The sequence below is a fragment of the Pocillopora verrucosa genome, chromosome 3 (genome assembly GCF_036669915.1).
Source record: "Pocillopora verrucosa isolate sample1 chromosome 3, ASM3666991v2, whole genome shotgun sequence".
NCBI lineage: Eukaryota > Metazoa > Cnidaria > Anthozoa > Scleractinia > Pocilloporidae > Pocillopora > Pocillopora verrucosa.
Window position 1 is genome coordinate 25,869,560 of NC_089314.1, and position 135,833 is coordinate 26,005,392.

The window sequence follows — 135,833 nt, forward strand, 5'->3', positions numbered from 1 at the left end:
CAATTTTCTTCTAAATTTCAAGTTATCAAATGCACCACTATGAAAAGTTTGAGACATTCAAGCTTTAATAATTCATTCGAAGTTTAAGTGATTCCACTGTTTTCATTGAGAAAGCGTTTTTCCATGCGGACGCTGGAAGTGTCCTTTCAATCATGGATTCATGGCAACCTTTTTGTTGTTATTTGTTTAGTTTAGTTCTTTACATCCCCTAGAATCATAAATTTAGTAGACCATTCTATTTTAGTTAACAAATTACGTAATTTAAAAGTACCACGTAGTATAGTCAACTGGATCACTGATTTATGGTCTAATCGATCTCAAAGAATCACGCTAGCAAATGGTTGTTATTACGAGTCGGGTGCAGTCTTTTTGCATTGATAATAAATAATTTAGATGTAAACACACCATACTTATGGAAATTTGTTGATGACACTACAGCATCCGAAGGCGTTCCGAAAGGGAATGCCAGTAATGCAGAGTATAGTTAACCAGGTTATCGAGTAGTCCCATATAAATAGAGTACAACTCAACCCTGATAAATGCAAGGAGCTCCGAATCGCGTTTGCCCGGAATCCAGTTGAACTGGATGCGTTTGTCATCGACAGAAAAGAAGTTATTACTGCTAAGTTGCTGGGACCTACTATAGGTGCTAACTTAACTTGGAATGCACACACTGAAGAAGTAGTTAAGAAAGCTAGTAAGCGATTGTATTTCCTAGTACAGCTCAAACGCGCGAAACTATCGCCAACAGATCAAATTCTAATCTACCGTTCAGCTATTTTGTAACGCTTTGTCGCAATATTTCATCAAAGAGCTTGTTCGTATTAAGAAAAGGGTGATCTCAGTAATTATGACCGGCACGAGCTACGATAATGCATGCGAAATCCTTGGCATAACACTAATGGTGGATCGTACTGATTCATTATGTGATAAGCTTTTTCATAGCATCACATCTGATAAAGACCAAGAAAGAAACAGCTTACTTCCGCCATTACGCTCTCTCTTTTTTATATAAAAATCTGGACGAGAAACATTTCTTTTTTTTTTACTTGGCCTAATTAGATTTTTACTTTGATTCAAAAGGTATATCGCGAGAGCTTTACTGGGCCGCTGTTCGTGACGGAAAAGAAATCGACTGGCAGTGCGCGGTGTGCGAGTCCTATGCAGATCAGCCTGATGCAGAGAGCACCCGAGTCGAGGACATGGAAGAGAACATGGATTCTTTCAGCAATGATCACGAAATGGTAAGTACTTAAACTTACATTTAATTTGTTTCAAGTCTCTTAAAAGCTTAAGTTCAATTTTCAGACAGAAAATTACGTTACCCTTTTTTATAAATAAGAATGTACCTTATAAGCATAAGTATTAAAGGGGCTACGGAAACCTAAAGAAATGGTCTATTTTCATCAAAATAACGGTGCCAGTGCAATAAAGCTTTCCATTTTCACATGCAAAGTAGCTTAAAATGAATAGCAGTTCCACGTTCCTTCCTAAATAAACCCCAAGGTTCTTAATTTTCTAGGTTCTTATACGCGGGTTTTTACTGTAGTTAAGTTTTGCGAAAAATGCAAAGTGTTGTTTTTATAATCTCTGTAGTCAATGGAGTACTTCAACTAATTGCACTTGTTTTATCCTTTAGCTGTCTGCAACCGTTTCTGAACCAGAAGAGAGCGGAACGCCACTTTTCTCTGATGAAGGCACTTTCGGTGAGTTTGGTTCTGTGAAATGTATTACAAATAGATTTAAAAAACAGTTTTGATCAAAGTCTAGAAACATGCAGTAAGGTTCTTTTACCCGTTTTTTTATGTTTGTGAGTCAGAAAACGGAAAAATGGAAATCAGGAATACTCATTCATAACTGAAATAATTGTTTTTTACTGACTAATAATGTTGTAAATTACGTTTTATGTGGTCAGTGACAAATCAATTATTTTAGTTATGTTTGTGAGTATTTGACATATTTTCACTCTATAAAACAGATGACAGGTCTTCAGAGCCGCATGAAACGGACGAAGAACCGTCCATCTTGGAACCAGTTCCTGAAGAACCACCGATAGTTACCGAGCCAGTCACGTTCACCTTAGTCGAGAACGGCACGAGTCGTGGAAAAACCAGTCTCGTCGACAGCCTTGGGTTCACCTACAACGTCCACTCCAAGCGTCCCTACGCAACCTACTGGCAGTGTACGATGCGCCCAAAGGGAAATCCGTGCAAGGCTTCAGTGACGGAGCGTGATGGAACCTTCCAAGCAGGGAAGAGCGCCAAAACCATTCTGTGGAGATGGGAGCTATTACGGCACTAAAAATAATTTCCACTGTAAAGTCCAAAGCTCTTGAGGACAAATTCAGGCCGGCTTCAGCAATAGTCAATGAGGTATGTTAATGATTGTATTGCTGGCGTTTCAAGTTAAGTCTATTTTCATATAACTGGATGTTGTCGAATTTTTTCTTGGGTTTCTGCGTGATTGATCACGAAGTTGAAGGCAAAAAGACAATCTAAGATTAAATCAATCCTAAATTATACTTCCAGTATTTAAATAAATAGCCAGAGTTTTTAAGTTAACTCATAATGAAATACACTCTTTTTTATAAGAACGTTGAGGCTGAGATTGTCCAAACTTTTAAGAACGTATTAAGAACATTCATTAAGAACATTCAGTTTGTAATAATGAGCAGTTCAGCAGCATCAACCCCAAAAATTCGACGTTCTTGAAAGAAAAAAAAGAGTGTAGTCAACTAAGTGTTAATGTTATTGTTATTGATAGGTCCTGCTGGAAGAGCTCGCTGAAGCCCCGTGCGCAGCCCTACCCAAACCTGAGTACATCGCGCGAGCAGCCAACCGTCTACGCCAGAAACTACGTCCAGAACACCCAAGAGATCTTGACTTCGAGTTGGTTGATGACTGTATCCCTGACGGCTTCCTCCGTGCTGACATCGTAGTTAAGGATAGGTGCCACCTACTATTTGCAAGACTGGAGCAACTCACCATTCTCGCCCGTGCTAAGACATGGTACGTTGACGGAACCTTTAAGCTTGTTCGCCACCCGTTCAAGCAGCTGTTGACGGTAAACGCGTTTGTCCGATCAGGGGAGTACGCCAAGAAAGTACCACTGGCTTGTGTACTGATGTCCAGCAAGAAGGCAAAGGACTATAAAAAGGTATGTTAACATTCATTGCCATAGAGAAGGATCAGTCCCCATTTTCTTTTTCGCGTGGCCGCTTTCTGCCGCTTTTTCGCCTTGATCTTGTTTTCTCTATTCTGATATATTAAATCTGAAGTATATAAGAGAAGATAATTAAGCACTTTGAAAATTCATATTGGAAAAGAACACAATAACATTTTCTTTTTACGCTTTCTACACACATTGAATTTCTTCTGAATTTCAGAATGATTGTAAGAAAAATGACTTACTGGGTTGTTCTTTTACTTCCAGGTGCTCCAGAATCTAGTCCACCTAATGCCCCAGCTCTCAGTCAGGCAGGTCACCGTCGACTTTGAGAAGGAAATTTGGTCGGCCATCAGAGAAGTGCTCCCCACTGTAAAAATTCCGGGATGTGTCTTTCACTGGACACAGGCCGTCTGGAGGAAGGTGTGTATTGCGTGTTTTTTTTTCTTGGCAAATTACATCCAGTAAACAACTAAATTTAACTACAACACTAAATTTTCAGGCATTACACTGACCAAAACTGAACTGTGACCAATGTTATTTAGTTTCTTATATCATCTGACAGTGAACTTACTTAAAATGAACTTACTTAAAATCCATTATCGTCTAAAATGCGGGTCGCGGGTTTTTACTGTACTTTATTTACACCTTTTTTACCATTTTTTACTTTAAGGTACAAGAGCTTGGCCTTCAAAGGGCGTACATGGACGACGATTCCGTTTACAAGTACATACATATAAGCCTCCCGTATCCGGAAATCCAACCGATGTTCGACCTACTCGAGGAGCAGGCCCAAACCGACCAGCTGTGGAGACTTGTCCAGTGCATCCGACGACAGTGGACTGAGAGTGAAGAATTCACCCCAAGAAACTGGTGCGTGTACAAGAAGCCCGTCCGCACAAATAAGGACCTGGAAGGCGGGCATAACGCCCTCAATCGCAGAGCTTGAGGACAATGCGGTTTGCCCTTATACCTTTTAATTAAGTTACTTGATCGGGATGCAAAACTCACAGCTATTACAATCAGGCTGGTCTCTGACAACAAACTGAAACGAATTCAACGACGTACAACAAATAACATTCAGGCAAAACTATTCGCAAGATGGGAGAAGTATGAGAACAACGAGAAAACCGCTGCTCAACTACTCAGGACGTGCTCGCGTTTGAATGGACCAGCGCGCTCTAACTGATCATGAACGAACTGAACTTGCGTGAAGTAAGCTGAGAATCAGAAGGTTTTGTAAATAGGTTTTGACTAAAGCATTTTTTTGAATCAGAAGGTTTTGTAAATAAGTTTTGCATTGAAAATATTTTGTGAATCAGAAGGTTTTGTAAATAGGTTTTCCACTAAAATATTTTGCACTTGTAAATATTTATAAAAGTACGTATTGTAATTAAAATGTTGTTGATCTTATACTTGTTATATTTTATTTCTGACTCGTTTTGAAGGCTGGAAAAACAAACTCTGATTGCTTCTGAAAAATGGTAACTCGTTAATTCACATCGTAACGCATTTTTCAAGTAAAATTTTGAGTTATACATTTTTGAAACACATTTGGAAGCCATCGGAGTTTGTTATTCAACAGTTTTAAATTACCGCGATGTTAGCGCTCACACGCCGGCTTTTTCTGGATCTGTCAAAAATATGCAAATTGTTTGGAAGTCAGCCAAGCGAAACTAGCATTAACTTAAAAATGTTCTGACCCAAGTATCAGCATTACATCCGAAGCATCAGTAAGCACCCTTTTTACTAAGTTATTACTAAGTTATTACTAGATATTTGGCGTTGGCGAAGTGACCAGTAGGACGTTGGCGAAGCGACTCATCACGTTAGCGAAGCGACCAAAGACATTGGCGAACGTGACGTTGGCGAAATCACTCGTTGGCGAAATCACCGCAATTCTTAAGTCATGATGGCGCGCGTTGACCAGCAATTTGTATGCGACCGGGAGCTCTTTTCAGAGCTTGCTGAATCCCCCGATCGCTCTCTTCAGAGCTCACTGAACCCCCGATCGTCCAACAAACTGTCAGTGATCGGGAACTCTTTTCAGAGCTCTTTGAAACCCCGATCCATCCGATGTTACTAAACATGGTGCTGCCATATGTTGACGTTGTTAATCCAACGTTCGATTTACAAATAAATGGCGAAGGTATTTAGAGATGGAGGGAAGTATTCGGATGGCCCAAGACACTGTTTGAACTATTACAAATAAGTGTATCACAACTTGGATACCGACTCACGGAATCTGGTTGTGAACGCGTGGGGCAAGCGGAGATTTCGGCTCAAGATCCAGTCCACCTCAAACGGCAAAAAGAAAACAGCTGAAAGGTGAGACGTGGATTAAGGTTTCTCTTCAGCCTGACGAAATTGAACAGTCTCCTAACGACGTTGTAGCGCACCTCACCCGGGAAAATCGTGAGCTTAACGCATCTCTAGAAGCAAAGGCGGCAGATCTCTACCAGCACATATGCGATACCCACTCTTGCGAATTGACGTTGAATGCTGTCGAGAAGCTTCCCACTGAGTTTAAACCTGTCGAGGCAAGTTTTTCACACGATCTGTTCTTCATCTTATCATTCATTCATTCATAATCTTAATTATTATAGAAAACTCCGGCTTTATTCAGTCACCTGTCTTAGCCTTTCCTCTAGTCTCTTTGAAAGTAAAGATGAACCTGGAACCTGCTTGCATACTTTCGTTGAAAATTATTTTGGTTATACCTCAAAATGATGAGATGTAATTTTCGCTTCTCTTAGCCGACGCCAGCTAAGAGAAGCGAAATGATCAAATGACTTATATAAGTTGTATTTAGCACCGGTATCGCAGAGGTCATGGGTTCAAATCCCGTACGGGCCTGAATTTTTTTTTTTCAGGTCCTATTTTCAACTACTCGTTTCAGTAGTGTTGTTAGCTGCGAGGAGCTCTTAATTTCATCTCTTCACCGCGGTGCAAATATGTGAATTTCATATATCTAAAATCATCATTCATCACTTGGATGGTTTATTTGGACCCAACACATTGACCAGCTCCCATTTGGCTTTTTAGCTCAATTGGTAGAGCGCTGCACCGGTATCGCAGAGGTCATGGGTTCAAATCCCGTACGGGCCTGAATTTTTTTCAGGTCCTATTTTCAACTACTCGTTTCAGTAGTGTTCTTAGCTGCGAAGATCTCTTAATTTCATCTCTTCACCGCAGTGCAACATACATTTAAAATCATCATATTATGCGTAATTTTCGCTCGGTACTTAGATAACGGCGTAATATGTTACTAACACAGTCTATATACTGTAAGATTTTACGCCACTAACCCAGTCGGTGATTTAATTATAATAAATTAAAATATAATTAAATTATATTGCTGGCGTAAAATGTTACATAAATATATATCACCGACTGTAAGAAATTACGCCGTTAGTTACTGGCGTAAAATCTTCCATATAAGACTACCAACTGCAAGAAATTACGCCGTTAGTTACTGGCGTAAAATCTTCCATATAAGACTACCGACTGCAAGAAATTACGCCGTTAGTTACTGGCGTAAAATCTTCCATATAAGACTACCGACTGCAAGAAATTACGCCGTTAGTTACTGGCGTAAAATCTTCCATATAAGACTACCGACTGCAAGAAATTACACCGTTAGTTACTGGCGTAAAATCGTACATATAAAACAACCGACTGCAAGAAATTACGCCGTCAGTTACTGGCGTAAAATCGTACATATAAAACAACCGACTGCAAGAAATTACGCCGTTAGTTACTGGCGTAAAATCGTACATATAAAACAACCGACTGCAAGAAATTACGCCGTTAGTTACTGGCGTAAAATCTTCCATATAAACACAACCGACTGCAAGAAATTACGCCATTAGTTACTGGCGTAAAATCTTCCATATAAAACAACCGACTGGAAGAAATTACGCCGTCAGTTACTGGCGTAAAATCGTACATATAAAACAACCGACTGGAAGAAATTACGCCGTTAGTTACTGGCGTAAAATCCTACATATAAAACAACTAACTGGAAGAAATGCTATGGAACTGCTCCGTATTGAAGTAGAGAGAGAGGAGGAGGGCCCAAGAGATGAAGGTAGAGAGAGACGGAGGAGAGAAAGAGAGAGAAGCAGACAGGAGGATAGAGAAAGGATAAGGCGAGAGAGGGTCGAGGAACGGCGCAGAGAGACAATTGTTCAACCACGACAACCTTTATGGCAACCTCCACGTCAACCTACACGTCGTCCCAGTAAGTAATGTAAACTGCTTCCTACCGTTGGATATATTTTTAACCTTTTTATTTGGTTTTCCGATTATTCAAATCTCAAATACGCGATATAGCATGGCACGAAATATCCCTTCGAGTGTTGAACATGTCTCAATAGTGCGAGAAGTGAATTAGAGAAATATTGTTTTCCCATAAATTAAAATGAATTACATACAAAGGGAAACACCGAACCATTTCCTTTGCGTACGAATTACTTTGTATCCAAAGCCTCGGCATTCACATGTCAAAATAACATGTTGCATGTGTCACATTTTTGCGGAAGGTCTTCTAGTACTTCCCTGCTAGTTGTTTAGTGAAAAGGGAATATTACATGGCCGCATGGAGATACGAGTGACTCTCTCTTAATGAAATGGTAATCCATTCTAATTTCGTTGCAAAAGATACAACTGTTATTCAGCCGTAGACACTGTGGAATTTTGAAGGGTCACGTGGTTGTTACTGCTATTGTTATAACAAAAGTCTTTATTTCCTTGCAGAGAGATGTTACAACTGTGGAAACGTCGGACACATTCGGGCCCAATGCCGAAGTCCGAAGCGTCGCCGAACAAAAGAATACAGAGGGGACAGTGACGTGAGTGCTGTTCACTACCACTTCCACGGCACTGTCCGAAATCTAAAAATTTCGAAATAAAGAGTTTTTTGAATGTGAAATGTGTCATAATGCATTCTGCCTAAATCCAAATAGCAGGGGATAACGTGGGTAATGACTGGTCTTGAAAATGCGATCTGGAACGATAACACATCCTAACACACGCACACACACACAAAAAAAAGCAATACAAGGCATTCGAATTCAAAGTAAACTGTAATCATTTTTTTAAAGTTTATGGTAGAAGCACATCTACGACTCTACAGTAAGAAAGTTGTAACAAACGAAATGCCCGTAGAAGCTGTCCATACCTTGTCCCTTGTCAAGCTTAAATAAAAATTTGTCGCACCTCTTACTAAGGTGGCCTCGCTAAAATATGATAGAGAAAAAACGAATATACCTCCCCGCAAAGTAATTTTTCACGCCAGCCGCAAACGGCGTAATTTCTTCCAGTCGGTTGTCTTAAATGGAAGATTTTACGCCAGTAACTAACGGCGTAATTTCTTCTAGTCAGTAGTCTTAAATGGAAGATTTTACGCCAGTAACTAACGGCGTAATTTCTTCCAGTCGATAGTTTTATATGGAAGATTTTACGCTAGTAACTAACGGTGTAATTTCTTCCAGTCGGTTGTGTTTATATGTACGATTTTACGCCAGTAACTAACGGCGTAATTTCTTCCAGTCGGTTGTGTTTATATGTAAGATTTTACGCCAGTAACTAACGGCGTAATTTCTTCCAGTCGGTTGTGTTTATATGTAAGATTTTACGCCAGTAACTAACGGCGTAATTTATTCCAGTCGGTTGTCTTATATGGAAGGTTTTACGCCAGTAACTAACGGCGTAATTTATTCCAGTCGGTTGTCTTATATGTAAGATTTTACGCCAGTAACTAACGGCGTAATTTCTTCCAGTCGGTTGTCTTATATGTAAGATTTTACGCCAGTAACTAACGGCGTAATTTATTCCAGTCGGTGATATATATATATATATATGTAACATTTTACGCCAGTAACATAAATTAATTATATTTCAATTTATTATAATTAAATCACCGACTGGGTTAGTGGCGTAAAATCTTACAGTATATAGACTGTGTTAGTCGCATATTACGCCGTTATATATATTCCCGAGGTGGGACGGCGAGAAGAAGAGACCCAGTAAGCAATCTAACCTTCTTCCTACCGTTGGATAAATTTTTAACTGTTTAATGTGGTTTTCCCATTCACCTAGACAGACGAATTAACTGAAGTCTTGTTCGCCTAGTTTTCAAATTTGGAGGGAGCTAAATAGCAAAGCGCGTTGAAATACGAAATATTCCTTCGAGTGTTGAATGTCTCAGGAGTGCAAGCAGCGAACGAATCACATACAAACAGTAATGTAATATCATTTTGCCATACAAACACCGGAAAAACGAAACCACTTTCTTTGCGTACGATTTACTTTGAAACCATAGGGTCGGTGCGGTAGTCACATGTAAAAATAACATGTTACACATGTCACATTTTTGCGCGGGAGGTCTTCTAGTAAATCACTTATAGTCGTATTATAAAAGGGGATATTCCATGCCTGCATGGAGATACGAGTGACTCTCTTAATGAAATGGCAATCCATTCTAATTTCGTTGCAAGACACAACTGTTATTCAACTGTAGAGACTGTTATTTTCATTATTTCGCGTGAAAGGTAACGTGGTATCTTACTGGGATTGTTCTAACAAAAGTCTTTCTCCATGCAGAGAAATGTTATAATTGCGGGACCGTCGGCCATATTCGGGCTCAATGCCAAAGACCGAGGCGTTGGGAAAGAAAAGAATACAAAAGGGACAGTCACGTGGGTGGTATTCATAACCTTTTTCATGGCACTGTCCAAAACCTTAAAACTTTGAGATAAAGTGTGTTTTCAATTTGAAATGTCTGATAGTGCATTATGTCTAAATTCACATGGCAAGGGGATAATGTGGGTAATGACTGGTCTTGAAATTGCGAACTGTAATGATAACACATCTTAACACACCCACATATACTCACCCACCCACCTACACATAGAAAAAAGCAAGACATTCGAATTCAAACTAGGCTAGCGCTGGAGCACATATACTGCTTTACCGTGAGAAAGTTGTTACCAACACAATGCCTGTAAAAGCTGTCCATACCCTGTCACTTTTCAAGCTTGTTTCTAAACATGGTGCCGCCATGCGTTGACGTTGTTAACCCTACGTTTGATTTACAAATAAATGGCAAAGTTACTTACATAGTTTGAAATTCATTTCATTAGGGTTAGAGACCGATCTAATTTTTTCTCCTTTTCTGTTATCATTATTTTTTTTGTTTGCTTAATCTTATCTTAGATACTAATACTCTCCATTACCTTAATATTTATTAATCTTTTTCATTAGACAATTCAACTGTTTACGTACAACAAGACAATAATTGTTGAGGTTCGTTGGTCATATCCTAGACTTGTGATAACGTTGGTGTTATCTTCTAGAAAAGAAGAAGCAAGATGATTTTTTAAATTGTTTTTCTCAATTATTGATCTGTAAGGCTTTCTATCCAAAGATTTGTTATTCGTAACGCTATAATATATAACTTTTTCCAATTTTACTCTTCGCGAAAATTTCATTGTAGAGGATAGTTAAGTTTTTTTCTGCTTTTTTACAACTGTATATAATTCTTATTTCATTTAATAGGTTCCATATCTTTTTTTTTCAATGATAATATTCTGAATTAATATTTATACCTAGTTTAATATCCGTTTTCAAATAAAATACTTACATATTTTGAAATTCATTTAATTTCAATTAGAGATAGATTTCATTTCTTTTTCCTTCTTTTCGTTATGATTATTATCTGTTTGGTTATTCTTATCCTATTTACTAATATTCTCCATTGGACAATAGCATTTCTTTGTCTAATGTTCTAGTGCCATTGTTTTCCGACGGCACACAATAATCTCCAACACAAACCAATGTGTAGAGTATTCTTTAAAGTTCAAAATTTTACTGCTGAAAAAAAGACAATCTTACACCAGTTTTCACCTCAACATATCAATTATTTTAGATTTTCAGTGCTTTAAGTGTAAAGCACGTGCAACAAGTGTTCTCTTGAACAATTTAAAATCCTCCAAAATTGACCTCAAAGACCAGACCACCGCCAACATTTTCGGGCTCAATGCCGAAGACCGAGGCGTCGGGAAGAAAAGAATACAAAACAGTGACGTGGGTGGTATCCATTACCACTTTCACAGAACTGTTTAAAGCCTTAAAATTTTGAGATAAAGTGTGTTTTCAATTTGAAATGTCTGATAGTGCATTATGTCTAAATTTACATGGCAAAGGATAATGTGGGTAATGACTGGTCTTGAAATTGCGAACTGGAATTATAACACATCCTAACACACCCACCCACACACAGAAAAAAAAAAGCAAGACATACGAATTCAAACTAGGCTAGCGTTGGAGCACATATACCCCTCTACCGTGAGAAAGTTGTTACCAACGCAATGCCCGTAAAAGCTGTCCATACCCGTCACTTTTCAAGCTTGTTTCTAAACATGGTATAGCCATGCGTTGACGTTGTTAATTCAACGAAATAAATGGCAAAGTTACTTACATAATTTGAAAATTATTTTATTAGGGTTAGAGACCGATCTAATTCTTTTCTCCTTTTCATCATCATTATTTTTTGTTTGCTTATTGTTATCTTAGATACTAAAACTTTCCAACTCTCCATTACCTTAATATTTATTTATCTTATCCATTAGAAAATTTAACTGTTTACACACAACAAGGCAATGATTGTTGCGGTTTGTTAGTTATCTCTTAGACTTGTGATGACGTTGATCTTATTTTCTAAAATTGAAAAAGCAAAATGATTTTTTCAATCTATAACCTTTTCCAATTTCACTCTCCGCGAAAATTCCATTGTACAGGGTGGTTAAGTTTTTTTTCTGCTTTTTTACAACTATAAATAATTCATATCTCATCAATAGGTTCCATACCTTTTTTTCTAATGGTAATATTCTGAATTAATTGTTGTACTCAGTTCCATATCCGTTTTCAAATAAAATACTTACATATTTTGAAATTCATTTAATTTCAGTTAGAGATAGCTTTCATTTCTTTTTCCTTCTTTCAACTATTATTATTTTCTGTTTGGTTATTCTTATCCTATTTACTAATATTCTCCACCACCTAAATTTTTATCAATCTTGCTCATTGGACAATAGCATTTCTATGTCCAATGTTGTAGTGCCATTGTTTCCCGACGGTACACAACAATCTACAACACAAACCAATGTGTAGAGATTCTTTAAAGTTCAGAATTTTTACTGCTGAAAAAAATACAATCCACACCTCAACATAACAATTTCAGATTTTCAATGCTTTTAAGTGTAAAGTATAAACAACAAGTGTTCTCTTGAACAATGTAAAATCCCCCTAAATTGACCTCATAGACCAGACCACCGCCAATATTTCTCTCTCCTGGCATACAGCACCAAATTTTACCTCAGTTTACTATTTTAAGTTAGTTTTTTTAATGTTTCAAGTATAATGCATAAACAACAGGTGTTCTCTTGTACAATGTATAATCCCCTCGAACTGTCTGCGAAGGCCAGACCGCCACAATATTTCTCTCTCCACTGACACACAGCACCAATTTCTCTACCAATTTTCACCTTAACATACTACCTTCTTTTAAATGTTTGTTATGAATAATACGTAAACAATAAGTGTTCTCCTCTGCATGTAAATTCCACTGCAACTGTCCGGGAAAAAAAAACAACAATAAACAAAACACAGAGCACCACACCATTTTCCCTCCTCAGATAAGAGAGCATTTTCATAATCTCAATCGCTGGCCACCATCACATCATGCAGGACCCTTGTCTCCAATTATTTCAAGTGAACTTTTTCCCAACCTAATATCACTAACAAGTTAACCCAGATCATTAACCCTATTTTAAAAACATTAAGTTGTGACATGATCACCAAACACAACAAACCAAATGGGCAGGTTTGAACAAGAAACACATTGCATCAGATGCCTCTTTAGGGGCCGTGTGTTAAAAATTTGGATAAGCTGTAATACTTGCAGCCTTATGGCATAAAACCAATAAAGCCAGAATACACTTAAAATACTCAATCAATTCATGCATTTTAACATCGAGCACTGACGTAGAACAACTCAGCAGCCAGTAGACCTCTAATCTCAACATTACCTTTCTTGCCCAAATTCAAATCATTTCAACTTGAACTCTCATAGTAAAATAGAGTATTGCTCAACAGAGAAGGAATGCTTATTCTCGAGTTGAGAGAAGGCATCTATCTTTCTAGATCTCTCTTTGCATACTCCACAAGTGAAACTCAAACAAGCCAACTAGTACGGAGAGCCAATATTGAGAAAAGAAACAACTCAAGAACGAAATTAGAGAGCTCAAGTCACAACTGCGTTAAGTTTCTATAGATTCTTAATCTGTGTAATAATTAAGTAGATCATTGAGGTTGATTGACCCGCCTCGACTGGCAAATCTGCTAACTGCGGGTAACTCATTCTCAAATTTTGTGATGAAATGAATAGTACACGTGTGTGAGCAGTCACATTACAAACCTAGCACAAACCAACACACACAACAAAGCCTAAATTACCTCCAAGGCCCCTCTCAATTTATTTTATTATTTTTTTTTACGTTACTTGTAGGGTTCGAACTCTCAATTCTCTATCTTCTTCGTCAGACTAGCAGTCTCTCCTCTATACCATTGTTCTACATGTGCTTGTTGCCAATATAGGGTAACTTTCAAAATTATATTTCTAATACCTTATTTAAATTCCAAAAATTAACATTGACATAATTTTTCTCACCTTTAAAACATGTTGGATTTTGCACGAAGAAATGAAATGTTAATCTTTGTTTAATCGAAGTATAAAAGTGCAACCTTTCTAATAAATTTCATTGCTAATCAGTGGCTTCTTAAAAAATAATCTTCATAATATTCACAATCTTTATAAGTTTATTTTCCTCAATTTATATCGTTCTCTCATCTCCCGTTTTTGAATCGTTCTTCGTACTTCTTCTGCTGTTGGTCCTTCGTCCATTCGTATGTGTTTGTTTCTTCGTCTTCGTCGTATCATGTCTTCGTCGTTTGCTGCTTCGTCGTAGTCGTCTTTTCCACCTCCTCGCGAAATGAACCTCTTCAAACTGACAAAAATATTATTGGACCACGATAGGTGCATACAGTGGTGCAAGGAACACAACCTGCTCGCATCGTCGTTTCCATGTCCTAAGAGTACCTGCTGCAACGCACTACGTTGGACTCGATGAAGTTCATCGCGAATAGGGTACGAATGGCGATGCTCTAAGAAAAACTGCAATGGAATGGCATCAATACGCCACAATTCTTGGTTTTCTGGTAGTAAGCTTTCCATTGAAAAAATATTAGCCCTAATATACGCTTGGGCAAATACTTTTAATACTTCACAGGCGGTGCACGAAACCTCACTGGACGACGAACAAACGTCCACAGAAATGGTGGTAGATTGGTATCACTACTGCCGTGAGGTTTGTGCCGAAAGAATAATACAACATCATAAGGGGCTGATAGGTGGACCTGGTACTACTGCTGAGATTGACGAGTCCAAGTTTGGTATGATGAAGTATCATCGCGGTCGCTTCGTCGAAGGACAGTGGGTCTTTGGTGGCATTTGCCGTGAAACCAAGGCCTGCTTCCTTGTACCGGTAGAGCGCAGGGATAAAGATACACTCATACCCATTATACGCGCTCAAATATTGCCGGGAACATGCGTAATCAGCGACACGTGGAAAGCTTAATATGATTGCCTACAGGACGAGGGCCACAATCATCTCACAGTGAACCACAGCCCAAACTTAGTAGACCTAGGCATAGGCACTCATACTCATGGCATCGAAAACACATGGTGGGGAATCAAACGAAGTATGCCTCGTACAGGAATATCCAAAGATCTCTTCGGTAGCGACCTACAGGAAATATAAACGAGCGTATCGCCAAAGTATATGATGTTCGAAAGACATCATAAAGACTGAGCTCCTTGTGCCTCTGTATGTGCTTGTGCCATTAACCCCAAGTTAAAAACATTAAGTTTTGACATGATCACCAAACACAACAAAACAAATGGGCAGGTTTGAACAAGAATCACATTGCATCAGATGTCTCTTTGGAGGCTGCGAGTTAAAAATTTGGATAAGCTGTAATATTTGAAGCATTACGGCATAAAACCAGAATACACTGAAAATATTCAATCAGGATATGTATTTCACATCAAGAACTGACGCAGAACAACTCAGCAGCCAGAAGACCTTTAATCTCCATTACCTTTCTTACCCAAATTCAAATCATTTCAACTTGAACTTTCATTGTAAAATAGAGTATTACTCAACAGAGAAGGAATGCTTATTCTCGTGCTAAGAGAAGGCATCTATCTTTCTAGATCTCTCTTTGCATACTCCACAAGTGAAACTCAAACAAGGCCAACTGGTACGGAGAGCCAATATTGAGAAAAGAAACAACTCAAGAACGAAATTAGAGAGCTCGAGTAACAACTGCGTTAAGTTTCATTTTTAAGATTCTTCGTCTGTGTAATAATTAAGTAGATCGTTGGAAGTTGATTAACCCGCCTCGATTGGCAAATATGCTAACTGCGGGTAACTCATTCCTAAATTTTGTAATGAAATGAATTTCACACGTGTGTGAGCAGTCACATTACAAACCTAACACAAACCAACGCACGTAACAAAGCCTAAATTTATATATTTTTCTTTTATTTAGTACTTTCTTTATCACTATTTTCTGTTTTGTTTATCCTATGTGTTAATACTCTCCATTACCTTAACATTTGTTATACATATACGCTGTATTTATCAACCAACTATCAACAGTTGGAAATGGGTATGGTATTAGCTAATCTTTCTCTTTGCTCTTTTCCTCTTCATTTAATTGTATTGCAATATGATGGAGAAATAAAATAACAAATAAACCTAAAACTAATGAATTCGGCAAAGACGCTGGCGAAGTGGAGGCGTAACGGCAATTCGCTCCAGAAAAAAAATATAAAGGGAAAGGCGCGCAGTCAAGGATAGTTCAAATATGTTTTTTCGTTATATCGAACTGACTTCTATTTAGAGCGAAAAAGATGCCAGTGGAAATGACCTTGAACCTCTCAATCTCTCCAAAGCAATAACAGGGCGAAACGCGCCAAGCTAGCATCTTCAAAACTGGCGGTGTGGTAGAGCGTGAGTTAGTTTATTTCGTAAGAGATTGTAGAATTGATAATGGCAATTTTCTGTCACAAATAAAACCACCAGATATTCATGGTTCTTCAAAAATTGCAATTCAATACGTCTGTGGGAAAAAATTTGACCCAAGCCATTCAGTTTCTTTCAAATTCAACGCACGCAACTGAGGGTGCAATGTTGACAACTCAGATTCCTTGCTCTCAGTGTCATTGACACCAGAATAAGCAAATACGCAGCTCGTAAATTACAATAAAAGACGATGAAAGGGCTTACCTAAACCAACGGAAACATGTTCCTCCACCACTCTGCCCTTTGCAGTCCACAGCTTGAACAGGAGCAACGATAAGATACGCGCGACGCAGTTTGCAGACTTCTGATGGAAAATGCGGGTGAGAGCGCTGTAGAGGGTAGTATCGTTCTTTAGTGCCTGAAGACTTACTTTGTTCACTTTTTCCCATGGGGCCGAGCCAGTCAAAAAATGTTGATTGTGCCACCTGACTCAACAATAGAACAAATTAGATAGGGGTGTCACCTTGTGACTTCATTGTGGAATGTTACAAACAACAATTGCAACTAAAATCTACACCTCATTTTTTTAGCTCTTGTACAGTACCTCCTATGGAGGGAATTAAGGTTTGTATTGTTCAAATCTTAACAGTCTTCGTCCAAATTTTCCCCTTGCAGAAGTCTCTCAACATTTTTACAGCATCGTCGGTAGCCGTGTGACAAGAATTGTGAAAAAATCGTACTTCATAATGCGTACAATCCTTTGTTTCTAGGAAACAATGCAAAGACAATAGCGTACCATTGGGAATCTGAGTAATTTTGCGTTGGGTTTGTGTTTGTGTGAGTTTTTTTTCCTGAATCTCTTTTTTAAATGTGCTAAAAATCTCAGCTTTTAAATTCAGTTTAAAGTTTTAACCTTCGAAGCTATCAAAATGTTATATTCTGTCGAAGAATGTGTTTTCTTGTTCCTTTTTTTTGTCGCAACAGTTTTTTTATTTTTTCTTTGTCACGTGCAGTACTTTGACTATAATGACTACCGTAGTAGTCCTTCAACGAAGGAGAAAAATATTTTTTTCCACAGCATTAGTTAGTTTATGGACCGGCTGTATTGTTTCATAGGTTCCCGCAAGGCGACTTGTTTAAAAGAAACCTATGACACCCTACCTGTAGAGTGAACTACAATGAAATGGTGTATCTAAACGTTGTACGAGTTAAAACTGGGACTGAATAGCACCTTTATTCCTTGGCCCACCCTTCAGCCCTCTCTTCCACGCTTCTTTCTTTTATTTTAGAGAAAGACATTTGATATACAATTAGTTTCTAACTTCTACAACGTGTTAGATTCCCACTGCATTCAGATTTTCTTTATTCCTTTTTCCCATACTGAGGACTTAATGTGGACTGAACACAACTGGACTGAATGCTGTATTAGAACTTCCGTTTTAATGAAGCGAAGCGTCCAAACTAATGTGCTTATTGAAAAGAAAAGCAGAAAGGGAAAAAATGGAACACGTAGTCCAGAACCTTGTTGTACAAAGTTACTGACTGTTTTTTTTTCTGCAAGAGACGAATGGTTTTTCTTAATAGAATGAGGCATGAGAACTTGTAAATTAAAGGAAACTTGACACAAGAGAAACGATTTGGAAGATTTGAAATCTAAACGCATATCTTTCCTAGTTAATGAGCGAGAAGAAAAACTTGACAAGTTCTTATCCGCCATATTCTAAAATTACATGCTACGTTGATTTTCAAATGCGCGAGCCATAGCTCGCGCACACCGTGTTTGTAGCATCACAATGATAACTCTACATACGTAGACAAGTTCAGTTGAGAACACTGTGTAAACTGCGCGTCTAAGATCCTTCGGAGATTTAAGTCACAAAGTTGCAAATTGAAAATGGGAATTTCACGATTTTTCAGACGTTTGAACTGCTTTGCTTCTGCTCAAAGAAACCAAAAGTCGAAGTAAGAATCATTTTGCGGACCAAGTGAGTGCTCTTGCCTTACTATCTTATTTCTTTTGTTTCAACTCACAATCGATTCTCTCTTGTCGCCCACAGGAGACAAATGGAAAAAGAAATCTCAAGCATGCAAGAGTTAATCAGAATACTTGAACAAGATATCCAGATCACAAGGTGATGAAAACAGTAGAACTTTTACATTATTTGGGGATCTCGCAGTAACATGTGAAGAAAGTGAATAATCGACATTCGGAGTTAAGTATCCTCGCAATGTCCGTTTCTCATTTAATTGTGCGCACAGTTTGGATGTGAAATTAAGTTTTGCGTGCAAGTCGCGGAAGAGTTGGTTGTTTAAAAGTGCATTCAATTGAGATAATTGTTTCTAAACAGGAATACTGTTGAGCTGTTCAAGCAGCGACAAAAAGTAGTGGAGGAGAAAGAAAAGATGAGAAGAGCCACCAGGTACAATCTGATGGCTCAAGTTGAGGAGATTGAGAGTGAACTGGGACGAGCATTGGAAGAGCGCAAAGAGCTGATGTCACTTATTATGTAAGTAGGACTCAAAAAAATGCAAGTAGGATTTAGGTATACTTAACTCTTAAAATGTAACGAATGAATGAATGGATGGAGCGATAGGATGGGATGAGACAGAATGGGAAAGTCAGGGTCGAAGTAATTCTAAGAAACTCATTAGTCATATTGACAACAAGCGTTAATACGTTACTTTTTCTCTCCACAGTGAATGCGGAATTCGAAAAACAGCCTTGGAAAAAGATGTTCAAGCGATGGAAAAGAAGGCTGAGTTTTTCTGGGAAGATCTGTATGATCCATCTCCAGTTTCCAAAATGAGCGCCAAAACATGGCAGGAGAATCTGCGTCCTGTGCGTTCAACGAGTGACCTGAACAAGGCGGTGCTTAAGCCACCCCTGTGTTTTGTACAGGACGCAGATGATCTCCAAGTGTGGGATGTACCTTATGATGCGAGTGACGACGAACTCTTTGCAGAAAGACTCAGAAATGAAGTTTTAATCACAAAAAGCAAAGAAACCTTCGTTTAAAAGGAAACATTATGAAAAGCGAATCTGTTGAAGTTGTAAATGAAACTTTTAAATTTGACAATGTCCTTTGGACATTTCCTTCGGTTGGCCTGTACATTTGAGATAAAGCATCACCCTTATTTAAAGGAAAATAAACTGATTTCATAAGCAAATGTGTTTATGACGTGTATAATTGTATGCCCCATGTTTTGGGTAATGACACGGAGCTCAATCAGGTCGCAGCTTGAAAAGGCATGAAAATCTAACTTGATTTCCAGTAAATTCAGTTACAAAGGACCCTTGCGGCTCTGTAATACCCTTGATCGAATTTCTTCCAAGGTATTCATTTCAGCATTGCAATTTACCACGCATCCATCTACCATCTTAGAATGAAAATTTTCTGAAGGTCGGAAAATGTTTAAGCACATTTGTTGAATCCCTCTTGAATATACAAGATTAAATTATTCAGGGTTTGCAACCGAAAAATGAGGAAACATAAGGCATTGACCGACTGCAAAACTGCCATTCAGTAAAATGAAAGACGGCCAGGAACACGAAAAATACTTCATCTAACACAGCAGCAAGGCTGAGATAATTGAAGACAAATGCTTTGCTTGGTGTAGCAGTAGATCTCCTTTAACCTTTTACACCCTGATTTCAGTATTCTCCTTACTGTTCTCTATACGTTTCCTTAGGTGCTGACAAGGAGAATTTGTTGAATAATCAAGAGCTTCCTTAGTTAGTGATCATATCCTTTATTTTCATGATGTTCATGTCTTTTTTCAGGGGTGATATGGTAAGGAGAAATTAGATGCTGGTCAGTCTTAGGGGTCAGAGGGTTAAAGTCATTCACCTTCGTTCTTGAGAGTCATGGTCACTGTGGCTCAACTGATGTGCCAGTTAATGGTAGAAAAAATAAGTGCGTGCCGGAAAATTTACTAACAAATAAGTTCCACAACAAACTTTATTGATAAGATTTCCAAAATTAAGCACCTGAAATCACAAACTGAAAGAGCAATTTCAGTTCCTTTACCACTTTTATATTCCTTTAAACATCAGACTTACAAAAATATTACTTAACAACACGGTGAGACTTGGAGCCAGTAATTGTATGACACTGATTTCATTGGACTCCAGTAAGTAGAATGATTATAGTTATTGTATATTAATCAATCCTAATACAAGCCCTAATACAATCCTCTTTTTCATGAAAAAACATATTCATATCATTGATTGCAAAAATTCATGAAAGAAATCTAAGTCACCAAAATAAAATATAGAAATGAAAATGTTTGCTTGCATTTCTTTGTGAATAACATGCAAATTTCCAAAGTAACACAGTCAAACTTTCCTGAGGACAAACTGCAGAGTACAATACTTAATTTCAGCCCTCCGAGTTCCTGATATTTCTCTCAAAGATTGCATAATTATCATCAAAATTAAGGTCATGCCTGGCACCTCAAGCTCTACACCTAGTGGCATTTTAACATGGAAATATAAAATGGAGATATAACAACATTTCTGAAAAAAAATATAAAAAAAATTCCGACATTTCTTTTTAGAGGCTTGTAATTACTAACAACAAAACATCCTTGTTGGTTAATGACAATGAGTCTCCAAGAATTCCATATGTCTGAACATTTCACTTTACATCCTGTCTTTTTTAATGTCTATTAATTAAACTTGAGTCTTATCACCTTGTTACAACAAACAAAAAATTAAGCCCCTTGGACTAGGCATCACCTTCACCAATGCCTGAAAAGTCATCAAATACAGTTATCATCCTAATGATTATTAAGAACTACTGTGTGTTGAGATGTTGACATCACATCCCAATATATGAATAAAACATTTTTAAAGTTTAACTATACATCCAATTGTTTCTAAAACATATACTAATACATCTTAAAGTTCATATGAAATGAAATCTTTTGTTTGCAATATTTGAGGTTCAAGTCTGAATTTGCTCCACGTTACTGTGTGGTAAGATATCCATTTTATCCTCTCCTATTCACTGTAATGTATTGCAATGTCTAACTGCTAAGTAAAGGGGGAAAAGAAAATATAGTTATGATTCATAATTTTAGTTGCCCTTGTTCCTCAAAAATGGAGACTATTCTCTAAAAAATTCTCGGTTCTGAGGTGCTGAAATTCAGGACTATATCTTCTACGATGAATAACAAAAAAAATCATTTCATAATCATGTACTTTAAAAGCATGGGTCAAGATGGTCTTGGTCGCAGAATAAGTCTTCCCTTCTGAAATGAAAGAAGAGGACATTCAATAAAATGGTATGCATTGTAATCCACATTAAAAACAATTCCTAACATTAACTTCCAAAGAGCATGCATGAAGTAAAGTGTATACTTATCTCTAAGTCTGTCAGACTTTGAGACTTTCTCAAAAAAGAGAATGAAAGATATGGACACCCAAATAATGATCTTCAAAAAAAAAAATTAAAACTTCCCTTTACTATTTTTTGGGTCCATGTTATTGGTCTTGTTCTTGCTTTAAAGGTAATGTCAAATTGTAATACATAATGATTATCAACAGTAATAATGACTCTACAAGGAGCCTTTAAACACAATTAAAATTGCGCTTGTCTTCCAAGTTCAACATTACTGTTTGTTGCCCAATATTAAGAAAACAAAACAAGTTTACCTGCTTAAAAAAAGGTTTAAAAAATCACATTCACCACTCAACTGCATAATAAAGCCATTGAAAACTAAAGATCTTACCTCATCACAGGACATGTTATAATCCTCTAAAACTACTCTTGTTCTTGCTAAAATTCTATCGCACACAAGTTAAAGAAATGCAAATGAAATACAAGGGTCCAACAACTGTGGATGGGAAACCTCCATGTATTGCACGCAGGACAATTGTTTATAACTAACACATGATTCTGGAAAAGCTCCTCTTTCCTCTACATCACAAAAATAGGGTAAACAAATTGTCAGGATTGTCAAAAAGATTAAAAAAAAAAAGATTTTCTGTCTTTTTTTGGAAACCCTGAATGGCACTCTAATGGCAGTTGCTTGACTCCTGTAGGGAGAGGTAGGTATATTCCCTAAGAGAGGCATATTTATGACACAATAATTTTTCAATCCTCACCATTGAAAAGTTTACGCAAAGTGGTAATACTGACCATGTTTTGATATTCCAATGAGTAACTTAACCCTTTCAAAATTGTCCTGAAATGTGCTGAAATTTGTCTACAGACCATGCCACATTGAATCTTGCATGGTAATCTGGCCACCAAAAAGGTAGACTTTGCTATGCTGGGGACTTTGCTGAGTAAAATAGTTTTACTGATACAAATATTTTATGCAAAAGTTTGAACTCTAAGATTTCAGAGAAGGATACATTTGAGGTGCCATAACTCTCCTATGAATTCCCAGCATAAATAAAATGAATAAATTACAGCAACTGATTGTGAAAAATTTATGATGCCACAGATACTGCAGTAGTGAAGGATGCTGCAAACAAGGTCATAAAAGCAAACAGTTTATACTGACTTTTTTCAGTGAGGAAGGTCAAAGGCCTGATGGATAATTCTTACTTACAATATTTATAACCTAAACATAAATCATATAATCCAAATTGTTACAGTTGCAAAAACACATTTCAAACAGGTGCTTGGTCTATGCAGTCAATGGTCCAATCAGCCATGTGTCCTTCCCATTGAGCAAGGATAATTTCCAATCAAAAAAAAGTACACATTTTCACATTGTCCTTTCTCTGACAGAAGCTGCTCCAACTTTCTTGATGGTGTGCTTTCTTAGCAGGGTAATCATATATTCTTCATGATTATGAAATATTGGTTGTAATTTAAAAGAGGGCATGCAAGAATTATGAATTTTTTGATCAGCCAAAATGAGAGTTCTGCACAACATGTGACAATTGCCAGGTATGATATGAAAAACCCAATTAAAATTGTGAACTTGCTAATTTGCATGGATTTTCAGTGTCAAACCTACATGTTGATTATCTGTGATTAATCCCCAGGCTCCTGCAGCGGTTGCAACTGACGACAGAACAAGAATAACTGCAAAACAATTAAAAAATCGGTCAGACTTAGTTTACATCGAGGCGGAATTTTCTAGTTGAAGGATTCGCACAACGCACAAGCGTTATGAATCTATCTATGTAGAGACAATCAACACCCCTAACTGTCATATTCTTCTGAGCATTACAACACGTTCAGAAACATTCAGGACCAATTTTACATCGCGCATATTTTTACCATAACTTGGACAATCGAAAAAGATACTTAACCTTAAATATTGATCAGAAATACGCTTTAAAACTGTGAGTTCGATTTTAAAAGACTTACGTCTCCATTTGCCGGTTTGTGGACCTAAACATTGCACGTACTCCGTGAGCCTTCGTTCAAATGCTTTCAGATCTGCAAACAAGCGGAGACATTTGCGGGAAACGGGAAATCCTCACTCAATTTTTCATAACATCAAAGGTGAAGTGAATATTCTGCAAGTCACTTACCTTCGGTAACTTGCTGGCTCGCCATGACAGAACTTCCATTTCTTTCATCACCACAACGCATGCTCAACATTTGACGGTAGATTTTTGAGCCCACAAGTGTGATTGGACAGAGAAGTATAATGGTGGCGCACGCGCTCTGCGAGGTGCCGAGAATCTAAGATGGTGTCGTACTGGAGGCAGGCTGGTCTAAGGTAAGGATATCTTCGATGGTTTTGGTTCATTTGTTAATTTTAAGAGAGGGAAACATGCAAATACTCTTGTTTAACTATCCTGTTTGGTTGTATTCGGAAAGTAACAAATATTTGGTCGGTATTATGTGAAATTTAACGACTAATATTTGCCTAATGACGTTAAAGAATTTGTAACCCTCTATCATAGTTCATACTACAAGAATCCCTCTGCTTACAAATACGATACTCCTATGTCACACTTTTTGGCATGGGTTAGAATGATAAAAGCTTGGTGTCTTACCAGGTAGGCTTGGGCAAAAATTTTCCCAAAAGTGGGTTGTACTGGTAAACAATGAAGATGTAGAATTGAGATTGCTCTATTGATGGAAAAATATTAGACAATGTTCCCACCCTTGGGATGAAAGAACCTCAGAGAAATATCTCGATCGTTTGATTGTGGATCTTTTTACATCAGAACGATGTCTCCTTTTAAATCATCTCAGATCCTGATGCACCAGTGGAAATTATACATTTCTCAGGTTTTTTTGAATGCCAAGTAAACATTAATTAAGTGAGGAATTATTTGTGTTGCCAGCCTTCTTTGTTTGTGTAATAATGTACCTATCACTTTCCAGCCTGAAGGAAGGTGATGATGTTTTATATGCTAAAGTCTTTAACAAATAAGTCATTATTTTTTTTTGTTGTAGTTATCTGAACTATTCATCTATCTGTGCAAGGCTGGTTAGAAGATGTCTCAAGCCGGAATTACGAGTAGAGGCTCTGAAACGTGAAGATTCTCTTATGAAGTCTGTTAAATGGGAGGGTGGCAAGCAAGCTGGGCAAGCAAGTTAGTTGTAGTTTCTTTAGCTGGCGCTATATTAGGAGATTTTATGTCCTAGTTGCAGCAAATTCGATCAGTAGGAAGATTGTGTAGGTATTCTCCTTTACAAGATTTGGTTCTTCAATTTTTTCCTGGATCTCACTTTCAAAAGTCCATGGATATAATTTGGGTGATTTGCAGTATTGAGTGAAGAGAATTTACAGGAACAGGCATCAGACCAGTACCAGGGAATTTTATTGACAGTCATCTGCCTTTTATTTTGCCTGGGAATATTAGGTGACTTTTTTTTTGGCCATTAGGGCTGACATACCAAGGTGCCTTGTGTATCACAGGCTCTCATTATTTATCAGTTAATTTATGATAGAAGCATAACATGCTATCATTACAATTAGCTTGTGGTGTGACAAGGAAGCATAAAAATACTGTATGACATTTCAGTGTTATTGATATATGAATTTACATATGTTATATATTTATACTTACAGAAACTATCAGCCAGTGATGACAGAAGGAGTTCTTCAACATTTACTTGAGTGTCTAAAATGGTTTAAGACTGAATGTTGTGTGAAGATTTCAATCTCTAGCATTCTTGAAGGATTGAATGTAACCTTTTTTTGAATAAATATTGTGACAAAAGATTGGTGTGTGCCTTGTTTCATTAAATTAGGTATGCAAACAAGTTTCTTTCCAGTTCCTTCATCTTAACACCACCAAGGAGTAATGCCCCATGGGGTGCTGATCCATCACAGGTTACCCCCCCTTCTTTCCAAGTTTGTAATAGAGGAGTAACCATGGAGTTTTGGGTGTGCAGAGCTGGTCTTTAAACCCGGTGGCAATTTGGAACTCAATGCTACTCCCATTATGCTGAAAAAGAAGTGCGGTGCCATATGAGACAGCAACCATGTCCAGCCATTGGTGAAATTGTAACTTAAAATAAACATTCACTTTTAAAGCGATGTCTACCTTGGCCTTGCTGTCCTGACTATTTAAGGTCAGTAGATGAGAGAAGCAATAACTAGAAAAACCTTTTTTATGTGGGTTACACAGTTGCTATGGAATCTGGGATAAGTCATGGCAAAGTCAGCCATTTGAGTTCCCTGAAGGCCCTATGAAATAATTTTTTTTAAGTGAGAAAAGGGGTCTTATTGAAAACTTGCCTCCAACTAATCCTCACTCAAACTCAATAACTCAATCACCTTCTTACTTTTTAAAATTGTCTTTCTTATCTTCATTTGTTAGAATTTTTCTGTTCTCAATTTGAAAGAGAAAGAGAAAGAGAAACTTAGGTTAATTTTGGAATTGTCTGGAAAACATGGAGCTAGGAAGGTAATAAAATATAGAATGAGTCTTAAAATCATGGCACGTGAGAAGTAAAATGGAGACAAACTAAGTTGTGTGACTAAGGGAAAACATTACATTCTCTAGCCAATTGAGGTGGGAAGATACTCTTTTATTTCAATATTTTCTTTATTTTGGAACTGATTAAAAATTGCTGATAACTGAAGTCTTCCACAATGATAATATTTTAAAACTATTTTAGTAATCAAAAATGTAATTATCAAGTTACTAAAAGATGTGCCTGTAGTTATGAATAATACCAGTGTGTGAAAATTACAGAGAATGTATACATCAAACTGTATTCACTCTCAACATGCAAAATATAGTGGTCTGCCACTTAGTCTGGGGTTTCCAAAACTTTTACTAAAGGGCTGTAAGGAGAAACCAAAACATGAGAGCCAGCATGCAAGCTAAACAGACAGTGGTAAGGTCTTCTATACAGTGGCAAACTGCTACTTTGATAAAACTCCTGCTTGGCTGTTTATCTTTCCTTTGAGATGAATAATTTAAAATCACAACCACATGAATCACACTAGCAAACAAAAATGGAAAAATTCTGTAATAAAGGTGACAAAGGAAATTGTCTGGACTAAAACACAAACTGCCATTGATTAGTTAAGCCTTTCACGCTAAGACCAGCATACAAGTTCTTCATACTGTTCTCCATAGATTTCCAATGTTGCTGACAAGGAGAATTTCATGATCAAGAGCCTTCTTAGTTGGTGATCATTTCCTTGATTCTTGTGTCCTTAATGTGTGATTCAGGAGTGATATTTTTAGGGTAAAAATTAGATGCTAGTCATTCTGATAGGTCAAAGGGTTCCAGAAAAGAATGCAGTAAAAATTAGTACCAAGTAGGTCACTCTAATAGTGTATTCAAACCAGAAATGTCTTTTCGTACGGTAATGTATGAATGAACAAAATCTTCGCATGAGTTACTTTTAATTCTTCACACTGTTTTTCATTTAATGGTAAGGTATCTCTTAAATCTGCTTCTTATAGTTCTATCAAATATGTTTTTTAGCGTTCACAGCTTTGAAATAACATTATCTCTTCACAATTCCATCATAATGCAGAATGCTGGTCACAGTTTTTCCAACACTGATTAGCACTGAGTATCAAATATTTGCTAATTAGGGCATGACTTCTCATGACCCAAATGCTGCTAATTCAACTCCAATGATACATTCAACAAAGTTCAAAATAACAGTAATAAGCCTATTCCTAATCAACAGTAATTCTTTAAATCTAGGAAAAATATTCAAGTATTCATGGAAACTCAACCTTCTGTTACATGTCATTGGTCATTTTGTGGTATGACATTTAATAGTGCCAAACACACACCGACTTGCCTCTTACTTAAAAGAAACTAATGGCTGATTTTGCAGTTTCTCTGAGTCTCTCAACAGCTTCCTCTGAGACACGAAGACAGCCTTCAATACCAAGATGTGTCAAATAAGGCAGTTCATTCAAAACACTTTCAATACTAGCATCAGTGATTGACATACAACCAGTCAGACTCATGTCTGTCAACCCTTTTAAATGCCCAACAGCTTGCTTGATCCCTGCATCAGTGATAAGATTTGAACCCAGATCAAGTTCTTCTAGGTTTGAGAGAGATTCAGATGCCTTTATTAGACCTCTGTCTGTTATTTTACATCCTTCAACACCAAGAGATACCAGCTTAGGCAAATGTCTGCTGACATAAACAAACCCTTGATCTGTTACTTTGGTCTGGTCTAATGTCAGCTGCTTGAGTTCCTTCAGGTATTTTCCCACCTCACAAACACCTGATGAGACAAAATCATCATACAATTAACCCTTTGATTCCCAAGGTCAGATGGTTAATTCTCCCCACTAACTACTTTGCATTTCCTGGTAACTTAGTAGTGAGATCTTTGTGTTAAATCAAGATGATAGCTTCTTCCTGATAAGCTTCATTATTCTCATTACCTGTTTGCTGAATAATCTATGGACATTGTTGGGAGAACTTAAATGTAATTCACTTCTAGGAGTTAGCCGTTTTAAAATAAGTAATTGGTTGAGTTTATCTAGCTGTTCAATGGTTCTTAAATAATGAAGTGAGGAGGAGTTCTGCTACTCCTTTCAGATGGAAACATAGTCCATTGTGTGACATTCCCTAGCCCCTCTCCTTCATTCCATGTGGCTTCCCTGATATTCACTGGTATCAATTGGTACTCAATGATAACACAGACACTGGGATAATAAATGCCCAAGAACCCAAACCACATGACATTCTGGTGCAGTGAGCATTGAGGAACCACAGTATTCCAAATTAGAAACAAATCTAGCGAAACAGATTTTAATACATGGTTTAATTCTTCCATTGATTTACCTTTGTTTGAAACACGCCTGCAGTAGGACAAATTCAAATGCTGCAATTGAGTCAAGTTGAAGGCAAGAATTGCAACACCTGCATTTGTCACTCCACAACAATCCATCAAATCAAGACTTGTCAGATTCTTCATGAAATTTGCAATGTATTTCACTCCCACATTTGTGAGTTTGGAATGAGATGACAATATCAAAGACTTCAAATCCTTTAAAAATGGAGCCATCCGTGCCATGCCATCATTACTTATTTCGCAGTGTCTCAGGTCCAATGTCTTCAAATGAGTCAATTTGCTGGCAATTATTGCAACTCCTCGGTCTGCTAACTTTTGACTGCTGAGTGACAATGACTCAAGATTCTGCAAGTGGGAGCCAATGAGATCTGCAGTGCTGTCACTGATTGTTTCCACATACCCAACATCCAACACCTTCAAATTTGGCAGGCTTTTTATCAGTGTGTGTATAGCAGAGTCACTGATGCCATCGCAGAAGTCAAATGCTAAACATCTCAGCTCTGTTAGCTTGGAAATATCCAAGAACATATTTTCAATGTCTTGAACATTGTTTGCAAAATGCATGTGATCACCACCACCAAAAGACAAGTGTTTGATTTTATTCAAGTGCTTTGTCACATGGCCAATACCATCACTTGTCACAAATGGACAATCCTTGACATCCAAAAAGGTGACACAAGGCAGGTTCTTCGCCACTAATTCAACTGCAACATCAGTTATCCCATGACTCCATTTAAAATCAAGAACAGATAAGTCTTTCAGATTCTCCACTACAAAACGGATACCAAGCACAGTAACCCAGTCACAGCCCCGTAAACTAAGCTGTGACACTTTAGGGCAGCAGTGTGCAAGTGTCTTGAGACATCCATCGGTGAGGCCTTCACACCATGTTAAATCTAGCACTTCCAGTTCACTTAAGTGCTTGATAAAACCTTGGAAACCAGTCTCAGTGATGTTGTCGCAATCTTCTAAAGTGAAACTTTTCAACTTCTTGAGTTGTGGACCACAAGCTTCTAAGACACTGTCCGATAACCGTCCACATCTCCTGAAGGAAAGATGTTGCAGTTGGTGCAATTTGGGAATTTCAGATTTGAGGAACACCTCGCTAACCTGAGGGCATCCGCCTAAATTCAAATGAGTAATTTCCGGCAGATGAGTAAAAAGAATTGACAATTCCTTACTGTTCGCTCTAGAACAGTTCACCTTTCTTATTCTTCGCTTGCTCAAACTTTTGACGAGCGCCACGGAACATTCCAAAGGTAGAACTATTGTTATCCCACGCCATAACGACGGAAGGTAGGACACTTTATACCACAAACGGCACACTTGAGCGGCAGTTTGCTTCTCTGACACGTCCAGAAACGAAAAGACAAGCGCTGCAATATCTGGAATAAGAGGGCCTTGATGATCCACAGAAATATTCATTATGTCTTCTTGTCTTTAATCTCCGGTATTTTCTGCACAGAAACGGTATGCAAAAGAAGAGGAAGCTATGCTTTAACCATGGTCTCCATGTGATATCTCCCGGGGGCAACGTTTTCTTTCTGTCAAAAAATATTCATACACGAACCATTCAGTTGTTTAGAAGAATGAAACATGGTGGTTGCTCATAACTAAGGAGCCGGGCGGTGTTTCGAATGAGGGACTGGTATCGAACCACCGAAGTTGTCCGAACTTTGACGAACTCACCATTTTCAAAATGGAGAACGAACGTCAATCGAACGGCGAGACAGCGTTAAGTATCAACGGAAAAGTTCCTGTGCCAGCAGAATGCAAGTTTACCTTACACACGTTCTCTGATACGCTTCTTGATCAAAAGGTTCATTTTCAAATTCTTAAAATGACAGACAGTTTGTATGTTTGGATCGGAACATCTCCGGAAATGGATGCTCTTGCTGTAGCCATGTGCACAAAATACGTAAGTGGTAACCACCAGACATCTTAAATGTATGAAATGCATTGTTACTTCCAGTGCATGTTAGAAATCAAGGGTTAGGTTGGGGAAGGGGGAAAGGAGTAATGAAAAGCTGTTTCTCCAACGTGCGTCTCTCAATATGAGCCGATCCATCAATGTCTCCTTTACATACAACTAGTCATGCTAGTGTTAGTTAAACGCCTAAGAGTATCTAGAAATTAAGGGTAGGTCAGGGGGGAGAGGTGTAATGTACAACTGTCACTGTGTGTCTCTCAACATGCCAATCCATCCAAAGTTTCCTTCAGGGAAAGGTTCAGTTTTAGTGCCCTTGCTGAAAACCAGAATACTATGATTAAGCTCTCATTTGCAACACTAATTTGGGTAGACAGGGGATGAAGGGTTGGTAAATTTTTCACGAATGTAAATTTTGGAGCATGGTGCTTATAAACGTCTTTCTGGAGTCTCCTTCCCTTCCCACCCCCTCCTTCTGCCTCTACTGATCAGGGAGAGAGGGAGAGAGAGATCGATTCCACAAAAATATTTTTGCACTATTTACTGTGACAGGATCCAGTGCCATCTGTTGTCAACCTTATAGGAAGTAAAGCTGATCTAAGCTCAACCACCTTGGCACAAAGGCTTGGTAAGTAATAGGTGTCATTAGTGCTGTCAGTATCTTTGTGTTCCAGCTCAAGACACTTTGCTTTCAACATAATACTAGAAACGGAATTGATTCTTTTCTCTTTCACCTTTTATTTTTTTTCCCATATGAGAGTGGACTTTAATAGCAACCTTCTATGATTCTTGAAGTCACTGCAACTATTAAGTAGAATTGCTCTCTCTAATTTCAGCTAAGAAGACCAACAAACAGTGTTTTGTGAGCTATAACATACCAACAGAAAACATGCTGCTAGGCTTAGTGGAACAAAGAATTAACCAGGAAATAAAGGAAAAACCACAGCTGTTCTAAAAAGTGTTTAGCATCCCTGTTTCATGAGAAATACAGGTTCTTTTCTGCAATGAAAAGGGTAGCTTGTACTCCAATAAAATCAGAAGAGGAGCTAAGAGAAATTTGCTTCTGAAGTGTGACACCATCGAATAAAAGACAAGATTTCTACATCTCCAGCTTGATAGCCAAATTTCTGAGATGGTCACTACCTAATACATTGGAAATCACACTTTGGAGTTGTGAATTGATATCAAGCTTGATGGAAATGACCGCTAAAGTTGCATATCATGGTCACTGTTGAAACATTTAAGACTTTGCAAACCTGTGAAAAGAAGACAGTTCACAAGGCAGATACATTCAGAAATAGAACTGGAACTGTTGTTTTGGTTGGTTTAAATCAGAGTGTGCTGGAAATTTGCAACAAAATTTAGTTATCATACACTTATGTGAAAAGGAAGGTTTCTTAGCCAACAGTTAAGCTAAAGATGTTGTCAAATGTGAGTTTTGCCAAAACAAGAGAATCATTCAGGTCAACACAACAGTTTACAGGATGAGAATAGCCTTTTCAAGGCTCTCAGTCAGTGGGAATGAGTGAAGACACCGGCAAGCCAACTCTGCTGTCTTTTGTGAGCTTGCTCTTTTTTTTCATTTCCATTAACTGAGAGGTTGGCACAAACAAGAATAAGACAAGAGAAAGCTTTTAATCTTTATGATGTCTCAAATAAAAACCTTGTTTATCAAACTTCTACAACTTTCTCTCCTTGTTACCTATAATGATGAGATATTCACCTAGTCATGATGTGAATCATTCAGCTGTTAGGTAAGTAATGGAGTAATGATGTAAATTTTGATTGCTCAGCTTTTCTGAGCAGTAGGATGTTCCTATTAAATTTCTCAACCATCAAAGTGAGAAAGACAGATATATGTGCCCAGTTTTGTAACCCAACAGTACAGGAGGATATTAACATACTTCAGATTACTGAATTATTTACTGGCTCCATGAACAGGCAAGATGAAGTGATTCCTGTGGTTTAAGAATTATACTTGGGAGCAATTGCATGTTCTACAATTCCCTTCTTTAAAACTGCAAGACAACCCTTTTTTTGTTACAGGAAGCAACTTTTCCCACAGGTTTGGCAACAACAAAAATAACCGTATAACACATCCTTAATATAGTCAGAACGAGGGAAAGGTTTTTGGGGTTGTGTATTAATAGCATAATTTATTTGAATCACCTAAAACCATAACCAATGTTATCAACACAGCTAATCAGGGGAGAGAAAAATATCACAAGGAGCAAATGAGAGCTAAGTGGAAAAATGTGAGTTTTTTTTTCACAATTGTTTCAGTGTTGAGCTGATTAGTCAAGAGGATGATGGGCATTCTCTGGACCAATCACACAGGAGTATAAAGCAAATCCAAAGCAATCTGGATTACTTACAACCCTCTAAATTTACTTTATTTAACAATTCTTATCCTTAACCCTTTCCACCTTAACATCAGTAAGCATATTCTCCATACTGTTCTTTATATATTTCCTAAGCTGTTGATAAGGAGATTCCATTTCACAATCAAACGCATCTTTTTGCGATTATTTCTTAGATTCTTGTAACCTTGATGTTTGAATCAGGGGTAATATTGTAAGGAGAAATTAGATGTCACCCTAAGGGATCAAAGGGTTAAATAACCAAGCTTGTGTGCCAAAGATGACTATATGTTGGCTTTACACTTTGTTTCTTCTAAACCAAGTTGAAAGTGAGGCTCAAAAATGCAAAAGAGAAAAAGGTTTCTGGATCTTGGAAAACCTGTAAAGTCGTGGAGTACCATCATATCATTTTGCAGGCCTGTAAATTCATGGAATTTGGGGGTGAGTCATACAGAGACATGGGAAATTTCCTGAAATTAAACTTTGGAGAACAACTTAGTAAAAGGCCTTCATGAATTGATTGTTTTCACTCTAATTGGAGTTACCTTATCCTTTAAATGTGAAAATTTCAAAAGCTCACTCGAAGGTCACTGGAAGTCATGAAATTTTTGTGATTTTCAAAAGAATATAAACCCTGAACCTATGCTTCTGTTTCTATTGGAAGTAAGAATTGAAGTACAGTTGCTTGATATGAAGTTTAATTAGTACATCACTTTTGCCACAGTAACACTAAACATCTTGCCCATTAAATTTGAGTAACATTACACTGTCAGAAGTGAAAAACACTTGATATTCTACAAATAAAAGCACTTTATTTACAATTTAAATGAATTCAATTTAGCTCACCCACCACAATTTATGACTTTGTCAACAAGCAGAGATTATTCTTTAAGCATGTTAAACTTTCCCCTCCATACCCTATATGCCACTCTTCTGCCAATCTTTCTTTATCAACAGTACTGATCAGATTGTGAGATAGTTCAAGTTCTGCAAGACAGCATTCCCTGTCTCCTTGTGAAATTGCGGTTTTTAAAGCATCAAAGAATGAGTCATCAAGAGGTGACTGAACTCCACAAGTAGACAAATTTAGCTTTCTGAGGGTTTTACTGTCCCTAGCTGCCACAAGCAAACCCTTGACTCCCACAGAGTCAATGCCTTCATTACCAGCCAGAACAAGAGTTGAAAGTTTGCAGCTTTCCCTCACAAGTCTAAAAAAAATTAAAAGCATGAGATTAATGTTAACCCTCAGTATGCTTATTCTTGATATTGTTTTCTACAAATTTCTTACTATGCTGACAAGGAGAATTTGTACTTTTTTAGCTTTTTTCCTCAGGTAAACTTCAGCAATATAGGGTGATTAGTATGCAAGAAATCATTGTTTTGAAGTCTGACCTTTCCAGGAATGGCAATCCATCAGCACCAATTTTATTGCAACTCAGATCCAAACTGAGAATTGAGAATATATGTCTAGCTTTGAAGAGAAGCTCCAGGTCCTTGTCACCAATAAAGCAATCTCCAAGAACCAGATGAGAAAGGACACAGCCAATCTAAAAATGCACACATCATGTTATGCTGTTAAAACTATGAAATCTCAAAGTAATGTTGCACTGAACACTCAGTAATCAAATAATTTCCAGTGCACATTCCAAAACAGGAATGGTGTAGATTATAGAGTTTACAAAATAGCATTTTTATGGTACTGAAGTGCAAATCATTAGATTTCTGTTTGCAATGTTTGAAACAAATTTTTGAGAGGACAGAAATTTCATTAAAATGTCCATGTTTCAGTTTATGCTGTGTCAAAAATTCAAAGAACCAAACTCAGTGATGCAGAAATTTATCAAACTACAAAACCTCTAACAGTGTGAAAAGGAATGTCACTCTTTTCAACAACTGGAAATTTACACATGCAGAAATCTCAATTGAGAGCTAAAATTCTCTTCTCTAATTGACAGTAAGTATTTAGCTTGTACATACTTCCATAAATCCCTCTATACTTTGGAAAGCCAATTGATTGCCTTGATCTTGCAGCGATGAGGTTACATTCAGGTGATTCAATGACTCAGATGGAAGAGCTCTCATCAAATCTGTTATTCCTTGAGGGCCAAGAGAATTGTAGGCCACAGACAATTGTAATAACTTTGAACCTGAAGGAGTAAAGCATACGTCATTGTGCTATGAGTACATTTCATAAGTTAGTGTTTCCAGAGTTATGTGTAACTAGCCATGGTTAGAGTAGAAAAAGTATGATCTGCATTTTAGTACACCTCAAGAAATCTCACTGTTGAGATGCTTATAAATAATTTGACTTTAAATAGATCACCTTCTAGTACAAGCTAACAGACTCCTCTAGGACAAAAACAAAAAACTCACTAGTTGAAGCTTAAAGAAAAATAAACGTACCACCAAATTTTGGATAATGCGATTGATCATTCAAAGCATTGATGGACAAAGGCAAAGGGAGAGGTTAATGTAAAATGCACTCTCAAAACAACAAAAACACAAGGCTGGAAAATATCCCCTTGATTATTCTCCTCTACACATGAACCCTTAATCTTAGGTTAAATGTCTTGTCACAGAGTAGAAATCAAAATCCTCAGCTAAGGTAAAATCTAGATTCAGCCCTAGTTATGATTTGACCCACTAGCATCCACTAATCTTTGTTAGACTCACATACTCTTAATTACAAATTCACCTTTTAAGGCTGAAGCAAATGCTTTTCCCTGGGCAACAACTTCATGAGTCAACCCACAAGATTCTATTCTTAGAATGTTTAGAATAGGACATCCTTTAAGAATGACAGCCAGTGAACCAGCTGCACTGTCTCCCAACCAGTTATAGCTGATAACAAGTTCCTCCAACTTTTGAAGAATACAGTTCTGGAAAAAGACAACAGCATAGTGATAGTTAATTGTAAATATTTCTAAACTGAAGCAATGATAGTAGTAAAATTCTTATATAGAGCACAATACATGCTAACATGATTTAGTGAGCTTCAAAACTTAGCTCAGTTAAAATTGAAAAGCTTTGAAAATATTTTTGAAATACAAATGTAAGTAAAATTGTAAGAAACTTCCCTTATAATAAAATTCTATTAAGATATCTCTGATAGTAAGCAATAATTTTGCTAATGTTCTCTTAAAAAATTTCAATAACTTAGAGTGGACCATTCACAGTGCAAGCTTCAGCTAGTCTTGAAATAATGACAAGGGCTGAAAGGATAAAGTCACCAAAACTGCAAGAAATGTGGGTCACTACTTTCAAGACAAGGTAAAACAGATGCCAGTGACATATCTTCCCCCTTTTTGGGAGCCATTTTCAAACCTGTTGTGGTCCTGAACTCAGTGATTCCTTGGAAGTCAAAGCACCAGCAACAAATGACAGTCCTTTGTTAGTTATTCCATTGGAGGCCAGGTCCAGTACAGCAAGGGAGGGGAGAGTTGGGAGAGCTGATACTAGATGCTGGATGCCAGAGTCACCTGGATGAGAATCCAATAATAAAAAATACTTTAAATTGATCAAAAAATTTCATGTCACTTTGTTCATTGAGTTACAATGTAAATGGTGGATCAATGTAGTCATAAGTTTGAGAGTATCACTGGAACCTCTTTGTACATACCTATCCTGTTCCCAGGCAATGAGAGCTTTGTCAGAGTGTCATGACACTGCAGAGCTCTGAATAGAGGCAGCACAAAGATATCTTGTAATGCTTTGTTTACTAGATGGAGGCTTGACAAATGAGGATCTGCTTCAAGGATGCGAAGTACATCTACCTGAGGTACTAGGGACAAAGAAATAGGTGAAAAAATGTCAAGCTTTAAAATCAGGCATAATGAAAAACAATATTTGATGTATGCTTAGTGAGGTAAAAGATTTCTGATCAGATTAATTCACTTTTTTAAGGAATGAGATATCCAACAAAGATGTTGTGGTGTTATTAATGAGATACAAACTAGTACTTAAAGTGTTTATCTGTGATCCAGCACTTTGGTACAGTGTTCCAAGCTCCAACCATTGGGTTGGCAAGGCAAGTAAGAATTTCAAGATGTTGCAAAAACCCTGGATATTTAGAATGTAGAGTGAAAGGAAGGGAAGGGGAATCCCTTGAAAATCCACCAGAAAAGTTACGAAGTAAAAAAAAGCTTTAGATTATTTACACCATAGAAAACAACACAGATATATAATCTTCCATGGACAAAAGATTTGTCAAGGCAAGCAAGCACAGCAAATACGTCTGACAAAATACACAAAAAGGCAATACTAAATACAATCAAAGTAACTAAATAAATTGCTTTTTTAAGACTCCTCCTCCTAAAACTTTGTAAAGTATAATTTACCAGTGTTGGTGTTGAGACATGCATCATGATATCTCTCTGACAATGCAGGCAAGTCCCAAGATTCCACTGATGCTATAACTTCTTCATTACTTGAAAGTACATCTGTGATTTTATCCTCCACTGACAAGAAAGCACCCTCCTTTGTTTTCAGGGCTAAAACAGGACGAAGGCCAGAAGAGGAAAAGTACCTGAGGGAAGCCTTTGAGGTAAAAACAACAACAAGTACCGAAAAATTAGCACATCCAAAGTGTTGAAAATACTTTAATTTATAAAGTTATGCTAGAAATCTAGAATACTGCAATTGTGTCATGAGAGATCTGTAATGTAATTTAAATTTTGCGATTCCATAGTGAGGTCCATAGTTTGAGTGTAAAATTAACCCTTTACACCCTAACATCAGTATGCATATTTGCCATACTGTTTTCTACACATTTTCTGAGGTGCTGACAAGGAGAATTTGTTTGAGAGCTGGAGCTTCTTACGGTTAGCAATCACAGCTCCCTTCATTCTCATGACCTTAATGTTTGGTTCAGAGTGATATTGCAAGGAGAAATCAGATGCTGGTCACTTAGGGGTACAATGGTTAAAGTTGCTACTCTCCTTCTCTCTCTCTAGAAAAAAAAAGGTCATACACCTGTTTGAGCATAAGTTTATTCATATCCAGCAAAATAAATTTCATTAAATGAAAATAAGTTAAAATAAATAGATGAATATGGAATGAATGAGAAAAGATGTAAAATTCATGAATTATTGGCCCTGAGCAATTATTTAGGCATTACACTAGAGATGTAAGCTCAAGAGAGATAAAGCAAAACAAACCTGCTCAGCTAACCATCCAACACTCTTAGCTTCTTGTGTATTGCCTTGAGGACATGGAATAAGAAACATTTTATCCTGCACCCATACTTTAAGGCGCATGGGTGGAGTTCCTCCTGGGGTTCCTGTGTGTCTTGAACTTGCTCCAGGAGAGTCATAAACACTAGTTCTTACACCTAGAACAGTAGATGTTACCTCTGATCCAGATGGTATCGATTTCAAAAGATCATTTTGAGACCAATGATTTGTCACATAATTATCATGAGACGACATGGTATTACTTGGACTCTCTGGTGCTTTAGGTTCTTGTGATACAACCAATCTTGATTGCTTTGGGCGAGGCCCTTTGTGAGTGTTACTAAGACTTAACTGATGTCTTGGCCTAGATGCAGTTGCCGTTTGTCTGGTGCGATCAGTTGATCTAGCAAGGTTTGTGAGCTTTGCTTGACGTTTACGTTTTGCCCTCCTTGGTCCAACATCATCCACAAGCCAATCTGCAGTCTTTTGAGAAATATGAGATGCTACTGAACCAGTGTAATGGCTGCTAGTATCACTTGATGTTCCTATTATGGGATCAGTTATCAATGCACTTAACCCAAAATCAGAGTTTTGATCATTCAAATCAACCATTTCAACACCATTCTCCTCATCCATAGATGCGTAAGTACTATCATCATCACCAACATCAATTCCATTATTGTGAACAGCATCAAAGGATGCTTCATCACTATCACAAGAAAACATGTCATTAGCACTGCCAACCACATGATGAACAGAAGAATGTGCTGGCTCACCAGAAGAACTAGAAGGATACGAAAGGACAACTTCAAGTTGGTTTTCCTGCGAATCATCATCCTCACTTATGACAGCTCCTTTGCTCAGGGTCTTGGGAGGATGTGGTTCATCCACATGGCCTTGGTTGCTGTTGTCCAAAATTTTTTTGTTCATTCTCTGAAGTCTTTCAATCTCCTTCTTCATTAATTTATCATTGAATCTTTGCAGAGCACTTGTGCTCTCTTGAGAAGACTCATCTGCTTCTTCATCATTATCATCATCATCAAACACTACATTTCGTCTCCTTAATTCTGAACTAATTTTAGTTGCTTTGTGATTGCGCAGAAGTTTTACCACCTGCTGTCTACCAGTAGACAGTTCATCATCAGCTTTATCAATATTGAGTGTCTGGATGGCTGCTTCCAAAGCTGTACGACCCTGGTGATAAAAACAAACAAACAAACTAAAAGCAGAGAATTTGTACCAGTATGAGTATTATTAAACTGTACAAACAAACAGAGCAATCATGAAATTGTCAAATAGAAAGATAATTAATGCCATTTTTATAATGATGTAAAGTAGAAACTGCAGCTGGACCATTAAAAACATAAAGCTCAACTTCAGCTTAATCAGGTTAGGTATGAAAAATAAGCATAGCTTGAGATATTAGAGTGAAAAAATTTGTGAATCATGGTCAATCAATCCTTCCATTCACCACCAAAAAAATAACTGAAACAATATTTCCATCTACATAACAATGTTCCCTGTTTTCACTCATGCAAAAAACACCAGTTGCTCAACACTTTATAGGACCAGCAGATTATTAACCCTACAACTCCCAGAAGTGATAGACATGTAACTTTTCCCTATAATATCAATACATTATCCAACAAACGGGTGAAGTAAATATTCAGACTTATTCAGTGCAAGTTTTTATTTTGATCCAGTGACAAATTCTTATCACTAATTTAAAAGGAAATGTGTGGCAGGTAAAGGGGAGGATTAATGATAAAATCATGGGAGTTACAGGGTTAACAAGGAGAGAAATTACAACATTTCCCAATTTTTTTTCTTTTTAACTTTTTAAGTCCCAATGGATATTGCAATGGAGAATAAGAAGAAAACTAATTCAGGAATAATATTCATGTATGTCTGAAGGCTGTAATTTTTAGTAGTTCTATTTTTTGGGAGTATTTTACTATACAAGCTATTTTTTTCGCAGATCAAAGACAATCCACGAGGATAACACACAAAAATTACCTCATTTTGTAAAACCTCCAAAGCATTCTTACCATGTAAACTACCTGACTTATGATGTACAATGATTCTGCGCATTTCTCCAAACTAACCTTGTCATCTTTCAGATTGATGGATGCTCCATGAGACAGCAAGAGCTTGACAACATGAACATGCCCATTCTCAGCTGCATCATGGAGAGGTGTCACTCCACAGCAGTGTTCACCACTCTGGTCATTAACATTTGACCCTGCCATGAGTAAAAGCTTAGCCACCTCTACAAATCAAAAGGTAATATCAGTTTCTGAGTCCAAAGGCTCATCCAGTGGAAGCTTAAAATAGTACAAAGGCACTACCAGTATTGCCCCCCCCCCCCCTTTATCCTCCTGTGGGATGCTAGTCTATTATAGGTTTATCCCTTTGGTGTTTCAAACAATTTTAGGTATCCTGACCATTGGCTGGCACTCATTTATACACATGAGCCCACTGTTTGAAGGGAAGGTAGCACTATCCAAAGTATTAGTTGCTACCCAGCTGATAAGTGTCAACAAAATGTACTCTACTATCCACCAGACGGGAATTTATCCAGTGGAAAGCCTTATCCACCCAATGAACAGGGGCCTTGTTGGAGAGAAGCACAGTGAGGGTTAAGTTTCTTCTTGCATCCAGGAACACAACAGAGTGATCCAACAAAAGCTCTAACCTGAACCTTTCAAGAAGGGGTCTAAAACATTGTTGACTATGCCAATGTATCCCCCCCTCCCCCTCCAAAGAAAAATGAACACCCAACACCTTTTAAGTCACAAGATTAAATCCAACAATCTCCATGCAATTTAATCTGAGAATGATCAAGATCCTCCTAAATCAAGTGTATTCTGAGACTGACTGTTTCCAAGTGTATGCAGGTTTTTCAGTTGGTTTCATGCAAGACAGGAAAGTGAACAGAACCTAGGTGACCATGGTTGCAAGCCTCATGAAGTGGAAGCCAGCCACAGTAATCTCTTGCATGGACATCAGATCCCTGAAAATGGACATTAAGTAAACAAATGAACATCCTTTGTAGAGCATTGCATCAATATACCCTGAAGCACATAAAATGTTTCATTTACATGAGTATTAGGAAATTCTTGGGCTACTTAAATGTTAAGATATATAATGTATGGTAAAGTCATTTTCTGAATGTTAACTTAGTTTGTACATTACGTCAGCAGCAAATAACTTTCACACTTTCCAAAAAACTAACAAACGGCTTGAATAGCATTCACCTTTTCCAACAGCTCTTTCACATGTTGTGAATTTCCTGCAATTGCTGCCTCATGTAGTGGGGTTTCTCCTTTTTCATTCACATATTTTCGCTGCCAAAAAGCAAAACAGAAAAAATAAATTAAGATGAAAATTTTATTTATCAATTGAAAACATACCTCAAGGAAATGCACTATATTTGTTTAAGCTCTTCTTTCTTTTCCAAATGGTTTGTTGCTATTGTGAAGGAAAACCAATTACTGGTACTTGAAAAATATTTCCCAAAAGATCTCACTTGTGCAAGAAGCTGGCTTCTTGATTTATGTTTTAAATTTTTTACCCAGCAAAAGGCATTATCGTATGATATAACTGCCACCTGATGGAGTCTAGATCACAAAAGCCATAAATAAATATTTACTTAATCTTCAATACATTTACAATATATTCACCTGGCCTCTTGTTCTTACTTGTCTTGAACTATTCCTTGATCTGGAATCTTCTCCTTCATTGTCATTATCCTCATCTACATAGAAATACAAAATTGAGGGGAAATAAACTTAGCCCTCTCCTATTAAAGCTACAAAGATGATTACTCTTTGTTCAGAAATAAAAAACCATTTACATTTATTAAAAAAAGCACCTTGATATTGATTAAACATAACCAGAGGCAGTAAAACAAAGCATGGATTGGTCGCTAATATTATTTAGTTTACCACTTGAGAAAGATGTAAAGAAGTAATAACTGATTTTTTTAAAATTAAATCATTACATATTAAAACTAAACATGGGCTTATAGGGGCTTTGCCTGTGGGCTATTTATACATTATTTGTCAATAGAAAGAACTACCCACTGCTTACCAGATTCTGAGAGAAGTAATTCATTTTCAATCAAAACTTTTGCAAGATCTTCATCACCATTACTACTTCCTTCTTCATCATCGCTGTCATCACTAACAACTTCAATATCAAACTGTCTTTCAAGTTCTGTAACTTTGGAAACTGATGTTTGGTACTTGTCTTTGAGATCAAACATCTTTTGTGTATCTGCTAAGCATTTCCACACCCTCAGCTGTTCAAAACATTAACCATAGATAATTAGCAGAGCTGGCAGCTTGGATGAAGAGGTTTACTTCTGTCAATTTATTTTCTGGTTTGCTTTCTTTTCAAGTAACTCAATCCAAAAGCTTATAATTAAAATACCAAATTCTCAGAACCAATATCACGAGAACTGTATGGATGATGGCAAGGAGAATTACTAAATTAAATGAGAGGAGGTGAAAGGGTCAATCATACTTCCTGATGATTTTATTCAAAATTATCAGAAACCATAACAATTTCTACTGTATCAATCCTAAATGCCTACAATGTTGCTTAGACCCACTTACTTCGTCCATATCATTTAAAAGTTTCCTCCTAAGCAAAGCTTGCCTATAACCTCAAGGGAACATAAGTTTAACACATTTAGTTTTTATTCCTACCACAGCTTGTGGTTTTCCAGCTTGTTTGGCATAAGACAAGGCCTTCATGTAGGCATCTTCAATCTGTTCATAATCATGTCCACTTTTATCATGCACATATGCAATGTTACACCACGTGTCGCACTTCTACAAAACAACATTAAGAAAGCTCTTAGAGGACTGTAACACATCATCAACTTCAACTAGGACCACTTTACATTCTTCTGACAACCATTAAACAGGGGTTTCACTGAAAGCCAGTTAATGGTGGTCTACCACTGTCCATAAGACCTCTTGCTGCCTTCTCTTTCAGGCTCTTGTCTCTGGCTTTTGCCTTATGGCACAGCCACCTATTAATAACACCATTGGCAGCCACTTATAGAAAATTTATTGAAACCCCTGCTTGTTAGACAGTTTGAAGCAAAGGCATTGGACCAAACACAATAATGGTCAATTTTCTCAGATTACCCAGTAGACCAGGTTCAAAGGAAAACTTTGCTCTTTCTGTCTCTGCACTGATAAGGAGAAAAGAGCAGATGGATTATTAAAAACTCAATTCTACTATTACTACAGAGGACCTTAAAGAACAGTACTATAAGCTGCAACCCTTCAGGCCACCATAGCGATTGGGAAACATTCTTGGAAATTTAATCAACAATCATATGGGAGTCACAATATATGGCAAACTGAGTTTTGCAGTCATGTAGCAAGCTGTACCATTTAGTTAATACAAATAGGAGTCTATGGTCAAAAGTACATAAATGTGAAATAAAAATTTCAAATATTCAACTTTTACTCTCCAGTTTACCTTTTTGGCATCCCCTTCTTCCAAACTGAATGTTTCTAGTTCTTTCATGTAGCAGTCAATGGCATCTTGAGGACATTTGAGGTCAAAGTATGTTATTGCAAGGGACACAAAAATAGGTGACAGCTCTGTGCCAGACTTCCCTGCACATTTGGCCAAATCAAGCTGCAGAGTTGAGACATTTTAATAGTCAATTAGCCTTGAAACCAGTAAGTACTATCATTGAATCTCCTAAAATTACCACTCTGCTATATTTTGAACCCCTCATTCTCAAAATAAGCCTCATAGTTTTTAATTATCATTTTTTTTTGCTTACTTCCTTAAAACGGGGCTGCTACAACTATGATTAATAAGTAATAAAAAAATTTCTTTGTCAATGTACATGTTTGCACTGAAACAATTGAACAATATAAGTGCTCAGATTATTAATTTTGACTTTCTTTCAGTTTGGAATCCATTAAATTGCATAAATTTTGTCAATTTTACACACAACTGAAGTTCACTAAAAGACGGTCAGATCAATTACAGAGTTAAAAGATTCACCACTCATATCTTATAGAATTATACAATTTTTTCCCTATATTGGTGTTAAAACCAAGTCCAGTGGTGATTACATCAAGAGAATTCCACTCGAGTCTAAAAGCATTTATTATTAAGAATTTATTTGCATGGTGAACATACAATACAATGCAGCTATTCTATAAATTGAATGGAAAAGTTACCTCCCTCTTGTAGAAACCTAAAGCTTTGCGGAAAGACCTTGCTTGACAGTACAGATCACCAAGGGTGTCCAATATTTTAATTTGTTCATCCAGAGAAAATTCTGAGAGTTTAGCCCATTTTCTCTCAAATCTAATTCCCTTTATGGCTACAAAGACAAAACAAGAGAAAGGATAAGAATGCTGTGGTTTAGTAACTGACATATGAAAAAAAATGGCCTCAGATTTGGCTTTACCTGTTGCTAAACTTGATTTCAATTCCTCTAGATCATCAGATCTCTTGGTCTTATTAATAATGTATGCTTTCTTTAAATTACTACGAGCAGCTGAAAATTCCCCCAGCTTGAGGAAAACCTAACAAATAAGAAAGTACACATCAACAATAAATCTACCACTGTAAATGATTTGAATACATGGGTAATAATTGATCATGCATTCTAATTATCTGGATAAGGGGAATCATGAAAATGACTGATGTAGATGACAGTGATTGACATTTTGACAACCTCAGCAGCAGTTGTCAATAGAATCACACCAGGAGTTCTTTGCTTAGGATAAGCTTAAGTTTGGTTTGTAAAAACTACTTGGCCAGTTTTAGTCTGTCAGTGAAGATATGTAGTTCAGTTTGCTTCCCTACACTAATGCAATGAGGAAGTTATTTGTGGGGCATTATAGTGCTGTTGTTTCTGAGGGGTCTTTTCCAGGTCCGCTTTCAGCCTGGCAATTAGAAGTTTAAATTGATGTGACCAAGGCAGGTTCTGATGTTGTTATTTGAACAATGAGACAGACATAAAGCCACAAATAAATTTATTTATACAGGTCCTGAGCTTGTAGGTGCAGGTCTTGACACTCTGAACTACTGAATTAAACTAACTAACTGTACTACTTTTATAAGGAATCAAACAATAGCAGGAAATTCTTATGATTTTGAAGCTAGGCGTGATAGTGTGACATACAAGAAATTTATGATGCACATCCTATGTGTGGGATGACTTGATTATCAATAGGAAATAGTTTGTGCAGATGTAACTCTAAAACTATGACAAAAATGTCATGCATTTTGTGAGCCTGGTCACATTAAGTCACAGTTCAACTTAATTTGCAGAAATGTGGGGTTCAGTCTTGTTGCGACTGACAGTTGTATGTCATGAATGACAAAGTTAAGTCACAGGTTTATTTCTTTCTGAATTATTTAATAGATCATCTAATACCCCATTCACCCCAACACTTAAACATGAAGTGGTAAATAAAAGAGGTTAACTCCTAAAGTACCTTTCCCAACAAAGCCAAAGCATCTGCCTCATCAAACTTGTTGTTTCCCTGTCTGGCCACCAGTAAGGCCTGTTCAAAGCACCTCAAGGCATGTGCATCTTGATCAGATTTCATTTGAATACCACCAATTGCTAGCAGACAGCGGTACTCAGTGTCCCTCAAACCTTGATCTCTGTAAGTGTGAGAACACAAAGCCTCAGCATGGTAGAGTGTATTTATTGAAGCTTGCTGAACTCAGATCCACATATACTTTTAATTCAAGTATAAAAAGGCTTACCAGTTGATCATCATCAAGAATATGATAGAGATCAATAAACCACCTCAGTAAATTTTGAAAGCTGATGTTTCAAGCATTAATACCATTGTAAATGGAATAAGAGAGATAGTGAGTTTTTAGCGGAGAAGAAATAGAGAAAGATGTTTTTCATCTTGTTGTGAGTGTGGAACAAACAATATATAGGCATGTGTAGCATGCAAGAGTTATTGTTAGCAAGGGTGGAGGTTTGTGGGTTATGTACATTTTACAGGGAAAAATTTACAACTTAAACAAGAACTATTTCTTGTTCCTAAGATGAAATCTTAATTTGAAAGATAAACTTTTGTTCTCAAGTTTGTAATGTTTCCATGCACTTGATATAACAGCCACCATTCTACTTCTTTAACAAACTACCTGGTATTTTCATTCATTGATTTTGTATCTAATATCTTAAAACAGATGATCATGTTACACTTGTTTATATCATTAGCCTACTGGAATGGAAGCTCAAGGCTGAGTTGAGGTATTTGCTAACCTAGGGGGTTGCCATTCTATTAAGGGGGGAGGGGTTTGGCATTCTATCTGGGGGTGGGGGAATGGGTTCTTGATAAATGCAGCTGGAAGCCTCTACCAACCACCTAAAATTTGCAAAGTGGCATGAGTTAAGCCCATGGTATTGCTTAATGCTATGCTTATACATTGTAATGTAATTATAGTCTACAACATTAAGATCACTCATCAATTATTATACATTGCACAGAGAAAAATTACCTTGCAATGATCAAACCCTTCTCCATAAAATTCTTGGCTCTACACAGATCCTTCTGGTTTTCATAAATTATACCAAGATTGAGATACAATCTTGACTTCATCTCTAACAATTCCTTTTGGGAAACACTTCTGTGTAGTTTGTCACAGACATCTAGACTTTTCAGGAATGCAGTCTGTGCCTCAAGAAGAAATTCTTCCACCTCGTCACTATTGATTGCATCATCTGAGTGGACAAGCCATGTGCGCCCAATGGTGGCCAAGGCCCGCTGTTCTTCAACAAGATTTTTTGCTGACCGAGCAAGCTTTTGTGTGTTTAAAGTAAAAAGAGGAGATTTGAGTAGTGGAAGTCTTGTGCATAAAGCAAGTTTACCTAAAAAATATTGTGATTAGCCATTGAGCCACAAAGATGTGTTTGTCAAGTGATGGCTCTTTATCTGTATTTTGCATCCCAAAAAGCTACATAGTGGCAAAATCGAATGCATTGGAGGAAAAGAGCAGTACCAGGGCCTCATCTGTGTAGGTCACTCTCGCTACAGTCAACCAGGATGATGATAATGTTCTTAAATGAATTGATGAAAGTGCATAGAAGAACCCCTCATTTCCAATAAAAACTAATTGACTAAGGCTCCATTTTAAGTTAGCTTTATCAGCATATGAATAATGTCTGGGATGAAATAAATACAATTCAATTTAGTAATTCAGAGGGAATATTGAAGAGAGGGCATAACATTGTTGGCAACAATCTGTTACTGAGATTTACCTCAAGATGCAAGTTTTGGTGAAACAGAGCCTCCTTATATTTTTTCAGCGCACACAAACACTCTCCCACTTTTCTGTGAGCAATAGCAGCTCCAATAGTGTCTTGACTTGCTTCAGATAACTGCACTTCCCTTGTGTGTTCCTTAACAGCCTTTTCATAGAATCCTAAGTAAGTTGAATGACACACTTCACTTTACATCACATGATATGCACCATGCTAAGTTAAGTTTAAATTATCTTTTAATCAGTTTTAATCTGAATGTAGTATGGGGTTGTGCGGAGATCTTTACAAAAACAAAGCGGTAGTCCCAAAGTCGCCATCGTTTCCTTTATCCAAGAACTGTGTGCATAATGAGGTATGTGGCTCTCCGGGCATTTTACCCTGAGTTATGAGTTGATATTGATTATTAATGACATTTACCTCGTTTTATTGGTCGAATTCGTTCTGTTAACAAGATCTCACAATACGTAATCAAGTGTTCTCACCATAATGGAAAAGCATTTCCCCAACAGCATTGCAGAGTTTAGCCTCTTCGGCTAGATCACCTTTTTCCTGCGCTTTAAGTTTTTTCTTCTTGAGCTCTAAATAAAAAACGGGCAAAAAAGAATCATGAACACATTAAGACCTTCAATGTTTAATCTCGTCGATCTGTCTCCATGTGAACTTTACTTTAGATCTATCGATAGCTAAGATGCTATATATCTTTGAGTTGTTTGACAAAAAAAGCAAGGCAAAAATAAGAACATACGTTTAAGCTCCCTTTCGAAGTTTGCTTCCATCTCCAGTGATCGGTAGTGTTCATCTATTTTCCATATTATTGAGAATAGAAAAAGTTATTTTTTCAGAAAACTTCCATCGACGTCTTCAAAAATGGCGGGTTTTGCAAGACTGGTACTCAGTCCACAGCTGAATAGCCTCGTACAAGCCTCGCTTTGATTTGGGAGCGACCAAACCTCCCACGATTCTCTTCGCTCGTCATCACGATGTTTATTGTTGACGAGGTCAGGGGACTTTGACGATGTATTTGGTGTCTTTACTTTTGTGTTTATTTTTAATGTCGCAACAGGAATCGATTAGATTTTAGCTCGGGAGGGAAGTACAGCTCAGGATTGCTTACTCAGTTATATAACTGTTTTATTCCGAGCGCGTATAATTGTCAGCAACGGGTATTTGTTTTGCCCTCTTCGAATTTTACTTGCGGACTTCTCAAAATGGCGTCCGTTTTTCGAAAACTGGTTAGACGTGAATCCCGCAACGGAGAAGGTAGCGATAAGAGTGGGTGTAAAACAAAGGGAAACTCGGACCTCAAGAGCGAAAGAAAGGATGGGGAATTTAGCAATCAAACTCAAGAAAGCAGTACAGAAACAAGACACCTAAATTCTTTGCCGGCGAAAACCGCAGGGAGTAATGGTGTGAAAACAAGCGATGTGAATGAAATGTCTTCCTCTCATGCTCAAAGGGTTCGAGCAAAGCGACTCATGAAAGAATTTCATGATGTAACTGTGCGTTGTGACAACAAATTATTTTCAGCAGAACTTGTGGAGGATAATCTTTACGAATGGAACGTGAAATTATACAAAATCGACACAGATAGTTTGTTATATAGGGATATGGTTGAAACTGGAACCAAGTTCATTCTATTGAATATTACATTTCCCGATAATTTTCCCTTTGCGCCTCCGTTTATGCGAGTTTCTGCGCCGCGAATCGAAGGAGGCTTCGTTTTAGACGGTGGAGCGATTTGTATGGAGCTATTGACTCCCAAAGGATGGAGTAGTGCTTATACTGTTGAGGCTATAGTGTTACAGTTCTCTGCTGCCGTTGTGAAAGGTCAAGGACGAATCGACCGATCAACCAAAAAGGCATTCTCTAAGAAAGAGGCAGAATCTGCTTATAAACGATTAGTGAAGACGCACGAGAAATATGGCTGGGTAACACCACCGAAATCAGAAGGTTAGAGCTGTAAGAAATGTTGTTGTCAATCCGGTGGAGGTATTTCCAGTGGATCCTACTGAATCAAGACCGGCTTATTTTCAATTCGCAGAATTTCTAAATCGATATTGTGGTTCGCTGGTCAGCAACAAACATTCTGCATCAGGCTGATTCTAAATGAAGTTTGCACTCATTGAATCACTCAGAATTAAGAGATTGTCAATTGGATAATTTTTTTTCGGAGATTCAGAAATTATTTTATTTTTGAATAACACATCACTTAGTGGTAAATGCTGAAAAACAGTAAAATCATGTTTCATTTACTTATTTCAAACTTACTTGTGCCTCCTGCCACATCACATTTTCTAGTCAGGTCTTAAGTAGTTTTTTGGACAAGTTCTATTCAAGAGAAAGTGGATCAATTGGAAATTCAATCATGGAAAAGGTATTGATGGAAAGTTCTGTTAACTATAGGCCTCTTTTTCTCCTTATAGCACAACCTTTTTAATGTGTACTCAATAAAATAATGTATAAAGTTATACCCTAGTAAAAATTAAAAAAATGAATGGGCAAAATTTTCCTATTGAAAAGCAACCAGCAGATAATTTGTAAATATGCCACTGCATTTCAGTCACAATTCCTTTTTTTTGTTAGTTGTTGTGCTATAGAAGCAGTAATTTGATTCACACAGCACTCTGTAATGTTCCTTTTCGTATTAGGAAAATGTGTTGTGTTTTGTTAAATCCCTTAAAAATTAAACTGATGTCAAATTAGACAAAATATCAACTACAAAGCTATAAAAAATAATAAATGCATTTGGCTTTCATTGTGGTATGGAGAAGTTAATGCAAACATTACATTGCCACCTGCACCAAAGAATACAATGGCTTTATGAACTGCTTCTTTTTTTTTTTACATCATCAAGTAAAATAGAAATCACTGCAGAAACTCTGTAAAGTAACAAAATCAATTTTCAGAAGCATAAACCACATGACACTGCATTAAGTGTTGTAAGTTATATTGGAAGGGTATTTTTTATAGTCAGATGTGTCATCAGATGTGTCAACAGATGTAATTACCATGTTTCATTCTGATAAGCCAGTGCAAGAACAGGGGAACCATTAGCAGTGTTAATTGTTTGGTATGAATGCTCTGGAAAGTCTTTGTAATTCAAATGTATTTCCATTGGAAAAGCTCTTACTAGCAATTCCATTCAACTTTTTTTTTCTTTTTACATAGGTATGGTTACTCTTAATGAGTGGTGTGAAAAAATGTCTTCTGGGAATGGAGTAAACACATTTTATTATCAATTAAATATTAAACAAAATTCAAAATCTTTTTAAAGGAAATAATTGCTTTTGCAAATTTAGAAATCTATCCTCAAATTTTCAAGTTTTTCATTTGAAATCCTTGTTCACCTCAACCATTCTTGCCTACACTCATTCTTTTAAAATTTTTCTTGCCTTACTGGAGATTTCCTTCTTGTTAAACTACTATTTTAAGGGTTTTCATTTATTGAAGGAAATTTTCTGTAGCTGTGTAGCATGAAAATTTTGCAGGTTGTCCTAGATTTGCAAAAAATTTGTTCTCACAAATTGAAATACTATGAAATGTTTGTGTTGCCAGTCCAGTGTAGAACTTTGCATGTAAACCAGGTAGCGCTTGGTATTCAAAATTGGACTTAGGAAACTATCTGTCTATGAATCCACTATGAACATTTAGTTCCCCACAAAATAACTAGATAATTTTGAAAAAAAGAACTTATAATAATTCTTTCTTTGGAATCTCCTCCCTGAATTTAAAACTGAAAAATCCATTCCCAGCTGAATTTTCAGTCTTCTTGAACTATAAAAATTTGTGGCTGTAAAGGACCTGAAAAATTACCACTCTGCAAAATTAACTTAAGTCAATTTCATGCATCGTGGTTCACTTAATAGACCAATAAACTCAAAATTTTTATACTTCAGCAAGACAGTTCCTTTAAGATTGCTTCTAGAAGTAATGAGATGTTGACCATTCATTCTTGAATGTAAAAAGAAACTCCAAACGAAAATGTCTAGTGAGTAATTTGCATTGTAATTTCTTTCCATTATTTTTTACGTTAAGCTACAATTATTACGATTGTCGCAAGTTTCCGTTCATTTTCTAGTCAGACTCTTGGGAACCAAATGAAGGAATTGATTTTAAATCACTGTTAATCTCTATATATTGTGGTTAATATTGCCGTTAATCACTACAAAAATTATGACGATCCAAGAGTAACCTTTGTTCCATCTCGTCAGTTAACACTCTTGCCTTGTAGTACTTCTTTCTAATGTCATACGCAACACAAGTATGGAAATTGACCCTTGCAAAATTTTCTGGCAGCTGGGTGAACTAATGTCGTATTAGTAATGAGAGATTAGACAACTTCAAAATGAGCCAACCCTTAGCTAGTAGTGGTCTGCCTCAATTAAAAAAAAAACATACTAAACCTTATTGAACCTTTTGGATATTGATTATGCGTATACTAGCCATTGCAAGGCTCTTAGTGAGTAATTACAAGAGGAAAGTGGAAACGCGAAAAAAGGCAGGATTAAAAGGATCGAAATGTCGCGATCTACATCACACGTGACTACATCGTGAGACAAACGAAAAACTTCGCTTTTAAGGCAGGATTAATTAGGCAGCTGATTCTCTCGTCTCCACTGACTGAATTTCGTTTTTTACCTCAATTATTTAAAAGATAAGTAAACTATGATGAAATTTGAATAATATTTTGAAGTTTCACATGTAACATTGATGGAATTGCAGAGTTCCAGGACACCTAGCTTTTTAGTGGCCTCTCTCTTTCCATACTTCCTGATGCCTCGAATGTGAGATTTGTATAGCTTACTTGGGCGTAGTCTTCTTTTGCAGGGTTTGTGTTGAGACAGGCATTAACTCGTGGTGTATTCTTCCCTTCCTGGGTACTAGAATCGTCAGTGAATGAATTGCATGTATCTTCATCACGACTCAGTCTATTAATCCTTTGGGGAAATTGGTGAAAACGTTCCGGATCGGTGCCCCTTCTTTGGAAAAAGGAAACCAACACACTGCTTTGTAAGATCTTCGGTGGAAGTTTGATCAAAGTTTTAACGTAACTTTCTATGTCCGATTTCCGTTCTTCTGCAAGAGCTAAGTCACTTTTCCTGAAGATTTTTCTCCCTAAAAGAAAAGTAATAATATCTATTTTATTAAAATGCTCCAACAAATCCAATTCACCGGTAGCTCCCTTCGCGACAAAGTTTCAATATGTCACGCATTGTCCATAAAGTCACTTCCAATTAAACATTTATTATTGTACCTTAGAGTAGTTCCACACGCGTGAGCACTGGTTGCATTAAAGCGTGAAAGGGAATAATTAACCTTAAAAAGTCAATTTCCCTTGAAATGGCTAATTTTTGAGAGTTTCACCCCCCAGTTTGTGTCAAGTGAAAACATCTCCGTGTTGTCTCGGAGCCTGCATTGGTAGCCTTAAGTTAGTCATCAAGTGAGTGGCTCCCTAAGGGTCAACAGGTATTCCGGCCCAAAGTTAACTGTTCAGTCATCATCTTAGTGTTATATAGTCGGAAATAATGCGATATGTGCTATCAAAATGTGTGGCTTCATGTGATGCTCATATGTGTAGACCAACCAAACAGCTCCGTGCTCTAAACACCGATTTCAATTTTGAGCACCCTCCCTATGCCACGAAAACGAGCAGTGAAACCCCTTTTTGCTGCTCAGCTGCCTTTATGTTTCAGCCGCACCTGGGAGGTAGGGAATAATCCTTGCAAATCCTCTAACAGAGCCAGCTTCCTCAGGAAAAGAGTCCAATAACCTGCATTGAAACTCAAAGAAATCATTGTAGCTCCGCCAAATGTCACAACTCGAGCCGTCGGACCAATCCACGTAAAAAACAAACGCGTATTGTTTCTTTTTACTTCCAACCAAGCGTTCTTTGATTGAATCGAGTTCTGCCCCAGTGACATATATCATTGCTATACCTATCGTTTTCGTCGTTCAAAAAGTCTGTAATAGCAGGATGTTATTTCTTCTCTCAGCCAACTGATCTTTGAAAATATGGTTTGGTTTTTTTCAGTCACACAATTGTTGTAACGCAAGTTGCTCGCGGGTTTAACAGCTTCCGGTTAAAACCTTAGGAAGGAAGTCACCGTTTTGTGTCATATTTTTTTTGAGAACCTTATCTGTGATTAGCAGACAGTGTCACTTTCCTAGGAAATGAGAAATGTTATAGGCAGACTTCGGTGAGATTTACGGACATTCTTTTTGAAGAGTTTTTTTTTTCCAGAAATATCAATTATAGAGCGTTTCGTCGATAAACACCAAAATTATCCTCTAAATGGGTTTCTAAAATATGGAATAAAAACTTTAAGAGTTAAGTGAAAGTAAAAACTCTGAGATTCAAAGATAGATTTTACTTCGTATAGGCATTACCTCTGAAATCATTGTGAGGGTTAAACATCATAAAATCTGACATGCACAGAAATATCTCGAATATTTAACCGGAGATTGTTAGGAACCCAACAGGAAGCAACAAAAAAACCGGAAGTAGCTGTGAGACGTAATTGCGAATTGCCGTCATCCTCTCTCCTTATATGGGAAGCGGAATACATTATGGTGGCTCGCCTCTAAACTAAATACAAGATTTGCATAAACTTTCCAGACAACACACTTCTTTTGAAAGGTCGCAGAAATTCTCGGACGGATTTAGCAAACACGGAGGAGATCAATGGCTAAAATGTTACTGTAATAAAACGCTGTGATTTTCCGCGAGGATTTAATTTCGGTGTTGTCACACGCGCGTTGTAATGGCGGATCATTTAGAACTTGTGGGTGAAATTCCGAAGGTCGAGAAACTTTCCGTGCAAGATCGCCTAGAGCTCGCAAAGAAGCGACGATCCCAACAACTGAGACGATGGGAAAGAGAGAAAGATGAAGAATTTGGTCCGCCACCGCCTAAAAAGAGACCTCAACGAGCAAAACCAGTGAAATTCGAACCTAGAATTATTCTGTTGGAAGCCGCTTCACGAGGTGATTGCGATGAAGGTTGGTACAGTCTAGCTTTTGCACCGTGAAGTTTTGTTTGTCGATGGTAGTTATGTCTTCAGACTCTCCATATATATTGGGATTTTTAGATTATTGATGTTTCTCATCCAGTGAAAAAGATGCTTGATTATGGAGTTGACCCAAACTTGGCAAATGACGACGGACTTACTGCTTTACATCAAGTAAGTGTTTATAAGGTTCCATGCACGATCTATCGTTATAAATATGCAGCTCTAATACCGAGAAAATCTTGTTTAGAAGCTTTGGAACTTGATTGGGTGCAACATTTGACAACTAATCTCCAAACTGGGTCTGTGTTTATTTTTGTTCAGTATCAGAAAATTGGTGTTTGTTTTACAATTGAGCTAAATCATGTTGGAACATAACATTCAGTTGAAATTAATTTTCCCTGTCGATATTGATAACTTAGAGTTTTTCTGTTTTCTTTTGTATACTATCTTGACTTGAAATCTAGAGTACAATTTTTTTTCTTGAAATGTACAAGTGAATTAATGAATTTACCTGGACTTTTTTGGTAAATATGACGCACGAGCGAGATGGCATGAAATTGATTCACCTAAGCGAAGCAAAAAGCAATTTTATTCCTCTTAAAACATGATAAAATCATTCTTAGTCGGGGTTTCCGGTCGGTGGCTCGTGGGATTAGCGTAATTTTAATTTCTAATTACATTGCGACGACTTTTAAAAGTATTATTCAGATTAAATTTGGATATTTGGCTGATTGACGTAAAAAGTAACCGCGACAAATTACTGAGTCATGGCTTTTTCGTTAATTTTTTCTCTCAGTTTACAATATTATTGAAATTCTAGAGTCAAACCACTATTTTGTTGGAAATATCAAATCATTTTTGCTTAGTGGTGCTTTTTTCCGTTACAAAAAACGTCTCGCATAGATTTCTAATCATGAAGCTAGTTCATGTGTTCATTCTCAGCTGGAATTTCATCTGTTAATTTGTTTGCTTAGTAGGCCGGTCTGGAGATGTTTACATAAGAAAATGTAATTTTACAAAGTTCTTCTTTCAGTGTCGACTAGATTAGAACTCTTGATATTTTTTTGCAATAAGAAACCCTACGAAATATGACCTTTAATTCAGGGTTTCTTGAATTGGCTTTTTTTATTTAAAATTTTTCTTGCATTGCTGAAAGAAATTCGCCTTAATTATAATTGGTTCAAACGGCTTGGTGATATCTCAACAATTTTACGTTTGTACTTAGACAGAGGTGATAATAACCCATCAAAAGCACGAAGTAAATGAAATATGTGCACCTTTAGGTTTTTTGTATTGTTTTGTGTTCTTAAGTTGGGTGTAGTACTCAAGAATCAAAGGAAGGTCTAAAATTGAGGTCAAACCAGAGATCAGAAAGTGACAGTTTTTGTTTGTTTTGTCAAAATACTTACTCAACCCTCCAGCTCTTTGGAAAATAGAAATGATTTTAACAAAATTCAATTGATGTTTCTTGTTTTGATTTACAAGTACTTGATTGATGGCCCATTTATTCAATATAGGTAAAAAAAGGGACTTTTCTAAGTAGTTTGATTTAAAAAACAAAAAGTAGTTGGAAGTCTCAGTGAAATTAATCACTGTCTGTATTGTGATTGATTTTTTTTGTAATTTTGCAAGGCGTGTATTGATGAATGTGATGAGATAGCAGAACTTCTTGTGGGTTATGGTGCCAATATTGATGCAGAGGACCGTGAATTGTGGACACCTTTGCATGCTTCAGCTGCATGTGAAAACTATTCAATGGTCCAGTATTTAGTGGAAAATGGTGCTGACGTTGTTGCTATCAATGCTGATGGAAACTTGCCAGTTGATTTGGTTGAAGAAGATGATGACCTGAAGAATTTCTTACATGAAGAGATGAACAAATATGGTGAGCCACTTTTTGTAAATAACTAAACAAAAACATGAACTGCCCTTTTAGTCATATAATATTTGATTGACAAACTACTCATAGATTCCAAAAAAAGATTTCTTTAGATGACAAACCTTAAAATAAGAAAATTTTTGTGCACAAAGTAGATGGCAAAAATGTTCTGACAGCTGGCAATATCCCACTGCCTACTGATGACAATCCTGAACTTTTCAAAGACTGGGCCTGAACATAGTAAAGTTTTGATTGACACCGCACATGAGTGCAGCAATGCATGTCACTTTTGAGGGTGTGTTCTTTTTCTTAGAAAATATGTAAGAAAATAAAAAACAGGTTTGTTTATAGAAAGAAAACCTGTAATTGTGACATAGTCCACTAAACTTCTATTGCCATGGAGGCATTCCCAAAAATTAAGAAATTTTGAGTTAATATTTACAGGACTTTTCCACAAGTTCAATAGTGTGGCTCACTTTATCATGATTTCAGGTTTCAATGAAGATAAGATCAATGAACTTGCTATTTTAAGAGAGACACGAATGCTTGAAGATATTAAAGATGCAGTTGAAAAGAAAAGAGACTTGGAAATCAAGGATATGCAAGGTGCAACAGCGGTAAGTTTTTAACATTGAATTCTCACTGAAATAACCTGTGTTTCCTGTTTAGATTAAACTTTTGTTACACAAGTAGGTAATGTCTTACTCTGTTAAAAAAATTTTTTCCTTTTTAAATTAGTTACAAGAATTTAGTGTTTGATCAAGAGAACAACATCCACTCAACAAGCTTGGGTATTCTCATTACCTGTTTGCTGGATAATGTATGGATGTTATCGGGAGAAGTAAAAGGTTAATCACTTCTGAGAGTTTAAGAGAACAGCCCCACCTGGACAATTTAACAGAGCAATTGACTGTGAATCTGTTTAGCTCAAATCATTTACTTTGACATGACCATTCTTACTCATAGTGATTATTTTGTAATCTATGTCATAATAATTCAGTGTTCTTTCAGTTACATATTGCAGCAGCTAATGCCTATGAGGAAGTTTTAGAATTCTTACTTGAGAATGATGCAGATGTAGATGTTGTGGACAAGGATGGGTGGAAACCTATTCATGCTGCAGCCTGCTGGGGAAATGTAAATATTTTGATTTCTTCTTGTTAGACACATTAATTGAAAGCTTTTTTTTTTCTCATCAGTTAGCAACTGACTCATGTTTGAGCCCAGGCTCATCGAGATTTGAAGCACATGAGAAGTTGGAGAGCACCAAAGATGCATAAAAGTGTGACTGAGACCAATTCTTATTTCTAGTGAATTATCCCCAAAATTTCCAAGGTGCTTCATACACTGTGTCTTGATAAGAACACAATGAAAATTTGTGGGCAGATTGATGACCATTTACAGGGTTGTTACTAAATGATGGTTAGTGGCAAATTTTCTGAATGAAAAAGTGGTGATTGCAGGCTGGTTTTTTGGCTGGTTAGCACCTGGTTAATTACAACAGGTACTTTGGAGATTACACACTTACAATCATTCTATATGGAATGCTATCTTTGAGTTTTCTCACTTGAAACTTCAGTTGGCAGCCTAATTTCTGAGCTACAACCCTGTAGTTGTTAATGCACAACAGCTGATATTGAATTCCTATGTTTATATTACCTCTACAGGAAAAAAGCAATTGAACTACTTGTAGAGCATGGATCTGATCTTGAAAGCAGAACACCTTATGGTGAAGCTCCGTTAGGTTAGCAACATACTGGTTGTAATTTTGCTTTTTTTTCATTCTTTATTTGTGTTCATGGTCTAATTTGCAATCTGCTCTCCATAGATTTATGTGACGATGCTGACGTGCGGCAGTTCATCATTGATCTCAAGGGAAAAATGAAGACGAACAAGTTTAAAGTGAAGAATAACAGGAGAAAAAGGAATAACTCAAGATCGTAAGTCGTAGTACAGGGAAGGGTGTTTCTTCACATTTTAAAACAGGCAGCAAGAAGCTGAAAGGATGTTGTGAGCAAAGTATTTTGATCACAAGTAATTATGAAATAATTATGTATTTCAAATGAGTTTTTAGGTGGTAAGAAAAACATTAAAACACTCTCTTTAAATGTAAACTGATTGTAAACTGATTGTAAACTCTCCACATCTGGCTGCTACATATTTTCCTTGTACCTTAGTGACAATAACTTTGTATTAGATCAAGGTAAAACTTCTACCTGATAAGTTTGAGTATTCTCATTGCCTGTTTGCTGGATAATATATGGATATTGTATGGAGAAGTTGCATGGTTATCACCTCTGGGAGTTAGGGGTTTAATATACTTTCACATGATCATTTTCTGTTAAAATTAACATTGTCAATACTTTCTCTTGTTTTGTAGGTTGTCTGTTAAACGTTCCAGTCTTAAAGAAAAAATTTCCATTTCCCAGAGTGAAGCTAAGGCAGAGGCAATTCTTAGACAACACCCTGAACTGGCTTTCCTCATCGCGGTAATGCAGCTTAGTTTATTAAAAGAAAAATGAGAACAAAATTAGAGCAGAGTCAAGGTGATGATGGTTTAGGCTGATTGTGCCACTGTGAACTATTAGAAACACAGACAGCCTTACAGATTGAAATAATTGGTTGTGTCAACTCAGTTGATAAAACCAAATTGTGTTTTAAACACCCTCCTCCATTGCAGCACAACAGTTTCTTAATAAGAAACTTACCCCTTTTAGACAGAATGAAAGTCACAAACCTATGAACCCTTTAATATCTGAGAGTGACTAGTATATTAATTGTTATTACAGTATTATGGCTAAATGAAAAATTTAAGTAGTGCAAGTAAAGGGAATGTCAACTTAAGAAGAACTTGATTAATAACAAAATCTCCTTGCCAGTCCCATAGGAAATGTATTTAGAACAGTAAGAAGAACATGCTGTTTGATGGTAGTGTGTGTGGTGTTATAGTTCATGACATAAATTTGGTTCTTTTTTATCAGAAGGACAAGAAGACAGATGATGGACCAAATCAATTGGATCTAAGTGTAGAAGATCCTACTTTGCCTAAAGAAGAATCTCCTCTACCTGCAAGACCACAGATTGAGGAGAAAAGTGCTGTTACTAATGAGAAAGAGGTCTCTGAAAATTCTACAGCAATGAGATACCAAAGAACTTCAGAAGTCAAGGAGACAATTGTGACAAATACTGTCAATGGGAAAGTTTTAGAACAAGGAAATAATGAAAAGAAGAACAAATCTCTTGTTAGCACAGCAAATAACAATGAACAATTCAACAAGGAAAGATCTAGAGAACCTCTTCCAAAAGAGAGAGAGGTCATTGTGCCTAGACAGGGCACTGATACAACAAACATTCAATATAAGAGCCAAAATGATACAAAAGAGCATGTATTGCAGGGTAAAACAAACTCTAGGTCCTCAGAGAAAATAGAGGTTCCATCACAGATACCTTCGGGTCGTCGTCAACTTCCTGCAGATCCAAGAGTACAACAAGCTACAAAAGATACAAAGGTGGTTAATAGTAATCATGCTAGTCAAGGAGTTGTGGCGTCTAAGGCAGACAGGACTCCTGTAAATATGTCTTCTTCAGAGCTTAGTTCCAACTCCAATTCAACAGCACAGTCTGTCGCATCAGTGCCTAAGTCTACAAAGACACGAGCTGCGCCTCCAGTGCCAAGATCTTCTGGAAGTACAGGTAGTAGGAACCAAGTGCCATTATCTGACACATCAGGTTACCCAGAGTCATTTTCCAAAAGGAAGTCAAGAGATTCTCGAGAGATTTCAGATACTGCTTTGCAACAGTTAGGTAGGTTCATACATAGGTTCCATGCTTTCTGAAAGTCGCTTGGCTTACAGCCAAATAAAGATGGTAATTACCATTCCTGTTTACAATTTAGCGATCTCATGTCTGATATGGTTTCTCTTCTAAACTTAACCCTGTAACTCCCAAGATCTCATTAGTAATTTTCCTTACTGTTTGCCATATAGTTCCTGTGATGCTAGTTTGGAAAATTTGGTGTTGAATCAACCAATGATCCCTTAGTTAATATTTTTCACTATTCTCATCACTTGTCTGCTTGATATTGTATTGATATTGTAAGGAGAAATTCTGTCTTGGTCACTCATGGGAGTAAAAGAGTTAATAGCATTCCAGAATTATGTGCAGTCTGTTCAGTTTTTCCGAGTTTGATGGTTAATCAAATTGTTCCAAGTCGTAGAGAATTTTTCACAAGATGTCAAACATTTCATTAATTTCAACTGTTGAGACATCATTATGCAGATCTAAAAAATGTACTAATTAAGATGGTTTTGTGTCCATTTTTTTGTTCAGCAAAGGATATCAAGGAGTCCAAAGTTATTTCACCATCAGATGTCAAACTATCTTCTGATGCTAAGAATGCCAGTTACACACCCAAACCAGAGACACCCCAACCACAACAGCAGAACAATACTCCAGCAACACTTAATGTCTCACCTGAAACAGCTCCAACAAGGAAAATATCTGACACAAACAATGTAACTAATTACATTGTAGAAGAACCCAGGCGTAAATTTAAACAACCTGCAGGTGCTATAGAAGTGGAAGATCATAAAAAGTCCTGTTGTGTTATCATTTAACACTCCAAGATGGCAATGAAGCACTGCAACATCACAATTACTTGATTGTGTTCTTATGACAATGTCTTGGCTGCCAATTGAAAGTAGGTGTCATAGCAGTATTTGAGGCAGTCATTATTGAGATAGGCCTCACAGCTTGGAGCACTAAGATGTGAGATAAATTTTCAGCAATTGCTGGGTAGAAAAGGCCTTTAGGTTTTCAGGAAAAATGGACTACTTTTAAAAAAGACTGGGAAAAGTGCAGGTTCTGTATAGTTACTTAGTATACACCACAATTGTCGAGCAGAAACTCCTTGTAGCATCCACAATCAATCTGCGCACACAATCTTTTGTAAGTACAACGAAAAATATGCATGCATTAACTACATCAATGAAAACATCAAACACATTTAATATTATGGTTGCACACACTGACTTTTTGCAATGGACTTGATTGCTACAGCTGCAATCCTGCTAAGCTACTCTAGAAAAAGCATGTGTTGAGATATTGCTACTTGGTTTAGACATCTCCGGGCAAACCATCAAGAAAAGAAGAACTACAAATTAGCACTGAGTAGCTATGAATACATTATTCAAGGAGATTCATGGAAAATTGGCATGGAAGACAAATGTAAAATACTATTTTTGCTAGTTTATTTCTCTTTCATAAATCTTCCCATTTTGGAGATGTCAATTTTTTTTTGGGTAATTGCAATTAGGTAATCAAGAGTAGTAAAATGTCATTGTACATCTGAGGACAGGATTTCATCATGAACATAAAAAAGGCAAAATGATTTGGATGAAAAATTTAAATACAATAAACAAGTGCATCTTGCAACTCATGCAGACTTTTACTTGCCAGATAGGTGTACTTCACTTGCACATTTTAATTTTTTTACAAAACTTCCAGCCTCTTGGGTTGGTTTGTCTTTCAGTTTGTTATCCATATTGGATTAATTTCTATGTTCTTAAGTATTTTATTGTTAATAGTGAAAGAATTAATTTATGAGTCAGAGCACATATTGTCTTATTAATATAAGAAAAGCAGGGGTGGAAAAGGTTCACTCGGCTGTAGAAGTTTCCTTATTTGTCCTTTCCCTTTGATGTAGACATTTGTAAACTTTTGTTGAGGAACACCAAATTTGACTGAAAAGGACAAAATATATTTAATACTTTTTATACTGTAAGAGTTACCTATTGGAAACAAACAAAAATGTTTAACCCTGTCACTCCTAATATCTCATTTGAAATTCTCCTTACTCTCTGCCATACATTCCCTATCATTTTAGGATTGAGAATTTGGTCATGGGATCAACTCATTGTCCCCTTATTGATATTTTTCTATGTTCTCATCACTTGTTTGCTTAATTTTGTATTGATGTTGTAAGGAGAAATTATCCATTGGTCATTCATGGGAGCTAAAGGGTTAACATTAGATGCAGTTTCCTCTTCTTTATCTTTTTGTGCCATTTGAGACATATTTTCATAGCATGTTTTAAAGTCAATTGGTTTGGAATAGTGTCTTGAGAAAAATTAGGTAACTACAGAGTTAGGTTTTGATATTTTAGCACAAGTAGAAGGGAGGAAAGCGGTGTACTGACTTCTCATGTTGTCACGTAAAGAAGAGCCTCCATTTGGCTTGAAAAATGCACATATATCTTTCTGCAGATACCATTTGTTCCAAGATACAAACACTTTTTCGAGAGCAAAGTTTGAGGAAAAGTCAGCTTTGAGAAACAGATCTAAATTTCTAAGGACAAATATACAAGGATATTTTTAAACCAAATGGAGGCTATTGTATTCATTGTCCTTCAAATATTTTTGCAAGGTGTGGGGAAAAATAATTACAAGCAGCTTTAATACTGTTTACAGCATCAGATGTTCACTTTTCAGCATTCTCTAGTTACTGTATGACTTAGTGAACAAAAATGTCACTTCTTCTAACAACCACATAAGGCTCTCATCTTGAATTAAATTTTTAATGAAGACTTATGGGACATAAGGTTTGGAAATTGGGGAATATCACTCAAGGTTTTTCTTTGGATATTCCCCAGTTTTAGCTGAGGCATATGGGGTTACGTGATGTGCACAAATATTTGATGGATTATAAATTGTGATAACTGTTGCTGGGGTCACTTTGGCAAAATAGATCAATCTGATTATAAGAAACAAGCCTTGAATTTTGTCATAATTCTGTCATTTCTTCTTGCTTTGTTTCTAAGCAGTAGGTTAGTTGGATCAGTGTTTCATGTAGTATCATTGGTTACTTTTGTTTAAGTTGGGACCATGGTAACAGAGGTGGCTCTGTGAAATGAGCAAAAGATAGAGAGAAAATAATTCATTTGTATTTTCAAGTTATTCATGTTGTAGAGAATAAAATTAGAGATTTTTTGACATTGGAATGGTGACTGTTTCAGAAGGCTGCCAGCCTGGGAACTTGATGGAACCTTGCATGGTTAAAACAACTTGACAAGTTTTGCTCCTTTTTTACAGAATCATGAGCAGTCAATGTTAGTCTCTCCCAGCCCACGACCATTCTTTGATCTTTATGCCTAATCCTTCCTTTCTGCCGTTTTTTAACCTTGTAAATCTGTTGTTTGACAGTCTACTTCTAATCTATGCAATTTTCAACCCCCCCTCAAAATCAATGAACCCACCCTCTTCTATCTCATAAACATTTCAACTAAACATTTACTTATCATATCAGAAAATTCTTTATTGACATTTTAAGAACATTCTAAGAGTCTGATTGTTTTGCCATATGTTTTAACCCTAAAACTCCCATGAGGGATTAACATGTAGCTTCTCCCTATAACATCAAAACGTTTTCAAGCAAACGGGTAATGAGAATACTCAAAACTTATCGAGTAAAATTTTTTATCTTGATCTAACACCAAATTCTTGAAACTAGTTTACAAGGAAATGAACAGCAGTCAAGGAGGGGGGGGGGTGGGGTGGGGGTTAGGAAGAATTACCAATCAGATCATGAGAGTTTTAAGGGCTAATTGGAATCTTTCAAAAATGTTGCCACTGGCAAATTACAATCTCTGCCCTCTCTTTTACACACCAAGCAGTGAACTGTACTTATCATGAGTTTTTTCAGATAATTTACAAATCTTTTCAGTCAAATCTTTCCTTAAAGGAAGATGGCAGGAAAGAAAGGTTTGATGCACTATCTCCACTGATCACACCCTGGAAATAATTATGCAACTTGCCTCTCACATGCTGCTGAGATCAGCAATGTTGGAACGTATGTGTAAACACTCTAGGAAAGATGGCAAATTGGTTGAGTTTGAGTGTTATGGAGGAATTTAATTTCCTTCTTCATGCCTATAGTACTTCATACAGTGCAGAGATACATGTATAAGACTGCGTTATGCCAACATGTGTTACTGTGAGTTAGCTGTCATCTCTCCATGTCACTTCAACTTCATCTGTTCTGTACCTGTTGAGTCAAGTCATTGCAAAAAATTCCAACTGAGAATATTGACTTAGTCAAACATTGAGTTTCAAAGATCTTTGGGAAACAGTAAGTGTTTCATTTAAAAACATGACCTTTAAAAGAAGAAAGAAATGGGGGCGGGATGTCAAATCTTGTGATCACAAATATGGGAGGTCACAAAAAAAGGAACCAAGTTGAATACCATTTTTCATGGAGCAATCAGAGATAATGATTCAACTGGAAATCAATTTTGCAGAACTCTCCTCTTCTTTACTTAATCATGAGCTCGCACTTTGTGGGTTTGAATAACAACTAATGTCTTTTTAAGACTCATCAAACAACAACTATGTGGACCCTGCCCTTTTAGCACGTACCTCTGTGTACATGTGGGTTTCCTCTAACGGGAGTGACCCACCCAGAACGGAACATCTCCCACCCGCTTGTGCTATCATTAACCCCTTGTCTATACAGAACCTGAAAAAGTAAAGAAAGTCCAGCTTAGCTATTACAAACTTGGCTGGTTTATACTCTGTGCTATTTAAAACAAAGCCTTTTTCCACAGACCTAAAATCAGCACCACTTTTCCCAACTTGTCACAAACAGAATACTTCAGATTAGAACTGCTACACATTTTCTTTTAAATTAGTGACAGCAATTTTGTGTTAGATCAAGATAACAACTTCTAACCAATAAGTTTGAGTATTCTTGTTACCTGTTAGCAGGATAATGTCAGGATATTATAGGCAGAAGTTTCAAGCTAATCCCTTTTGGGAGTTGAAGGGTTAAGAACTTTCAATTGTCCATTGGCTCAGTTATGAAATACATGTATTTAGTAAATGATTCCTCATGTAATCCAAAATATTACCTTTCATCAGTAGCATAAAGTTTAGCTCCCCTTTCTTTAGCCATCACACCTGACATAAATCAATAAATCATTGTCATCATTCTGATGAAACAACCATTAATGATAAGAATTTGAACTAAGACCAATGGTCTAGTACACAAAAGGGAAGTCGTACAGTGTAACCCTTATGCCCTAACATCAGTATCTACATTCTCAATACTCTTATCTATGAATTTCCTTTGGTACTAACAAGGAGAATTCACTTACAACCAAAGCTTCTAAGGTTGGTGATCATTTCCTTTATTCCCATTATCTTAATGAATAATTCAGTGGTATTATTGTAAGGAGAAATTAGATGCTGGTCACTCTTAGGGTTTAAAAAGTTAACAGTCATCAGAGAAACTTTACAACTTTCCTTTGGGGTATACCATCACTCCATCATGGGAATATTCTGGCTTGTCCTGCACAGATTGTACCTAATTTTACCCAATTAAATAAACTGTAAAACAGATAAATTGCCAGTGCTTGTGACCATCTGAACTTACCCATCATTTCTTGTAATCTCTTGTTGCCTGCATGAACAGAAGAAAAGTATAAGCACCACTTAAAAATTATCATAATTAAACTATATCTGTTCCAGTACCACATGCCCTAGGTGTATATTTAACAACAAAAACATTATGGTAAATCTGTTTGGTAATAAATCACAGATGATGTCAAAATGTGGAAAGAACCAAGAAAAGTGGCACACCTATGGCAACAAAGAATCTATTTGTTTCATATCATAAAAAAACAAAATGTTGTTGATAGTGACATCTATCTGCATGTCTGTCCTCCAACAGATCATTCATGTAGGTAAACACAAATCAAAATGTTTGTGTAATTCAACTTATCATATCATGTCTGATGAAAACATTGTTAAAATGATGTGAGCTATCACTTAGAGTCAGATTTGTGTCTATGTTCATTTTCTAAACAAAAGAATGAATCCTGATACTCAAGTTCAATGGATTAAAGCAGATTGTACATTTGGGTATGCATTTACTTGATACAATATATAATATATATTATACATATATAAAGGAAAACTCAGATTCAAAGAAAATGCAGAAAATACTTTCAGATCAGATGTTCTCATAGCAATCAATAAATTGCAAGACACAAATACCACTTACATCCCACTCCACCAACAATAAGAACCTCACTGGACCCACAGTGAGCCATTGCTCTTTCTGAAAAATTAAAAGTTATAAAACAGGCAAACTATGCTTTACTGACTTAAATTCTGACAGAAATGCCATGTTCATTACTAAACTAATAACAAATTGCTAAGTCTTAATAGCATAGCTTCTTCATGGTTCCTTCTTCTTAGACCTAACTTTTGATGGTCAGTTGTTTAAGATCTCTGTTTCCTTTAATCTTTGTCACATTTCAGTCTCTCTCTATTGCAAATTACCAAATTGAATGAGACTAATACTTCATGGTTTCCCATACATTGAACTGAAAGGTAATTGTCTATTAAGTAACAGGTGGAGTGAATGATTTAAAATCACTTGGACATAGACTAAAGAAGAATTGATGAATTTGCCTCTTCTCTGAATCTCAACTTATTCTTTTTATGCCAAAACATAAATACTATTAGTGAACAATCAATTGTAAATTATCAATTCACCTGTTGTTTCAATGAGCATGGCAAAAACTGTTTCCTGAGGAAAAAATGAGTTAACACTAAGATTACTCTCATATAAGTTTCTCTGTTTCACGAATGTGTTTTTGAGAAATCAAAGGCAAAAAATTGACTGGCATCTAGTTTCTCCTTACAACATCACCCCTGACTTGAGAATTAAGGTCTAAGCATTTCATTGAGTTAAAACAACTTCTAATCCCACAAGTTTGTTGTTTAACTTAGTGTTGTTACTTGTGTTCCTAGGCCTCATTGTCAGTTTATCTCCCTTACCTGAAGAGAGAAGCACAAATCCTCTGGAGTACATTCTCCTGATTCAAGTAACTTGGGTGCCATACTCTAACACAAAACACAAAAAAGTATCACCGACAGTTACAGTTAAGTTAGCATTCAGACAGTATCTCTAATAAGATCAATATGCCTCAACAAGTTAGGAAAATTGATGAATAGCAGTTAGTGAGAAACAGACTTGAAATTAAACGCAACATTCATAAAAACAGACGTACTTCAATGTATGATAAAATTCCTGAAAATGATACATCCATTCCCTTCACTGTGTAAGGTAATTCAATAAGCTTTTTTCCCCTGAAAAAAAGAATTGAGCTTAACATTACTATGAAGGACCTAAAACAAAGGTGAAAACAACTTAAACAAGTTTTAAAAAAAACTCATATTGAACTGACATTCATTGTAAACTTCAACACATACATCTTCTGCTTCTGTACTTCAAGTTTCTATAAATCAAGGTTCACCTCTTTGCCATTTGTTCTATGTTGTATCCTGGGCTTGGATCATTTGAAAGCTGAAACATAAGATGAATAAGTTTTCTAACTCAATGATGACACACACTGGTTTTGGACTATTTAATTTCTAATCATGGCCATGATTAACCTTGGATAATAACTGATTTATAGTATGGCATTTAATTTTTATATGATGTGATGCTCTTAAAGACTTAATTATTGATTCCACTGCTGTTAAATTAAAACTGACCAAAAAGTGATTTTCCTTCTAACTGTGCGGTAAAGTTCCTTGAGAGTTATGAAATACGTAAACTAGCCACACAATTTTTTATTCCTGCGGAATCAAAGCAGAATATGTTGTACAGGCAAGATCACAGGAGTCCTAAGCTCACAACTTGAGAAAAAGCAAATTATCAATTTGTGCAGCATCCCTGTATCCAGTCTGGCCATGAAGAGCATAGCCAGAGAGAAGCGAACTTGGAAATACTGGTAGAAAACTATTGTTTTCAGCATAATGCTTGGGGAGTTTTGGTATTGAGACATGTCCCAGGGTGTAATAATCTTAAATCGTAAACTTTGGGGGAGAAAATGCTAATCGGGAGGATTTTCCGGATGCAAACCACTTCCATGTGGACAACAGTTGAAATTGTAGTGTGCAGCCTTGACTTTGTCTTTTAACAGGAATAGTGATGGGAAAGTAAGCTTAAAATGGCAGAGAATACCAGAAACCACAATGGACACATATGATTCCTTATTATGTGTTCAAATTCTCAACGGTTCCTCTCTTAACTTAACACCACCTCGCTCAATGTGTGACCCTTTCATGAATTTTAAAATTCACGAAAAAATTGTTTGCTTTCTCTCGAGAAGTGAGCTTGGGGTGCCTGTGGCAAGAGGAGCTTGGATAGTCACTTAGAATACAGAATTCACTACATCTTTCCTACAATTGAAACCAGCCATACAATGACAAAATTTTTACCTTAAGGACTCTTGCAAATCTATCCAAACAGTTCCCAACAGCAATATCAATGGTTTCTCCAAAAATACGATATCGTCGCTCCAAGTATGCAATCACTTGAGTGTTTCCACCACTGACGTAAAGAACAGTAGGATTGACAGCACCTGTTACTAGCCGTCCCATCTCAATGTGCCCTATGCAATGGTTAACAGCCACCATAGGCTTTTTCCAAAGTTGTGCAACTGTTCTTGCAACAACTGCTACAGACACCAAAGGTGCACCCATGCCTGGACCTTAAATGAACACCAAATGATTAACATTAACCCTTTCCAACCTACCATCAGTATGTATATTCTCCATACTATTCCTCTTACACTTTCAAATGTGCAGACAAGGAAAATTTGTTTTACAATCAAAAGCTTTTTGAGTCGGTGGTCATTTCCTTTATTCTTGTGACATTACCAAGTGATTAAGAGTGATATTGAAATAAGAAGCTGGTCAAAATCTTAGGGGTCAAACAGTCAATAAAATTTAATCTAATTAAAACTATATTATGAGCTAGAAATTTCTATTACATGATAGTTGAAGAGAGTGAAGTATAAAAATCAATAGAAAATGATTTAATTGATTTTGTCTAAATCTAATATTTGTCCAACTTTTGTTTCTGTTTACAACCTCACACTTTTAGGCTACTCACTCCGCTGACTAAGCCAAACAGCTTAGAGTTAGAGCATTTGAGTTAGATTTCTTACTACGTTTCCATATTTACTAAAGAAGACCTTTGTTAACTCTGGTCAAGACTTCTACTTCGACTCCGTATGATGATCTTCTTTAAGAATATTTAGGGCAACATATTTATGACAGCTCACCTTTAGTGTAACAGACACAATCTATGTCCTGAGGTTTGATGTTGGCCTCTTTTAAAGATCTAAATGTAAAACACAACCTTAGCTATAGAGCAGGACCTACTGAACTCTTAACTACAAACTGCATGTTTTAGAGACCAATTCTCTGTACCTTCTTAATATATCAATGATATTTTCTCGGTGATGCTTCGCCGTGTCTCTTGGTAAGAACCCTAAATTGAGATATAGAGTAGTTGAGGTCAGATAAAGGAAGAACAAACGATAAAAGTAAAACTTTACCGCGTGCTCGGTTCATGCAGACCTACCTTGTCCAGGTGGAGTGATGTAAGTTGTTCGTACATTCGAAAGAACAACGCCATCTCTTACAATACCAATGCCTAGCTTATTTGCACTCCCTTCGAACCCAATAGCTATCGTCATGATGGTACTATCACTATCTACTATACCCTCACAGCTTCATCCGTCCCCAAATCGCCATCTTGCTTTTTAGTACCCAGTACTTTTATACCCAGATAGTTTTTACCCAGATAGTATCCAGTCTTCTTTTCTTTTTTTTTTTTAACATCAGCGGAAAGATTATCGGTGTAGTGGTGTACGTATGTGGGTGGGTGGGGTGGTCGGGGATGCTTAATTGTTCTGTGAATTATTGCCTTGTAAAATACTTCCAAACCTCTCTTGAAAACGACCCTTGCTTCACTAATAATAATGTCTAATTTCTCCGGGGGACAAGTGAGGAGTGTATAAATTTGTAAATTTTACTTGTTGTGACAAAATCAAACGAGGAAAGGAGCCCTGACAAGGAGTAAAAAAAGTAATGTCATTTCTATCATCTACCATTCTCTAGATCAGCTATCTTTCCACATTTTTATTTGCAATAGATTTTTCCTTTCTGAACATAAAGTCAAGGTTGTTGAATTGCGTCCAATAAGTACCCGAGCTTATTACTAACCCCATAAATACCAGGTGACAGAGAGTACATTTTGAACCACCCACCCCCTTCCCCTTCAAATGGGATATCAATTGAACAAAATCCACTGCATTTTGCCAGGTTGTCCTGACAACTCACTGGTAACAAATAATTACCTCAAAGAGGTGGAGGGAGCTCTGGCTCAAGAAATTTTCTGGTTAGCACTTCAGTAAGGAAGGAAAACTCTGTTTATTAATGTAGAAGACAAGAAAAAGAATAAGATACTGTACAGAAGGCTTTTTAAAAAATAAATATTTTTATTCTTGATACATTAAAAAATGCATTCTTGATCCTTCCTAGTCTGTAAGAGAGGTCTCACTAACACTGCGGCACATTAGTTCCAAAGCCACTAGATATAGACCAGTGCATATGGTGGACCACGCCCTAAGTTGGCTCATTTCTTCAAGGTATGCCTAACAAGTCAGCTCATACTTTGCAGCTTTGAAGGGTAACATTTGAAAGAACAACTATGATAATCAATTATAATAAATATATGCGTGAAGTCTCTTGAGATAGATATTCGCTGATACCCTTCCTTGATATGCAAACAGATCAGTGTTGATAAGAGTTGGTGAAGATACCATGAAAGGAAAGGATAACATTATCGGACCGTCCCTCAGGCAGTGGTTTCTTGCATTTCAGTTCTTCATCATCATCACTGGAAAGGACAGATTTCACTATCCAGCTCAAGACTGTATTCAGGATATTTTCTGACTTCTATTGTCTTGCACAACTATGTCACACACCAAAGGTGAGGTGACATCTCAATCTCCATGGGTGGGTCTCCCTGCTTAATTGAAACCAGTGCTCTCCTTGACACAATTGACTTTTAAGGTGGCCCTTCATCTATAATAGGAAACCAACCTTGTCTTTATTTTTACTTGTTTCAACTTCCTCTTTTTCAAGGACTTTCAGAAGTGCTTTGTTTAATGATTTTCCAACAGAACTTGCTGTCTAAAGAAAAAACAGTGCTATCAGATAACATAATGTGATTTTTAAAATAAAACCACTCTTTTCTTAATGGTATGTATTTATTATCTCAATCATAGGTTAAAAAGGTGTCATCAGGACAGGATTGAGAATAATCACTGAAGACAATGAACTTGAGAATGCTAATCATTCCCTTCTTGCTGGTTAGTTACTGATCAAGCTCTAATTAAAATCTCTACTGGATTTCTAAGGAACATTTTATACAATGGAAGAACTGAAAAAGTTAACCACAAACAACTCAGACATAATACATTGCACCTGTTGTTATACAATCACAAATGTGATAGATAGGGTGCACAAACAAAAAATGAGTGCAATGTTTCTTATTTCATAACTTAGTTGTCTTGGATAACTGCATTAATTGGCATTAATCATTAACTACTAATCATTAATGTATATGATTTAAATGTCTTTTCTGCATTATGTGGTTCAATGTCACCTAGTCAGGGGAAGAGTAAGTAGGTTAGCAGGAGTGTAGGTATAAGAATGAATAAATAGTGTAACTAATGCTGTAACAAAAGAGAAGAACCTTCATTACCTCAGTCATCTCAAAAATAGAGTCTGGATCCAGAGCACCTTGGCCAACTTTCTGCATTGCACAGATATTGTTGTCACCATTCACTGACACTAGTAACTGAGCAAGACTACAAGCTTCCTCTTGAAGACTGGCATCCACAACATGACGATGACCAATCTAAAATGTTTTAAAATCAAATTTAAATCCCAAAAAAGCCTTCCCAAAGGCATCTTATATGGATAATGAACAAGACAGGCTTAGACCTTATTCATTAATCCCAAAAATGAGCATTCTATCAAAGCAAAGATTTGTGTAAGCTGACCCAAGTACATAATTTTCTTATGCAAATGACTTGAACCTCATTTTCTTTTCTGTAAAATTTAATTGGAAATTAATAAAATGTGTGTGTGTTTCAAAAATTGTTCCAACTGTATCTTCATGCACAGTGTTTGAGATCTGACAGTTGATTACAAGGTTGACAAACACACTTGCTGGTAGGAAAATAAATTCAAATTTCTTCACACCAATGTTGCAGGTTTCTATATACCTTACTCATAGTGACTGTTACTGGGATAGAATTGACATCCAGTCTTCTACAGTCATGTGGATCATCTGATATTTCAAGTTCTTCACCTCCTTCTTCCATAGATACTGAAACATTTGGAATTCTGAAAAAATTGAGTTAAATTTCAGATATTCACTATTCATTACAAAATGATCAATAATCAAACCAAAGGAAGACATATTTATCTATGATACATTGGCAAGGTAGGACTAGAGAAGCACCTTTGCAACAATACCAAGGTAACATGACAATAAAAATGATAATGATGATGATGATGATGAAAACAAATGATGAAGTTTGCCATTCTAACAGAATTGTACATCACATCTTACCTGGTGTTATGAAGAGCTGCCTTTACTGCCAAGGACACACAATCAAACAGATTCCCACCACATTCTAACACCTACAAGATAAACACTTTCTTATTCAACAAGTTTTAGACTTTATAGAGGGCTATCTCCCATCCTGCTGTATTACTGACAACAGAAAAAAAGTTGATCAAGTTAAAGTACACAAGTTTCTTTGGCTGAGAGGTGTTGTGAGGTTCAAGTAATGTTCTGGCTGAACTGGGCTTGATCACCAACTAAAAAAGCAGGATCTCTTCTAAAGTAATTCTGAAAATGTGATGTTTTAATTGTTAGGATTTAATCACAACAAAGTGCTCAGACAAATGGCCAATATTCATGCATTAACCATTGAAAATAACTTTTTCAGTAATAATAACTCTGCCTTGATCAACTTACAGTAAAAAAATCAATAATTTCAGAAAGGAACTTTTGAAGAGGAGCAAACACCAAACTGGCATGAATGGCAGATACATGAAGCCTCATGCAGACATTTTATAGAAAATCGACAACAAAACTTTATCGTACCAGAGCATCAATATATAACACCCAGCACTGCTTTCCAGGTAGGATGCACAATGACTCTAGATCAATGGCCGACTTGTGGTTATAAGCCTTCTCTAAACTCTTTGCCAGCATTGCTCCCAGTTCATCTCCTCCGCGACCTTCAAATTCAGGAGAAGCATTTGCAGAGCTAAAAAAATTAAAAAATAAAAAAGCAAAACAAAACAAAAAAGTGATAAAACTCTAGCACATGTAAGCAACATTTTAAAATCCAATTTCTCTTCTCCCAATATGATAAAAATACTAGCAATGTAAATTGCAAGTAGAGTAACATGTTTTGAAGATTAATACGCATCTGTACAAAAAGGTCTGTGAGTAAAATTATCTTTGAAAAAATTCAGTGGAGTTACAAAACGAAAAATACTCAAAATAGAATGCAAAACCCTAGACAATAAACAAGAATAAAATTACTTACCAGTCAACAAAGAACTCAATATATCCATAGTTTGGTTTCTCCAGATGAGGTTCTCCTATTTCTGCTTTTACTCCGACCAAGATGTCTGTTGTAGACTATGAATTGAAAAAGAAACCATGAAAACTAAAAACAAATTTCGTCAATTACTCATATCATGCATAAGTATTTAAAATCTTAAAAATCATTTACTTTTCTGTTGTATTGATAATTATTCATAACCAGTGCAGTCGAACTTTCATTTTTATCGTTTACGCTTTCTTCCCGATAACCTCTCTCGAAACAGCTGTATACACTATGAATTGAGTTGATGTTTTGCAAATGAATTGGCTTTACCGCCTAGAAGAAGAAAGATGTGAGTTGTATGTATTTTAGGACCTGAAACATTAACGAGAACTTATCATTAAAAAAAAAAAAAAGAAAAGCTTCCCAAATTTAAAACAACTCTCAGATCCCCGCGACGCGTTTAGATTAATAAACATGCCTATCTGTTATGTTAAAAAAAGTTTGACATAGGCTACAAAAAAAAAAACCAATGTCATCGAATCGTCTAGAACTTAGCCACGGAAAAAGTTAAGGTGGTCTTGCATTTACTCAAAGTTGATTGACACTCGATCAGAAGTTACGATTAGAACTGTATCCTATTCCTGTTTTATATCATACCAAACGAAGTCGTGCAGATCCGCTGGTGTTTGACACGATCCCAGTTTCCACCTCAAAATGTCTATAATCGTGACAAGACCTTCCATCGGATCGGAAATCTTGCTCTACTCCATTCACGATAAAAGTTCGTTCGAAGGAAGAAAGCATGGCATCCGCCATTTTGTAAACCTTGAATTACGTGACGTACTGATTGTTTTGATTGTGTCCGCTGATCTCAGCCATCGAGTCTGTTTATACTGCTCTGAAAAGCGGAAACTGTTGGCTGAGTTTGCAGCAGTAAATTACTGTAAACAACCTAATTTTCAGCCTCTGAGGAGGAAATGGCTACAGGGGGATATCATGGAAAACCACTGGATACGGAAGAGGACTTACAGTGCCCTGTCTGTTTGGAAATTTTCGAAAATCCCATCTCTATTCCTTGCGGACACACGTAAGTAAAGTTAATTTTAATCAGAAACGAAGTGTACTTTTTAATGGCCTAAATTTGTTCTTAACGGAAGTATCTTTTCATTTCTCTAGTTTGCATATATTCCTCTTAAACGTCTGTGACTTAGATCTGACGATTTCGTTCGTTAAGTTTTGCGAGTGCACGAATGCAAGCAAATATACGAGACTTATTCAAACCGGAAGTGAAGTAAGCCGGAATTGTTTGTCAAATTTCCTTGTTTACAGGATGAGAGAGGATTATCCTTTTCCAGACTTCCCATTTTAAAAATGTTTCATCACTATCACAGAGCAACTGTCGCTAGAATGGTGCAGGAGAAAGGTTGTCAGAGGCCACTATTTTCAAAACACCCGAAAGTGAAATTCTAAGAAAGAAGTAATTTTCTATAAATCTTTTTTCCCACAATATATCCAATCCTGGGCAAGGACTCCAAAACGTCAGATTTTTACATCATATTTTAGACCAAAAGTGTTGAAATCCCTCTTACCATAGCTGTTATACCTCTGAAGGTTATGGGCCTGGGGTAAACTTAGTTTGGTGCCCTTGTGATATTGCAGCTAGGAAAGCCCTTTGGAGGGAATTGTCTTGTCCAAGGATACTGCAGAGCTTGCTAAACAAACTTTAGACCTAAAGCCCAGTGTGCTAACAGAGGCTTAATGTCTCTCACATGAATATAAGGGATAACAACATATCTTGTGATTTGATTACTTACAGTTATGGTAATTTTGACATGGGCTGTAAAGTGATCCTTTATGAGGACTTTACCTTTCCTTTGTTTTCAGTTTTTGCAGTGATTGCTTGAGTTCAGTTGAAAATCTTTCTGGATCATCCACATGTCCTGTTTGTCGGGATAATTTCAACTTTAATGAGAAAAGAAGAGCAAGAGACATTGACCGGCAGATTCGTCACAGTACAGGAACCTGTTCTAGTTGTAACAGACAGGTACTTACTTCTGCTTTTTTTCAGTGAGATCTAAGGGCCAAGGGATGAGGACATAGCATTTTTAGTAGGAGGAAAGGGGGTGTGGTGTATCCACAGCAGACTGATGATTAATTAAAGAATGTTGAATGTTACATTTCCCTCCTGCTTCTTACTCTCATTAAAGTTGACTTGTTAACTTCTCTGCGCTTTCTTCTCCAGTCTACCTCCTTTGCTCCTTCACTGGAAACAGGGAGTTTTACTGAATTAAAGTTATGAATAAAGGTGCTTCAAATGATTATTGTTAATGAAGACCTCACTGGAAGAAAATTTTGTAAAATCAGCATCAGCAAACATTCATTTGTCTACATCAATGTGATCAACCTTCACTCTTTGAATTAATATGAATTTAAATTTCATTCATGCACACCATGAAAGTAAAGCCACTGATTTATTAAGGTAAAATTGGGACCAAAATTAACCATTCCCCACTAGTATTTCAATAGATAACATGCAGTACCTGGGGATTTGAGGTCATCAGTCCATTAACTGTCACACCTTTGATGTTGTAGGTTTTTTTGTGCTAGTGATTGACAATTCCATGGAATTTGAATGAATTTCAAACCTAATATCAACAAACAATCATGGAGTGTGATCTGCATAATCTGGAATTAAAAATGAGCATTGTTTTGGGTGGTGGCAACATTCTGCTGGCCCTCTGCTGGACAATCACACAACACAACTGATTAAAATTAATTTTCATAGTGAAAATTATGAATAGAAATTAGGTAATAGCTCACTTCTTTTGTTACTCTTTATCACAGTTTCCTATGTCAAGATTAAGAGAGCACAGATCATCCTGTGAGACAGTTTCTCCACTACCTTTTGTCCCTGTTGCTCGTACTTCACAACCTAGGCCAGAGTAAGTTTTATTTTATTGAAACATTATTGTTGCCTTAATTATGTGAACAGACATTTGGGGTAGCAAGGTTACCATGTTGCTAGAATAAGTGATTAATTTTACTGTCACCAACAACACTGTTCATTTGATTTGCTTTCTAGGCTTAAAAATCGATCAACATTCAGTTGTCCCTTTTGCTCCCAAAGTAACTTGGACAGTAAAGGAATGTTAAAGCATGTGAACAATTATCACAAAAATGAGAGGCAATCTGTGGTAAGTTGAAGAATAATTTGAATAGTTCATGTAAATGAAAAAGGGAAACAAGGCTCCACTTTCCTAACCAATTAGATTAACCCTTTAACTCTTATGAGTGACTAAGACAGAATTTCTCCTTACAATATCAATACAATATCAACCAGATAAGTGATGAGTATAAAGAAAAATATCAATTTGAGGATAGCTAGTTGATCCAATACTAAATTCTCTGAACTAACATTATAAGAATTGTATGGTTGACAGTAAGGAGAATGGCAAATTTGATCTGGAAGTTAAAGGTTAAAACTAAAACCAACTACGACTTGGTCACTGTGTTTTGCTGCACCTCAGGTGGTTTGCTTGTTTTACTATGAGTTCTCTTTGGCTCATTGTGATATCTTCCTTTGTTCTGATTAGCTGTTGCGACTTTGGTGTTGGTTTTCCAACTTCAGACTAAAAGTGCTCTAAAATAATTGATGTTGTGATTCGTGGCAAAATAGTCTTAGTAGGGATGAGCTCATGTGGCTGGTTTGTATGGGGGGAAGAGGGAAGGGGGAGGTAAGCGTTAATTGTTAATCATTGACGACGAAGCATGGCAGTGTTGGGTTGTGTAACATACTGAAAAATAGATTGAATCATTTTGTTTTATTTAGGTTTGCCCAATCTGTGCCAGCATGCCGTGGGGAAATCCCAATCAGAAGAGTGGTGATTTTGTTCAACATCTTAATTTGCGGCATAACTTTGAATATGATACATATGTGGTGAGTCAGTTTTGTGGGTTTAAAAAATTATGATCATTAAAGACTAAGAAGTTAATTTTTCTTTGAATTCCTGTGCCTATCTTTGCCAATTTTCAATGTGTTGAGTGGATCTTTAAGTTTTTTTCCACTGTGACAATTACTGAACATATATCTAATGGATATTCTGGTTGCCTGTTGAAGAAAACACTTGCTTAGTAAGTGCAAAGGCAATATATTTGTCACTATGGCCCTAAAGTTATGACGTTTGACCTTGCCCTGGCAATACAGCCACCTCGTTAAGGGCCTATTTACACAGTACAACTTTGTCGCATGCGAAAAGCTTATGACAGGCTTACGACACGAATTGTTTCATGTAAATCAAACCTACAACTCGCTTACGACTCTTAAGTCATGTCATAGGCCTGTCGTAAGCTTGTCACATGCGACAAAGTCGTGCCGTGTAAATAGGCCTTAATACATTCAGTTTTGTCCATTTGTGAGTGTATGAACAGGGTTCCACTGTAACCCTTGAATCCCTGACTGACATTCTTTAATGGGAATAAAAATATTGAACCCCACAACAATTTATTGAGGTCTGCAGTTCAAGCTTGTAGGTGAACAGTAAAAAATTTAAATCATTCTCATCTCACAGGACTTTAACAATGACGAAGATGCAATTCTACAGCAAGTTTTGGCTCAGTCAGTTCGAGACAGATGATAACTTTTAATTAATGATTTTCTTCCTTAAGTTCTTACTTTCAATGGTGCTCTTATCCTTCAATTGTTTTTTAATTAATAAGGTATTAAGATGGAGTTGAGGAGAACCACCTAAAAAACATTTCACTGTGTACTGTGATCATCCAGGTGTGAGTGGTTAGTAGTTCTGAGAAAGACAAGAAGAAACAGTCAACTCTGATTGACAACTTCTGCAAAGTTGACAAAATATCAGTAACTATGATCAACATAATCTGTCTCAGAGCTATTCTCACCAAGATGATCAGACTACATGATCAACTTTCTTGTTACTATAATTGCAATCTAGGACTATTACAGATTTCATGTTGTCATGCATCTGTTCAGTGATAGACCACATATGATGTCAAATGTGGTAACAAGAAAAAACTGGCACACAAGGCACAGCCAAGTGTCACTGAATGATGTTCCTACCATATTTTGATGTCATGTGTGATCTTTTACTGAACAAATCCACAGCAACATGGAATACATTTGTTTTGTATGATAAATAGTCAAAATTAAATGTTGTCAGTAGTGAATCATCTAATTATGTGTCTGTCCTCTGGTGGATCAAATGTAGGAACCAATCAAAATACATGTATGATTTAACCTATCATATATATCACTGTGTTCAATGTTGAAGAAATCTTTAAAACACAGTCAACTTTCTGTTAACAGATACTCATGTAAGCAGACAGTTCTACTTATGGACACTTTTTAAACTTTCCTTTTTGCCTCCCAGTCAAACTCTGTATTTATACATTCCCATAAGCGGACACTCCTTCATAGGTGGACATACACACTTAAAGAATTGAAAATTGGATTTTCTTTTGTTTACACTCTCTTGTAAGGGGATTCTCCATGGATAATAATTGACTCTTAGCAATATGATTTGTCTTGACTTTGCAAATCAACAAAAATATGAACTTTGACTCAGCAATATAGCATCAGGGTCAGTTTTATAAAATCTTCATTTGTGCACAGGAAAGCAAGCAAGCTCTCCTGTTAACCAACATCCACCCTCTTTTCTTTGGAGTTCGCTTATGGGAATAATTCTTGTAGGCAGACAGTTCTATCAATGAATACTTTTCCTAATTCCCTGAGGGTGTCTGCCTTGAGAGTTGAATTTCTTTTGACATTCAACTATGCCATCAACATACATGTGCTGGTTTCACACTTGGTGTATTGAAAAGGAATATTTGAGAATGACAGGAAACAAGATTAAACACAATGGTTGGTCTGTGATAGTAACATGTTAAAAAATTAAAACAAAAAAAAAACAAAGAAACCACAAAACTCCGTAAGTCTCTCAATAGGTTGTTTTAGTAGAGATTACTGGTAGTATCCTTTAGATCTGCTCATAAATTGCACCTATTGCACCCGCAAGTCTCTCAATAGGTTGTTTTAGTAGAGATTACTGGTAGTATCCTTTAGATCTGCTCATAAATTGCACCTATCAAAAGATAATAAGTATCTATTAAAAAAAAAAGTTGACATCTACTTAAGTGGATTCTCTATTTAACCACAAATGATACATGTAAATATTTTGGTGGTTGTTAGCTGATACTGAATGGGCTATTAACAATTTAAGGCTGGAAAGTTTATAGAAATACTGGAACTGTTAATTACAAACTAACATCATCCGACTTGATTTAATTTCCAGCTATTTAGCTAACCAATGAGCAGCATGAAATATTTTTTTCCTCCTGGATGCTATTAATTCTTTTAACCTTATTTATAATTCATCATCAGGAGTAATTATATAACAATTCTGCTCTTTAACCCTATAACTCCAGAGGTGATTAACATGTTACTTCTTCCTCTAATATCCATACATTATCCAGCAAACAGGTAATGAGAATACTCCAACTTATGAGGTAGAGGTTGTTATCTTGATCTAACACCAACTTCTTGTAACTAATTTACAAGGAAATGTGTAGAAGCTAGAGAGGAAAATTAACAACCAGATTTTGAGAGTTTAAGGGTTAAGAGCAGAGATTGAATTATTTGTTACAATACTATTGACTTGTAAATTCTCTTGCTTGTGACCTTGAGCGTTTCCTATGGCGTTTTGTTGGTGCTGTAGTTGTTATTTTAGGGAAGGAAAGACCATACTGGGAACACAGTTGTTTGAGAGCTTTCTCATAGGCACTATTCAGTCTTGCAGCTTGTTGAAGGGCATATTTTAAGTCTTCTACTTCTTCAAAGAATCCCTAAAGAAAATCACAGAGAATACGCAAAATTAATTTTTTTACTCAGACAGTGAAAAAAAGATGCTTGGGAAAAGGATACCTCCAAACAGGAGGTAGACCTAGGAATTACAAATTCATTCTTCCAAAGATCTTTTATTGACATACAAGGAGAGGTGCCAGAGAAATTTAGAATGTAGGGGGGACTGATTGTTTAGTAGCTTGTTGGCACAAGCAAACTCTTTTAGAATTGTGTCCCATGTAATATTGCATTAATAGGAGTTATTGAAAAAGAATCATGTAACATAGTATTTCACCAAACACAATCCTGATGATTCAAGATATGAAAAGACTCGAAGAAGGAATTCAACGCAATGAAAGCATTGTGCAAAGTTTTGACACACAAGAGTGGAAGGCTGTGCCCTCCCCTCCTCTCTATGTTTTTTTAAGGGGGGGGGGGGTTTGTGCTCCCCTTCTACGACAAGAAAAAATTGCTTTGACTTGCTATTAAAATTCCAGTATTTCACTAACCCAGTCCAACATCTTGAGTTCATCTGAAAAGACCAATGTGGAGTGTTTGACCCCATGGTTAAAATACAAACAGGAAAAATGTGTATTAAATTATATCACCTGATACAAATATGGTTTACGACTAACATACACATTCCATTACATGTAAGTATGCTGAAATTAGAGGATAGAGACACAACCAAGTGGATTGTAACACCTGACAAGTGAAGTCTTGAACTAGGTCATCATGTAAGTATGGGCTTTTACATCAAAGGAATATAGACACAGATTGATTTGAAGTTTTACAAATCTTTGCTCTTCATTTTTCTCACATTTAATATTTTGTTCTAACAAGTTAACCATAATTTCAGGGTTTTAAACCTAGTGAAAAGTTCTCTAGATTTACTCACTTGTAAATTCAAACAAACATAGGTGTTCCCAAGCAGACCAATTTGCTTTCCCTGTGAGCACATCTTGTCACTAAAGGTTAATATTTACTTAAGACTGCTTGGCACCATTGACAATTGCTTCACCCCAAAAGTCCCAAGATCCTAGTGTGAATTCTCCCCATGAGCTGCTACTCAATTCCTTGTAGATTAGTTACAAGAATTTGGTGTTGGATCAAGAAAACGACCTCTACCTTATAAGTTTGAGCATTCTCAATGCCCTTTTGTTTGATAATGTATGGACATTATATGGGAGAAGCTACATCACTTCAGGGATTTAAAGGATTAATTCAAAGAGATGGAAAAAAAGTTAGTTATTAATATAGTACTGAAATGAATCCCAAACCTTTACACTTTTTTCTTTCCTTAGCAATCCTATCTCTCTCTTGTGAAACTTTGCGGAGATCAGCCATTAAATCTGATTGAAACATTGATGAAATAAAAAATGATTGAGATCACTTTCCTTCTAAAGGGAGAGAAAATGGTCATAGTTTGTACCTCTCTTAGAAGGTGTTAGTCGTTCCTTAATGCCCACAGCATTAATTCTGGCCTGCAGAGCTTCATTCTCTTTGTGTAATTCATCTATTTTTCTTTTGGCATCTTGGAGTTTCTTTTCCAAATCTCTGTTTTCCAACTGTGATTAATATGTACAGTCAATTTTAGATTTTTCATCTCTGACAATGAGAAATTTATACTCACACTCAAAGTAGCAATTTGTTCCACATGGGCTGTGTTAGTCTTTAGTTCCTTCTGGTATCTCTTCATAAGATTGTTATGCATTGACAACATCCTAAAGCAAAAGACTATATTTAAGACGCAACTTTTCTTCATATGAAAGTTATAGATGATACAGAGCAGGACAATAAAGCAAAGAATTGAGCTATGTACCAACAGGTCTCTAATTTGACGGTTAAGAACATATGAAAGTCATATATATATATATCTCTAATTTTTTAAAACAGGAGACATTTTGGACAGTAAAGCAGAGAATTGAGTTATGTACCAACAGGTCTCTAATTTTTTAAAACAGGAGACATTTTGGACAATAAAGCAGAGAATTGAGTTATGTACCAACAGGTCCCTCATTTTTTAAAACAGGAAAAATTTTGGCTTACTCTAAGCTTACTAGCACATTTCATTCACAGATCAGATTGAATCAAATTCGCTCAGCAAAGTGTATCTACTTAACAGCCCTTGCCACTTGGCAACCTAAAGTAAAAAAAATATTGCTATAAAAAAATGTTTTTTGAGGCTAATGGATATTCCAAGACTCCCTACTCCAACAACCAGAGGCCATTCTTCTCCATGAGAACAGCAGGACATTATAGAGGTGTTGAAAGCAGATGCTAATTTCAGTAAACTTACTACCAAAAACAAAAAGTAATGTAAGAAGTGGCTGCAGCTTGCTACATGATTGCGAAGCACAAGTAGCCACACTTGCATGAAATTAAGTCACCACAATTTTTTCTACTTCCTGTGACAAACAGAACAGTCACAGCATGAAATGCTGCATTAACATTCAGTCAGTTTCAAAATAAAACAAATATTAATTAATAAACTGTGCCTTGTCAAAACTGAAAGATGAAGTTACAACTAACTTGGTTGTACTTTCAAATTGTTCATCTTGAGCTGGTTTCTTTTGTCTGTCGTATTGGTTTGATTTTATCGCTGATCCCCCAACACTTCTTTGTCTTTTTTCTTCAGTCTGAACTTGGACACTGTATATGGAAGGAGAAGAGGGCGAATGAACAATCTCTTCAAAAAGGTTTTAATTAAGCAGTTTGATGCAGGAGAATAATGTAAACTTACGGTAACAAGAGAACGTTCTTGACATTGAAACGAGTAAAAGAAAAAAAAAGCCAGGCCATCAGAATTTAGCTGGAGAACTCTAAAGAGTATGGAGAGAATTCTCAAATCTATAGTGCTTCATAAAAATCCAGCTTTGAGAACGTTTGCGCAACTAAATTTGGTTTGCCACATTTAAGAAATTTAATTATTATATGAAATTATATTAAGCCTGCTCGCTGTTGCCAAAAACACTTCGATCTTTGCTTAAAAGCAAGGTTTCTTGTAAGCCCACGAAGGATACCGTCAGTGATAAACAGGTATTGCTCAAGACAGTTTGTGCGCGGATTAAGGTTCATTCCGGTGCGATAGGACCGATAAATATCTTGGCGCAAAACGTCATATTACATCTTATTATATACTTAACATACTCGATGAAAAGAATTCGAAGTCAAGAGTGAAAATATACAACTGGACCTACAATTTACCTTCTTGAATTAGTTTGCATAAATCTTTGGGTAGTAAACTGCTCCTTTAGATCGTTCAGCTCTCTTTCTAGCACTCCATTTCTTCTTGAGAGTTTCTTGTATTTCTTTCTAATCCGCTCATTTTCAGAAGACAGCTGAGGAAATGACCATAAGTCTAAGGTGTTTGAACAACGAAAATGAATGAATTCGATAATTTAAACTCAGCCGAAATGGCTTACATATAGGCAGTTGTGTACATCAGGCATTGACATTTTAGAACACTACTTCACAAATTTGTGACAAGGGTAATTTTCAAACTCTGCCGCTATTGACCGTCATTATGGGAAACCGCTGACAAGGTAAGAGGAAAGCAGTGTATCCCGCGGTGTAAGAGATATCATGACTAGCGGTTTCCCCTCTGAGACTACGTTTTATCATCCAACTGGCCAATGTAGATTGAAGTTACATTTTTTTTCTAGTTGTTTTTAGTGAGAGCCAGGGATATTATGATCACTTTTCGAAAGACTGACAGTAAAACTAAGTCAAAGAGACTTGAAAAAGTCCGTCATTTAGAAGACGGTGTTACTTATATGAACCTGTTACTGTAGATACTATCACGCGACAGACAAATTATCTTAGAATTATACAGTTTACAAAAATAATGCGTCGAAAAATGGTTCCTTCCTTATTTTTGCTCTTCTTTTTGATGATTTGGGGAGAATGTATGACAAAGGAGGAGATAGAAAATTATAGGTGAGTACAGAAATCAAATCTGGCTAAATACTATATGATGTATGTTTCCAGCTGTTTTTAGTGCATCACGTCTTTACACGTTCGAAGATAATTCATCACGCTGAAATCACGAAAGGAGCACGAAAACTGCGATATTCCGTGAATTATTACGGGGGCTATTATATTTTATCATATATTTAAATTGTTGATAAGTTCGATTCTCTTAAATCGCCAGAGAAAAGCCCGCAATATTTTGCAGAAAGTGGTGCAGAGTATTAGCATATCTCCTGTACGTGCGACAATCATGGGAAGTTGTTTGAACCGCGTGTGCAGATAGTGGGTCATACAGGCACGATTTGCCCTTTGTTCCAAACATCATTACAACCCAAAATCGAGAAGAGCACATTTAGTTATCTCTAAGATACGCGTGTTTTATTTGAGTTGTGTTCCAATAATAATTCATTGCATTTGGAAAAGCGAGTCAGAAACTATTTTTAGTGTCAGAATGAAGTAAATGTAAAAGAAGTAAAGTAAAAGTATATCAACTTCTGACTTTAAATTGTAGGGTATGCAACACCCCATGAGTTATTTACATATTTTTTCACTGACCATGTACAAAAAATGTACCAAACATAACTACTGTGCTTGGAGCATTGCAGTTATGTTGATCATGGTAATTTTGAAAATAATTGTGAAGGTGAACTCTTCCTTATTTCAGGTTAAAGACAAAATCTATGTTTTATCATGGATATGACAGTTATCTCAGACACGCTTATCCTTATGATGAATTAAAGCCTTTGTCCTGTAGTGGCCAGGACACATGGGGAAGGTAAGATTGCTTTAACTGTTCAGCTACAATCAAATTTTAGCAAAAGCCCAAGTTTGATATTTTGAAATTCTCTTAACCTTCTTACTCCCAGATGTGATGAACATATGAGTTCTCCCTGTGATTCCACTAAGTTATCTTGCAAGGAGGTTATTAGAACAGACAGGCAAGCTTATCAGCCAGAGATGTCCGATTGGTGTATCACCAAACTCACCCCTCTGATCTACAAGGAAATGTAACATGGCCAGAGAGGAGAATTGCCAATTGGATCTTGGGAGTCAGAGGGTTAAAACAATAAGTACGAGTATGGGACTCTGAGTTCTAAACTGCCAAAGTCAGCAGTTTAGTCTTAAATCCTGTTGAGCTCTATTGTCTAAAAAAATTAAAGAATTAAAAATGGGGGTGTTGCATGGCTCAGAGTTCTAGGAACATAATTATATTTAAGGGTGTACTGTAAGGTTGAAAGAGGAGATAGTGTAGGCTGTTTTTCTCATACATAGCCCTCATTAGAGTTCTCCATTTGCAAAAGTTTTCATAGACTCTTTTCAGGAGCTACTCTTACCTGGACAATCAGAGCACACAATGAACCATTTCAGCAGGGTTTAGAACATTTACCCAAAGATTAGACATCTTGGTTAGCAAAAAGATCACATTAATTACTGACAGCAAATGTTGCTTATTCTAAACATGAAGTATAATTTTTTATATCATCAGCTACTCTTTAACCTTGATAGATGCCCTGGACACACTGCTAGTGAGTTGTATAAAGTTGTTAGAACCATAGAAATAAAGGAATGATTGAGATAATGTCTGATACATTTACCCATTCATTCATTTTTTATCTCTACACCTATACCTTTGCTTATTCACTTCAAAGTTGATACATAATGTAGTTTCTTTGTTCCTTCCTTAATTTGTTCATTTATTCCTTCCTTCCCTAATTAAGCCATTAAATAAGTACTTTATCATTCATTCTTTCATCTCATCCCATAATTTCAAAAGTCCTTTTGGTTAATACTAACTGAAAAATGGTGACATTTTAAAAATTCTTCACAATAAATACCAACAGAGTTCCTATGTACTTGTGTCATCTTGAGTTCTTCAATGTGTTTTCAGGTTCTTGGAAACACATCAGAGTTCCAGAGGATCACAAATCTGCTGGAACAAACTTTAGATTTTGATATGGATATTAATGTTTCTGTGTTTGAAACAAACATAAGAGGTGAGAACTTAGTTGATAAATTCAAATTATTACTGTTCTCAAGCACAATACATGTAGTCTGAACCCTTTTACAAAAATTTTCTTTTTTGCTAAAGGTGACAAATGTTTCATTATTACTTTTTAACAATAATGCTCCTTCTGAAAATAAATTTTATTTTTAAGTGATTAATGTTCATATTGCATTGTGAAGTATACAGTCAGCTAAATTTATCATTTTATTATAATTATTTTATTATTAACAATAGGTAATATTTACATTTTATTAGTTGTTGGAGGTCTTCTGTCAGCTCACTTACTTGCACCAAGGGCTGGAGTAACTGTAGAGGAAGGGTGGCCATGCCAAGGCCCTCTGTTGAGACTTGCAGTAGATGCAGCTGAGAGGCTGCTGCCGGGTTAGTATTTTATATTTTTGCTTTGTAGGGGCAGGCAAGGAAGAAAGGTCATGCAGAGTACTTGAAGAACTTTTTTTCTATATGAAAGCACAATTTAAAAGTATGTCATTAATTCTCAGCTTTTAACACCCCAACTGGAATGCCATATGGTACTGTGAATCTTCGTTATGGAGTCCCTCCATCTGAGACACCAATCACCTGTACTGCAGGGTGTGGCACTTTCATTGTAGAGTTTGGAACAATCAGCGCCTTGACAGGTAACAATAATCTTTATTATATGACTTGTTCGGTAAGTAGGATCAGTAAAATGAGTGCTATGTTCTGATTGACTTTCTGAGCAGGCAATATGAGGCCTCCCTGGAATCACCCAGTTCTAGTCAAGTTGACATTATAACCAAAAAACAACTGTCACTATCTTCTCCTGAAAACAGAGAAACAAGCACAACATGATAAGTTTCGTAGTGTAATCTTTTTCACTGTGTGATAAATGCCTCACTATCCAAGCTTGCTTAGTTGATATGGGTGTAAAGAAATGTGTTACATATAGCTTGAGAGTAGTGTAAAGTAACTGGTGAATATTCCTCATGTCCAATTAAAAGGTAATAGCTCAGGCCATTAAAACATTGCTGGAGAATTGTGTGTGTAGTAGGCAAAGAATTCTTTTATCTCTGATGCTTGTTGAACCCCCTGAATGTATGAAGTATCCAGTGTTTAATAAAAATAACAGGGTAACAAGAAGTTCCTTGTTAAGTATTGCTTTGTTTAAACTTATTAAATTCAATGTTTCAACCAGGTGATCAAAGATTCAGGAATGCTGCTATGAAAGCTTTAGAAGGTCTTTGGAAAAGCAGATCAAAGCTTGGACTGGTAAAGAAACTCTTCCATGATATTCATGCTAAATACAGGTCCTCAGTGTGATGGATATGCATCATAATGTGTGCCAGTTTGTTTTGTGAATATAATTACATTCTTATTATTACCTAATATTGCATCCTTAGATCATTCCCTACTCCCTTTGGGGGTCTCAATTTTCAGCATCCTTTTGACAGCCTAACATCAATACAGGCTGCAGTACAAATGAAGGGGGAATAGCCCTCCTCTTCCTCGTGTAAGAATGTCCACATGAAAATACTTGTGTAAAATGCTATAAGTTAAGCCCCTACACCCCTTTCTACCAAAATTTTTGCCCCTCTCTCTCCTCCTAACACCTCAATAAACTGATGTACAATCAACTGTAGAGCTTTCTTGGTTTTTAGTGCTATGCTGTTTATTGTCATGGAACAATCATGATAGCATAATATTTTCCTTTCTCTTTTTTCACTCTTTATTTTAGGTGGGTAACCATATTGATGTATTGAGTGGAAAATGGACAGCACAGGATGCAGGCATTGGAGCTGGTGTTGACTCTTACTTTGAGTATCTCCTTAAAGGGGGTATTTTGTTTAGTTTGCCGATATTGGTAGACATGTTCAAAGGTAAGCCAGGATAATTTACTGGTCTGAGTGCTGGTATTTTCACATGTAATTTATTCCTTTACAAGCCTTCCCAACTTGGATATTATCATGATATTACACAGGATAAGGAAAAGATAAACTGAAATAAGAGCCATCAAAAATAACATTCAGATCTATTGGAATATACAAAATTTTATGAGCAGGGATTGAGTAGTGGTGAGAGTGCTTGCCTCCCATTGCTGTGGCCCAAGTTTAATTCCTGAACCTGGTATCACATGTAGGTTGAGTTTTTTGTTGGTTCTCATCCTTTGTCAGTGGGTTATTCTCCAGGTTTTTGGGTCTCCTCCCTCCACAAAATCTAACATTCCAAATTCCAATTCGACCTGGAAACTGTGTACAAGAAGAGCCACCTTGTGGAATGTTCATGGCCAACTTCCCATTTTTGTTATCATCATTGTCATTACTCTAACTTATTACAATTATAAAATTATGGATGCTTACTTTAGGCACACATTTTACTTGGTGACTAACTTTTTAGTTTATCATTATTTATTCTTATTTTCTATCAAAGAATTGTATGGCAAAGTTCAGCAGCACTTGAAGATTAGTGATTGGTATGTGTGGGTCCATATGGATAAGGGTCAGATTACAATGCCAATCTTTCAGTCTCTTGATGCCTATTGGCCAGGACTTCAGGTAGGTGACAGCTGTCATTGATTAGCAGACACATTGCAAAACAATTAAGTGATGACAGCGATTGCAGGCATCTCCTTTGAAATCTGGCACTACATGATGTTAGTCAATAGTTTGTAGTCTTAACTCTCAAACACTCAGGAGTGACCAAGACAGAATTTCTCCTTACAATAACAATACAATATCAAGCAGACAAGTAATGAGAATAAAGAAAAATGTGAATGAGGAGATTTCTAGTGATTTCAATACCAAATTCTCAAACAAGCATTACAAGAATTGTTTAGTGGTCAGTAAGGAGATCTCAATTATTAATGAGATCTTGGGAGTGAAATGGTTAACATTTAAAATTGATATTTTCGAATAGACATTATGGGGTGATATTGGACCAGCATCAAGAACTCTTCAAAAGTACCACAGTGTCTGGCGGCATTTTGGATTCATCCCTGAGTTTTATCAGATAGCATCTGGAGAGCCTTACTCTGGAAGAGCTGGATATCCCTTGAGACCAGGTAGAAAAATAATAATCATATTTTGATGGCCAAAGCTGTTTTTTTTTTTAATACAATATATTTTCCTGTTATGTTACACCATTCTCCTTCTCCTACTTTCTTTATGAAAATGTGGCAAAACAAATAAAACAGTTCTACTGCACCATTGAACAAAGTGTGCTAGTTAAGCATTTATGTACAAGAATTGAAAAGTAGCTGTTGTGTATTATATCATTTCCTCTTATTCACTCTATATTAAGGAACAGACTAGTAGTTTTCTTTTGTACTGCCTCATGCAGTTCAAGCCACAATTTTCCACATGTATTGTGGAGAAATAAGGAAAACAAACCACTCAAAGAGAAATACATATTAAAATAATCCAATGTGTATTAAGGGGTCACCCACAGGGAATGACAGGATGATAGCTTAAAGCAGGTTGACCGCTTCATGTACAGGTTCCATTGAATACTAGTATAAAAAAATGCCATAATTTACCACTTAATTTACAAAAACTTGGCCAAAAATATTATAAAGGTTAATTTGGGAGATAAAGATATGGCTGAAATTTTACTGAAAGATTATTCTTAGTTTTATTTGTTGAGTGGTTGTGCTTCAAGTGACCTTTCATTAGTAAGATGGAGGACAATACAGTTATTAACCCTTGAACTCCCAGACCACATTTGTAATTCTCCTTACTGTTTACCATACAATTCTTATAATGTTAGTTCAGAGAATTTAGTATTGCATCAACTAATTATACCCCAAATTGATAGTTTTCTTTACCCTTTAATTTAATCACTTTTTGGGTTAATATTTTATGGATATTAGAAGGAGAAATTCTATTTTAGTCACTCATGGGAGTTAAAGGGTTGAGGGGTAAAAATTTCAGGGCGCTGATAACCAACCACTTAATACAGGGTGACCTCTTATACAGTGCCACATAATACAGGCTTGACTGTACATCTTTGTAGGGCATTACTACTGCTCAGCTTTTTGATAAGGGGATCTTGCAAACCTAGCAGTTCAGTTTGTTTTTAACAGCAATTGTTGGATTTGTTTTAGAGCTGATTGAGAGTGCCATGTACTTATATCGTGCAACAGAGGATCCATATTTTCTTGAAGTAGGGAGGGATATGCTGGAATCAATAGAGAGTAGTGCTAGGACACCATGTGGATATGCTACAGTGAGTTAAACATCACCGTAAAACATTAAAACATTTAATTTGAGTGCACAATTATCAGCATTTTAGGAGTTGTTGTGTACTGACCCAATGAGTACTGTGGCTAGTGCTACAAAATGTAGGTAAGGGATACATTTCAAAGATATTTTAGGTTTTACTTATTAGCATATACTAGGTATAATATTTTTGAGGATTTTAGTTTACTTTCAGAAAAAATTGAAGGAATCTTAGAATATGGCTACAGTGATGTTTATGTGTAAAGTATTAAAGGGGATACTTTTTCAGAAGATGTCTCCTTGCTAATTGGGTTTCATACTGATTTTTTTTAGATAAAAGATGTTAAAACGCATGAGCAAGAGGATAGAATGGAGTCTTTTTTCTTAGCAGAAACAACCAAGTATTTGTATCTTTTATTTGATGAACACAATTTTATTCACCAGAGCAATGGCTCTGTGGATCAACAAATCAAAGCAACGCAATCACCTTCATGCAATCCTGGCTCTGCAGGTTACATATTCAACACAGAAGCTCATCCAATTGATATTGGAGCAATTCATTGTTGCTCACCTTCAAGAATGACATATATACCTGAAGAGTTATTTAGAACTAGAGATATGTTACTAGAAAACTCCCAAGAATTGAATTATGAAAGTAATGAGGATTTGAATGATGAAGAAGATGTGGAGAAGACTTTCACCGGTGCTTACACTTGCAAGGAAAGGCCTTTCCACAAGAGATTCTCAGTGTTAGGTGCATTCTTTGAAGGAAGTGAAGAGGCACCTTAGTACACACTTGGGTTAGTCTCCTTCGCAGATTTTTTTGGAATGTCATGTAACACTCTGGGAGCCATGCTTGACTTCTTAAAGAATGGCTGGGAAGAACAATTTACGTAGATTGGCAACACAGCATAAAGAAAATAATATAAATATTTATTCAGTTGAAAATTAAAGTTCTAAAATATCTATTTTTCTAACATGGTGTAGCATTAAAATTTTGCAGCTTTAGTATTTACAGATTTGAGGGTTTTTCTGGACCCAGCTGGAAAAAAGGTCCCTTATCAGTCTTTTCTTTAACAGCCAATTAAAAAAGCTAAGGAAATCAGAATGGGCATGGGGTAAGTGCAAGGCTCCTGCTCCATTCTCTTTATGTGACAGTCGGGTTGGGTATTAAGGTATTGCCCTTTTATGTTATAAAAATCAGTAAAATGACATGATATAGAGAGTATCCAGCAGGAATTGAAAGTTGAAAATTTCTGTTTCCTTAGTCTGTTGTTAAAATACTGTTGCTCAATGAGAAAATCATAAACATCAGTTTAACAAAACAAAAAAAAATTGGCTGACCTCTGAAATAAAAATCTTGCAAAATTTTTATGCTTCAATGTTGATAACAAAATATTATTGTTTATCTCAGGATGTTGTCACTTCTGATGCGAATCACAATTTTTTGACCACATACTGCTAGTTTTATTCAATTGATGAAGCCCAGACAATAAACTGGTTTCCTTATGAAACACAATACTGCAATACTCTTCATTAGGTGTTCTGTTACAAATTCCTCACCTAAACAAGAATTGCTACATGCAGCTGCTATGTCATGGTTCACATCGGAAGTGACATCATTTTATGACAGATTATCAAAATATTTTCTTATTATTATACTTTATTAGAAAATGTTGAAAAAAATTAGCGAGAAAACGGTTTGCTAAAAAGAATGGATAATTTAGATAGGAAATTTTCAGCTATTAACAGTTATGTGAAGTACACAACTGAATGATTTGAAAAAAAGTCGTGACAATTTTTTATTTCATTATTATTATTTAGAATGTGTTACCAATATATGATTATGAAATCATGAAAAACTACAGCTATTAATAATATAGAGTTACCAGTAACTCGTTACACCTACCGAGTTTCTCTGACCAGTGTTTTACTTACTGATAACAGAAATAAAGGTTTATCAGTAGCACTCTACACAAAAAGTCTTTCTTTAGTATGCAATAAAAGAAAAAAAAATGTAGAGTTCAGAAAGGCCGAAAAAAACCTCTGCAAACAAGGTGCAATCTAGTGCTAGGTGTGTCATTTGCTTGGGGTTTCACCTCCCCTCTGAACGAAATATACAACAACAAGGAAATGATAAAGACCTGCATATTACTTAATATACCAACCAGAGGACTTAAGTGATCAACATGTAACCTCTCCCTACAATATCCATTTACTATCCAGCAAACAGGTAGTGAGAATATTCAATTGTATCAGGTAGAAGTTTTTATCTTGATCAAACACCAAATTCTTGCTACTAATTCACATGGAAGTGTTAGGCAGCTAGACCAGACCAATGGCGCTGATCGCAGAAATGATCAAGAACAATTTTGTATAGAATTCTGTCAATTAAGCCACACAATATTTCACATTTTGTCACATCCTTCTGCTCAGAGTTGTCACAAACGTATTTTTTCTAGTTTGAAGTTCTCAGTTGCCATCCGAAAGTCATAGAATGCTTGCGATCAGTCTAACTAAGATAAAATCGGGTGATGTTTAATGCTAACTACCCTGCTCTCGTCCAAGGAAATTTATAGAGCTACTTGCAAGATTACTTTCCAAGAATCTAAAAAAACCTTTCATATATATTTTCATTTTTGCACTTAAGTCAACCACACCGTTGATCCACAATTTGGCAGAGGATTAGAATTAGAATTTCAAATTACTATGTCCGTCTTTGTATAAAGGAGCGTAGCAGGATGTAATTGTACTGCTGTCCACCATAAGATCATTTTTTTTTTAGTTGTTCAAATCAGACTTTTTGAGATACTACCTGTACTAATACCATTAATTACTACTTCTACCACTACTATTTATAATACTTCTACAAGAGAATATCAATATTCTCTTAATTGTACTTCCACGATCAATTTGAAAAACCAATCGAAGGTAAATTTTTGCAAATCCCTCAAATACTTCGATGCAAGCCACCAGCTAAAAAAGCAAAAAAAATTCTAGGCAAGGACGATCTTAAACTAGAAATATTTATGTTTTCTATTTTCAATTCTACTGCGTTTGCTATCCCAACAGTTATCATCCATATCTAATCAGTTGTGGCTTTTTCATAGAGTTTGACTTTCCGGCACTTTTTAAAAGACCGAAACCATGAGCTGATGAATAACAACAATTTGAATGACCGATTAGAAAGAAAAACTAAAGCGCTTCTGTTCATCGCTTATTAAACGTTTTCTGTTTTGTAACCATGGTTACAGCATTTCATATAGTTTTATTAACGATGGCACGACACCACTTTTTTAGCCATTGATATTTTCCGGGGTGTTTAAAACCCTCACTGTAATCTATTGGAAAAAGAAAGACCCTTTCTAAGGTATTTTTTTGTGGTTTAAATGTTTGGAACAATGACCGTATCCTTTGACAGCCGATTTCGATATAATTGTAATCGTTTGAAGATTTTTCGACGGCTCTGACATTCTTCTTGTTTTGAGATACAACTGATTGGTAAATAAACCCATTCGGGCGGCTGGTAAATCGGCTCATGATGTCCACCGTTGAAATATTGTTCAAAAATTAGAAACATTTGGCCTAGAAGCAAAACTTCGAGGGAAAATATCAAGTTTTTAGGACAGTCTTTCAGCCAAGGACCTTATCAGCCGAAATACCAACAAGTCAGAAGGGGGTTTATTTATTTTGTAACGTACCCTCCTCTTAATTTTCATATCACGCGAAACCGCTCGTAAAAAACAAGTACTTATCTGATGCGGATGCGCAGTTGCGACCACCTTTTAATATTTTACCAGACTCTACAAATATAATGTTTTTTGTAAAGTAGCCAATATAATTACGCGAAAATTAATGGGTTGATTATGACGTTATAGGCTTGTTCCAAATTTCGCTCGAGTCTTTGTCCCTCTGTGTTTGGGTTCCTACAATTATTGATCACATTTTCATCATTTGCAGCTTTGTTTAAGAGTTAGACTTGCTGACTTTTTCAAAACTCATCTGCTGGACTTGTATTGAGATATTTGATTGACTATTATACTTGTCCAATGTTACTTCAAGAAAACCACTCACCCACAGTTAACACAAAAGCAATGATCTGATGACCACAAATAAGTAGAACAGCTGAAAAGGTAGAAAGGTCTGTGGCGTTTATGTTCACCACTCATTAAACCGTTCTGTTCTGTAACCATAGTTACAGCACTTCAAACACTTCTCCAGAGGGCAGCAAGACACGACTTTCCCTACTGACACACCCAAACACAATATCAAGTACAACAAACATTTTTTCAGTCAGAAGGTAAGAAAATATATTTGTAAGCTACTTTCCGTTGTTTGCACGAGGGTCAACGATGAAAATGATGTTATTAATAAAGCTCTGTTGAGGGGCGTTCGAAATGGTAGCCTTAGACACCCTTTATGGAGATCATTTGCATTGTCAACTCAGTTATTAGAACTAAGTTACCTTGTGGTTAATAACAACCTCTTTTAACAAGAGTACCCTAGTGCAAATAAGGTTTTCGCGCACGATGAGAATTACAGTATCGTACAACGCTTACTTGTAACAGTATATCACATTCTCTGTAACACTGTATATTTTATCATTAAGCAGGCCTATGGCTTCCTGGGTGAAAAAAAGAAACCTCAAAGGCGTCATGTACCCCTTGCATTTTATCGCCATTTTTTCCAAGTTTCTGGGCACTTTCTAGTAACATCAGTTTTTTCAGCGGAAAGATATTAAGTTGAAATGTTTAGTTTGTGGTTTTCGTTTATAATTTCGGCATGTACCAAGACCCGAAACAGCAAAACGAAACGAAACGACCTAAACGAAACAAGTGAAACGACTGAAACGAAACGACCCCAGATGATGTAGATTTCACTTCAGATAATCTCTCGCATATAATGCTTTTAAATATTATGGCCGTCTCACGAAACTTTATTTTTTCTCCACCACACGAGCAGCTGAAACTTAAATTTGACACTCATATGCAGTTTTCAGGACGAAACGCCAGCCAAATTGAATACCAAAGCGTAAGGAGAGGAAGAAACAGATAACGGTTCCATTGACAACATCTACGTACGTGAGTTTTTTAGTGAGGAAAATGCGACACGTTGTGTAGTTCTAAAAATTCCGACATATTTTCATAAATTTTAACTTGAAAAACGTAGACCTGTCATAACCTGTCATAACCTGTCATAACACATATCACCAAGGAAAATAGGACCACGTTGTGTAATTCTAAAACTTCTTACATGTCTCGCTAAAAGTGTCTTGACCAAATAATTTGCAGCTTTGTTTAAGAGTTAGACTTGCGATATATGTATTTCGGAACATACTACTGGATTTTCATAGAAATATTTCAATGACTGTCATATCCAGTGGTACTAAGATGAGACTCCGCAGTCATTTAGATTAAAACGCAAAAGCTTTGACCTGATTATTAACAACAATAAAAACAGCTGAACAGGAAGAAGGACTGTGGCGTATAAAACAGAGGTTTTGTTTTGTAACCATAGTTACAGAAGTTCAAACAGTTCTATAAATTGAAGAAAAGCACGACACCATAAAGTTTTCATTATTGATACCCTCAAGAACAAAACTAAGTACGGAAAAACACTTTTTCGCTCAGAAGGTAAGAGATCTGTGAGCTACTTATCTACATTTCTTAGACCAAGCCTTTCTTGCTCAGACCAATTGCGTTGATTGCAGAATTGATTAAGAAAAATTTTGAGTAAATTTCTGTCAATTCAGCCACACAATATCTCACATTCTGTCACACCCTTCTGGTCAAAGCTGTTACAAATTTGAAAGTTTTTAGGTTGAAGTTCTCAAATATCATCCGAAAGTCATAGAATGCTTGCGACCTGTCTAACTAAGATAAAATCGGGTGATGAGACATAAAAAACTTAGGCCTCTGTACTTTACATACATTCTATCGCATTGTTCAATATAAAGTTGCTTCAAAGTTAATCTTCATGTTAATAATGTGCAATGCTGTTCTATCGAAGTGAAGAACATTTTGAGATAAAAAAGGATAAATTGTTAACATTTTGTATTTCAGAAGTGATCTGAAATCTTTGTCGGCAGCAAGTCTACAAAAATTTGTTTCTTGCTCTTAACTTGATTGCCGCAAGTCATCAGGATAAATTGTTCACATTTTATATTTTCAGAAGTGATCTGACATCTTTGTCAGTAGCAAGTCTGCAAAAATTTGTTTCTTGCTCTTAACTTAACTGCCGCAAGCTCAAAGTTAAACGGGCTGAAAATAGACATATTGATAAACTCCTGTCACCTCCGATAAGGGTGATGTGCTCCATTTCGTTCTTCTTCGAAGCTTTATAAAATATTAGGTCTTATAAGAATAAGATGAAATTTACAAGATAGAGTAAGAATTTAAAAATACTCCAGTGCAGACAGCTGCCTAACATTTGTCAACATTCAAATTTACAGGAAAACAGGAAGGTTATATTTTGGGGCGCTCACTATTATACTGATTACCTTGAATTTAATTATTTATTTATAGCGATGCAGTTCAAGTTTTCTCTTCAACCGATCATTAGTATTCTCTATATCTTCCTTGGAATTATTCTCCCATCATGCTTCTGTTGCACCGGTGAGTATAAATACCTTTTTAAATTTTTGCGTTTCCTCTTTCTGGTGTCGCTTCCTCAAAACAATCACACGAACTACATACGCTACCTGCTGATCAAAGTAAATAACCTTAAAGCAGACAATCCGCTTTATCTAACTCAAAATGTCTTCTATTTAACAAATAGAGAAGCCTTGACTGTGCCCTGTTCTGTTGTAAAGCACGCACGCACGAAGCGGTTCGAGCATGAAAGAAGTGTATGGAGAAACACGAGACGTAGTACAATAAGCCAATCAGAATCGTTGTTATAACAGTTCAAATATCTGATTGGCTGTACAAGACTAAAGCTGTCAGAAATGTCAAGCCATCAAAGTTCACATTCTGCAATTGTTTACAAACTTAAATAGTTTGGCAGGTCGAATCTCACACTTTTGCCAGAAGTTTTTTAGTCTCTGAGTGGAGGTGAAATGTTCCGTGAAATCCGGCCGAATTGTGGCTCACAAAAATACGCACATTTTTTCACATGATAAATAGCAAACAAACTGCTCAAGGCGAATTTTATTAATGAACAAGAGACGAATTCATCGGAACTGGAAGATTGCTCGAGATGACTGAGCCGCAAAACTCGGTTGCAGTGACTGATGTGGCCTTCACCACTCAACACATCGGAAAGGACGTCAGAGCAAGCTCACTGTTAACGCGAAGGGCGGTCGATGTAATTTCTGAGGCTTGCTTCACTGGCGATCTCCGAGCTAGCCACGTTAGCGCAGTCGCTCGCTCGCAGTCGCTCTGACACCGCCATGATTAGTATGAATTATAACAGTTATGCCACTTTAGCTATATTTTTAATCATTCCTGATTTGTTCTGTTTTGCTTTTGAACTCGAACTTTGTATACTATTCGAGTGTTAGCTGTGTTTGATTTTTATTACTATTCGCTTGCAATCTAACTGAGCGTGAAAACCTTCAAAACTCGGACTGTCCATTTCGTTTTCTCTTTGAGGATTTTCGTCTCTGCTCACGTTACAAAAACGTCAATTACGGCGCCTGGCATGTTTATAAACCTTTGTTTGGTTGTTCTGTTGCTACTTGGCGGCTCGCTTGTTTCGAAATATCACTTTCAATTAACAAAAAAAAAAAAGCTAGAGAAAAGTCCTGGAAAAGGTCGGACATAGTCCAATTTCGCAGATGGCGCGACAGCTTTAGCTCAGCTCTATGCTCTATACTCTCATAAAGCACGCTCTTTCAACCAATGACAGCGCGCGTTATATCCGAACTTTATTATAGTTAACAAATAGAGAAGCCTTGACTGTGCTCTTTGTTTCTTCCCACTTCTTGAGTGCTCTAGCCGCTTCCTAAGTGCTTTATAACAGAACAGAGCACAGTCAAGGCTTCGCTATTTGTTTTATAATAAAGAATCCGTTAAATTCCCCATGTATTACTTTCAATTTTCAAAACAACTTTATTTCCAAAGCGAAGAACAGTGTCGTCAGCATGCTCTATACTCTCATAGAGCACGCTACAATAAGCCAATCAGAATCCCTGTTAGAATGGTTCAAACTGATTGGCTGTACAAGACAAAAGCTGTCAAAAGTGTCAAACCATCAAAGTTCAAAAACCATCAAAGTTCACACTCTGCGATAGTTTACAAACTAAAAGAATTCGGCAGGTCGAATTTAACGCTTTTGCCTGAAGTTTTTAATTCAGAATCTTGAAGTGAAAGGTTCAGTGAACTTCAACCGAATTATGGCTCATTAAAACAAGCGGGTTTTTTCACATGACAAGGTAGAAAACAAACTGTTCAAGGCGAGTGTTTTTTAAATGAACGACAGCCGAATTCACCGGAACATGAAGATCGCTCGGGATGACAGCGCCGCAAAACTCGGCTGCAGTGACTGAAGTGACTTTCCACTCAACACATTGGAAAGGATATCAGAGCGAGCTCTTATTTTTTCACTCGAAGGGCGGCCGATGTAGTTTCTGAGGCTTGCTTTACTATGATGACCGGAGATAGGCATGATAAGTGAGCCGCGATGGACTTCAGCGTGATCATATTTGCTCAGACACCGTCATGATTAGTATGAATTTTAACAATTATGCCAGTTTGGTTATATTTTTCATCATTTCTGTTTTGTTTTTGAACTCTGAACTTTATATACTATACGAGTGTTGGCTGTCTTTGATTTTCATTACCGTACGTACGCTTGCAATCTAACTGAGCGTGAAAATCTTTAAAACTCGGAATGTCTATTTTGTTTTTCCTTTGAGGATTTTCGTATCTGCCCACGTTTTAATAACGTAAATAACGGCGCCTGTTATGTTTACAAACCTTTCTTTGGTTCTTCTGTTACTACTTGCCGGCTCGCTTGTTCCGAAATTTCGCTTTCAATTATCGGAAAAAAGCTAAAAAGAAGTCCCGGAAAAGGTCGAACATGGTACAATTTGGCAGATGGCGTGACAGCTTTAGCTCAGTTCTATGCTCTATACTCTCATATTGCACCCTCTTTCAACCAATGACAGCGCGCGTTATATCCGAACTTTATCTATATAAACAGATATAGCGGTGCGTTAATGAACGCTATGAAAATATTCTTGATATGTTTTTAGCATTTTCTTTCCGCTCAAGAATTCACAATCAAAGATTAATTTTTGGTAATGAAAGCCTCCCAGTTAAGTTGAAATTTCAAGAGATGAGAATCACCTTTAGGGAAAACTCGTTGGGGTTCTCATGGTGTGAAGTTTCGAAATAAAGTTGTTTAATGTGCCTTTTTCATCGATGAAAATAAGAAATTATCTGGAGTGAGTGGAAACTAAATGATGTATTTGTTTTGCCTACTACAGACGACGATAGGCGACACATTAAATTCAAGGACACAATACCGAACATGGCCATGAAAAATCACGCGATCAAAAGTGCAGAGGTGCCAAACGAAGGGAGCTGCAAAATAATGTGTTTGATGGAGCCTAATTGTGTGTCCATCAATGTTGGACCTGTTGTAGGAGGAAACCAAAAATGCGAGTTGAATAACGCCACGAAGGAAAATGCTCCATTTCTTCTCGTGAACAATCTGAGTTACACATATCTTGCAATCGAGGTAACATTTCACATTCTTACGAATTTTAGGTGGTAGAAGAGATTGTTTCATTTTCTTAGGCTAAAGTGATCTTATTCTTGACATAAGGAGGATCTGCACAATAGTTTACCTTGTTTTGTTAACAGAATCCATGCAGCAGCAGCCCATGCTTAAACAGTGGCACCTGTCAAGCTGGATTCACCTACAAAGGTTTTCGTTGTGTCTGTCGGGAAAGATTCACTGGAGAAACCTGCCAAGTTGAAGGTGAAATGGCTGGATTGTGTGGGCTAGTCTCTCGTTTAGTGCGCGAGGAGTTACTCACTTGAGCCCCAAACTTGACTTCAAGAACAAAATATTAACCTTTGAAGTAAAGCTAAAAAGGAAAATCCTATTATTGTAACTTTACATGAATATAGCTGGTAGATATTAAGGAAAAAGAAATGGTATTAGTTAATGTACAGAATTAAGTTTTATCAGTCAGAGCAACAGTCAGGAAAGCAACAAAAAGCACTCAACATCCAATCAATTTAAAGTGGGCGTTTTGTTTGTCTTTTTGTTTATTTCTATTTTCTGATTTTTAGTCGAAAGGAACTGCGCAGAAATCTACAAATCCGTGGGTAAACGAATTGACGGCGTGTACACCATCAAACCTGATAATTTGCCTGCCTTTGATGTATTCTGTGACCAAACAACAGCCGGTGGTGGGTGGGCAGTGTTCCAGAAAAGACTGAACGGCTCGGTTGATTTCTACCGCTACTGGAATGACTACAAACATGGTTTTGGTGACCTGAAAAGTGAATTTTGGTTGGGACTGGACAAGATTCACCGGCTGACCTCAGATAATAACGGCATGCTGCGTGTGGACTTGGAAGACTTTGAAGGGAACACTCGATATGCTGAGTATAACATGTTTGGTGTTATGAGTGAGAAAGACAAGTACAAGCTGCTCCGTGTTGGTTCTTATTCAGGTAGAACTGTCATTCCGTCGCTTCTATTCTAGTCATTTTAAGAGGGAGAAGGGGGGGGGGGGGGGAAGGGGGAGGAGGAGAGTGCTGAGTAATATAAATATGCTTAGCGTGTTTTAAATCAATAGCTTGGAGAACAAAAGAGTGCGTAAGCTCAGCTCATCGATGTGCGATCCTGGACAGGGTAAACCGGACGTTGATAAGTCCAAAGGTATTCGCCGGTGGATCATGCGCAGTTAACCTGACAGACTAGTTTAACTCTGATGAACGCCTCGGCAAACATATTTATTAGCATTATCACAGTTAGCGATTCAATCCCTAGAATCTTCGACATGAATCATAGATATTACTAAGAATACTTTTACTCCATTTTGTTATTGTTGAATTATACTTATCCGATATTTCAAGAGTTCTTTTGAATTGCGAACGGCTCATTGTTGGTCAAACGTAATACTCATAAAGCGGCTCGTTTTGTCAGGAAATTCTAGTGACTCTCTTGCTTTTCGTCGCGGTTTGCCGTTCACCACTAGAGATCAAGATAATGACAATAGGAGAGGTGACAACTGTGCCAGTAAGTTCAAAGGAGCCTGGTGGTACGACTCTTGTCACAAATCGAATCTCAATGGTTTATATCGTCGTGGCCGTCACTCCTCCTATGCTGATGGAGTGAACTGGAGTCGCTGGAAAGGATTTTATTACTCTCTAAAGAGAACCGAGATGAAAGTAAGACCAGTGGATTTCTGAACTGTCATGTTTACGACACAACAGTGATACAGTACCAACTTTAATAAAAAAACACCAGTGTCTCGATCAAGTCTATTCAGCATGTAATAATCACTCTTAAATTGAAGCTTAGTGAAATGTTGTTCAGGTTTTTCTTGCTTAATCTTTGTACGTGTTTTTGAAAATAGGAATAGTTGTTTCTGTAGAATCGGCCAGTTAACCGATAATTATAATAATAATAATAATAATAATAATCATAATAGTAATAATGACTTAATCTACATAGCGATACATGAAAAAGCTCCTTATCATAGTTGGAAATTGACAGTTAATCATAAATAGCTCTGAAAAAATGCGTCTTTAATCTTTTCTCAAAAAACTTAAACTAATGGACTCAATTGAATGTTTATGGGTGAGACATTTTATAGCCTGGGGGCAGCGGCTGAAAAGACCCTGTCTCCATAAATTTTAGGTGGGTCTGAGGTACTCACAAGAGTCATCCTCGAATCTCAATGGCTTGTATGATCATGGCCATCACGCTTCCTACGCTCCTACAATCTGGGTCATACAAGTTTTGATTGTTTAAATTTTTGACTCGTATTTTCAGTTGACGGAACACAAAGCTATCACCCAGCATTCATTTTTTCCAAGCCAAGATTAGAAGAGCAAACCCAGTCGCTAATTCAGTTCTAGTTCCCTTTGATTTCTATAACGAAACCCCAAACAAATACCCAATGTTTTGACTCTGAAGAATGCTATCAGGAAAACAAATATTTCAAGCTCTAGTGTACACTGGAATGCGGTAACGTAATGTGGATGATTCTAAAATGCTTTGGACGGTTAAGAATATATGAAAGTCATATATTTGAACTGCGGATAAAGACGTGAATGAAAGTGATCCTCGCAGTGATGTGCACTACTTAGGCAGTAGTGAAAATAAGGCCTGAAAAAAATTCAGGCCTGTACGGGATTTGAACCCATGACCTCTGCGATACCGCTGCGAGGATCACTTTCATTCACGTCTAAAATGCTTTGTTTATTGCTTTTATTTGTATTTTGTTAGCTTTTGTTAGAGTAAATACCTTGCACTGCTATTGATAAACATATTGCACTTTTAATCATAAGAACACATTGTCACGCCAAAGATATGGCTCATCAGGTGATTATGTAACAAACTGAGTTTGTAGGAATACCAAATGTAAGGATGAGTAGGTTAAATTTGTTTTGTTCTATTCCCCCGAGCCTTGGAGCCATTTTAGAATTTTGATGTATCGAAAGTGGCCCATTGGATCGCTTGTGATCATTGGTTTGCAAGCTGAAGGAGGACTCCTTACAGCTTTGTTTACTTATAAATGATTAAAATCTATGATACATAAAAGTTTTCGGTTTTTCACAATTTCAATGCGCTGGGGAAACGAAATCAAGAAACCGAAACCGTTCTTTTGCCTCACTCTGCGGCTATGGCGCCCAACTCGTGTAAAGTTTTTAACTTAGACGTTAGTTAGTCCATATCTTTACGTGCACGCCCCAACTACTGAGGAATCTGCAGGTGGGTTTCCATCATTCACTCTCTGAAATTCATGTCTCTGGTGAAAACAACTTGAAATTTGTCAGTGGCAGGCTCAAACGATTCACCTTCGTTTCACCCTTTACACCCTAACATCAGTATGATTATTCCCCATACTGCTCTCTAAACATTTCCTATGCTGATGGCAGGGAGAATTTTTTTTACGATCAAGAGCTTCTTCAGCTGGTAGTCATTTCCTTTCTTCTCATGACTTTAATGTTTAATTCAGGGATAATAATGTAAGGAGAAATGAAATGGTTGTCATTCTTAAGTGTCAGCACGGATTTAGTGAAAGCCGCTTGGCGGCGGCGTCTCTTCGCGTATAAGACCTCTTACTACTGTTTGTTTAGCCTACGAGCTGGCTCTTTTGTTTGAGTTTGTTTAAAAACTATCAGATGCCAGTCGTAAAACGTATGGGTGGACGTGATGTAGCAGTATCATCCAAAATTGGAAGTACTATAACTGGAAGTAGAGTCGTAACAGAGAGCCGGAAGACAGAACACTTTAAGGACAGGGAAGGTTGAAATGTCGTTCGAACTGGCGGACTACCCATTAAATAAAACTCGTTCTGCGAAGCACAAAAATTCTATGTATTATATGATGAGAACGACAAGAAATCTTACCCCAGGTGATAGCAATGGGAAGAATTTGCCAGTTATTTGGAAAACAAAATTACGTTATTCTCACATCGAGGACGTACGATTCAAAGATTGTCTTCACCTTTGACCATAGACTACTGTTCTTTATGTGGCCTCCTCTAGATCCGCCCCCGTGTTATTTTATGTATATTTTTGGGTCATATCGGTCGTTCGTTTTGGTCGTTAGGTTCGTTTTGTTTCGATCGTTTTGCTTTCTCATTTCGGTGGTTTCGCACGTTTCGTTTCGTTTTGCTGTATCATTTCTTCATCCTGATTGCCTGAGAGAAATGAGGTTTTCAGGTAACACAGTAAAGACGAGAGGTAATGCAGTCCACGATGGAGACAGAGCCTAGAAACTGCTTTCCACTGCGTGAATTAACAAATATCAGGGTCACCAGCCCTCACAACACAAAGGTAACTCAGCTGATTGTTGATGAACTTTGCCGCCAAGGCCACCGAGGTGGATTTGATAAAGCTGCTGTACGACGTAACTTTACTATATGAGCAATTTAAAACTAGAGGACACCACTACAAGCAAGATTTATTGTCCATAACAGATAATCAGGCCCCAATCACGCAATTTTGAAATTAAAGTCTTTTTTGTTTTGTTCAGGAACTGCCAAAAAGTATTACGAGCACTTACGGAGGACTGCCCTTGGAAAAATAACGGATGAAATAAAATTGAAAAATAAGAAAGATCTACGAAAAGAACGGGTTCCACACAACATCAGTATACCTCATAACTCCTTCAGTATACAACATGTATACTGAAACGAGTACTAGCGTATAAGAAATCCTGCTACAAGTGTATAAGATCCTGCTATTTTCTTGGCATAGCCTGACGTATACTGATCCTTAAACAGTACCTTATTCATCACGACACCTCCTTATAGATTCCGTACCCGACTTTGTGTACTGACTGTATAAGAACTACATAAGGGACCGTATTCGGATTATTTCACGCAGTGTTCCTAGAGAAAAAAAGGTTTCCGGCCTCAAAATTCAGCGTGAATGAAATGACCCTTTTCAACACTGCGAAAAGCCGCTCGAAATCTTCAGGGAAAAATTATTTTACATTCCTGTGCTTCTGTCTAACTTATTGAGTAATTTTGTGGAGAACATTTTTTGCATGATACATTCTAAAATGGAAAGCCATAACCTTATATATATCACCGTTGCTAACTCCGGAGGAAAAATGCGACACATTGCGTCGTTCAAAAATTCATATTTTCATGAAATTTTAATTTGAAAGACATTAAAACCGGTCATAACACTATAAAGTCATGCGATCAGTTCACTGGAGTCCAGCGCACTGACTTGATTAGGCCACTGTCCTTTTGATCCAGAGTCCAGGGTAAAAATAATTTATGCCACTGTGTCTCTTACCGATTGATTAAAATAAATAACAAAATCTTCTTTTTCCTCATCACCTATCTCCTTACTATATTTACCTATTAAGTTTAAAGGAGACTTACCTTAGTTTAGTAGCAGTGACCTTGAATTCAATGATTCCTGCTGCAGATGGTAAACCATTCTTTGCTGTAGCTTCCATAAGTAGCTTTTGGCTTCGATGACCTGAAAAGTGAATTTTGGTTGAGACTGGACAAGAATCCTCGAGTGATCTCAGAAAGTAAGAACATGCTGCGTGTGGATTTGGAAGACTTTGAAGAGAACACAGCTTATGCTGAGTATAACACGTTTGATGTCAAGAGTGAGAATGACAAGTGCAGGCTGATAACGGTACTTTTCCTTTTTATTATTACGGGGAAGGAGAGCGTAAATTAAAGTAAAGAAGCTTCAATTCTTTTACAGCAATAGGTTCCAAAGATGGAAAAAAAAAATGATAAGCTAAGCCTACCGAAATACAATAACCTTAGACAGCGCAGACTAGACGTTGATTAAATCTGAAAGTGTTCGCCGACGGATCTTGTCCTGTTAGCCCGACGGAACAATTCAAGTGCGATAAATATCTCGGCAAATGATTTGATAAGGGTTATGAGAATTTAAATTTATTATTATTTTTATTACCGTTAATTCCAAGTTTGTTTTTTTAGGAAACACTAGTTCCTCTCTCCCTCATGATCGGCCAGTCACCACTAGAGATCATGATAATGGTCATCACAGAAATGTTCAAAGGAGCCTGGTGGTACAGCGCGTGTCATGCGTCAAATCTCAATGGATGGTATCGTCACAGCGATCAGTCCTCCTATGCTGATGGTGTAAACTGGAAAGGCTAGAAAGATTATGGATTTCTGAACTGTCATATTTATGTCATAATTGTGATTAAGTACCTACTTAGCAAAAACTAATGACTTGATCAAGCTTGTTCCGCGCTAAAATAAACATTGATGGGTTTGCCGGCTTAGTGAACGTTCGTTGAACTTTCTAAGGCTGTGTAGATTGTTCTCTTTTTGTTTCGATGGGATTTTTATCTTGTATATTTTTTTATATTGAGGCATGGATGAATCCCCCTTGCTATACACCTAAAAAATAAAATTTTAGTCTTTGAAAGATTTGTTTTATATTTTCACCAGCTTCACGAAACACTAAACGATTTAGTTAGTACACAGCTGTTATTCTTTCAAGAAGACTTTAAGAAGAGTAAGGGGTCGTCATTATTTATCGCAGGAGGGAGGGATCAAAGGATTTTGAATTTGTCTATCCCCCCCAAAGGCTCTGTAGCTTCGAAGACTTCCCCTCATTTGCAATCAATGTTGTATAATTTCTGCGTATTACATGATTACCTACGATTACGTATCGCTCTGTTATTCATGAATACTAAACGTCACTTAATTAGACAAAAGGGCTCATATAGTGCATTATGCTACATTACTTCGTTAATATACAAAATGTAAGAATGAGTATATTCGAACAGAAAATAATCAAATAGTATTCTTATTTTGTTTCTCTCAACTCTGTGTTTAAAGATGCAACTATTTGTAGTTAATTGGACATTACATATTTCGCTTAAACAGTTGCTCACGCGTTGTGATGTTTTGATCGCCCAATTACCAAGCTAAGTTATTTGCAATTTTGTGCAAGAGTTTGACGTTCCACGTTTTTCAAAGGCCCCTTGTGCGACGTTCTCTCTTCTTAAGGGCTACATTTCAAAGATAGTTTAGCTTTTACTTATTAGCATATACTAGGTATAATATAATATTTTTGAGAATTTTATTTTACTTCCAGGAAAAATGGAAGGAATTATAGAATATGGCTACAGTGATTTTTATGTGTAAAGTGTTAAAGAGGATACTTTATCAAAGGATTTCTCCCTGCTAATTGGGTTTCATACTAATTTTTTTAGATAAAAGATGTGAAAACGCTTGAGCAAGAGGAGAGAGTGGAGTCTTTTTTCTTAGCTGAGACAACCAATTACTTATATCTTTTATTTGATGAACACAATTTCATTCACCAGAGCAATGGCTCTGTGGATCAACAAATCAAAGCAAAACAATCACCTTCATGTAATCCTGGCTCTGCAGGTTACATATTCAACACAGAAGCTCATCCAATTGATATTGGAAAAATTCATTGTAGCTCACCTTTAAGACTGACATATATACCTGAAGAATTATTTAGAACTAGAGATATGCTAATAGAAAACTCCCAAGAACTGAATTATGAAAGTAATGAGGATTTGAATGATGAAGATGTGGAGAAGACTTTCACCGCTGCTTACACTTGCAGGAGGTGCTTGCACTTGCAAGGTGCTTGCACTTGCAAGAGATTCTCAGTGTTAGGTGCATTTTTTGAAGGAAGTGAAGAGGCACCTTAGTTCATGTCTGGGTTAATCTCCTTTGCAGTGGTTTGGAATGTCATGCAACACCCAGGGAGCCTCGCGTGACATCTTAAAGAATAGCTGGGAAGAAGACCACAGCGTAAAGAAAATAATATAAATATTTATTCAGTTGAAAATTAAAGTTCTGAAATATCTATTTTTCTAACATGGTGTAGCAAGAAAAATTTTCAGCTTTAATATTTACAGATTTGGGGGTTTTTCTGGACCCAGCTGGAAAAAAGGTCCCTTATCAGTCTTTATTTTAATAGCCAATTAAAAAAGCTAAGGAAATCAGAATGGGCATGGGGTAAGTGCAAGGCTCCTGCTCCATTCTCTTGATGTGACAGTCGGGTTAGGTATTAAGGTATTGCCCTTTTATGATATAAAAATCAGTAAAATAAAGAGTATCCGGCAGGATCTTTTTCCTCAGTCTGTTTTTAAAATGCTGTTGTTCAATGAGAAAGTCATATACATCAGTTTAAAAAAAACAAAAAAAAATTGGCTGACCTGTGAAGTAAAAGTCTTGCAAAATTTTGATGCTTCAATGTTGATAACAAAATATTATTGTTTATCACAGGATGTTGTCACATCTGATGCGAATCACAATTTTTTTGACCGCGTACTGCTAGTCTTATTCAGTTGATGAAGCCCAGACAGTAAACTGGTTTCCTTATGAACCAGAATGCTGCAATACTCTTCCTCTGGCGTTCTGTTACCAGCCTGCTTCCAAATTCCTCACCTGAACAAGAATTGCTTCATGCAGCTGCTATGTCATGGTTCACGTCGGAAGTGACGTCATTTTATGATAGATTATCAAAATATTTTCTTATTATTATACTTTATTAGAAAATGTTGAAAAAAATAAGCAAGAAAACGGTTTGCTAAAAAGAAATGGATAATTTAGATAGGAAATTTTCAGCTATTAACAGTTATGTCAAGTACACAACTGAATGATTTGAAAAAAAGCCGTAACAATTTTTTATTTCATTATTATTATTTAGAATGTGTTACCAATATATGATTATAAAATCATGACAAACTACAGTTATTAATAATATAGAGTCAAACTTTATACCAGTAACTCATTATACCAACCGAGTTTCTCTGACCAGTGCTTTACCTACTGATAACGGAAATGAAAGTGTATCTATAGCACTTTAAACAATCAGTCCTTCTTCAGTGTGCAATAAAAGAAGAAAAAATATACAGTTCAAAAAGGCTGAAAAAAAAAAACCTCTGCAAAACCTCAAACAAGCAAATAGGTGTGTCAATTGGTTGGGGTTTCACCTCCCTTCTGAACATAATATGCAACAACAAGGAAATGATAAAAACCTGCATATTACTTAACATACAAAGCAGAGGACTTAATCCTTTAACTCCCAGAAGTGATTCACATGTAATTTCTCCCTACAATATCCATTTACTATCCAGCAAACAGGTAATGAGAATATTCAGTTGTATCAGGTAGAAGTTTTTATCTTGATCTAACACCAAATTCTTACAACTAATTTACAAGGAAATGTTAGGCAGCTAGACCAGACCAATGGCGCTGATTGCAGAAATAAAGCCGCACAATATTTCATATTTTGTCACATCCTTCTGCTCAGGGTTGTTACAAACTTTTTTTTCTAATTTGAAGTTCTCAATTGCCATCCGAAAGTCATAGAATGCTTGCGACCAGATAAAATCGGGTGATGTTTAATGCTAACTACCATGCTCTCGTCCAAGGAAATATATAGAGCTACTTGCAAGATTACTTACTAAGAATCTGAAAACCTTTCATAATAATTTTCATTTTTGCACTTTAGTCAACCACACCGTTGATCGAAAATTTGGTAGGGGATTAGAATTAGAATTTCAAATTTTTGTCTGTCTTTGTATGAAGGAGCGTGGGTGGATGTAATTGTACTGCTGTCCACCATAAGATCATTTTTTTTTTAGTTGTTCAAATTAGACTTTTTGAGATACTACCTGTACTAATACCATTAATTACTACTTCTACCACTACTATTTATAATACTTCTACAAGAGAATATCAATATTCTCTTAATTGTACTTCCACGATCATTTTGAAAAACCAATCGAAGGTAAATTTTTGAAAATTCCTCAAATACTTCGATGCAAGCCAACTGCTAAAAAAGCTAAAAAATTCTAGGCAAGCACGATCTTGAACTGAATATATTAAGGTTTTCTATTGTCAATTCTACTGTGTTTGTGTTTCAACAATTATCATCCAAATCTAATCAGTTGTGGCTTTTTCATAAAGTTTGACTTTCCGGCACTATTTAAAAGACCGAAACAATGAGCTGATGAATAACAACAATTTGAATGAGTGATTAGGAAGAAAAACTAAAGCGCTTCTGTTCATCGCTTATTAACGTTATCTGTTTTGTAACCATGGTTACAGCACTTAAAATAGTTTTATTAACGATGGCACGACACCACTTTTTTAGCCATTGATATTTTCAGGGGTATTTAAAACCCTCACTTTAATCTATTAGAAAAAGAAAGACCCCTTATATGGTATTTTTGTGGTTTAAATGTTTGGAACATGACCGTATCCTTTGATAGCCGATTTCTATACAACTGTAATCGTTTGAAGATTTTTGGACGGCTCTGACATTCCGCTTGTTTTGAGATACAATTGATTTGTAAATAAACGCATTCGGGCGGCTCGTAAATCGGCTCATGATGCCCACCGCTGAAATATTGTCCAAAAATTAGGAACATTTGGCCCAGAAGCAAAACTTCGAGGGAAAATGTGAAGTTTTTAGGACAGTCTTTAAGCCAAGGACCTTATCAGCCGAAATACCAACAAGTCAGAAAGGGGTTTATTTATTTTGTAACATACCCTCCTCTTAATTTTCATATCACGCGAAACCGCTCGTAAAAAACAAATACTTATCTGATGCGGATGCGCAGTTGCGATCACCTTTTAATATTTTACCAGACTTTACAAAAAGAATGTTTTTGGTAAAATCGCCGATATAATTACGTGAAAATTAATGGGTTGACTATGACGTTATAGGCTTGTTTCAAATTTCGCTCGAGACTTTGTCTCACTGTGTTTAGGTTCCTACAATTTCTGATCACATTTCATCATTTGCAGCTTTGTTTTAGAGTTAGATTTGCTGACTCAGTTTTCAAAACTCCTCTGCTGGACTTTTATTGAGGTATTTCATTGACTATTATACTTGTCCAATGCTACATAGAGAAAACCAGTCACTCACAGTTAACACAAAAGCAATGATCTGATGACTACAAATAAGTAGAACAGCTGAACAGGAAGAAGGTCTGTGGCGTTTATTTTCACCTCTCATGAAACCGTTTTGTTTTGTAACCATAGTTACAGCACTTTAAACACTTCTCTAGAGGGTAACAAGACACGACTTTCACTTCTGACACACGCAAACACAATATCAAGTGCGACAAACATTTTGTCAGTCAGAAGGTAAGAAAATATATTTGTAAGCTACTTTCCAATTTTTGCACGAGGGTCAAGGTATTCACAGGAATTATGTCGAGCGACGATGAAAATAATGTTATTAATAAAGCTCTGTTGAGGGGCGGTCGAAATGGTAGCGTTAGGAACCCTTAACGGGGACATTTGCATTATCAACTAAGCTGATAGACCTAAGTTACCTTGTCGTTAATAACAGCCTCTTTGAACAAGAGTACCCTACCACAAACAAGATTTTCGCGCACGATGAGAAGTACAGTATCGTACAACGCTTACTTGTAACAGTATATCACATCCTCTTTAACATTGCATATTTTATCATTACTTAGGCCCATGGCTTCCTGGGTGAAAAAAAAATTAAAGCCGACATGTACCCCTTGCATTTTATCGCCATTTTTCCTGAGTTTCTAGGCACTTTCGAGTAAGATCACTTTTGTCAGCGGACAGATATTGAGTCAAAATGCTTAATTTGTGGTGATATCGTTTACAATTTCGGCATGAACTTAGACCCGAAACACCAAAACGAAACGACCAAAACAAAATAAGCAAAACGACTAAAACGAAACGACCGCAGAAAATGTAGATTTCACTTCAGATATTCTCTCGCATTTAAGGCTTTTAAATTATTATGGCCGTCTCACGAAACTTTATATTTTCTCCACCACGCGAGCAACTTAAAACTAAATTAGACACTTTAGTTTTTAGGACGAAACACTTTAGTTTTTCTTGTAGTTTTTAGGACGAAACGCCGGCCAAATTGAATACCAAAGCATAAGGAGAAGAAAAAACAGATAACGGTATTCATTGACAACATCTATGTACGTGAGTTTTTTATTGATTTTTTTTTCAATATGGTTTCCTCGACGCCTCACGCCAAGCTGATGGTAATAGAGAGATAACTCCCGTGAGGCAGATTAGGAGTAGATCATAATCTAAATGAGATGAATATGACAACTGGAGCCTGACACCCCTGGGCATTCATTTATTTTTATCAATTTTTTTTGATAAAATGTCGCTTATTTCCTATCATTTTGCTGTTTTTGGTTTTAGTTTCGGATCTTAGTTTCATGATATTATTTCTAGTAATTTACAAGAGTAATTTTGAGGAGAACATTTTTTGCAAGATACTTTCTAAATCGGAAAACCATAACCTTATATATAATACTGTGGTTAACTCCGGAGGAAAATGCGTCACGTTGTGTAGTTCTAAAAATTCATATTTTCATAAATTTTAATTTAAAAAACGTGAACCTCTCATAACATATCACCAAGGAAAATAGGACCACGTTGTGTAATTCTAAAACTTCTTACATGTCCCGCTGATAGTGTTTTAAGCAAGTAATTTACAGCTTTGTTTAAGAGTTAGACTTGCGATATATGTTTTTCAAAACATTCTATTGGATTTTCATAGAAATATTAATTGACTGTCATATCCAGTGGAAGTAAGATGAGACTCCGCAGTCATTTAGATTTAAACACAAAAGCTTTGACCTGATGACTTACAACAAGTAGAACAGCTGGACAGGACGAAGGAGTGCGGCGTATAAAACAGCGGTTTTGTTTTGTAACCATAGTTACAAAGGTTCAAACAGTTCTATACATTGAAGGAAGGCACGACGCCATAAAATTTTCACTATTGATATCCCCCAAGAGCAAAACCAAGTACGGAAAACACTTTGACTCAGAAGGTAAGAAGCATATCTCTGTAAGCTAGTTATCCATATTTCTTAGACCAAGCCTTTCTTACCAAGACCAATTGCGCTGATTTCAGAAATGATCGAGGAAAATTTTGTCTTAAATTCTGTAAATTAAGCCACACGATATTTCACATTCTGTCACACCCTTCTGGTCAAAGTTGTTACAAATTTGAAAGTTTCGAGGTTGAAGTTCTCAAATACCATCCGAAAGTCATAGAATGCTTGCGACCAGTCTAAGTAAGATAAAATCGGGTGATGTTTAATGCTAACTACTATGAGCAAAACGAGCCATAAAAAACTTAGGCCTCTGTACTTTACATACATTTTATCGCATTGTTTAATTTAAAGTTGCTACAAAGTTAATCTTCATATTAAGAATGTGCAATGTTGTTCTATCGTACTGAATAATATTTTGAGATAAAAAAGGATAAATTGTTAACATTTTGCATTTCAGAAGTGATCTAACACCTTTGTCGGTAGCAAGTCTGCAAAAATTTGTATCTTGCTCTAAACTTTACAGCCGCAAGTTCAGAGTTAAACAGGCTGAAAATAAACATATCGATAAACTCCTTTCACCTCCGATAAGGATGATGTGATCTATTTCGTTCTTCTCTGAAGCTTTATGAAATATTATGACTTATCAGAATAAGATGAAATTTACAAGGTAAAGTAAGAATTTAAAAATTCTCCAATGCAGACAAACAACAACGGTCTATTATTTTCGTCTTTTTGCGCCTTTTGCAGTGGTTAATTCACCGTCGAAAATAAATATTTAATATGAAGAAATTCACACTTTTTTGCGCAAGGGATGACACAAGCCTGTTAGCATAACAACGTGTTTTAGACCAATAACATAACTCACCGAAGTATTTGCCTCCGAAATTTTGTGCTAATTAAGAGTCCCTTTCAGTAGACAAAGCTGGCAAATAATGCCGAACATCTGTCTAACTATTGTCAACATTCAAATTTAAAGGAAAATAGGATGGTTTCTATTTGGGGACGCTAACTATCATATTTTTTACCTTGAATTTACAATCATTTATTTATAGCGATGCAGTTCAAGTTTTCTCTTCAACCGATCATTAGTATTCTCTATATCTTCCTTGGAATTATTCTCCCACCATGTTTCTGTTGCACAGGTGAGTATAAATACCTTTTTTAAATTTCTTGTGTTTCATCTTTCTGGTGTCGTTTCCTCAAAACCATGACACGAACTGCACATGCTACCTGCTGATCGAAGCAAATCATCTTTAAGCAGACAATCCGCTTTATCTAACTCAAAATGTCTTCTATTATGGAATAAAAGATACAAAAAAAGTCCAGTTTCAAAAAGACCTCACCACATGCACATAAATGGCTCAAAATGATGAACTAAAACAAAGGATTCACAGATATCGAGGTAAGGTGATGAACGCTACGAGAATATTCTTGATATATTTTTAAATGTTTTCTTCCGCTCATTAATTCACAGTCAAAGATCAATTTTTGGTAATGAAAGCTTCCCAGTTACGTTGAATTTTCAAAAGATGAGAATCACCTTTAGGGAAAACTCGTCAGGGTTCTCATGCAGTAAAGTTTTGAAATAAAGTGGTTTAATGTGCCTTTTTCATCAGTGAAAATAAGAAATTTTCTCATGTGAGTGAAAACTAGACCATATATTTGTTTTGCCTACCATAGACGACGCTAGTCGACACATCAAATTCAAGGACGCAATACCGAACATGGCTATGAAAAATCACGCGATCAAAAGTGCAGAGGTGTCAAACGAAGGGAGCTGCAAAGTAATGTGTTTGATGGAGCCTAATTGCGTGTCCATCAATGTTGGACCTGTTGCTGGAGGAAACCAAAAATGCGAGTTGAATAACGCCACGGAGGAAAACCATGCTACATTCCTTCTCGTGAACAATCCGGGTTACACATATCTTGCAATCGAGGTAACATTTTACATTCTTAAGAAACTAAGATGGTAGAAGGGATTGTTTCATTTTCTTAGGCTAAAGCGATATTATTCTTGGCATAAGGAAGATCTGCACAAAAGTTTACTTTATTTTGTCAACAGAATCCATGCAGCAGCAGCCCATGCTTAAACAGTGGCACCTGTCAAGCTGGATTCACCTATAAAGGTTTTCGTTGTGTCTGTCGGGAAAGATTCAGTGGACAAACCTGCCAAGTTGAAGGTGAAATGGCTGGATTGTGTGGGCTAGTCTCTCGTTTAGTACGCGAGGAGTTACTCACTTGAGCCCCAAACTTGACTTCAAGAACAAAATATTAACCTCTGAAGTAAAGCTAAAAAAGAAAATCCTATTATTGTAACTTTACATGAATATAGCTGGTAGATATTAAGGAAAAAGAAATGGTACTAGTTAATGTACAGAATTAAGTTTTATCAGTCAGAGCAACAGTCAGGAAAGCAACAAAAATCACTCAACATCCAATCAATTTGAAGTGGGCGTTTTGTTTGTTTTTTTGATTATTTCTATTTTCTGATTTTTAGTCAAAAGGAACTGCGCAGAAATCTACAAATCGGGTAAACGAAGGGACGGCGTGTACACCATCAAACCTGATAATTTGCCTGCCTTTGATGTATTCTGTGACCAAACAACAGCCGGTGGTGGGTGGGCAGTGTTCCAGAAAAGACTGAACGGCTCGGTTGATTTCTACCGCTACTGGAATGACTACAAACATGGTTTTGGTGACCTGAAAAGTGAATTTTGGTTGGGACTGGACAAGATTCACCGGCTGACCTCAGATAATAACAGCATGCTGCGTGTGGACTTGGAAGACTTTGAAGGGAACACTCGATACGCTGAGTATAACATGTTTGGTGTTATGAGTGAGAAAGACAAGTACAAACTGCTCCTTGGTTCTTATTCAGGTAGAACTGTCATTCCGTCGCTTCTATTCTAGTCATTCTAAGAGGGAGAAGGGAAGGGGGAGGGGGAGGAGGAGAGTGCTGAGTAATGTAAATATGCTTAGCGTATTTTAAATCAATAGCTTTGGAGAACAAAAGAGTGCGTAAGCTCAGCTCATCGATGTGCGATCCTGGACAGGGCATACCGGACGTTGATAAGTCCAAAGGTATTCGCCGGTGGATCATGCGCAGTTAACCTGACGGACTAGTCCAACTCTAATGAATGCCTCGGCAAACATATTTATTAGCATTATCACAGTTAGCGATTCAATCCCTAGAATCTTCGACATGAATCATAGATATTAATAAGAATACTTTTACTTTATTTTATTATTGTTGAATTATACTTATCCGATATTTCAAGATTTCTTTTGAATTACAAACGGCTCATTGTTGGTCAAACGTAATACTCATAAAGCGGCTCGTTTTTTCAGGAAATTCTGGTGACTCTCTTGCTTATCATCGCGGTTTGCCATTCACCACCAGAGATCAAGATAATGACAATAAGGGAGGTCAAAACTGCGCCATTCAGTTCAAAGGAGCCTGGTGGTACAACACTTGTCACAAAGCGAATCTCAATGGTTTTTATTTTCCCGGCAGTCACGCCTCCGATTCTTCTGGAGTGCACTGGATTGACTGGAAAGGATATCGTTACTCTCTAAAGAGGACTGAGATGAAAATAAGACCAGTGGATTTCTGAACTGTCTATTTTATGGCACAACAATGATACAGGACCAACTGTAATAAAAAAACACCAGTGTCTGGATCAAGTCTATTCAGCATGTAATAATCACTCTTAAATTGAAGCTTAGCGAAATGTTGTTCAGGTTTTTCATGCTTAATCTTTCTATGTGTTTTTCAAAATAGGAATAGTTGATTCTGTAGAATCGACCAGTTAACCGATAATTATAATAATAATAATAATAATAATAATAATAATCACAATCATAATCATTATCATAATCATAATAGTAATAATGACTTAATCTACATAATGATACATGTAAAAGCTCCTTTTCATAGTTGGAAATTGACAGTTAATCATAAATAGCTCTGAAAAAATGTGTCTTTAATATTTTCTCAAAAAACTTAAACTAATAGACTCAATTGAATTTTTATGGGTGAGACATTCTATAGCCTGGGGGCAGCGGCTGAAAAGACCCTGTCTCCATAAATTTTAGGTGGGTCTGAGGTACTCACAAGAGTCATCCTCGAATCTCAATGGCTTGTATCATCATGGCCATCACGCTTCCTACGCTCCTACAATCTGGGTTATACAAGTTTTGATTGTTTAAATTTTTGACTCGTATTTTCAGTTGACGGAACACAAAGCTATCACCCAGCATTCATTTTTTCCAAGCCAAGATTAGAAGAGCAAACCCAGTCGCTAATTCAGTTCTAGTTCCCTTTGATTTCTATAACGAAACCCCAAACAAATACCCAATGTTTTGACTCTGAAGAATGCTATCAGAAAAACAAATATTTCAAGCTCTAGTGTACACTGGAATGCGGTAACGTAATGTGGATGATTCTAAAATGCTTTGGACGGTTAAGAATATATGAAAGTCATATATTTGAACTGCGGATAAAGACGTGAATGAAAGTGATCCTCGCAGTGATGTGCACTACTTAGGCAGTAGTGAAAATAAGGCCTGAAAAAAATTCAGGCCTGTACGGGATTTGAACCCATGACCTCTGCGATACCGCTGCGAGGATCACTTTCATTCACGTCTAAAATGCTTTGCTTATTGCTTTTATTTGTATTTTGTTAGCTTTTGTTAGAGTAAATACCCTGCACTGCTATTGATAAACATATTGCACTTTTAATCATAAGAACACATTGTCACGCCAAAGATATGGCTCATCAGGTGATTATGTAACAAAGTGAGTTTGTAGGAATACCAAATGTAAGGATGAGTAGGTTAAATTTGTTTTGTTCTATTCCCCCGAGCCTCGGAGCCATTTTAGAATTTTAATATATCGAAAGTGGCGCATTGGATCGCTTGTGATCATTGGTTTGCAGGCTGAAGGAGGACTCCTTACAGCTTTGTTTACTTATAAATGATTAAAATCTATGATACATAAAAGTTTTCGGTTTTTCACAATTTCAATGCGCTGGGGAAACGAAATCAAGAAACCGAGACCGTTCTTTTGCCACTTATTTGGAAAACAAAATTATGTTATTCTCACATCGAGGACGTACGATTCAAAGGTTGTCTTCACCTTTGACCATAGACTACTGTTCTTTATGTGGCCTCCCCTAGATCCGCCCCCGTGTTATTTTATGTATATTTTTGGGTCATATCGGTCGTTCGTTTTGGTCGTTAGGTTCGTTTTGTTTCGATCGTTTTGCTTTCTCATTTCGGTGGTTTCGCACGTTTCATTTCGTTTTGCTGTATCATTTCTTCATCCTGGTTGCCTGAGAGAAATGAGGTTTTCAGGTAACACAGTAAAGACGAGAGGTAATGCAGTCCACGATGGAGACAGAGCCTAGAAACTGCTTTCCACTACGTGAATTAACAAATATCAGGGTCACCAGCCCTCACAACACAAAGGTAACTCAGCTGATTGTTGATGAACTTTGCCGCCAAGGCCACCGACGTGGATTTGATAAAGCTGCTGTACAACGTAACTTTACTATATGAGCAATTTAAAACTAGAGGACACCACTGCAAGCAAGATTTATTGTCCATAACAGATAATCAGGCCCCAATCGCGCAATTTTGAAATTAAAGCCTTTTTTTTTTGTTCAGGAACTGCTAAAAAGTATCATGAGCACTTACGAAGGACTGCCCTTGGAAAAATAACGGATGAAATAAAATTGAAAAATAAGAAAGATCTTCGAAAAGAACGGGTAAGTATAAAGTTAATGTGCGTTGAAATAACTTAAATGATACATTTTGAATGATGCAATGAAAGTTAGTTGAAAAGTACTAAAAAGAAAATTCATAGAAATACGAGAGAAGAAAAGCTCATGTGAAGGATGAGACTGAGTCCCGTGCCTTCGCAAAGTTTAGTAAAGAGCACATGTCTAGTGACGATGATGACACAGATACTGATGAAGGCGAAGGAGGATGGGTGTCTAGGCCCCCAAAATACAGGAGCAAAACTCTTGAAGCTTTCATAAACAAGTAAGAAGTATACTAAAGGCTTAGTTCTTTACTGATATTTCTAATAGCAAAAAAGATGGAAATATTTTTATCCTTACAAATTGCCAATATTACTGTCCAGTATTGCCAGACTGTTCCTTGTTATTGGCAATGATAGACTGTAAATGTCATGTAGGCTTTAAAGTCAGTTTATTTGTTAGCCACCTATTAGCGCTTTTTTGCCCGATTTTTTTTAAGGGTTGGATTTACTTCACGGTTTCAATCAAGTCAACGGCATTTTCTAATTATGATATTGTTATTGTCTTAGGCTTGACAAGCGCAGCGAAAAGACAGAAAACGCAACAAACAAAAGGTGGAAACGAACAAAGGCTCGTAAAAGGGAGCCTGTAGAAAGAGAGCCACCCACAGGTTCTCCTAAATGGGCGCTGTCCGATGAATGGAGGGAAATCATGCAAAGGAGAGAGCAGGAGCAAACGGAAATGTAAGAATACTGCTTAGCCTTTACATTCCTTATTGGATGCTGTCGCTTTTACTTTTAGTATACCAACTATGAAAGTGAAGCACAGAACAATGTACAAACTATGTAAACCGGTGTAAAAATTCACTGTCTCTATATATTGCATGCTATGAAGAATTTCGTAATATGCATGATTGTTTCCTTTATACAAGGTTGTTACATTGTTTACCTAACATTTTTTTGGTTCAACAGAGAACTTGAGGATGAAGAGACCACTGACGAAACCAGAACGGAAGAAAGAGAAGGAGAAGAAAGTGATAATGACAGCTCCTCAGGAAGCGATTGTGATTTTGAGAACGAATAGTTTGTTTTTCTGTGTGGGTGTGTGTGTTAAAGGAATAGTGTGATTGTACATAAATCACAACTTTTAATCATTGGATTATACCTTTTCGTGAATTAGGCTTTCAACTTTCATTCTTCCCATTATTATTAGCAATACTATTTTTGAGAAACACAAATGTTAGATTAAGTTTTTTTTTCATGTATGTGTACTGCGAAAAAACAACACGTGACTGAGGAAATACTGAAATGAATTAACAGCTATTTGTAATTGAAGCATGAGATAATTCACGATTTTATGATTCCACCTAGATCACACCTAATCAATGCAAAAATCTTTAATGCTGAACGTACCCCGTAAGAATACTCGAGAATGGTGAATTTTCCCATTAAGATTGCTCAAAAAAGGCTCGTTAAAGCCCCCACAATACGCACACAACTGTCTTCATACAGTATTCATGTGAACACTGGTATTTGGCCTGAAATCTCGTCATGAATCTAATGAGAATCCGTATACCTACCTTGAAACAACAGTAGTATCTATATCTCATACTTCCTACAATATACAAGAAGTATACAGACCTCTGTGATGACATAAAGGTAATTCTTTCACGAGTGTAAGAATCTATACACGAACCTTCTACGGAACATATCAGTACCCTTCCTGCTTCATGCAGTACACATTATATATACGGACTTGTGTAATAATGAATAAGAAATCCTGCAACGACTGTATACGTGCCTTCCACACAACATCAGTATACCTCATAACTCCTTCAGTATACAACATGTATACTGAAACGAGTACTAGCGTATAAGAAATCCTGCTACAAGTGTATAAGATCCTGCTATTTTCTTGGCATAGCCTGACGTATACTGATCCTTAAATAGTACCTTATACATCACGACACCTCCTTATAGATTCCGTACACGACTTTGTGTACTGACTGTATAAGACCTACATAAGGGACCGTATTCGGATTATTTCACGCAGTGTTCCTAGAAAAACAAAGTTTTCCGGCCTCAAAATTCAGCGTGAATGAAATGACTCTTTTCAACACTGCGAAAAGCCGCTCGAAATCTTCAGGGAAAAATTATTTTACATTACTGTTGCTTCTGTCTAACTTATCGAGTAATTTTGTGGAGAACATTTTTTGCATGATACATTCTAAACTGGAAAACCATAACCTTATATATATCACCGTTGCTAACTCCGGAGGAAAAATGCGACACATTGCGTCGTTCTAAAAATTCATTATTTCAAGAAATTTTAATTTGAAAGACATTAAAACCGGTCATAACACTTTGATTATCTCCAGGGAAAATAGAGCAACACCGTTTAGGTCTAAAACTTCTTACATGTCCCGCTGAATTGTTTTGACCAAATATCTTGCAGCTTTGTTTTAGAGTTAGACTTGCTACATAACTTTTTCAAACCATTCTACTGGATTTTCATTGATCGAGTATTTTATTGACGTTCATATTCAGTGGTACCAAGATGAGATCAGTCCTTTAGATTTAAACACAAAAGCTATGATCTGATGACTAAAAATTAAAACAGCTGGACAGGAAGAAGGACTGTGGCGTATAAAACAGTGGTTTTGTTTTGTAACCAGAGTTACAGAAGTTCAAACAGTTCTCTAAAGGAAAGCATAACACTATAAAGTCAGTTCACTGGAGTCCAGCGCACTGACGTGATTAGGCCACTGTGTCTCCTGTGCTTTTGATCCAGAGTCCAGGGTAAAAATAATTTATGCCACTGTGTCTCTTACCGATTGTTTAAAATAAATAAGAAAATCTTCTTTTTCCTCATTACCTATCTCCTCACTATATTTACCTATTAAGTTTAAAGGAGACTTACCTTAGTTTAGTAGCAGTGATCTTGAATTCAATGATTCCTGCTGCAGATGGTAAACCATTCTTTGCTGTAGCTTCCATAAGTAGCTTTTGGCTTCGATGACCTGAAAAGTGAATTTTGGTTGAGACTGGACAAGAATCATCGAGTGATCTCAGAAAGTAAGAACATGCTGCGTGTGGATTTGGAAGACTTTGAAGAGAACACAGCTTATGCTGAGTATAACACTTTTGATGTCAAGAGTGAGAATGACAAATGCAGGCTGATTCGTGATTCCTATTGAGGTATAACGGTACTTTTCCTTTTTTATTATTACAGGAAAGGAGAGCGTAAATTAAAGTAAAGAAGCTTCAATTCTTTTACAGCAATAGGTTCCAAAGATGGAAAAAAAAATGATAAGCTAAGCCTACCGAAATACAATAATCTTAGACAGCGCAGACTAGACGTTGATTAAATCTGAAAGTGTTCGCCGATGGATCTTGTCCTGTTAGCCCAACGGAACAATTCAAGTGTGATAAATATCTCGGCAAATGATTTGATAAGGGTTATGAGAATTTTAATTTATTATTATTTTTATTACCGTTTATTCCAAGTTTGTTTTTTTAGGAAACACTAGTTCCTCTCTCCCTCATGATCGGCCAGTCACCACTAGAGATCATGATAATGGTCTTCACAGAAACGTTCAAAGGAGCCTGGTGGTACAGCGCGTGTCATGCGTCAAATCTCAATGGATGGTATCGTCACGGCAATCAGTCCTCCTATGCTGATGGTGTGAACTGGAAAGGCTGGAAAGATTATCGTTACCCCCTCAAGCGCCGAGATGAAAATAAGACCAGTGGATTTCTGAACTGCCATATTTATGTCACAATTGTGATTAAGTACCTACTTAGCAAAAACTAATGACTTGATCAAGCTTGTTCCGCGCTAAAATAAACATTGATGGGTTTGCCGGCTTAGTGAACGTTCGTTGAACTTTCTAAGGATGTGTAGATTGCTTAGGGTTCTTTTTGTTTCGATGGGATTTTTATCTTGTATATTTTTTTATATTGAGGCATGGATGAATACCCCTTGCTATACACCTTAAAAAATAAAATTTTAGTCTTTGAAAGATTTGTTTTATATTTTCACCAGCTTCACGAAACATTAAACGATTTAGTTAGTACACCGCTGTTATTCTTTCAAGAAGACTTTAAGAAGAGTAAGGGGTCGTCATTATTTATCGCAGGAGGGAGGGATCAAAGGATTTTAAATTTGTCTATCCCCCCCCAAAGGCTTTGAAGACTTCCCCTCACTTGCAATCAATGTTGTATAATTTCTGCGTATTATATGATTACCTACGAGTACGTATCGCTCTGTTCTTCATGAATACTAAACGTCACTTTCGTAGACAAAAGGGCTCATATAGTGTATTACGCTACATTACTTCGTTAATATACAAAATGTAAGAATGAGTATATTCGAACAGAAAATAATCAAAAGGTATTCTTATTTTGTTTCTCTCAACTCTGTGTTTAAAGATGCAACTATACGTAGTTAATTGGACATTACATATTTCGCTTAAACAATTGCTCATGCGCTGTGATATTTTGATCGCCCAATTACCAAGCTAAGTTATTTGCAATTTTGTGAAAGAGTTTGACGTTCCACGTTTTTCAAAGGCCCCTTGTGCGACGTTCCCTCTTGTTAAGGGCTACATTTCAAAGATAGTTTAGGTTTTACTTATTAGCAATATACTAGGTATAATATAATATTTTGGAGAATTTTATTTTACTTCCAGGAAAAATTGAAGGAATTATAGAATATGGCTACAGTGATTTTTATGTGTAAAGTGTTAAAGAGGATACTTTATCAAAAGATTTCTCTCTGCTAATTGGGTTTCATACTAATTTTTTTAGATAAAAGATGTGAAAACGCATGAGCAAGAGGAGAGAATTGAGTCTTTTTTCTTAGCTGAGACAACTAATAACTTATATCTTTTATTTGATGAACACAATTTCATTCACCAGAGCGGATCAACAAATCAAAGCAACACAATCACCTTCATGTAATCCTGGCTCTGCAGGTTACATATTCAACACAGAAGCTCATCCAATTGATATTGGAGAAATTCATTGTAGCTCACATTTAAGACTGACATATATACCTGAAGAATTATTTAGAACTAGAGATATGCTAATAGAAAACTCCCAAGAACTGAATTATGAAAGTAATGAGGATTTGAATGATGAAGAAGATGTGGAGAAGACTTTCACCGCTGCTTACACTTGCAAGAGGTGCTTGCACTTGCAAGAGATTCTCAGTGTTAGGTGCATTTTTTGAAGGAAGTGAAGTGGCACCTTAGTTCATGTCTGGGTTAATCTCCTTTGCAGTGGTTTTGGAATGTCATGCAACACTCAAGGAGCCTCGCGTGACATCTTAAAGAATAGCTCGGAAGAAGACTTTACATAGATTGGCACCACAGCGTAAAGAAAATAATATAAATATTTATTCAGCTGAAAATTAAAGTTCTAAAATATGTATTTTTCTAATATGGTGTAGCAAGAAAAATTTTCAGCTTTAATATTTACAGATTTGAGGGTTTTTCTGGAACCAGCTGGAAAAAAGGTCCCTTATCAGTCTTTACTTTAATAGCCCATTAAAAAAGCTAAGGAAATCAGAATGGGCATGGGGTAAGTAAGGCTCCTGCTCCATTCTCTTGATGTGACAGTCGGGTTGGGTATTAAGGTATTGCCCTTTTATGATATAAAAATCAGTAAAATAAAGAGTATCCAGCAGGAATTGAAAGTTGAAAATTTCTTTTTCCTCAGTCTGTTTTTAAAATGCTGTTGTTCAATGAGAAAGTCATAAACATCAGTTAAAAAAAAAAACAAAAAAAAAATTGGCTGAGATGTGAAGTAAAAGTCTTGCAAAATTTTAATGCTTCAATGTTGATAAAAAAATATTATTGTTTATCTCTGGATGTGGTCACATCTGATGCGAATCACAATTTTTTTGACCGCGTACTGCTAGTCTTATTCAGTTGATGAAGCCCAGACAGTAAACTGGTTTCCTTATGAACCAGAATACTGCAATACTCTTCATCTGGTGTTCTGTTACCAGCCTGCTTCTAAATTCCCCACCTGAACAAGAATTGCTTCATGCAGCTGCTATGTCATGGTTCGCGTCGGAAGTGACGTCATTTTATGATAGATTATCAAAATATTTTCTTATTATTATACTTTATTAGAAAATGTTGGAAAAAAATAAGCAAGAAAACGGTTTGCTAAAAAGAAATGGATAATTTAGATAGGAAATTTTCAGCTATTAACAGTTATGTGAAGTACACAACTGAAGGATTTGAAAAAAAGTCGTAATAATTTTTTATTTCATTATTATTATTTAGAATGTGTATTTATATATTTACCAATATATGATTATAAAATCATGACAAACTACAGTTATTAATAATATAGAGTCAAAATTTATACCAGTACCTCATTATACCAACCGAGTTTCTCTGACCAGTGCTTTACCTACTGATAACAGAAATGAAAGTGTATCTATAGCACTTTAAACAAAAAGTCCTTCTTCAGCGTGCAATAAAAGAAGACAAAAAATATAGTTCAAAAAGACTAAAAAAAAAAAAACCTCTGCAAAACCTCAAACAAACAAATAGGTGTGTCAATTGGTTGGGGTTTCACCTCCCTTCTGAACATAATATGCAACAACAAGGAAATGATAAAAACCTGCATATTACTTAACATACAAACCAGAGGACTTAACCCTTTAACTCACGGAAGTGATTCACATGTAATTTCTCCCTACAATATCCATTTACTATCCAGCAAACAGGTAATGAGAATATTCAGTTGTATCAGGTAGAAGTTTTTATCTTGATCTAACACCAAATTCTTACAACTAATTTACAAGGAAATGTTAGGCAGCTAGACCAGACCAATGGCGCTGATTGCAGAAATAAAGCACACAGCACACATGTCACATCCTTCTGCTCAGAGTTGTTACAAACCTTTTTTTCTAATTTGAAGTTCTCAATTGCCATCCGAAAGTCATAGAATGCTTGCGACCAGTCTAAATAAGATAAAATCGTGTGATGTTTAATGCTAACTACCATGCTCTCGTCCAAGGAAATATATGGAGCTACTTGCAAGATTACTTACCAAGAATCTGAAAACCTTTCATAATTATTTTCATTTTTGCACTTTAGTCAACCACACCGTTGATCAAAAATTTGGCAGGGGATTAGAATTTGAATTTCAAATTTTTGTCTGTCTTTGTATGAAGGAGCGTGGTTGGATGTAATTGTACTGCTGTCCACCATCAAATCAGACTTTTTGAGATACTACCTGTACTAATACCATTAATTACTACTTCTACCACTACTATTTATAATACTTCTACAAGAGAATATCAATATTCTCTTAATTGTACTTCCACGATCAATTTGAAAAACCAATCGAAGGTAAATTTTTGAAAATTCCTCAAATACTTCGATGCAAGCCAACTGCTAAAAAAGCAAAAAAATTCTAGGCAAGCACGATCTTGAACTGAATATATTAAGGTTTTCTATTGTCAATTCTACTGTGTTTGTGTTTCAACAATTATCATCCAAATCTAATCAGTTGTGGCTTTTTCATAAAGTTTGACTTTCCGGCACTATTTAAAAGACCGAAACCATGAGCTGATGAATAACAACAATTTGAATGACTGATAAGGAAGAAAAACTAAAGCGCTTCTGTTCATCGCTTATTAAACGTTTTCTGTTTTGTAACCATGGTTACAGCACTTAAAATAGTTTTATTAACGATGGTACGACACCACTTTTTTAGCCATTGATATTTTCAGGGGTATTTAAAACCCTCACTTTAATCTATTAGAAAAAGAAAGACCCCTTATATGGTATTTTTGTGGTTTAAATGTTAGGAACATGACCGTATCCTTTGATAGCCGATTTCTATACAACTGTAATCGTTTGAAGATTTTTCGACGGCTCTGAAGTTCCGCTTGTTTTGAGATACAACTGATTTGTAAATAAACGCATTCGGGCGGCTGGTAAATCGGCTCATGATGTCCACCGCTGAAATGTTGTCCAAAAATTAGAAACATTTGGCCCAGAGGCAAAACTTCGAGGGAAAATGTGAAGTTTTTAGGACAGTCTTTAAGCCAAGGACCTTATCAGCCTAAATACCAACAAGTCAGAAAGGGGTTTATTTATTTTGTAACATACCCTCCTCTTAATTTTCATATCACGCAAAACCGCTCGTAAAAAACAAATACTTATCTGATGCGGAGGCGCAGTTGCGACCACCTTTTAATATTTTACCAGACTTTACAAAAAGAATGTTTTTTGTAAAGTAGCCAATATACTTACGTGAAAATTAATGGGTTGACTATGACGTTATAGGCTTGTTTCAAATTTCGCTCGAGACTTTGTCTCACTGTGTTTAGGTTCCTACAATTGCTGATCACATTTCATCATTTGCAGCTTTGTTTTAGAGTTAGATTTGCTGACTTTTTCAAAACTCGTCTGCTGGACTTTTATTGAGGTATTTTATTGACTATTATACTTGTCCAATGCTACATATAGAAAACCAATCACTCACAGTTAACACCAAAGCAACGATCTGATGACTACAAATAAGTAGAACAGCTGAACAGGAAGAAGGTCTGTGGAGTTTATTTTCACCTCTCATTAAACCGTTTTGTTTTGTAACCATAGTTACAGCACTTTAAACACTTCTCTAGAGGGTAACAAGACACGACTTTCACTTCTGACACACACGTACACAATATCAAGTACAACAAACATTTTGTCAGTCAGAAGGTAAGAAAATATATTTGTAAGCTACTTTCTATTTTTTGCACGAGGGTCAAGGTATTCACAGGAATTATGTCGAGCGACGATGAAAATAATGTTATTAATAAAGCTCTGTTGAGGGGCGGTCGAAATGGTAGCGTTAGGAACCCTAAACGGGGACATTTGCATTATCAACTAAGCTGATAGACCTAAGTTACCTTGTCGTTAATAACAGCCTCTTTGAACAAGAGTACCCTACCACAAAAAGGATTTTCGCGCATGATAAGAAGTACAGTATCGTACAACGCTTACTTGTAACAGTATATCACATCCTCTTTAACATTGTATATTTTATCATTACTTAGGCCCATGGCTTCCTGGGTGAAAAAAAAATTATTAAATTAGAGCCGACATGTACCCCTTGAATTTTATCGCCATTTTTCCTGAGTTTCTAGGCACTTTCGAGTAAGATCACTCTTGTCAGCGGACAGATATTGAGTCAAAATGCTTAATTTATGGTGATATCGTTTACAATTTCGGCATGAACTTAGACCCGAAACACCAAAACGAAACGACCAAAACGAAATAAGCAAAACGACCAAAACGAAACGACCGCAGAAAATGTAGATTTCACTTCAGATATTCTCTCGCATTTAAGGCTTTTAAATTATTATGGCCGTCTCACGAAACTTTATGTTTTCTCCACCACGCGAGCAGCTAAAACTAAATTAGACACTTTAGTTTTTAGGACGAAACACTTTAGTTTTTTTTTGTAGTTTTTAGGACGAAACGCCGGCCAAATTGAATACCAAAGCATAAGGAGAAGAAAAAACAGATAACGGTATTCATTGACAACATCTATGTACGTGAGTTTTTTATTGATTTTTTTTCTCAATATGGTTTCCTCGAAGCCTCACGCCAAGCTGATGGTAATAGAGAGATAACTCCCGTGAGGCAGATTAGGAGTAGATCATAATCTAAATGAGATGAATGTGACAACTGGAGCCTGACACCCCTGGGATTCATTTATTTTTATCAATTTTTTTTGTCTACCATTTTGGTCGTTTCGGTCGTTTCGCTTTGGTCGTTAGGTACATTTCGTTTCAATCTTTTTGTGTTGGTCATTTCGGTGGTTTTGCATGTCGCTTATTTCCTATCATTTTGCTGTTTTTGGTTTTAGTTTCGGATCTTAGTTTCATGATATTATTTCTTAATCCTGGTTGCCCAGGAAAATAAGAGTAATTTTGAGGAGAACATTTTTTGCAAGATACTTTCTAAATCGGAAAACCATAACCTTATATATAATACTGTGGTTATCTCCGGAGGAAAATGCGACACGTTGTGTAGTTCTAAAAATTCATATTTTCATAAATTTTTTATTTAAAAAACGTGAACCTCTCATAACACATATCACCAAGAAAAATAGGACCACGTTGTATAATTCTAAGACTTCTTACATGTCCCGCTGATAGTGTTTTAACCAAGTAATTTACAGCTTTGTTTAAGAGTTAGACTTGCCATATATGTTTTTCAAAACATACTGGATTTTCATAGAAATATTAATTGGCTGTCATATCCAGTGGTACTAAGATGAGACTCCGCATTCATTTAGGTTTAAACACAAAAACTTTGACCTGATGACTAACAACAATTAGAACAGCTGGACAGGAAGAAGGACTGTGGCGTATAAAACAGAGGTTTTGTTTTGTATCCATAGTTACAGAGGTTCAAACAGGTCTATTAATTAAAGGAAAGCACGACACCATAAAGTTTTTTCTATTGATACCCCCAAGAACAAAATCAAGTACAAAAAACACTTTTTCGCTCAGAGGGTAAGAAGCATATCTTTGTGAGCTACTTATCCATATTTCCTAGACGGAGCCTGTCTTGTTCAGACCAATTACGTTGATTTCAGAAATGATCGAGAAAAATTTTGTGTTAAATTCTGTCAATTCAGCCTCACGATATTTCACATTCTGTCACACCATTACACCATTAAAACTGATAATTTGCCTGCCTTTGATGTATTCTGTGACCAAACAACGGCCGGTGGAGGGTGGACAGTGTTCCAGAAAAGACTGAACGGCTCGGTTGATTTCTACCGCGACTGGAACGACTACAAACATGGCTTCTGTGACCTGAAAAGTGAATTTTGGTTGGGACTGGACGAGATTCACCGGCTGACTTCAGATAATAACAGTATGCTACGTGTGGACTTGGAGGACTTCGAAGGGAATACGCGTTATGCTGAGTATAACTTGTTTGGTGTTATGAGTGAGAAAGACAAGTACAAGCTGATCCTTGGTTCTTATTCAGTTAAAACTGTCATTTCGTTGCTTCTATTCTAGTTATTCTAAGAGGGGGAGGGGGGTGGGGAGGAGAGTGCTAAATAATGTAAATATGCTTAACATATTTTACATCAATAGCTTTGGAAGACAAAAAAGTAATGTCAGTTCATCGATATGCAATCCTGAACAACGCATACCGGACGTTGATTAGTCCAAAGGTATTTGCCGGTGGATCATATGCAGCTAACCTGACTAACTAATCCAACTCTTGATGAGTGCCTCGGCAAACATATTCATCGGCATCATCATATTGAGTGATTCAATTCCTAGAATCTTCGACATGAATCATAGATATTACTAACAATACTTTTACTCCATATCATTATGGTTAAATTATACTTATCTGATATTTCAAGGTTTCTTTTGAATTACGAACTGCTCATTGTCGGTCAAACGTAATGCTCATAGTGCGGATTGTTTTGTCAGGAAATTCTGGTGACTCTCTTGCTCTACATCGCGGTATGCCGTTCAGCACTAAAGATCAAGATAATGACAATCAGGGAGGTCGCAACTGCGCCATTAGGTTCAAAGGAGCCTGGTGGTACGAGAGGTGTCACCACTCAAATCTCAATGGTTTATATCTTCGTGGCAATCACCCCTCCTTTGCTGATGGAGTGAACTGGAAACACTGGAAAGGATATCAGTACTCTCTAAAGAGAACCGAGATGAAAATAAGACCAGTGGATTTCTGAACCGTCATGTTTATGGCACAACAATGATACAGTACCAACTTAACAAAGGAAACGAGTGTCTTCATCAAGTCTTTTCAGCATGTAATAGTCACTCTTAAATTGGAGCTTAGCGAAATGTTCTTCAGGTTTTTCTTGCTTAATCTTCTTTGTGCGTGTTTTTTTCAAAACAGGAATAGTTGATTCTGTAGAATCAGCCAGTTAAACAGTGATAACAATAATAATAATAATAATAATAATAATAATAATGACTTAATCTGTGTAGCGGTACATGTAAAAAGCTCCTTATCGTAGTTGGAAATTGACAGCCAATCATAAGTAGCTCTGAAAAAATGCGTCTTTTATCTTTTCTCAGAAAACAGAAAGTAAAAACTCAGTTTAAGGTTTATGGGTGAGACATTCTATATCCTGGGGGCAGAGGCTGAAAAGACCCTGTCTCCATAAAATTTTAGGTGGGTCTGAGGTATTCACAAGAGTTATGTTCGAATCTCAATGGCTTGTATCATCATGGCCATCACGCCTCCTATGCTCCTACAATCTCGGTTATATAAGTTTTGATTCTTTAAATTTTGACTCGTCTTTACACTTAACGGAACACAAAGCGATCACACAGCCTTCATTTTTTCTAAGTCAATATCAGAAGAGCAAACCCAGTCGCTAATTCAGTTCTGCCTCCCTTTTATTTCTATAGCGAAATTCCAAACAATTACCCAATGTTTTGAATCTAAAGAACGCTATCAGAAAAACAAATATTTCAAGTTCTAGTGTACACTGGAATGCAGTAACGTAATGTCGATAATTCTAAATGCTTCATATATTGGTTTTATTTGTATTTTCTTAGCATTGGTTGAAGTAAATACCTCGCGCTGTTATTGATAATCATATTGTACTTTTAATGATGAGAACACATCGTCACGTCTAAGGTCCATTTTGTAGATATGGCTCATCAGGTGATTATATTACAAAGTGAGTCTGTAGAAATATCAAATGTAAGGATGAGTTGGTGAATATGTTTTGATTTATTCCCCCTAGCCTCGGAGCCATTTTAGAATTTTGATATATCGAAAGTGGTCCACTGGATCGCTTGTGATCATTGGTTTGCAGGCTGAAGGAGGACTCCTTACAGCTTCATTTGCTTATAAATTATTTAAATCTACGAGACATAAAAGTTTTCGGTTTTTCATAATTTCAACGCGATGGGGAAACGAAATCAAGAAACCTAGACCATTCTTTTGGCTCTTTCTGCGGCTATGGCGTCCAACTCGTGTAAGGTTTTGAATTTAGACGTGACTTTGTCCATATGATGAGAACGACAAGAAATCTTACCTCACTGGGAAGAACTTACAACTTATTTGGAATACAAAACTACCTGAAGATTGTCTTCACATTTGACCATAGACTACTGTGCTTTATGTGGCCGTGACTTCCCGCGATGGCACTACAAGAAAAGGTCAAAAAATTCATGTCTGAACCAGTCGCTATAGTGAAAAATTTTGAGATTTTCTAAATGAGAAGAATATGACGACTGACGCCTAACACCCCTGGGCATTCATTTTATTATTATTGACTGTTATTTTTTGCATATTTTTGGGTCATATCGGTCGTTTCGTTTTGGTCGATAGGTTCGTTTTGTTACGATGGTTTTGCTTCGGTCATTTCGGTGGTTTCACACGTTTCTTTTCGTTTTGCTGTTTTGGGTTTCAGTTAATGTCAATAATTTCCATGATATCATTTCTTCATCCTGGTTGTCTAAGAGAAATGAAGTTTTCAGGTAACACAGTAAAGAAGTAATGCAGTACAAAGAGAGGGTAGAAAACCTGCTTTTATTTAATTATTTTACAGAACTGTTGCTTCTGTCTAACTTCTCGAGTAATTTTGTCAAGAGCATTTTTCGCAAGACGCGTTCTAAATTGGAAAACCATAACCTTACATATATCACCATAGCAAACTTCGGAGGAAAACGCGACACATTGTGTAGTTCTAAAAATTCATATTTTCATAAACTTTCAATTTAAAAGATATAACACTCAGATTATCTCCAGGGAAAATAGGACAACACTGTGTAGTTCTAAAACTTCTTACATGTCCCGCTGAAAGTGTTTTGACCGAATAATTCGCAGCTTTGTTTGACAGTTAGACTATCTGCATAACGTTTTCAAAACATTCTACTGGATTTTCATCGTAGTATTTTATAGACTGTCATATCCAGTGTTACTAAGATGAGATCGGTCATTAAGATTTAAACACAAAAGCTATGATCTGATGACTAAAAAGAAAAGGTGGCATCTTCCAGAAAAAATTATTTTTCTCTTTAATACTTTAACCTGTGCAAAAGACGTCTCCATTCAATTTTCCAACTCTCTCATCTTATTTCGGACACCTCCTCTGATTTTAGACACTTGGATCTGGTGTTGAACTTTTCCCTCCGGAAATGGAGCAGGGGTAACAAAGGTAGTAGGATGTTAGGAGCAGGGGGAGTAACTAAAGAACCAGAGAAGCAAGGGGTGCATTATCTACATACGGAAAAGTAACAAATCAGGAGTTAAAAGGTAATAAATTTGATTTAGTCACCTATTCGTTTTGTATTGTCAACTTTTTTAAAGTATTTTTCTATTGTAGTCATTTAAGTTACAGTGTCGCTGTATGCAAGCACATAAATTCAAGAACATTAAATGCATACAACTCTTCCAAAGCTGTATCCTTAAAAATAATAATATGATTGATTAATATAAGTACATAATGCTGACTGAATTTCTGACTTAAAAAAAATGGCTCTCTGATATTTCAAACAAAAATCCAAATTTTCTTCTCACTTGCTCACTGAATTTTAATCATTTTAATTTTTACCCAAAGACACAACCTTGCTCATGAGACACCATTTACTCCTTTTTATTAATTATTTAAATTTCATGGATACCACATTCACAATACAGTCCTGCCTCACCACTGGCCACAGAGCACATGTTAAGGGCAGCCGATCCCTGGAGCCTGATGCTGAATAAAATAAAAATAGATAATCACTTGAGTAAAGTGATTTACTTCCAGTTGTAGAAGTCTTATCTATTAATCTTTACCTGTGAACTGCAATGGGTTTCTCTGCAAGCCTTCTGAGATTTGACATCACAACATTTATGATTTCCTTGAGGAGCTCAGTTCTGTGATAACAAGAGTTTTGCTTAGATCTGTGGAATAAAGTGGGTTGTGACATCAAATGTAACCAGGGAGCAGCGATGTTCCATTAATCCATCTGCTCCTATAGCGACCATAAGGCTGTGACATCCACCACAGACTGACATAGTTTCGCTGCGCACTATCACTCATATTTTACCACATGAATCAGTTGAATAATGCAGCTTAGAGGACAAAGGGCTAAAGCTGATCTTGGACCAAGAATGGGTGGAGAGAAGTTTTGTAAAAGTTAAGTGTCCAAGATTATAATCTTGAAAAATAAAATTTTAGTCTTTAAAAGATTTGTCTCATATTTTCACCAGCTTCACGAAACAACAAAAAATTTAGTACACAGCTGTTATTATTTCAAGAAGACTTTAAGAAGAGTAAAGGCTCGTCATTATTTATCACGGAAGGGGGGATCAAAGGATTATGAATTTGTCTATCCCCCAAAGGTTCTGTAGCATTCGAAGACTTCCCCTCGCTTGTAATCAATGTTCTATAATTTGCGCGTATTCGCGCGGAGTTTTCAATGGTCTGGTCTGGACTTGAGCAATATCAACCAAGAAGGAAAGAGTACTTTTGACCAATTTCAGAGAGCTGTCTAACGAGTGTTTTTAAATAAATTATGACGAACCCTGAATAAACAAATATCAAAATTTAAATACTTTTTATTCACCTAAAATATCACACAGTTTAAAAATACAAAAGATTTTTTGCTGCATGCCGTGTGATACGAGGACCAGGGTATTCAACTTTTGAAATTTTCGATGTCGCAAGAGGTCAAAAAAGGGCTTTTAGCAGCTTTGACTTTTGAGAGCTCTAAAAATTTTATTTTAACGTATTTCCAGAAACTACTGTGGTTTTATTTACTTGCAACCAAAGATAGTTTATTAGGCAGAGTTTGAGGGAAAACTTTTTTCCGATGCGAAATACTTTGGACCGCTCTTACAGAGATCGCCACTTAATGGGTTGAGTATAACGTTATAGGCTTGTTTATAATTTCTGCTCGAGACTTTGTCTCATTGTGTTTGGGTTCCTACAATTTCTGATCAAATTTCATCATTTGCAGCTTTGTTTTAGAGTAAGACTTGCTGACTCAGTTTTCAAAAGTCCTACGCTGGACTTTTATTGAGGTATTTCATTGACTATTATACTTGTCCAATGTTACTTGGAGAAAACCAGTCACCCACAGTTAACACAAAAGCAGTGATCTGAAGACTACAAATAAGAAGAACAGCTAAACAGGAGGAAGTTCTGTGGCGTTTATGTTCACCACTCATTAAACCGTTCTGTTTTGTAACCATAGTTACAGCACTTCAAACACTTCTCTAGAGGGCAACAAGATACGACTTTCCCTACTGACACACCCAAACACAATATCAAGTACGACAAACATTTTGTCAGTCAGAAGGTAAGAAAATATATTTGTAAGCTACTTTCCAATTTTTTTCACGAGGGTCAAGGTATTCACAGGAATTATGTCGAGCGTCGATGAAAATAATGTTATTTATAAAGCTCTTTTGAGGGGTGTTCGAAACGTTAGCCTTAGTCAACTCAGTTAGTAGAACTAAGTTATCTTGTGGTTAATAACAACTCCTTTTAACAAGAGTACCCTATTGCAAAATTTAACAATTGGTTCATACGTCAGCGTGCGTTCATCGAGATATGAAGCACTCAAGAAGCTAGAGTTGCTCTCGGCTACGCCTCGAGCAACTCTTACGTATTTCTCGTGCTCTCCAAACTTCCCAATATGGTTTTCTCGACGCCTCACGCCCAGCTGATGGTAATAGAGAGATAACTGAATTTCCCCGTGAGATAGATTAGGAGTAGACCATAATCTAAACGAGATGAATATGGCGCCTGACGCCTGAAACCCTTGGGCATTCATTTTAGTTTTATTAATTTTTTTTGTATACTATTTTGGTCGTTTCGGTCGTTTCGTTTTGGTCGTTAGGTTCGCTTCAATTCGATCGTTCTGTTTTGGTC

The 135,833-nt window shown here is 36.6% G+C and overlaps 15 protein-coding genes and 1 pseudogene across 16 annotated transcripts; 10 read left to right on the forward strand and 6 right to left on the reverse strand.

The window, feature by feature from the left end:
* The first annotated feature begins 1,089 nt into the window (after window positions 1-1,089).
* LOC131777153 (uncharacterized) lies at window positions 1,090-4,521 on the forward strand (annotated as a pseudogene).
* Window positions 4,522-18,210: 13,689 nt separating this feature from the next.
* LOC131777130 (uncharacterized) lies at window positions 18,211-19,332 on the forward strand. The gene is made up of 4 exons (XM_059093359.2): window positions 18,211-18,278; window positions 18,374-18,448; window positions 18,665-18,823; window positions 19,014-19,332. Exons 1-4 carry the CDS (start codon window positions 18,211-18,213, stop codon window positions 19,330-19,332), a joined length of 621 nt encoding a protein of 206 aa, XP_058949342.2.
* A 925-nt stretch (window positions 19,333-20,257) lies between these two features.
* Window positions 20,258-23,884, reverse strand: LOC131777135 (nuclear envelope phosphatase-regulatory subunit 1-like). The gene is made up of 6 exons (XM_059093364.2): window positions 23,815-23,884; window positions 23,648-23,719; window positions 23,292-23,359; window positions 22,678-22,790; window positions 22,050-22,104; window positions 20,258-21,569 (listed from the first exon to the last, which is right to left on the reverse strand). Exons 1-6 carry the CDS (start codon window positions 23,882-23,884, stop codon window positions 21,534-21,536), a joined length of 414 nt encoding a protein of 137 aa, XP_058949347.1. The 3' UTR covers window positions 20,258-21,533.
* Window positions 23,885-26,323: 2,439 nt separating this feature from the next.
* On the reverse strand, window positions 26,324-30,137 carry LOC131777140 (F-box/LRR-repeat protein 14-like). Its single transcript, XM_059093368.2, has 2 exons — window positions 28,520-30,137; window positions 26,324-27,953 (listed from the first exon to the last, which is right to left on the reverse strand). Exons 1-2 carry the CDS (start codon window positions 29,952-29,954, stop codon window positions 27,523-27,525), a joined length of 1,866 nt encoding a protein of 621 aa, XP_058949351.2. The 5' UTR covers window positions 29,955-30,137; the 3' UTR covers window positions 26,324-27,522.
* Window positions 30,138-30,215: 78 nt separating this feature from the next.
* Window positions 30,216-32,141, forward strand: LOC131777143 (proteasome assembly chaperone 4-like). Its single transcript, XM_059093371.2, has 3 exons — window positions 30,216-30,447; window positions 31,009-31,084; window positions 31,293-32,141. The coding sequence occupies exons 1-3, from the start codon at window positions 30,229-30,231 to the stop codon at window positions 31,409-31,411; spliced, it is 414 nt and encodes a 137-aa protein (XP_058949354.1). The 5' UTR covers window positions 30,216-30,228; the 3' UTR covers window positions 31,412-32,141.
* Window positions 32,142-33,455: 1,314 nt separating this feature from the next.
* Window positions 33,456-48,138, reverse strand: LOC131777147 (tonsoku-like protein). The gene is made up of 22 exons (XM_059093375.2): window positions 48,010-48,138; window positions 47,747-47,842; window positions 47,262-47,425; window positions 46,502-46,803; window positions 45,475-45,646; window positions 44,439-44,556; window positions 44,206-44,351; window positions 43,487-43,648; window positions 42,700-42,825; window positions 42,080-42,290; window positions 41,671-41,744; window positions 41,245-41,334; window positions 40,928-41,000; window positions 40,093-40,256; window positions 37,973-39,181; window positions 37,154-37,352; window positions 36,436-36,597; window positions 36,141-36,295; window positions 35,512-35,695; window positions 34,794-34,963; window positions 34,209-34,363; window positions 33,456-34,024 (listed from the first exon to the last, which is right to left on the reverse strand). Exons 1-22 carry the CDS (start codon window positions 48,038-48,040, stop codon window positions 33,673-33,675), a joined length of 4,515 nt encoding a protein of 1,504 aa, XP_058949358.2. The 5' UTR covers window positions 48,041-48,138; the 3' UTR covers window positions 33,456-33,672.
* A 116-nt stretch (window positions 48,139-48,254) lies between these two features.
* LOC131777137 (ubiquitin-conjugating enzyme E2Q-like protein 1) lies at window positions 48,255-51,159 on the forward strand. The gene has a single exon (XM_059093366.2). It carries the CDS (start codon window positions 48,473-48,475, stop codon window positions 49,217-49,219), a length of 747 nt encoding a protein of 248 aa, XP_058949349.1. The 5' UTR covers window positions 48,255-48,472; the 3' UTR covers window positions 49,220-51,159.
* Window positions 51,160-53,825: 2,666 nt separating this feature from the next.
* On the forward strand, window positions 53,826-63,142 carry LOC131777139 (protein phosphatase 1 regulatory subunit 16A). 2 transcript variants are annotated; one of them, XM_066164691.1, is made up of 10 exons: window positions 53,826-54,263; window positions 54,375-54,445; window positions 55,907-56,159; window positions 56,646-56,770; window positions 57,165-57,291; window positions 57,823-57,897; window positions 57,982-58,093; window positions 58,534-58,642; window positions 59,138-59,957; window positions 60,483-63,142. In XM_066164691.1, the coding sequence occupies exons 1-10, from the start codon at window positions 54,026-54,028 to the stop codon at window positions 60,767-60,769; spliced, it is 2,217 nt and encodes a 738-aa protein (XP_066020788.1). In that variant the 5' UTR covers window positions 53,826-54,025; the 3' UTR covers window positions 60,770-63,142. The 2 variants fall into 2 exon arrangements, with proteins under 2 accessions (XP_066020788.1, XP_066020787.1); XM_066164690.1 differs by having other exon boundaries at window positions 53,827-54,263; window positions 59,135-59,957.
* A 298-nt stretch (window positions 63,143-63,440) lies between these two features.
* Window positions 63,441-69,776, reverse strand: LOC131777136 (probable tRNA N6-adenosine threonylcarbamoyltransferase). The gene is given in 14 exon segments (XM_059093365.2): window positions 63,441-64,193; window positions 64,565-64,578; window positions 64,580-64,664; window positions 65,056-65,104; window positions 65,580-65,606; window positions 66,210-66,266; window positions 66,707-66,740; window positions 66,992-67,057; window positions 67,225-67,303; window positions 67,471-67,520; window positions 68,441-68,712; window positions 69,289-69,347; window positions 69,437-69,497; window positions 69,591-69,776. Coding segments are annotated over 14 exon segments (1,014 nt in total). The 5' UTR covers window positions 69,706-69,776; the 3' UTR covers window positions 63,441-64,147.
* A 539-nt stretch (window positions 69,777-70,315) lies between these two features.
* On the reverse strand, window positions 70,316-74,466 carry LOC131777131 (exosome complex component RRP42). Its single transcript, XM_059093360.2, has 7 exons — window positions 74,308-74,466; window positions 73,648-73,742; window positions 73,197-73,362; window positions 72,657-72,727; window positions 72,307-72,427; window positions 71,781-71,936; window positions 70,316-71,206 (listed from the first exon to the last, which is right to left on the reverse strand). The coding sequence occupies exons 1-7, from the start codon at window positions 74,464-74,466 to the stop codon at window positions 71,099-71,101; spliced, it is 876 nt and encodes a 291-aa protein (XP_058949343.1). The 3' UTR covers window positions 70,316-71,098.
* Window positions 74,467-74,538: 72 nt separating this feature from the next.
* Window positions 74,539-79,623, forward strand: LOC131777132 (E3 ubiquitin-protein ligase RNF166). The gene is made up of 6 exons (XM_059093361.2): window positions 74,539-74,737; window positions 75,535-75,694; window positions 76,495-76,592; window positions 76,733-76,844; window positions 77,480-77,587; window positions 78,219-79,623. The coding sequence occupies exons 1-6, from the start codon at window positions 74,628-74,630 to the stop codon at window positions 78,282-78,284; spliced, it is 654 nt and encodes a 217-aa protein (XP_058949344.2). The 5' UTR covers window positions 74,539-74,627; the 3' UTR covers window positions 78,285-79,623.
* Window positions 79,607-84,046, reverse strand: LOC131777133 (centrosomal protein of 290 kDa). Its single transcript, XM_059093362.2, has 8 exons — window positions 83,938-84,046; window positions 83,720-83,853; window positions 83,045-83,164; window positions 82,146-82,236; window positions 81,945-82,080; window positions 81,793-81,864; window positions 81,022-81,044; window positions 79,607-80,514 (listed from the first exon to the last, which is right to left on the reverse strand). The coding sequence occupies exons 1-8, from the start codon at window positions 83,968-83,970 to the stop codon at window positions 80,320-80,322; spliced, it is 804 nt and encodes a 267-aa protein (XP_058949345.2). The 5' UTR covers window positions 83,971-84,046; the 3' UTR covers window positions 79,607-80,319.
* Window positions 84,047-84,143: 97 nt separating this feature from the next.
* LOC131777134 (ER degradation-enhancing alpha-mannosidase-like protein 2) lies at window positions 84,144-91,993 on the forward strand. The gene is made up of 12 exons (XM_059093363.2): window positions 84,144-84,451; window positions 85,149-85,259; window positions 85,971-86,010; window positions 86,373-86,478; window positions 86,745-86,870; window positions 86,990-87,127; window positions 87,664-87,737; window positions 88,204-88,345; window positions 88,896-89,020; window positions 89,382-89,526; window positions 90,568-90,689; window positions 91,016-91,993. The coding sequence occupies exons 1-12, from the start codon at window positions 84,360-84,362 to the stop codon at window positions 91,469-91,471; spliced, it is 1,677 nt and encodes a 558-aa protein (XP_058949346.2). The 5' UTR covers window positions 84,144-84,359; the 3' UTR covers window positions 91,472-91,993.
* Window positions 91,994-97,228: 5,235 nt separating this feature from the next.
* Window positions 97,229-103,251, forward strand: LOC136279876 (microfibril-associated glycoprotein 4-like). Its single transcript, XM_066164275.1, has 6 exons — window positions 97,229-97,296; window positions 100,113-100,366; window positions 100,492-100,609; window positions 100,762-100,764; window positions 100,927-101,313; window positions 101,789-103,251. The coding sequence occupies exons 2-6, from the start codon at window positions 100,157-100,159 to the stop codon at window positions 102,052-102,054; spliced, it is 984 nt and encodes a 327-aa protein (XP_066020372.1). The 5' UTR covers window positions 97,229-97,296; window positions 100,113-100,156; the 3' UTR covers window positions 102,055-103,251.
* Window positions 103,252-114,527: 11,276 nt separating this feature from the next.
* On the forward strand, window positions 114,528-116,784 carry LOC131783755 (microfibril-associated glycoprotein 4-like). Its single transcript, XM_066163844.1, has 6 exons — window positions 114,528-114,572; window positions 114,851-115,107; window positions 115,233-115,350; window positions 115,503-115,505; window positions 115,668-116,048; window positions 116,519-116,784. Exons 2-6 carry the CDS (start codon window positions 114,895-114,897, stop codon window positions 116,782-116,784), a joined length of 981 nt encoding a protein of 326 aa, XP_066019941.1. The 5' UTR covers window positions 114,528-114,572; window positions 114,851-114,894.
* Window positions 116,785-118,561: 1,777 nt separating this feature from the next.
* LOC136279682 (uncharacterized) lies at window positions 118,562-120,015 on the forward strand. Its single transcript, XM_066163618.1, has 5 exons — window positions 118,562-118,712; window positions 118,838-118,938; window positions 119,037-119,215; window positions 119,502-119,675; window positions 119,904-120,015. Exons 1-5 carry the CDS (start codon window positions 118,562-118,564, stop codon window positions 120,013-120,015), a joined length of 717 nt encoding a protein of 238 aa, XP_066019715.1.
* Window positions 120,016-135,833: the final 15,818 nt, after the last annotated feature.

Excerpts from the sequence above, each read along its gene's own strand:
- LOC131777137 (XM_059093366.2), top strand. The coding sequence starts at position 48,473 with ATGGCGTCCGTTTTTCGAAAACTGGTTAGACGTGAATCCCGCAACGGA.
- LOC131777130 (XM_059093359.2), top strand. The coding sequence starts at position 18,211 with ATGGGAATTTCACGATTTTTCAGACGTTTGAACTGCTTTGCTTCTGCT. Across the intron at positions 18,449-18,664 it reads CAAGATATCCAGATCACAAG|GAATACTGTTGAGCTGTTCA; the intron begins GTGATGAAAACA and ends GTTTCTAAACAG. Across the intron at positions 18,824-19,013 it reads GAGCTGATGTCACTTATTAT|TGAATGCGGAATTCGAAAAA; the intron begins GTAAGTAGGACT and ends TTCTCTCCACAG.
- LOC131777132 (XM_059093361.2), top strand. The coding sequence starts at position 74,628 with ATGGCTACAGGGGGATATCATGGAAAACCACTGGATACGGAAGAGGAC. Across the intron at positions 74,738-75,534 it reads TCTATTCCTTGCGGACACAC|TTTTTGCAGTGATTGCTTGA; the intron begins GTAAGTAAAGTT and ends CTTTGTTTTCAG. Across the intron at positions 76,593-76,732 it reads ACTTCACAACCTAGGCCAGA|GCTTAAAAATCGATCAACAT; the intron begins GTAAGTTTTATT and ends TTTGCTTTCTAG.
- LOC131777147 (XM_059093375.2), bottom strand. The coding sequence starts at position 48,040 with ATGGAAGCAAACTTCGAAAGGGAGCTTAAAC. Across the intron at positions 41,745-42,079 it reads ATTACTTCTCTCAGAATCTG|ATGAGGATAATGACAATGAA; the intron begins GTAAGCAGTGGG and ends ATTTCTATGTAG. Across the intron at positions 34,364-34,793 it reads GTATAGAGGGATTTATGGAA|ATTGGCTGTGTCCTTTCTCA; the intron begins GTATGTACAAGC and ends GTGCATTTTTAG.
- LOC131777131 (XM_059093360.2), bottom strand. The coding sequence starts at position 74,466 with ATGGCGGATGCCATGCTTTCTTCCTTCGAACGAACTTTTATCGTGAAT. Across the intron at positions 71,937-72,306 it reads TAACAGTCACTATGAGTAAG|ATTGGTCATCGTCATGTTGT; the intron begins GTATATAGAAAC and ends AAAACATTTTAG. Across the intron at positions 71,207-71,780 it reads CTATTTTTGAGATGACTGAG|ACAGCAAGTTCTGTTGGAAA; the intron begins GTAATGAAGGTT and ends TTTTTTCTTTAG.
- LOC131777140 (XM_059093368.2), bottom strand. The coding sequence starts at position 29,954 with ATGAATATTTCTGTGGATCATCAAGGCCCTCTTATTCCAGATATTGCA. Across the intron at positions 27,954-28,519 it reads CAGGCGTGTTTCAAACAAAG|GTGTTTGTGAGGTGGGAAAA; the intron begins GTAAATCAATGG and ends TTGTCTCATCAG.
- LOC136279682 (XM_066163618.1), top strand. The coding sequence starts at position 118,562 with ATGGAGACAGAGCCTAGAAACTGCTTTCCACTACGTGAATTAACAAAT. Across the intron at positions 118,939-119,036 it reads AAGATCTTCGAAAAGAACGG|AAATACGAGAGAAGAAAAGC; the intron begins GTAAGTATAAAG and ends GAAAATTCATAG. Across the intron at positions 119,676-119,903 it reads GAGCAGGAGCAAACGGAAAT|AGAACTTGAGGATGAAGAGA; the intron begins GTAAGAATACTG and ends TTGGTTCAACAG.
- LOC131777135 (XM_059093364.2), bottom strand. The coding sequence starts at position 23,884 with ATGTTGAGCATGCGTTGTGGTGATGAAAGAAATGGAAGTTCTGTCATG. Across the intron at positions 23,720-23,814 it reads GAGCCAGCAAGTTACCGAAG|ATCTGAAAGCATTTGAACGA; the intron begins GTAAGTGACTTG and ends GCTTGTTTGCAG. Across the intron at positions 21,570-22,049 it reads ATAACATGTCCTGTGATGAG|AAGGGAAGACTTATTCTGCG; the intron begins GTAAGATCTTTA and ends CTTTCATTTCAG.
- LOC136279876 (XM_066164275.1), top strand. The coding sequence starts at position 100,157 with ATGGCCATGAAAAATCACGCGATCAAAAGTGCAGAGGTGCCAAACGAA. Across the intron at positions 100,367-100,491 it reads ACACATATCTTGCAATCGAG|AATCCATGCAGCAGCAGCCC; the intron begins GTAACATTTCAC and ends TTTTGTTAACAG. Across the intron at positions 101,314-101,788 it reads CCGTGTTGGTTCTTATTCAG|GAAATTCTAGTGACTCTCTT; the intron begins GTAGAACTGTCA and ends TCGTTTTGTCAG.
- LOC131777143 (XM_059093371.2), top strand. The coding sequence starts at position 30,229 with ATGGAGAACGAACGTCAATCGAACGGCGAGACAGCGTTAAGTATCAAC. Across the intron at positions 30,448-31,008 it reads TAGCCATGTGCACAAAATAC|GATCCAGTGCCATCTGTTGT; the intron begins GTAAGTGGTAAC and ends TTACTGTGACAG. Across the intron at positions 31,085-31,292 it reads CACCTTGGCACAAAGGCTTG|CTAAGAAGACCAACAAACAG; the intron begins GTAAGTAATAGG and ends CTCTAATTTCAG.
- LOC131777134 (XM_059093363.2), top strand. The coding sequence starts at position 84,360 with ATGCGTCGAAAAATGGTTCCTTCCTTATTTTTGCTCTTCTTTTTGATG. Across the intron at positions 89,021-89,381 it reads CCTATTGGCCAGGACTTCAG|ACATTATGGGGTGATATTGG; the intron begins GTAGGTGACAGC and ends ATTTTCGAATAG. Across the intron at positions 89,527-90,567 it reads TGGATATCCCTTGAGACCAG|AGCTGATTGAGAGTGCCATG; the intron begins GTAGAAAAATAA and ends GATTTGTTTTAG.
- LOC131783755 (XM_066163844.1), top strand. The coding sequence starts at position 114,895 with ATGGCTATGAAAAATCACGCGATCAAAAGTGCAGAGGTGTCAAACGAA. Across the intron at positions 115,108-115,232 it reads ACACATATCTTGCAATCGAG|AATCCATGCAGCAGCAGCCC; the intron begins GTAACATTTTAC and ends TTTTGTCAACAG. Across the intron at positions 116,049-116,518 it reads GCTCCTTGGTTCTTATTCAG|GAAATTCTGGTGACTCTCTT; the intron begins GTAGAACTGTCA and ends TCGTTTTTTCAG.
- LOC131777139 (XM_066164690.1), top strand. The coding sequence starts at position 54,026 with ATGGCGGATCATTTAGAACTTGTGGGTGAAATTCCGAAGGTCGAGAAA. Across the intron at positions 56,160-56,645 it reads TGAAGAGATGAACAAATATG|GTTTCAATGAAGATAAGATC; the intron begins GTGAGCCACTTT and ends TCATGATTTCAG. Across the intron at positions 57,292-57,822 it reads TGCAGCCTGCTGGGGAAATG|AAAAAGCAATTGAACTACTT; the intron begins TAAATATTTTGA and ends ACCTCTACAGGA.
- LOC131777133 (XM_059093362.2), bottom strand. The coding sequence starts at position 83,970 with ATGTCAATGCCTGATGTACACAACTGCCTATAT. Across the intron at positions 83,854-83,937 it reads ATGTACACAACTGCCTATAT|CTGTCTTCTGAAAATGAGCG; the intron begins GTAAGCCATTTC and ends TCATTTCCTCAG. Across the intron at positions 81,865-81,944 it reads ACTAACACCTTCTAAGAGAG|ATTTAATGGCTGATCTCCGC; the intron begins GTACAAACTATG and ends TGTTTCAATCAG.